Genomic DNA, 144,179 nt, shown 5'->3' with positions numbered 1-144,179 from the left:
ACCATTGTTAGAGACGAAATCAAGCACTTAGTGCTAGAATCAGCGAAACACATTTGGAGAGCCTCAGCTGCCCGAGTGTACGGTTGGGGGGACAAAAATGGGAAGCTTCTACACTGGCTGGCCACCCGCCCACTGGCTAACAGAGTCATACCCGAAATCATGGAGGACTCGGGTTCTCTTTCTAAGACACCCATCGAAATTGCGCAGAGCTTTGCCTCCTATTATGCACGACTATACGCAGAGCACCCCCGGCCCTCTGCTGAAAGGGAATCCCCCTTTCTAAACGATATAACTCTCCCCAGAGTTTCCCAAGCGGCAAGGAATAGCTTGGACGAAGCTATCAGCCTCGCAGAAATCACCAATGCGATTGCCAGCTTGGCATCGGGCATGACCCCAGGACCAGATGGATTCCCGGCAGAGCTAGACAGCAAATGTGGTGACATCTTGGGTCCCCACCTGCTTAGTATGTATGAGGAAGCTGAAAGACAGGGCTGTTTCCCGTCTGGGATCGACCAAGCCACAATTGTAGTGATCCCCAAGACCCAACCCCCGTCGGCACATTGCTCGGCATATCGGCCCATTTCACTTCTAAATACTGAGATTAAAGTGTCGTCCTCAATTCTCGCCTCCAGATTGAGGGAAGTAATGCCCGCATTAATACACCCTGACCAATGCGGCTTCATGGCCTGCCGTAGTACTAGGCACTGCATTAGACGTTTATACCTGGCCATGGCACACCACAGGACCCTGTCTAGTTCCCCTTTGGCTTTACTTCTGCTCGACTTTGAAAAAGACTTTGATACAGTAGATTGGTCCTACCTTGATCGCGTTCTGCAAGGAAATGGACTTGGGCCTAAATTCCGAGGCCTGGTGAAACTACTCTATTCTAACCCGACGGCCCGGGTCCAGGTGAACGGGGTGGTCTCTGACCCGTTCCCCATTGGTCGTGGCACCCGACAGGGATGCGCATTATCCCCCCAACTTTTCGCACTAACAATAGAACCCCTAGCGAAGCTGTTACGACAAGACCCCCTGATCGAAGGTTGGTCTTGGCCTGCTGGCCCAGAGGACCGTGTGGCGCTGTATGCGGACAACGTCCTCCTGTACATTTCTAACCCGGCCAAAAGTGGCCCTCTCATTCTACAGATTCTGCCACTCCAGAGATTGTGTTGACTGGCAACAAAATATCCCAGTGTGGAGAAATAGTTTTAAATACTTGGGAATACATGTTTCATACTCCCTGAACTAACATGGGAACTCAACGTCACACCACTTACTAGAAAAATCAAGAATGACCTCCAGCATTGGAGGACCCCCCCCCTCAACTTGCTCGGAAGAATAGCTCTCTACAAAATGATGATCCTTCCCAGACTCCTCTATTTATTACAAAACTATCCGCACCCTATCCCCATGAGATGGTTCGGGGAGATGGACTCAATAGCACGCCAATTCTTATGGAAGGGCGCCCGTCCCAGACTGGCGCTCAAAACCTGCCAGAGAGACGTTTATGATGGAGGGTTGGGCATGTCCAATGTTCATTATTATCACCTCGCGATGCAATTGCTTGTGATCAATGACTGGGTGGGGGTGGATGGACTGATCCAGCATTCCGATTGGAACTCCTGACGCTGGGCTACCCGCGGATCTTTGACACCCTGTATGGTGGCCCGATCTCCCGGGACGTCCCAGATGTGACCAGGGTGATATTGCTGGGATGGCGGGTGGCCCAGAAGGTGTCGGGATGGTGGGGGCGCCTCACCCAGCAGACCCCGCTATGGCACGGGAATCATTTAACAGAGGTAGCGGGCCTGGAGGGATTTCAGAAGTGGGACAACATAGGTATTTCTACGCTGGGGGACATTTGGGGGGGGGGGTCACACATGCGATCCTTTGAGGAACTCCAGAGACTCTTTTCATTAAACAGGACGCAGTTCCACAAGTATCTCCAGCTTTGCCACGCCCTACTAGTACATGTCCGAGCAGGGGATAATATACCTGAACGTAGCCCTGCGGAGGCAAAGGCACTGATGGGGAGCCTGGGAAAAGGCGGTGTCTCCCAGATTTACAGCACCCTGGTTGCCAGCACTGCCGGTTCTCTGGAGAGTCTTTGGCAGAGATGGGAGGGATGGGTGGGTCCCATGGAGGAGGCAGACTGGGACGAGGCATTGATGGCCCCACGAACTCTAACAATGGCTACTCGATTCCGACTGATAGACCTTCTACCTCCATACAGCATACCTTACACCCACTAAATTATATAAAGCGGGCCTTCGGTCTACAGCCGACTGCCCCCGATGTATGAATCCGGAAACTGATTTCTTCCATATGGTATGGACATGCCCGGTCATAGCGATCTACTGGAGGGCGGTCATGCGGGAAGTTTCTGGGGTCTTGCAGGAAGATATAGAGATGGCACCGCTGCCTCTCCTGCTAGGGGTCATGGGAGACATTGGATTGGGAAGACCAGATCGAACCTTCCTGGGGGTGGCATGCCTAGTGGCTAAGAGAGATTAAATGGCTGACTGGAATGCCGGGGGCACTCCGGCATTGACCAAATGGAGGCGAGGGGTGGACTGGTGTGCACAGCGTGAAAAACTTGTATATGAGGTTAGAGGATGCCCGAATAAATATAACAAGGTATGGGGAAAGTGGGGGGGGGCGCGTCTTGTACCTTTCCTGCATTGTCGAGCGGCACCGCAAAGGGGAGGATCAGTGGGAACCCCCTCTCCCCCCCCTAAACTGGTGTGTGGTCTCCACAAGGTTAATCTAACATGGCTGTGTATTAACATCACCTACAGTGTTTTGTCCAGGACAATGGTATTGACCATCTTTAGGTGCTCATTGGCACCTAGTTGTATGTATGTATCACTGTTTTATTTTTCTGCAAAATCAATAAAATATCTTTATTAAAAAAAAAAGTTTCAGAGGGGACAGTGGAGTGCTTTGCGTAGTGATGAACTTCTTGCTGGGAAATTTTCAGACAGGAGAGATGTCCACATGCTGACAACCATTCATGATGAAAATACTTCACCTGTGACTGTTTGGGGTCAGGTTGCTGAAAAAAAAAAAGGCTACAAAAAGCACCTGGGTGATATAAATAGAGTAAAGCAGAGGTTGGAGCATTACACTGCTGTTCATAAGGCTTACAGTTAGTATAAGAAGTTGGCTATCCATTTGTTTCATTTAGCAACCTTTAATGCTTTTGTTGTATTTAAGAATTGTTGTCCAGATTCAAAGATGACTTTTGTTAAGTTTCAGCAGTCTGTGATAGGCAGCCTTGTTGTAGTGGAGCAGGTGAGTCTTCCTAGAGTTGGAGTGGTGGAGGATGTGGCTAGATCTTCCCAGGCCCCCCAAAATGTTTCCCTGTAGGAGATGTAGAATCTGTGTCCGAAGAGGCGTGCGGAAAGAGAGTTGGATGTACTACCCATCTTGTCCTTCTAATCCTGGGCTGTGTGCCCAAATGTTTTAAATTGTACCACACGCAACAGAATTATTTGGAGCAACGATGAGCGTAAAAGAGAACTGACTGGTCTGTATCATTTTATATTTTTTGTTCAGTTTCACGGTTGGCAGGAGTTTGATGTATTTAGTTAGACCTGTTGTGTTTGTAGTTATAGTCATTTTCTCTTTTTTTTTTGTTGTTAAAAAAAATGTGATGACGGTGTGTGTAGGTTGGCACCTGGATGGCGGTGTTTGTGGACTGGCACTTGACTGCCAGTGTATGTGGACTTGTGCTTGGATGGCCATATGCGTGTACTGGATCTTGGCCGGCAGTGTCGGCTGGTGGTGTGCATGTACTGGTGCTTGGCTGGCTGTGTGCGTGGATGGCGCTTGGCTGGCAGTGTGTGTGTATGGCACTTGGCTGGTGGTGTGCATGGATGGCGCTTGGCTTTGCGTGTACTGGGGCTTGGCTGGCTGTGTGTGCGTAGTGACACTCAGCTGGCAGAGTGCATGGATGTCGCTTGGCTGGCGGTGTGTGTGGATGGTGCTTGACTGATGGTATACATGTACTGGCGACTGACTGGCAGTGTGCGTGGACTGGCGCTTGGCTGACAGTCTGCAAGGACAGGCGCTTGGCTGACGGTCTGCGTGGACTGGCGCTTGGCTGGTGGTGTGTGTGAGCTGGCAGTTGCTGGCTGTGTGTGTAGTGACTTGCTGCTGGTCACTACACACAGGCTGCAAGACAAATGTCAGTCCACACACTACGTCAGCCATCAGGTGGTGTGATTGCTATGTCAGTCATATGGGGGTGTGAAAGTAATGGGCCCTTGAATGGCGCTGTCTGTTGATGTGAGTGTTGCAGTGTGCTAGGCCAGCAGCTGGCAGTGTGGATGGTTTTGCTGGTGTCATGCATGAAAGATGTGTGAATGGCCTGTAAAGCAGTTGGTGCCTTGTTGCCGCTTTACAGCTCACGAGCTGTGAATAAAGTGGCGTCGTTTTTTGAACTTTCAATTATTAATAGTGTATTTTATTTTTGTAAAATCTCTTGTTAATAAAATTTACATTTTGGACCTTTTACTCACCCTCCTGCCAAATCCAAATAGTATGTGTGTGTACTTGAGGAGTAGATGGTTTTGTAGTAATATTCATATTTTCTGTCTTTCTCTGCCAGGGTGTATATTGTCTCTAGGGAAAATATATCAACTCCAGAAATTTTTGTAAACTTGACACCCAGGGGACTTCAAGACAGTGTGCATCTCGTGGACAACGTCAAGTTTATTACCCAAAATGCCCTGCAAACATCAAAATTTGACTAAAGAAACACATTTTCCTTCCATTTCTGTGCTATAATTTTCCAAAATCAGAAGGAAATCATAAAATTCCTACCAACAAGCTCTTCCCCACCTATCCCAATAAAAATGCTGCCCCACATGCCTGGGTAGGCCTAGTGCCCGCGACAGGAACCGATCAAACTAACATCAATGGGAGTCCTCACAAAGGAACCCTCATTGATCTCGCTTTGATTTGTTCTGTCTCGGGCATTAGGCCCAGCCACACAAGTGAGGTAGCACTTTTATCAGATGACCTGGGGGTAATATGCTGCGTGGAAGGAAATTTGTGGAAAATGTGTTTTTTAGTCACATTTTGAGGTTTGCAGAGGATTCTAGGTAACAGCTTATGAGAGCCACACGAGTCATCCCGTCCTGGATTCATCTAGGTGTCTATTTTTCAAAAATGTATAGGTTTGCTAGGTTTCCCTATGTGCCGTCTAAGTTTGGGCCCAAAATCCACAGCTAGACACATTGCAAAAAAAAGGGTCAGTTTTCAGTGGAAAAATGTGATGTGTCCATGTTGCGTTCTGGGCCGTTGCTTGTGGTGGGCACTAAACCTACCCACAAAAGTGAGGTGCCATTTTTATCAGAAGACTTTGGGGAATGAAGTTGCAAATTCCAGAACTTTCCATCACAGAAATGTGAGGAAAATGTGTTTCTTTAGTCAAAGTTTGAGGTTTGCAAATGATTCGAGATAACGTAAAAAGGGTCAGTTTTCAGTTGAAAAATGTGATGTGTCCATGTTGCATTTTGGGTCGTTTCTTGTTGTGGGCATTAGGCCTATGTACACAAGTGGGGTACCATTTTTATCAGAAGACTTTGGGTAAACCTAGAACAGTAGAACAAGTGTTATTATCAATAGTGTTTCTCTGCATTTGCACCTTCCAAATGTAAGACAGTGACTAAGAAAGAAGTCATTTGGAGAAATGCCCTTTAATTCATGATAGTACCCACAAATTCAGAGCTGTGTAAATAACCGCTGCTTCCAAACTCGTATCTTGTGCCTATTTTGGAAATAATAGGTTTTCTTGATACATATTCTTCACAATTTATATTTTACCATATGAATTGCTGTTTACCCGGTACACAATGGAACAATGAAAAACCATTGCAAGGTGCAGCTCAGTTATTGGCTCTGGGTATCTCGAGTTCTTGGAAAAAACATAAACCCTATATATCCCTGCAAGCAGAAGGGTCTAGCAAATGTAATGGTATACTGCTTTTGTAAATCGGCCATAGTGATGAGAAGTTACAAATGAAAATGTCACAAATGCCCTTCTTTTCCTACTAATTGTGATTTTTTTTTTATTTCAACACTTAGGGCCTGATTTATATTTTGATGGATGAGTTACTCTGTCATAACGGTGACAGATATCCCGCCCATTGAAATATAAATCCCCCTGTTTCCTGTGGGATTTATATTTTGGAGGATATCCTTCACTGTTGTGACGGAGTAACCCGTCCACCACAATCTAAATCAGGCCCTTAGTTTCTTTGGGAAAACCTTGAAGGATATACACAAATGACCACTTGCTGAATTCAGAATTTTGTCTAGTTTTCAGAAATGTATAGCTTTCTGGGATCGACCAAGGGTTTCACTCCCGTTTCCACCACAAACTGGAAGGCGGTTGAAAGCAAAAAAAACAGGAACAATGGGCTATCTCCCAGTAAAATACCAAAACTGTGATAAGAAAATTGGTTTTCTGAATCAAGTCTGCCTGTTTCTAATAGCTGGGGAGATGGTGATTTCAGCACCACAAACTTTTTATTGATGCTATGTGGAGGGGAAAAAAGAGTGCAGACACTTTCTTTTACAGCACTTTTTACCTCTTCGCCCCCCCAAAGAAACTAAGGGGGTGATTCTGACCCCGGCGGTCTTAGACCGCCGGGGCCAGGGTCGGCGGGAGCACCGCCGACAGGCCGGCGGTGCCCCGCAGGGCATTCTGACCGCGGCGGTAAAGCCGCGGTCAGACCGGCAACACTGGCGGTCTCCCGCCAGTGTACCGCTGCCCTGTTGAATCCTCCAAGGCGGCGCAGCTAGCTGCGCCGCCGAGGGGACTCCGACCCCCCCTACCGCCATCCAGTTCCCAGCGGTCCGCCCGCCGGGAACCGGATGGCGGTAGGGGGGGTCGCGGGGCCCCTGGGGGCCCCTGCAGTGCCCATGCCACTGGCATGGGCACTGCAGGGGCCCCCGTAAGAGGGCCCCTACAAGTATTTCACTGTCTGCTTGGCAGACAGTGAAATACGCGACGGGTGCAAATGCACCCGTCGCACCTTCCCACTCCGCCGGCTCGATTACGAGCCGGCATCCTCGTGGGAAGGTCGTTTTCCCCTGGGCTGGCGGGCGGCCTTTTGGCGGCCGCCCGCCAGCCCAGGGGAAAACTAGAAATACCCGCCGCGGTCTTTTGACCGCGGCGCGGTATTTTGGAGGGCGGAATTCAGAATCACCACCTAAATGTATCTATATTTTGCCTAATTTCTTGGTCCCCTCCGGAAGCATCCAAAAACCCTGGATGCCATTGGAAGCCCCAGGATGTTGGGGAAAAAGGACAAAAATTTGGTGTGGATAGCTTATGTGGAAAAAAACTTATGGAAGCCTAAACGCAAACTACCCCAAATATCCATAAAGGTTTAGCACTGGAGGTGGAGGGGGGATTGCCTAGCAATGAAAGGGTTACAAAGGTCAGTTCTGTCCTGTTCATTACACAGTATGCTGCCACCACCCGTGCTATTTAACTCCTGGTAAAGGCAGTAGCGTTTGAGCACTATGAGAGTAGCGCCTTGAGTGCCCTTCCCTGTCCGACAAGAGTGTAATCCATTGGACAAGCCCATGTCGTGACATGTACGCATAATCTGTGTTCGCCTGTGACAACAAAAATCAGCATCAGGTATCCAGATATTGTTCTGGGCCTCTGCCTGGCCCCTGATCTTCTGCTTGAACTGTTCCTGCAGCAGTCTTGTCTGAGGGCCAAGTCCTTTGTGTCTATCTTTTGTACCTCCACCTCAGCCATGTGATGTTGCTCTGCAACCTCTCATCTCATTTGTCTCCTGTCTGAGGTTAACAGCCTGGTTCCCTCTGTGGGTCTGGCCTGCTATCCTTGCCGCTGCTCTGAGCATCTGATTGGTGGTGGAATACAGTCACACAGCAGAATAGGCATTTATTTAGATGGAAGTGCACTGAACGTCTCGTTGCCCAGAAACGCAGCTCTCCTACATGTTGTTAGAAAAGTGCTGACAATTAACTCCTCTTTGGCATTGTAAGAAATTGGATTAATATTTGGGATGAATGACCACCCACCTAAAGGAATAACCACCACCCTTGTCAGGGTGAAACCTCAAAGACACTTAATTAACATGAGCTCACCTCCTTGGTAGCTATGACACAGAGCAGACAGGCATAACTTAGGAGAATGTTCAAAGTAATTATGAAGTACCAAAGCAGCAATAAAGTCCAAATGAAAAACAGTAAAATTCCAAAACCAAATTAGAAACATGAAGTAAAATTTTAAGAAACACCAAAATGAGAACAATTCAAAAAGGGGAACCGGAGAAATTAATTTTTAAAGTATTAAGAAGGAATAGTGCCAAAAAGCACAAAGCGCCTGAAGTAGTCAGTGGTCGCAGTAAACCCAAACCTAGGAGAAGTTTGAGTCTGACAGCACTAGATCATGGGTCGGACACCCCAGCCAGATTTCATCCTGGGCAAAGATTTACCTTCTGACTTAGTTCTTTAAGTCTCAATCCACCAGAGAGGTACACTTCTGAAGCTCCCAAGATCTCAGAGTAGGCACCGAGAGACTCGCAGGGCATCAGGTAAAGCTAACAGCAACTTCTAGCTGCCACTGGTGAGCTGGGCACTTCCAGGAAGAGGCCTTGTAGCTTGTTGTATATCTGTAACTTGAACAGGAGGTCATTTTTATGACCCTTGGAGTCCACTTCTTGTCTGAGGTACAAGGGGGAGCAGGTCCAGTGCCCCAGGGCTCCTCTTAGGTCACAGACAGCAGTTTCTGTCCTCTTCTGATCTTCAAATCCAGAAAGTGTTCTGAAGTGGTTACCTGGAGGTGCCACATGTATGCCTGGTACTATCTAGTGGGTGCCCCAACCAATGGATTAAAAGGTTCTACCTACTTTGGGCATTTTCAGGATGGTGAAAATATTTGGCCACACTAAACTTGGGCTCTGAAGGCTGTGTGTGTATGTATGGAAGGTGTACAAATGGTAATCCTGGCATCCTCCCACATCTAACACTAAAATTCAGTTTGAGGCATCCATGGTACATACATAAACCCAGAGGCAGAAGTCTAGTGAGACTAAAGCATAGTCCTTCAGCAACCAGAGGGCAGATACACAAGGATCATCTTTGTATCCCATTCCCTTTAAAGTATGCCCGGTGGGTTATATGTAAACCCTGATACAGAAGGCAGAGTCCTTCAGAAACCAGACAGCAAATCCAGAAGAATTGTCTTGGCATCCTGTTCTCTCCACTTTCAAGAGTTCCCCATGTTTTATATGTGAACTCAGCAGACATGTCAAAGGATGCCACAGACCCCATCCTGCACATTAAGAGTAATAATCTCTGCTCATTCAGGTAAGCCTACTGTTTGCTCTTGGGAGACATTTCACACCTATTCACACATATTCAAGGCTAAAACTGGCTGGGGGAATCTAGAAAGCCAGTGTAAATTAGCCTCCAGGAACATCATGCAAACAAAAGGAAACTTTCTAAACACCACTTTCCCTTTATATTTATTAAAAATCTGACTTCACCAATAAATCAGATTTTTATTACCTATTAAAATAGCAGTTTAATTATGTTTCTAGTTCATCCCATTCCTGAGATACAGTATTAGGATTTTAATTTGTACTCTGGTTTTCTATATAGGACAGCCAGGCCTGCCATAGTAAAACAAATATAGCTTTTGGGTGCTAGTCACTGTAAGGACAAATTAATATTACATTTCCAAATGCCCTACATTCAAATACAATATACACCGCCTCGCACTGCAGACTGAATAACAGTATTTACACTCCTACAGTCAGGCTACAGTGGTAGGCCAGAAGCCATGTTTGCGCTGTCACTGTAGCGGATGACACAATAGGTGCTTCAGTGCACTAATGGCATGTTACTTCCAGGCCCTGAGTACATTTTGTACCACATACAAGGGACTTACAGGCGAGTTGGATATGCCAAATTGACCATGTTTAAAGGGAAGTACATGAACTTTACTACTGAGCAGAGCTAAAATTATAAAGTCAGCAAAAATAGAGTCCAGGAAAATATGAGAAATCCGGGTTGACTAAGCAGAAAAGAGGATTTCCTACAGTGGGGATATAAGAGAGGATGGTGACAGGGTAGAGGATCACAGAGTAGCGTGGGTTTACCACATTATTAATGGTTCTAAGGTCCTGTATGAACATAGTAAAAATCCATATTATTTATCACTACTTAATAGGTGTTCAACCTATTAAGCAGTGACACCAATTACTTTGCCCTGCGATTTTGCAAATGCACACACTATTATGCATGTCCAAAATATGTGTATTGTTCCACAAGGTCTACACCACGATCAGTCACAATGGTTGAGCTCGACTGACTGGCATTCTACTGGTTTTCCACCATCTCTGCTGTGCTGCTAGAAATGAACCAGGAATCTATAAAAACTACAGGTTACCATAGAGGTGGGTGAGCCAACAATTTAACCGGGAGAGTCGAGCAAGGGGTCTGGGTTGGCTATAAGAGCCCATTCATTTGCAGAGAAGGGAAAATATTTGGCATTTAAATCATTCAGCAAACATAATTTAAAACTATACTAATGTGTATTCAAATTTTAAAAAGTGTATTTCTTAAACGTGCAGAAGTATTTCACCTTAGTGCATAAAATTATATCACTGCATTGACAAGCATTCATTAAAAGTGATCGTTTTTAAACATGAACTGAAACACTGCTGCAAGGCCATTAGTGAGCTAAGAAGCAGATCAGTTGTCATGTGTACCCTAGACGAGACCTAGATTCTTGTAATAAATGGATAAACATAGGCTATTATATCAAACACAAAGCAGTACAGTGCACATCCCAAAATCACGTAAGTTCTCTCATATGTGTTAATGAAGAAAAAGGACTTCAGTGAAATAAAGTAGCTGTCTAGAATCACACAATTTGGACAGGCAGGGTAGCCGGGATTGATCACAGGTTTTTGGGTTCAATGCTGTGCAGTTTAGCCACTAGGTGGGTATCTCTTTCTCAAAACAAAAGGATGATGAACGGAGTGCTGAACAATGCAAACACTCACCCCCTGGGGAACAGTCCGGGCATACCCTTCCCACTTAGGGCAACTTTAGCAAAACAAAAGGATGATGGACGGAGTTCTGAACAATGCAAACACTCACCCCCAGTCACAGATCTGGGTTTAATCCATTGTTCTTTTGCTCACCATGCCATCCCAGTTTGGACCCAGCCATATGCAAATCAGTCTTGACCCTGTTCCTCATGGGAACAGTCCAGCCCGAACTGCCAAGCCAGGCCCTCACTGGACCAGAAACAAGCATCCTGAGACCGGTTTCAGGGTTTCACCCTTCATCAGCCAGGCTAGCTTGAATCCAGTGGCACAGTGAGCAAAGGACCCACGTCTGGGCATACCCTTTCCACTTAGGGCAACTTTAGCAAAACAAAAGGATGATGGATGGAGTGCTGAACAATGCAAACACTCACACCCAGTCACAGATCTGGGTTTAATCCATTGTACTTTTGCTCACCAGGCCACCCCAGTTTGGACCCAGCCATATGCAAATCAGTCTTGACCCTGTTCCTCATGGGAAAAGTCTAGCCCGAACCCTCCTGGGACCGGTTTCAGGGTTTCACCCTTCATCAGCCAGGCTAGCTTGAATCCAGTGGCACAGTGAGCAAGGGACCCACGTCTGGGCATACCCTTCGCAAAACAAAAGGATGATGGACGGAGTGCTGAACAATGCTAACACTCACCCCCAGTCACAGATCTGGGTTTAATCCATTGTTCTTTTGCTCACCATGCCACCCCAGTTTGGACCCAGCCATATGCAAATCAGTCTTGACCCTGTTCCTCATGGGAACTATCCAGCCCGAACTGCCAAGCCAGGCCCTCACTGGACCAGAAACAAGCATCCTGGGACCGGTTTCAGGGTTTCACCCTTCATCAGCCAGGCTAGCTTGAATCCAGTGGCACAGTGAGCAAGGGACCCACGTCTGGGCATACCCTTCCCACTTAGGGCAACTTTAGCAAAACAAAAGGATGATGGACGGAGTGCTGAACAATGCAAACACTCACCCCGTCACAGATCTGGGTTTAATCCATTGTTCTTTTGCTCAACATGCCACCCCAGTTTGGACCCAGCCATATGCAAATCAGTCTTGAGCCTGTTCCTCATGGGAATAGTCCAGCCCAAACTGCATCTCTTTCTAACATCAAAGGTTAGTGCTTTGTCTTTAATTCTTGGCATATGAAGTTAGATTTGTTTGCAGTTCTACATAGTCAAACCTGTCCCAAGGACATAAGAGCACTTCACAAAAGACCAAGACTACATTATGCATTTTCAGCAAAGGAAGATTCAGTCATTTTCCTATGATGCACATGATGTCTGTTGAGCAAGGCCAAGTTTGGAACCTGGTTCACAACATGGCTGGGTCAGTACTTCTAACAGCTAAGCCACATCTTCATTGAAAGCTTGGTTCATTTTAGGCTTGAGGTTCCAAAAGGACATTGAACTGAGCTAGAGCTAGGCATCTCGCTTGAGCATTCATTGACCCCACACCAGTAAGATGCTGTGGTTTTTGTTTTGTTATTTTTACCTACTCAACATCCCTCTATGTCATGCTGGAGTAAGCTGTGCAGATAAAACCCCAACGCTGGTTTGGCCTTTTTTAATTAACTCAGCTGCACACCATATTCTGTGGTAGAACTTTGTGTCCATGGGTTTTTGTGTTTTATTTGTGCTGTCACTCTCACCCCCCATCATGAGTCATATATATTTTTTTAATTCCTAGCCTGTGCCTGTTGACTTCAAACTGCATTTTTTTCTAGTTCACAGTGAGGATCTGAACAGTCTCTGAAAGGTGCCTGAGGAAAGTGTTCAGCACAATGTTTGTCAGCAGGGACCTAGCACGAATAGTCTTTAATCCTCTCCTTGGTACCTCATGTTCTTATCCGGGAGGAATGCCCCAGGAGACACCATACCTTTAATAGACAACAACAAATTGCTATGGGATAGCTGTCTTTGTTCTGAAATGACCTCTCAGCCACAAGTATTTGTGTACCGCTCCTACTTTGGCACTTCAAAATGTTTGTTTTGGTAATACCAGTTCTTGCTTCAGCTCACTCTTGGCTTGTTGCTACTGAATGCTTCTGCTGTCTGAACTCTTAGTTCAGGGCATGCAAACTGTAGTAGTGGAGATTAATCAAATCTGCAGGTTAGAGGGTTTGTTATTATTTTACTTCGGGTTTATATAGGGCTACTTTGTAGTGCTACATACTGCATAAAGGTCACCTCCGAGCGGAAGTGAGAAACTGTAAAGCAATATGTATAGCTGATGAGTGGTGAGGGGAATGTTCTTGTGATAGGCATAGAAATGCATCGTCAAAGGACCAGATGAGCATGGGGAGTAACATTTTGTGAAGCCCGTACCATGCAATACCTACGGTCCTTTTCTTCAGGTGTGCACTCACCTCAGCCGTCATTTGACTGTAGACACTGTACAATTTCAACACACAAAGTGCTTTTGACTAAAAAGCCAGCAGTGATTGAAGCTGCCACAAATAACACCTGGCTGGTATTAAGATTGGAGACATTGGTTTAAACCTTAATCGCAACTCATAAGTATAAATAACTCAGATTTGCCCAAAAAATGAAATGTTGCAAAATTGCATCAACAAATTCAATAGTGTGCTGCAAAATTTCAAAATCTATGCCACAGTAGCCGGAGGCCTGCCTATGGAGCAATGCCTTTGTCCTGGGATGAGTTTGATCCATACTGCTGTTGAAAGATCATATTCTGAACTAGGCTTGAAGGTGAACCAGGGCGCAGAAGGAGCTTTTCCAATAAGGGGTATATACTCAAAAAACGATATGAGCAATAGTCTTCTCTACACAGCAAAATTCAGAGAGAAACCGAGCTAGCACCCTGAACATGTCATTTCAATGTCGTTTTTTGCATATGCTATTCTCAAATAATTCGATAATGTGCACTGCTCAATGAGTATCTTCTTTAAATTTGAATTCATATTCTATTCACATTCACTATTACAATATAACTCATTTTTTATCATCATACTCAATATTTAGCCTTGCTACTCTCCGTTCTTTGTGTGTTCTACACATGGACAGCCTGGAAAGTTGGATACGATGTCTCACCCCAAGCTAAGTGCCGGGAGAAAAATGCGTGACTTTGGTGTGCAGGAGAAGAAAAGACTGCAGAGTACGTGACTGCTTAGAGCAGCCATGTGTCGCTGTGGGGGAACTTCAAGGGGGATGAATAAGAGAACAATTTATTTTTGTGATTAGATATTGTGCTGATCTCAATTCGGACAGCTGAGTGTCAGAGACTTTGATGAATTGAAATTGCAGGGTGTGCAGGTGTCCCACGCTAGAAACGTTTGCAAAGGAAGCACTGATACTTGCTATCACCAATGTTAACGGGGTGTTTTAAATTAGGTGTGTGATGGATTGTAGGATATATAGTTTGTCTCAAGATTATTCGAAAGATTGTAAACAAGATAATCGGTAAAAGAGAAGGAAGCATTTGCCGTAGTCGGGCAGTGGGGTAGTCATTCCTATAGGGATGCAGTATTGCTTTCAAGGATAGCTCATAAGCCTCTGTGAGCTATCTTGACTAGTAAGTTGGGTGCTAATTTGCCATGGGCGGCTCCTTCATTGGGGCAGAGGAGTGTCACCCGACTGCCAGCAGCGGCAAAACCTTTACAAGGAAATGATAATAAACTGAGCTTGTTATTGTTTACTTGTAAAGGGGCAGGGCCTCGGGGGTGGTGAGCAGTGAGGGGGAGAGCGCATGTGTGGTTGGCTGGCTGAACACACGTGCAGTAGGCTCTCCAGCCTGGCACTCTGTTTCCGGGCTGGAGAGAGCCTGCACAGGCTCCCAGTCTGCCTGGTAGTGCCCTGGCTGGGTGCTCCCAGCCAATCCTGACGCTGCTCCGAGCCGCAGTCTGGGAGCCTGTGCCTGCACTCGAGGACGGAGGAGCAGATGGAGCGATGTGGTGGTGAGCAAGGTAAGTGTTTTTTTTTTTAATTAAAAATGTATCCCCCCACCTGCTCTGCCCCGCCCACGAGCTATGAGCCGCAACTGTAATCTGCCCATGAGCATTCTAAATGGGTGGCATAGTTGCATGGACACCCAATCGAGGTGAAGTATCGGACAGGTCTGGCGAATACCACAGACAATTACCTTGCATCACTCCCCACAGTTAAGGTGTCAGAGCTGGAAGGCTTAAAGGAAATAAATCTTTACATTTTTAGTTCAAGAATCACTTGCCATAAAATAATTAAATTGGTAAAAATATTTTAAAAATATTAGGTGAATAATCATTATAAATTGAAGGGCTAGCTTGCAAGGAAGACGTTTTAAGCTCTTGGTTGGGTAACAGAGTTCAGGATGGTGTCCAACTACAAAGGATGGGAGTGATGAGACTCCTTTTGATGTACATAAGTTGATAATCAAGTCATATGTGTCTTTGAAATACATATTTCAGGAACCTTTGTCACTGAATGTCTGTAAACTTTTATATACTGGCTGTACTTTAAGTGTGCTTCTGTATCATCTGTTCTCTGATTTTTGGATTGTTAACCTTATGGTTCATGATCGACGTACACCCCAGTGGTAGCAGAGTGTAGATATCAGGGGACATATTTACAAGCGGCTTGCACCGCCGATGGGTCACTTTTCTTTGATGCAACAGCGGCACAGGCTGCAGACCCATATCTACAGGGCCACACAAAACCACTTTGCATCGCTCTACATGGTTTTTAGATATGGGGTAAGGCAATGCATCACAAGTAGCTCATTTGCCTTACTCTGCATCAAAGAGGCATTCCATGGGTGTTCCCATGCAACACCCATGGATTTTGACACATTACAAGATTTTGTAAACCTGGGAATGCGTCAAAAGCCCATGCCTTCCCAGTGGAGGCGCAATACTTTATTTCTCCTCATTTTTCCTTTTTCTATGTGTGCTGCGTTCTGCAGCACACATAGAAAAAGGAAACCCCTCTTGTGATTGATTTTGTGCAGGAAGGTGCCCCTTCCTGCACAAAAACAATCATCCCTGCAATGCAGACACCCTTGCACCATGGCGCAAGAGTGTCTGTGTTGGCGCATGGCAGCCCATTGGGCACCATCAGAAAAGGACAGGAATGCGCTGTATCTTGTAGATATGGCAAATTCCTGCCCTTTTCTTTTGACGCAGGGCAGTGCTGCAAGAAGGCTTGCAGTGCTGCCCTGCAACAAAAAGTAGTAAATATGAGCACCTTCATTCACCACAGGCTATTACGTATCTTTAGCACTAAGAGTGTAGGTTCTGCACGTGCGATCAACTGACCACGACTGTCAAACTGACTGTTGGTACTTGAGAGCATTTTGGAAACAAAGCACATCATTCAAATGGTGCAAGAGATTAGTGGTGGCCAGTAGTTAGAAAGGGTGGTGTACAAAGTTGTGAGGGTCTTTGGAGTGCATCACGAAAAATGTGGTCTTAGAGCAATGATAACTTGTTTATTGTCATACAAAGAGGCTTTCATGCAGTCAGTGGCAATGGCACTTGGTTTGGGCCAAAGACTCAAAAAAGATTTGACGAGACTGTTGGTGGTATGATCATCTATTTCTTGGGTGACCCCATATGTCACTGCAATTCGAAACACCTTTAGAATCGCTGTCAGGAAAGAAGCTCAACTTAATTGTGCATCTACCTGGTTGAATCATGCATGTGTGATAAGTAATAAAGATGAGGAAGTGTACTCCCATAAGCAGGAGACAAGATAAATGAGGAGTGAAGTCTTTTTTGCAAGTGAAGGTCATTTTTAGAAAATTAAAGTGGGTAAGGGATTGTGAAAACAGTACCCATTTTTGTGTAAGCCCATTCCAAGTGACCAAATATCCCAGAAGGGTTGTAAAGCTAAATATTGGCCAGGTTTGGAATCACAGATGACTAGTCTAGTGCCACAGTATGGAGGTAAAGGCTGGAGTAGAAGTTAATGAACACGAGTCTGGAGGTTTAATGAGGAAGTGTGGAGATACCGAAAGATGATCCAGATTGAGAGAGAGGCCTAAACAATTTCAAATCAGTGACTATTCACTCCCTGCCTTTCTAAGCCTTCAGTTGTAGTCTGGGAGAGGGGGAGTGTGTGGGGTCCTGTGAAAGAATATCAGGTGTCCGAGTGTATGCAGTTCTTCAGTTCCATCCTTGTCATTTAAAACCCCTGGAGAAAAAAGTTTTCTGGAGAGTTTTACTGGAGAACATGGAAGCTGTGCCCATTCCTGGAGGGATGTCTACGTATACCAATCAAAGTGCTTGCAGCGATGTTACAAGTTGGGTACTTTGTCCTAAGGAAAGGGGTGAGGGGATGTTTTGACTCCCAATACTGTCCCTGCTTATTTCCTTGTGTGGTGCTTCCGGTAACCCTATCACAGATATCCGGTGAAGTCTTCAACGAACAGACCTCAGCGCCTTCGGCTCTTTCAACCAGTGCTAGACCTGGAATGCCGCAGCAATTATCTTGGCTACAGCTGTTGTTCACAAACATGTACAGCATCCATGAACAACCTGCATGAAGAGCGCCACATTCATACATCCACTGTGACCTGACAATGAGTTGGATTAAACCAACACTGCCTCCTCGAGGCCACATCCATGCAGCTCCTCTGCCTTTCCACCTAATTTCTGTAAAACGGATCTTCATTATAAGTGATATGACGCGGACATTTGCCTACAAGCAGTATCACAGAACACTTTTCCAATTTAGACATAAAAATCTCTCCAGTTAGGACAAAAACCTACTTTGAAGAAAAGGCAACAATTTCTTCCCATTTTTGTGAAACTTTCATCAAAACTGGGTTATAAATATAAAGAACCCTTTAGAGAAAAATGGCTTAAACAAATAGAAAACTTGAGGCACAACTTTTCACTTTCCTCCTTTTAAAAGAGAAAAATAAAAGGTAATTGCGTTCACAGTCATGCAAGCACACGTAGCAGTAAAACTGCACTATCACTTTAGGGCAGGCTAAGGACCTCTACTATCCCACACCATAAGCAACTGACTGCCACTAGTTCTTTTTAGGGTCGAGCCTGAAATTGAGAGCGCTAGTGCATGCGTCTTTTTAGGGTCAAGGCTGTGGTAGCATGCACTATGGCATTTATCTTCTTTGCAAGACACTCTTGTAAATAGGAAAGGGCTCGGAGATCAAGGTTGCTTACCATTTGTTGGCTTGGATGGCACTCTTCTTTACAGCCTCATAAATGGTCCCTGCAGGCATATCATCATTTCCATTCCAGTTTGTGGAGCAGGGACCAAGAACTGACTGATTCAATTTAATCAGTGCCCGTCTGCTGCTCCCGACTTGACTGACATACTATTTTGTTCTTTTTACCTTCTGATGCCTTGCAAACAGAAGCCGTGTGACTGGCAAAAACGTGCCCAGCAAACAACGATTTACGAGGTAGCCCTCAGGAAGCAAAGGTAAGTACTGGGTACTGATCAGAACCACACCAATAGGTCACACCGGGTGGCACTGGGGCAGGCGGGTGCATAGGTGCAGTAAGGCGTTGGGTGCCCAATGTTTTTCCTGGGAGTTGCACCTCATCACATACAGGTTGCAGGCTCTGGCTAATGAGCCAGTCAGGGACAACAAACAGGTAGGTAGTAGACTTGGGTGTTCGAGGACGTAGGTGCACCTTTGGTCCTCTTCTTCTGTGGCCAGGGGGGTGACGGATGCAGGGGTGGCTTTAGAAGTTGGTTTTTCACACCCGGGACCACCCGCAGTCAGGGGGTCCTTGTGTGTTAAGGCTGCAGGCATCGTCTGGGAGTCCGGCAGGGGTGGACTCAAGCTCAGGGGAGCCGTGGGATGTTGTTGGCACCAGTGAACCACCTCAGATGTGGTCAGGGGCGACAGGTGCAGTGGTTGCTGCAGGTGTCTTTTCTCTCACCACCAGGCTGTGGGAGAAGGGGCCTGCGTGCAGAGGCTGCAGGCATCTCAGATGAGTCCAAGATGGGTGAGACCACATTGGACTTGGTCTCTGGGCATCTGGAGAACTGCATTGGCACAGTTAATTGGCTTCACCTCAGGTCGTAGATGTCGGGTGCAGTTGTCACTTGAGGTGTCGGGTTTCTGTGGTTCCAGCATCTGCAGAGCCTTTTCCTTGGAGTTTCTTCTTGCAGGGAAGGTGCGCTGCCCACAGGAGACTTGAGTCTTTATTAAAGGCTGGACGAATTAGCTTATTGTGCATGGTCCTCTGTAGTCAGCAGGCAGTCCAGTGTGGCAAACTGCTTCTTCTTTTCCTCGTCTGAAGATGCAACTCTTCTTTGTCCTGGTATTCTAAGGCTGTCTAAATGTGCCACCTAAATACTCAATTTAGGGGCGTTACAGGGAGTGCCAGGCGGGAGCCCATGGACTGACCACCTTTAGGGTGACTATATCCTCCTTATGACCACTTCCACTGGGAATTGGACTTAACCCTAACCCTAGTGGCCTAATTCCTTCCAAGCAAGATGGAAGAATTTGAAAAGTAATGTCCATTTCAGCTCATCCACCTGAGGGTGGGACTGACATGAAGTGGGCACCCCTCCTAATTTAACTAATTGTCCAAGCTTCCAGCGGGGAATGCTATCCTGCCTGGGAGAGGGGGGTCACACCTCTACCGAGTGCGGACCTTTGTCTCAGGCCCTAGAGAGCGCTGGCTGTCACCTTGGGGGCCCAGAAACGCATCTGTGGTGGCTGAACTGGTCAGGACCAGTCAATCAGCACACTAGTAGCTGGTAGGTTTTCAGGGGGCACCTCTAAGTTGCCCTCTGTGTGCATTTATTAATAAATCCATCACTGGGTCAGTGAAGGTTTATTAGTCTGAGATGTTTGATACCAAACATCCCAGGATTCAGAGAAGCCATCATGTAGCTGGGGAACGCGTAATGACCAGTGTCCAGCACATGCATTTAAAATGGCATCCCTGTGCCCTATGTCTCAGAATCGACAGAGACATAGCAGGGGCATATCTGCTCATGCATATTTGCTCTTGCATGTGCCTGGATGCACCCTCCTTAGGGGTGGCTTACACCTGGCACATGCAGTCATAGGGGACCTGACACACAGGGGTGTGAGGCAGGTCGTGTTTTCAATTTACCCTGCACCAACACACGCAGTCTGCAATGGCAGCACTGTGTGGGTTTGGTGAGGGATCACTGAGGGTGGCACAATTGGTGCTGCAGCCATCAGAGACCCTCCTTAGTGTCCCAGGACGCAAAGTACCAGGTGTACCATTTACCAGGGACTTACAGTGGTAGCTAAAGAGCTTGCCAATTGTGCAAAACAGCTGTGCAGTTTTGGGGAAAGAGATCTGTCACTGGGGACCTGGTTAGCAGGGACCCAGTGCACTAACAGTTAAAGCCACATCAGAAACCACACGTTGCACTCATGTTTTCTTTTGTATTTGCTTGTTGGCACTGTTTCAAAGGGTGAGGGCTATCTTGTTCTAAATATTGCAAAGTGACCTTGTTTGTTTCTTATGTGTAATTTCTAAAATTATGCTTTAAAACATAATCATGCAGTTCACCCCAGTCCACCCCACTCTAATCTGCTATACCCCCAATCCACCCCATCTCACCCCACACCAATCCACCCACTTAACCCAATCAACCCCAGACCAATCCAATGCACCCCATTTAAATCCAAACTATTCCAATCCACTCACACTAATCCAATCCATCACGCTCCAATCCCCCAACCCATGCCACTCCAATATGCCCCAGTCCAACCTAAAATAATCTTCCCCACTCAAATCCAAAACATTTTTCCCCACTCCAATCCAAAACAATCTGCCCCACTCCAATCCAAAACATTCCGCCTCACTCCAATGCAAATCAGTCTGTCCCACTCCAATCCAAAACAATTTGCCCTACCCTCATCCAAATCAGTCTGCCCCATTCTAATGCAAATTAACCTGCCCCACTCCAATTCAGAACAATCTGCCCCACTCCTAGCCAAAACTGTCTGCCCCACTCCAATCAGTCCCAATCCAAAGCAATCTACCCCACTCAATCCAAAGCAATATGCCCCACTACAATCTATCCCACTCCAATTTGCCCAACTCCAGTCTGTCTTACTCAAATGTTCCTCACTTCAATCCAAAACAATCTGCCCACTCCAGTCTGCCCCGCTTCAATCCAAAACAATCTACCCCACTCCAATCTGCCCCTCTGCAATCCAAACTAATCTGCCCACTCCAAACCAAAGCAATCCTCCCACTCCAATCTGCCCCACTTCAATCCAAAACAATCTACCCTACTCACCCACCCCAATCCATTCCATGTCAATCCACCCTGCTCCAGTCCGATCCAGTCCCCCTAATTCCACTCCACACCACCTTAATCCACTTCACACCAATACAATGCACTGCACACCAATCCAATTCCCACTCTCAAATCCACCCCACTTCACTCAAGTCCATTCCACCCCACTCCAATTCAGTCTACCCAACTGCAATCCAATCCACCCAACTCTAACCCTATCCACTCCACACCAATCCAGTTCACCCACTCCAGTCCAATCCACCCCACTCAAATCCAGTCCAGTCCACTCCAATTCCACCCCAATCAAATCATATCACTCCAATCCAATCCACCCCATACCAATGGGCATAGGGTTATATACTCCATTGATCTGCTGTTCTTAAAACATAATAAACTTGCACGTTTTTTAAACTTTTTACTGAAAGTTAGATGTTGAAATTAAATTGTATTTTCCCCTTCCTTTCTCTGTTGCCTCAGACCCTGTTTTTTGGGGAATAATGCTCGCTGAGTGGGACCGAGTGGCAAATTTCAAAGAGATAAACATGGAATGTGGTTGCATGCATACAAAGCAGGACATGACCTTTCACAGGTATGTGTCAATAAGACCCTTGGGAATGGGGTAGATGTAGGCCTTGCATTTTTCATTTCATTTTTCTATCTTCATTTAGCAGTAAAATCCTGGCCAATAATTATATTATTGAGGTCACTTCCATCCACTTACACAATTTCCACGTAGGTAATTTCCTGACAACATGACTTTTCACTGTCATTAAAGCTCTTCAGATGATCCTAACCTTAAACTGTGCTGACCTTGAATGCTTCAAAACAGTTCAAATGGTTAAATAACAAATTGCCTGTTCCAGCAAGTGAGAACCTCTGCCGCAGGACTATTTTGTATGGGGTTCTTCATAGTGTGGTTCATGGTCCCTTGTTCTTGTATATTCAAACTATTCCACTGATAAATTCCTTTGAGTTGCAAACACATGTCTGATGGTACATATTACATTTTCATTTTCTCTCCCCAGTTGATCTTCATATTTGTTTTTGAGATTTTTGAAACCTGTTCAAGCTCATCATCTTTCCATCAGTCTTTCTATAGCCGGATATTATTATTTTCATCCTTCGATTATTCCCGTCACTCCTCCTGCCTATGATCTTTGATTCCAATTTCACCAACTGCTTTCATTTTGTTCATCAGCAAACCCAGCAGCTCTGCTTCGGTCACCAACCTTTTGACTTTGTCAATGTTTGTTTCGTGGTTTTGCAAAACGTTATTGTTGGTGAAACGGGTGGGGACTAATTAATCTGTTTTATTTATAAAAGGGCAGAATGTTGTCATTCACGGTGAACTGAGCCATTGACTGAAGTAGGCTGAGCCACTGTCCTATGCTGTATTCTGTAGTAGGCTGAAGAAAAGTGTGAATGACACAATAACAGGCCAATGGATTAAGAGAGTTGGCTGAGAGCCCCTTTATGTGTATTGTAAATATCATTTTAGTAAAATCCAAAGGTCTTTGGTTTTGCCAAGACTGGGCCACTGTAATAAAATCTACAATGGTGCTCCCAAAACCGAATTCCAAAAGCTGAACAGATTGCAGAATAAAGCAGCAAGTCTATGCTTGAATATGTAGTGCTCAATACACCAACAAAGACATTCTCTTGCTACCAATAACCAACAGTATCATGTTCTAACTGCTCTGCTAGGTATTCTCAACACACGACATCAGCCAAAACTATCCACACTAATTAACACTGAATTACATCCCCAAACGTGACCTCGCCTACAGTAAGGGAAACCTCATTACACAATGTAGGCTGAAGCGAAAGACTCAAGTAGGCAGAACTAAGAGGGGCACTTTGCCCAGATATGAGGAACCAATCAAACCGGGCTACCTTAAAAAAAAAACACAAAAAACAAACACAACAGAAAACAAGCTTCTTCATATAAGCTTTGAAGATGACGACAGATAGGGTAACACTTCCATGGTGCCCTCCTGTAGACAATCATACATTTTTAGCAACCCATTTTCCAGAGTGCTTTTCAAATACCTACTCGCTGAGAAGGGATGTACTAGGGGTCCCCAACCTTTTCTAGAATAAAAGCTACTTATGTTCAGTGAAAATCATCCAGGGCTACCAATTTCATTAGTCTTGTAACAGTGACCACGTCAGACAAGTTTACAGTAGTGGCAACCATATGCAAGTTTACCAGCAGTAAACACATCAGGCAGGGTTGCCAGCAGTAATGTAAAAAAGGCTTTGTCAGTTTGGGATGCCTCTACAAGGGTAATACATAACAGCCATAGCTGCAGTGCCCCGACACCAAGGTAATAATGTTAGTAATACGTCTCCCCAGCCCCACGATTTAACACTCACTATAATATTTATATATGAGTTAGAAATACAATAATTGTTCTCCAAACATCAGCTAGTGAGTTCTGAAAAAATACACATTTTCATCTTGAGTACACACTTTTTAATTTTGGCATACCTATGTTAATTCAGCCAAGAAAAAGCTTCAAATTTATTTGGCCGAGCTGAACACCGCAAAGTTACTTACTGGTAGTTGAAGAGCTACCATTCTATGACAGGACTGGAGGCTTCAGATTATGCTTCTTCTTTGCTGTTTATTACTTTCCAAAGCATAGCAGCCAATGAGATTAAACTTTAGAAAAAACTGCATTTCCCATAACATTGCCTCATTACCTCATAACTATACCACCAAACCACAGCAGATAACCAAGTGAATAAACAATATGGCTCCAAAAAGGTCTCTTTCTTTGCTGCTTCGCGAGAGATAAGTGTTGTGCTACATGTTTTTTCATTTCATTGGTATATTGCTTAATTGTATGGTTTCTTTATATCGCTTGCAATATTGTGTTCGCTAGATAATACACAGTGACCGCGTTGATTTAATTGCTGTTATTGTATCAGCACCCGATGAGGGGTGCCGGGAGACAGCGCACTAGCGCGAGGACCTTTAGTCCTCTTTTTTTTGCTCACCTTCCCGAGTGCACGTCCTCCGTGCAGCAGGCTCATTTTCAAAATGATATCTGATCTGCGAGCCTACACCACGACTCGTAAGGATTCAGTCGGCTCCCACTTGCGTATCAATTTAGCGATAGAGCTAATCATCTCCCCCACACCTGTTTCGCTGGGCCTTAATAACCGGCTATACAAGCTTTGTCCTGAGGGGTTCAGGACCCATTTTTCTAGACAGTCTTCTGCCCTGGTGTTCCCTGTACATTATTAGTGCCTCCCTGAATGGATTTTCTCCTGGGCTGCCACCCCCCCCCCCCCCAACAATTTCAGTGGTACATCTATCTGATTCCTACACTGCCCACTCACAATATGGTAGATAGACAGCACTCTAATGGCTTATCCTATTACCAAGACTAGGAAGACCTACTCCTGGAGGAGGACATGGGTCGCGCCCTAGATGCCTCTGTCACTCAATCTATTAATAGGGCCCTAGCTGTAACATTGCAACCCATTGCCAGACAATTGAAGAGGTACGCTTGACAATCCCATTCTACGGCTTGAACTTCCCCCCACCCCATGCCACTACCCGCTCAAAGAGATTTTGGGCTCTCCCAACCTTCCCACTAGCCCCATTCTGGGACCATGGCTTGCTGGTCCAAGTCATTGTATGCAGAGCAACACTACTCTGCGGCTCAACCTTCAACAAGCACTGAAGCCAATTCCATTCCTTCTCCAGTAGACATCTCTGATGATTCCCAGTCCCTCTCCCCCCCCCCACGTCCAATCCTCAGACTTCACCTCCTCAGGGACATCCCATTAGAAGGCAATTGGATGGTCTGCCTCGACTTGAAGGATGCTTATCTTTTGATCCTGCTATTTCCTCCACATCGGAAATTTCTTCAATTTGTGTGAAACAACCAGTGGTTCCACTTTTGGACTTTCCTCCTCCCCTTTTTTTTTCACCAAGGTCCTGCGCCCGGTTGTGGAAAATCTCCGTTCCAGAGGAGTACGTCTGATCGTCTATCTGGACAATATTCTGCTCATGGCCCAAGATGTACAGAGCCTTCTTCAGCATCTTGATTGGACTATCCAACTCCTACAAGACCCGGGTTTTCTTAAAGCAAAGAAATCTGCACTGCCACCTCACATAATATGGAATAACCTGGGTTCCAGATTGACTCCTCTACTTCTCTTCCGGCCCAGAAGTTACACTCAATCCAGAAGCAGATCTTATCCACTCCACTGAAAGACAGGTTATCTCTCAGAGTCCTAGCCAGGATAGTAGATATACTGGCTTTCTCTATCCAAGCAATCTTTCCAGCTCTCCTACACTACAGGGCTCTTCAGAACCTGAAAATCCATTATCTCCAGAAAGGGGTCACATCCACAGTCTATAGCTCTTACTCCTGAGAACACGAACAAAGTTCAGTGGTGGCTAGATTACATGTCCGCCTGGAACGACAGAGCCGAGTCAGCTCTCGTCCAGACATAGTGCTGGAATCAGACACCAGCAAGTGGGAATGGGGCGCCAGATGCGGAACCGTTGCTACGGGAGACAATGGTCCTGAGAAGTATCCCATCTTCTCATAAACTATTTGGGGCTATTAGCTAGCTCTTTCGCAATCAGAACTCTAGTTCCATTCTCAGTTTGTTGCGTTCTGCTCCGAATGGACAACATTTCAGCAGACCGTTACATAAATAAGTTGAGAGGGACAAAGTCACGTGTCCAGGCAGACATCGCAAAGACCTTCTGGCACTGTTGGCTCCAGAAACGCATATCAGTTACTGCGGAGTATCTGCCAGGTCAATGCAGTGTTGTAGCCGACTGGAACTCAATGCACCTCAGAGATGCCAGTGAGTGGAAACTCCATCAGACAGTGTTCCAAGCTCTTCAGAATTGGTGTTGCCAATGTCACACAGACTTTTTTGCATCCTGTCTGTCTCTACAGCTGACTCGTTTCTTCTCGTGGAGACCGGATCCAATGGCTCTTGCCACGGAAGCCTTTCTCCAACAGTGGAATGGTCCACTGCATTATGCCGTCCTCCTTTTCTGATGATCCTGAGGGTTGCCAATCAAACACTCTGCTAATGGGCAGAGCTGATCCTAATCACTCCCTTGTGGAGACCTCAGCCCTGGATCCCAGTTCTACTGGAAATGTCTCAAGACCTGACAGTCCAAATTCCCCCAGTTCCGAATCTTCTGACAGACCCAGCAAGTCTGATACTTTTCCTTCTTCTTCAAGACAGACTTTATCTCATGGCTTGGCGCATTTCAGGGAATGCTGGTTTGAATCCCTGGGGCCTCCTGTTACTTCTCTCATGAACTTCTTAGCAGAAATGGCATCCAGTAGTCTGGGATATTTTTCTGTCAATAACTATTGATCTGCAATATCTGCAGTCACTCTTTTATTGAAGGAAAGGCGGTGGGTGAACATCCTCTGGTAAGCAGAGTTATGAGAGGCATTAGTCTATCTAATCCTCCACTCATCTCTGGGATGTTAACATCTTTCTAAACTTTCTCCATAGATGGCCCACCAGCTCTGACTTATCTAGGAAACAATTGTCCACTAAAATTACCATCTTATTATGTCTGGTTTCTTGTAGGAGAATGTCAGATGTTAAGCCCTGGATATGTCGGGCAGGGTGTTTTCCCCTGAATGCGTTTCCTTTATGATATTGAGATGGACCAAAACTCTCTCTAGACAGATTTCTTATCCCAGTTTTCCAGATAATCCATCTATTATACATTGTTTGAAAAGAGTATGAAGATCTTACCAGGAAACTCAGTCAGTCTAATGGGAGTCAACTCTTAATTCCTCTCCAGAAACCATTCCACCCTGTGTCTTCAGCCACTTTGGCTGGTTGGGTAAAATTAATTCTATCATAATATCAAAAGCGGGCATTGACATATCCAAGTTTGGAGCCCATTTGGTGTGCGGTGTCATCACATCAAAATCTTTCAACTTGGGGTCTCACCTTCAAGACATAACGAGAGAGGCAGACTGGTCTGCAGATTCTGTATTCAATATTTTTATTTCATACCAATCTTAAATGTGGCTTCTACTGTTCTGCATCAGCTATGAACAAGCATAATCCAAATCCTCTGGTTCTGCCATTGAATAATTATTTTTCTAACTGACGCATCAAGAGTTTTCACTTCTATTAAGGACATGGAGGATAGGATTATCCCACCCTATCATTTTACACCAGATAAAATATATGTGATTATGGGCCAGATGTATCAAAAACTTTTTCCTGTCACAAATGGCCCATCAGGCTGTTTGTGACTGGGAAAAGGCTTTACCCCATGTAACCTGTTATCGACTTGCAAAATAGGTTTGCGAGTCACTATTAGGAAGGTGCGTGCCAAGGGTATCCCTTCCTCATTGCCAGTCGCAAGGGGATATAAGTTTGTTTTGCGATTGTGAATGCGGTCGCAAAACAATCGCAGTTACCACCAACTTCAAGTTGCATCCAATATTTTTTCAGAGCAGGTATTGGTTCCATGGACCACTGTCTTAAAAACAAATGAAAAGAAAACTTTTCAATTTTTTTGTTTGTAATGCATCCCGTTTTTATTTAAGATTCCGATCAGAAGAACAGGTTTTTGAGACATGAGTCGCCTCTCATCTTCCAGTTTCGGGCCCAGTTGGTCCTTGGCTTCCAGTTCAAGATTGCCGGCTAGCCTCATGGTGGTTCTGCGACAAACGATTATTGTTTGCTCAACGTGGATTCCGCTGTTGCTTAGTCATGGGGTAAAGAAAGAGGACTTTTTTTAGCACCATGTTGCTTATATACTTGGTTATGTGCTGTGATTGGTGCTATAGTTATGAGGTCAGAAAGAAAATGTTAAGGTAAATGGCATTTTTTTCATAAAGTTTATTCTCACTGGCTGATGTGGTTTGGAAAGTAACAAACTGCATCATCAGTGTCATTAATAGAACTGAAAAATCTTGCTGCGTTAGCTAGAACATTTCTTAGTAGATCACAAACTACTCTATGGAGAAGCCTGGGATGTACTGTACAGACTGATCTTCAGTTATGTCTAGCACTGTGGAAAGGTGACTGATCAGAAGCTAGGTGTATACATATTAATAAATAAAAAGAGGTGCAGTGTAGATCAAATAAAAAGGGAATAGATACATTTCCACGGGCCTGCAGAAGGAAACCTACATGTGGGTCAGGAGGAAACACAGAAAACTGAAGGACAGGCTGTTGAGGACTCCCAACCCCAGTGTATCCAGCGTAAACTGGATTTACACAGTTGAGCGCTATGCCTTACAAGGGTCTTGCTAACCACATTCCTGCCTGAAAACGAACTTCAGAAAAACAAACTGATTACAGAAATCGAGAAACCTGCATTTTACATTGGAATCTAAAGTGCAGCTAAAGCAGTCACTCATCTATGGATTTAGGGTGTCCCGACCAGTGTCAGGGTAGCACTTTTCCAGAAGCAGAAGAAGCCAAACCACCTCTTATGACTCCACACTCCTTTTCATTTGAAAAGCACTTAAGGTCAGTTTGGGATTATGCTACAGCCTGTAATGACAGGAAACTGATGGCTCTGGAGTTAAGAGATGGTAAAAATGAAATTCTGTAACACCATAGTAAGACTGTATACATTTCGAAACAAAAGCATCAGAGTTTGAACAAAATCCCAAATAAAGTTTCTTACCAGATAAAGTATCTAACAGGCTTTAAAGGTCATAACATTAATTAAGATTTTCAGTAGGTAGATGTTCAAAACAAGAAAATAAACAAAAGGTTACTTACATGTAGTCCAAGTTCTCCTTCAGCGGAATTCTCATCATAGTCAAAAGCATTGAATCGGCCTACCGGTATTTGAGACCTGAAAAACTTTATATCCTTTCTACAATGACTCCACTCAGCGCTCCTTTTGGGGGTGCATGTTACAGCAAGAGAGTATCCCAGCTCACATATCCAACCAGTTTTCCACAAAGGTAAAAATGCACGCACTCACAGGCCTTTTAAAATTGTATTATTTCATAACGAGCGTGACAGAGTGAAACAAAAACTCCTGACGCATTCCGGCCTTCTCGGGCCTTGTTCACTGAACAAACTTGGAGTCCTTTTGCTACGTTTTACAAGTAGTCACACGAACAATGCTCTTTTTTACTGTGAAACTGAGATGTACTCTTTTATGCATTATGCAAAATATACTATAAAGTGCTATGTGCAAATTACTACTTACAAACTAGAAATTAATGATTGAAAACCCCCAGGCACGTTATATTTTTTTCCATTGCATCCTTCCTATTTTATTCACAGCAACATATTTAAATTATATTGTTTCACAGGTCGATATGTTTTCTATTTGCTTCTATATCTACCTACATATGTTTTAAAATTTGACTAGAAACATCAAAGAAAAATAAATGAAGGCCGATGTTAGCAGTAAGGCTGCCGTGAACACGGGGCCATCTCATTACAATCCAGTATGGAAAGGGTGCACTGAAGGAGGGAGATGTTCTTTACTTGTTCTTTTCTGCTGCAGCAGTTAGGTGGTTCTTATTTGGCTATGTTGCTGACTTCCTGTGCACCAATTTGGAGCCTGAGCCTACCTGTTTCTCTATTTCCCTTTGCATGTTGATACCAATGGATCACCTGTGGGTGGTACTTTGCTGTGGATTTCTTTCAACTTTCAATTTTTGTGTGTGTGCTTAGCAAAAAAAATAATAATAATAACCTTGGTGAACTATTGCATTAAGAAAATTATTGCTCTAGCCTCTGGAACGTCTATTATCTGTCCTGTGTGCATTATCCCCAAAGGTAGGGTCTTCCTTTTCCCTTACAGGATTTTGACCTACCATATGTCCTGTGCAAAAAACATTTTACTAGTTTTTGCATGGAAAGTTTCAGGGTGATCTTTCAAGCGCAGGTCGAGAAAAGAAAAGAGAGGGGGTGGGGTGAATCCCAAAACACACTTTACCCGTTTATTTTTCTATATGAACAGTTTGAAAGAGCTACAGCCCAAACCGCTGAACGGATTTACTCTAAATATGACAGAAAGCTAAACCTTGGGTCAGGAAGAGTGATTTTTATGATTTGGTGTAAATTAGTTCAGTAGTTTTTGAGCAATTAATAGTATACTTAACGCCATGGAGGCTCCTGGTAAGATCTTACTGACTGCCACCACTTCAACCGCAATGTGGTGGCAGCCAGCGTGGGACTCGAGTGGGTGGGAGAGACACAAAAAAAAGACATAGGGGGCAGTAAGGATACTATGACCCCCCAAGGCCTGGTGGTGGGGTTACGTGGAGCCAAAAGCACATGTTAAACCTCCTCCCGACCTCTGGGATGGGCCAGGGCTCATGGGGGGTTCACAATTGTTTTTTAAATTAGAGGAGGGGCACGTGGCCCCCATCCCCAAGCCTCTAAAAAGGCCTGGGGACCCCTTCCCTGATGGCCATATTTTAAAGAAGGGGAGGGGGGCTAAAGATCCTCCTTTCCAGAGTATAAAAAGGCCTCGAGGATCCCATCCCCAGGACAGAATACAACAACAAAAGGGGGATGGGCCCATGTGGCCACCCACTCCCTGACCATTAAAAGGCCCCAGGGTCCCCATCCCTGGGGCTGTAACACCACTTAAAGGGAGAGAGGATGCGTGCCTCCCCACGCTTCTGGGGAACATATGCTTGCTCCTGCCTGGCAGGAGCAGTTTTAAATCTCCCTCCAAGCGGGAGCAAACATGCTTTCTCTGCCTGCAGCAGCCCGAGTAGAGAAAGCACATCTGCTCCCTTTTATAGTGGAAGATACCAAGATCTACCTTCCTTCTGAATTTGGTGTTATTTTAATCAGCAGCTTTTACTGAAGCACTGCCTAAAGGAGTCTATAGAAAATACATAAGGATTTTGTGTTTTGGGACACCACTTTTTTCTTAGGACTCACTAGATGGATCACCCCAAGACTTTCCATGCACAATTTAGTCAAAAAGAAGCACCGCTTTGGAAAGTTTTGAGGAGATTCGTTAAAGGTGCCAAAGTTATTACCAACACAAAAATCGCCTTATGTATATATATATACACACACACAAAGCTTTCCAGTAGATACATGAACATAGAGAAAATATGTCTCTGCACCCTATCAGCTGGCTAAATGTCTTTTATTTTTCATTTTAAAGTTAAGCCATATAGTTACCACATTACCACTATGTGGTTAGAACCATCTTAGTCACCACATTAACAAAAATGTGTCCAGAACCATCTTTTACATACCCTTTTCCATAAGGAAAGGGAAGCAAATGAAAGGCAATACTAGCAGGCAGTCAAGGACATGAGATTAAAAAATGGCACTGTGCCTTTAAGCACCCCACCCTTCCTCCTGTGCCCATCCCATCATGCCTAAAAGGTGGCAGGTCAGTTTATTTTTAAGAAACCAGAAGCATCCTGAGTTCAGGAGTTAAAAAATGTCTGCATTTTTGTCCAGGTAGTCAGGAGAGTCGCTTATGATTTTAATGAGGATTTCCCCTGAAGAAGGAAGTTTCTTACCTGCAACTCCAGTACTCTTGTTGGGGAATTTCCATAAGTCATAAGCACTGAATAGTCCCGTTCTCCTGCGGCGACCCCGGAGCACTTCTTAACCTTAAATGGATTTTTTGCCTTTCTTCAGGAAGTCCTGCAAAGTCACTTAAGAAGTAGACAGATAATGCAGCCTATTTACATAGGCTACGCTGGCTGAACTCTCCATCTCAAAACAAAGAAAAAGCCAGTACATTATAATTTGGTAGTAATTTGTCAACAGAATGAATCTCCCTCACAAACCCTTTTTGCATGATGGAGATTAGGAGAGGACAGAGTAGCCCCATAGGCTGCCACTATATGGCTGAAAAAGGAATCTGTCTTTAAAAACCCAGAGAGCTCCAGTATCCCATCATGCACAGCTGGTGGCAGTTGTTTCAGTTCTTTTGAAGGCAACTTTAGACTTGTACAGTGTCAATCTATATCTCTGTCTTTTCTTCCAGGGAGGAGGGAGGGCTGCTTATGACTTATCATGGAAATTCCCCTACAAGAGAACTGGAGTTACTGGTAAGAAACTGTACCTTCCATGTACAGTCATACGGACTGAATAGAATAGGAAGCCCAACCCTACGGAGAGCGGGAGAAGAGACAGAGTGAAATGGAAACATGTCAAGTGATTACATTTATGAGGGAAACCTGCCCTACTTGAGCATCTGCTCTAGCGCCAGAAGGAGGAAGTAATGTTTAGTGAAAGTGTGAATTGACTTGCAGGTTGCAGCTTTGCAAATCTCTGGTATGGGGATACTGTGTAACAAAGCAGCAGTAGCTGCTTTCCCTCTAGTAGTGTGTGCTTTTGGTCTAGTAGGTAGTGTTTTGTTAGCTTTTTAGTGCCATAATAAAATACACGACACGATCCATCGCGAAATGGGCTGCTTGGAGGTAGCTAAGCCTGTGCGAAGAGGACCGTAGTCGATAAACAATTGTTCCGATTTGCGAATCCTTTGTGTTTTGTCTAGGTAGAATTTGAGAACTTATTTTACATCCAGGGAATGGAGAGATCTTTCTGCTGGAGTGGAAGGATTCTGGAAAAAGGTAGGCAAGGAAATAGTTTGGCTGACATGGAAATCCAAAATTACCTTCAAGAGGAACTTCGGATGAGTTTTCATGACTACTTTGTTAGAATGAAACACGTTGTATGGTTTGTGTGAACCGAGTGCCTGGATTTCACCAACTCTACAGGCAGATGCAATGGCTACCAGGAAAACAGATTTCCAAGATAAGTGTTGGAGAGATGCCTTAAGTATGAGTTTGAAGGGATCTTGCATAAAATGTGAGAGGACTACATTTAACTCCCAGGGAGGAGAGGGACACCTAATGGGAGGAAAAACCTTTTTCAGACCCTCTAAGAAATCCCGGATGACTGGGATTTTGAAAAAGGAAGTTTGTGAAGAACATTTTCTGTATGCAGTTAGAGCTGCTAGGAGGACTTTTATAGAAGCGAACAGCAAGCCAGATTGTGCCAAATGGAGCAGATATGTAAGAATGACATCTTCCTGGCAGATGGTAGGTCCTTGTTCTGAGATAAAGACTGTATGCAGAATCTTTTCCATTTGAAAGCATAGGCAGTTCTTGTGGAAGGTCGCTTTGCTTGTTTAAGAATGTCCATGTAGTCTTGTGGAAGATTTAGATGTCCATTCTGCACTAGCTCAGGAGCCATGCTGCCAAACTCAAAGAGGAGAGATTGGGATGCACTATCTGGCCTCCGAATTTTGTCAGTAGATCTGGTCTGCATGGCAGCTTGAGATGTGGATGGATGGATTGGTGAAGGAGGTCCGTGAACCACCACTGACATGGCCACTCTGGAGCTATGAGTATCATCTTGGCTGTTGACTGGGATGGTTTGATGATGACTGCCAGAATTAGGGAAATTGGTGGAAAAGCGTAGAGAAATTTGTCAGACAAATTGATCCATAGGGCATTCCCCATTGTCCCTGGTTGGAAGTACCGAGATGAGAAGCGTTGGCATTTGGTGTTTTCTGAGGTGGCAAACAAATTGATGGACGGAGTTCCCCACCGCTGAAAGATGTCTTGCACGACGTTGTCGTTTAAGACCCAGTTGTGGTTTTTGTGGATAAGTCTGCTGAGAGAATCGGCTTTGGTATTTTGCTGTCCTGGATGGTGAGTTGCAGTTATCGACAAACCCCTGGCCAGAAGCCATTTCCAGATCGTCTGGAATTCATGAGATAATGTCCTGGACCGCATCCCTCCCCGTTTGTTGAGGTAGTACATGGTTGTTGTATTATCCATCTGAACAAGCAGGGAGTTGGAGGTGACCGATGGAAGGAACGCTTTCAGCGCTAGATGAACTGCGCACAGCTCTAAGAGATTGATATGTCGACTCTCTCTGTGACCACTTCCCCTGAATTTTTAGGTGGCCGATGTGGGCTCCCCATTCTAGGAGAGGCGCATCCGGGACTATTGTTTGAAGAGGAATGTCCTGATGGAATGGTGTTTCTCACAGGATATTGGCTGAGAAGTGCCACGATTTTAATGACAGTTTTGCATGATGGGAAAGCTGAATTCTGTCGTCCCAACTGCCTGTCCGCAGATCCCACTGGTCCTCGAGGCATGCCTGTAATGGTCTCATGTGAAGACAGATATTCGGTGTGAGAAATGCAGGATGCCATCGAGCAAAGGAGAGAAGATACTATTCTCACTGTTCAGTGAGAGGTTTTCATGAGAGCTTGAGATTTCCGAAGGGTCTGTCCTCCGAAGGACACAAACTTGCTGTGAGAGTATTCATGGAAGCCCCCAAGTATTGTATCATTTGTACTGGAACAGAGGTTATCTTTGCATGGTTGATCTGAAGGCCCAGTTGTCGAGGGAGATTGGAGGTCCAACTGAAGTGTAGCTGGACCTCCTGAAAAATGGACGCCTTGATTAGCCAACCATCTAAATATGGGTAGACAAATACTTTGTATTTTTGGAGATGGGCAGCATCTACTTCCATACATTAAGAGAAGGTTCTGGGTGCTGACTTTAGGCCAAACGAAAGTACTTGATACTGATAATGGTTGGGTCCCACTACGAACCTCAAGAATTTCCGATGCTTCCTGGCTATTGGTATATGGAAGTATGCGTCTTGAAGGTTGATGGAGCAGAGCCAATCCCCTTGATGTAACTGGGGGAAGATTTGGTGTAACAACAGCATCCGTAATTTTCTTCACTGAATCCATTTGTTGGCCAGTTTTGGGTCGAGAATTGGTCTGAATTTGTTCCCGTCTTTTTTCCTGACGAGAAAGTACCTGGAATATACCCCAGTTCCTCGTTGATGAGGAGGAACATGTTCCACCACCTGTTTCTGTAAAAGGATGTCTACCTCCGCTTGTAATTATGGAATGTTAAATCTTGATGCCTTTGGAGGAATTGAAGGTGGAGGGCTGGTGAATCGGAGACAATATCCATTGCAAACAATATTCAGAACCCAGTCATTTTGCGTGATGTTTTGCCCTCTTCCAAGTAATGTCGGTTGCTTCCCCCTACCGGAGTGGGTAATGAAAGAGGGGAAGAGATAGTTCAAGGTTTTGATCCTGTAGGTTCTTTGCTTCCCTGAGAAGGATGTTGGTTTGTCCTTCCCCTAGGTTGTCTCCGGTTGTAGGGTTGGTAGGATCGTTGGTACTACTGGGATTGTGTACCCGAGTGTTGGCGACCCTGATACCAATGAGGGGCTTGAAACCTCTGTGAAGAGAAACGGCGTTGGAAAGGCCTGAAACATATCCTTGTGTCTTTTGGCTTCTCTAAGCCAACAGCTTTTAATGTCTCCAGCTCGGCTTTCATTCTCGTCATTTCATCATCCGTGTGTAAGCCGAAGAGGAAAATTGCAAATTAAGAATCCGTTGTTGAGGTTCTGGTTGCAGAGAGGTGAGTCTGAGCCAGGAATGTCTTCGGAGGGAGACCCCATGGCTGTATTTGTGTGCCGCCAGGAAAGAAGAGTCTGCAGCTGTGCTAATGATCTGGTTGGATACCATTAGTCCTTCACCTAGGATTTTATTGAAGTCCTCTCTTTTGTCTCTGCTGAGAAAGTCAGCGAACTGTTTGGAGTGATTCCCAGAGGGCTCTGTCATACTTTCCTAGTAAGGAAGTGGCACTTGCCAACTTCATTGTGGTTGCCGCAGTATTGCAGACTTTACGTCCAACAAAGCTAGCTTTCAGCTCTCTTTGTCTGGTGGAACAGTAGATGAGGGTGATTCAGCATGTTGTTTTCTTGCCACCACAACAGAGTCCTGAGAAAAGACAGATCCTGATCTGGAAGACGATATTTTTTCTGGAGCATAATGGTGCAGGCTTTATGATGGAGTCAGGAAGAGGTCCATTGCTGGCTCTAAGAGACCTGGAACCAAGGGTAGCAACGGATGTGAAGCTGTTCTTTGCTGCAAGGTTTTGAAAATGACTGACGTTGTCTGGGAAGGTGAAGACACTGGAATGCTCAACTTATCTGCACCTCATACCAATACATCCTGGAAAGTCGATATGTCATCCACCGGTGAGAGACACTGAGGAGGAGAGTCTGTAAGAGTTGGAGAATATCTTCCCTTATCGGAGGAAAAAGCATCAGTGGAGTGACTGGATCAATATCTTCTCGATGTCAAAGGTGTACGCCTTGAACTCTGGTGCTGATGCCTGGAATGGTGCCGTGAATGGTGTCTAGAATGTGACCTTGACTGGGGAGAGTCACTGGGCCTGCTGGTGGCGGAGGCTGTAAAGGAAAAGGTGTTCTAGGTGTCGTAGGAGGAGGCGGAATCGGTTGAGGAACGTCAGCTGGAGCCTCCCTTGAGGAGAATAGATGCGCGAGTAATCCGAGTCTTGTAAACTGTAGATTCTCCTACACTTTCTGCGTGCTTCCTGTAAGCATTAAATTGTGATACACGACCACCTTCTTCATTCCCTCTACTCTACGGTTATCTACTTGCTGAGGGTGATGGACGTCTCGACTTCGAAGTCTGATCTAGATCAGGTGTGTCTCAACGTTGATCTGGATCTATGGCCATGATGTGTCGATGTCGTCAAGGATCTCGACAGTGAGCAGTGAGGGTGCGTCGCAGAAAGTAAGCGCATCAACGTTGAGGCTCTTCACTGTGACGAGGGTGTCGCCGTTGATCTCACCCTCTCCAATGTCGATATGCGTTGTCTCTTCGATGTCTATCCTTGAAGGGATGAAGAACAGGTTGGCATTGCACCTGTTCTTGATGTCGATGCTCTTGACGTTGACCGGGACCGATTAAATTTTTCAGGCCTTTTTTTTGACTGGAGAGCCCTCCAGAGGCTGATGACAGAGCCCTGTTAGAGGACTGTGACTCTCCTCGCCCCGAGGTCCCACCTGAAGACTTGAACTTCCATACCTTGCAGGTGAATTTTCTCCCTATCACGTAGGGTGCGCCTGGAAAAAGTCTTACCGATCTTGCCGGAATCAGGTATGTTGGTATCAGGAAGACAGAGAGTACATTCTCTGTGAGGATCAGTCTTTGCCTTTTTTATCCCACAGTCTGGGCATTTATCAAAAAGAGATGGCATTTTTTGATGATAAAAAACACAATTTTCTCTCAGAAAATGGCAGAAATGGAGCTGGAAAAAAGAAATGAAACAACTGCCACCAGCTGTGAATGATTGGATACTGGAGGTCTCTGGGCTCTTAAAGGCACAGTCTCCTTTTTCAGCCATATAATGGCAGTCTATTGGTCTACTCTGTCCTCCTCTCCTCATCGCTATCATGCAAAAGGGGTTTGTGAGGGATAATCATTCTGTTGACAAATTACTATCGAATTATAATATTCAGGCTTTTCTTTGTTTTGAGATGGAGAGTTCAGCCAGCGTAGCCTATGTAAATAGGCTGCATAATGTGTCTACTTCTTAAGTGACTTTGCAGGCCTTCCTGAAGAAAGGTGAAAAATCCACTTAAGAAGATATTCTGAAGAAGTGCTCCGGGGTGACAGCAGGTGAGCGGGACTATTCAGTGCTTATGACTATATATAGAAATCCCATACGAGAGAACTAGGATAACAGGTAAGTAACTTTTCCATCTCTTCCAGGGCATTCTCATCAGTAGTCATAAGTAGTACTTCAATTCAAATTCAGTACTAATTCAAGCATATCACACTAGACCAGGCGGACAAGAAAGCTGATCACTAGCCATCACCCAAAGAGATTCCTCAAAGAAGGCTGACCTACTGGGAAATTCATCCCGGAGTCCAAAACAAAGCAACACTGTCTTGTAAATTTATGTACACACCTCCATGGTGTGGCCTTGCATATCTCTGAAATGAGGACATTTCTAACAGAGCCGCAGGGGCAGCTTTTCAGCTGGGTGAATATGTCTTAAGTCTACCAGGGAAAGATGTGCTTGCTAACTAGTAGAAAAATAAAATACAAGATACTATGCATTATGAAGATTGTTTTGTTGTAGGTAGACTAATTCTTATAGGACCACAGTTTATAACAGGCAACCAGGCTGCCTTATATCTTTTGTCCTGTATAAACAGATTTTTAGAGCCTTCTCCACGTTCAATATGTGAGGAGCTCTTTCTGCTGGAGTTGAAGAATTTGGAAATAAAGTTAGTAAATAAATAGTGTGATTGACATGAAAATCTGCAATCACCTTAGGGAAAACTAAGATGAGTTCTCATCACCACTCTGTTAATTTGGAACACACTGTAAGGTTGATGGAAACAGAATGCATGAATCTCACTCACTCTGCAAGCAGAGGAAATAGATACTAAAAAGCTAGCTTTCCAGGTCTAATGCTATGAGATACCGTAAGTGTAGGATCAGACATTGAGCCATTAACTTGGAAAGGATAATTTTAGTTCCTAAAGTAGATGTAAGAATATGGTAGGATACAACAGGCATTCCAAAGAAAGAGGTCTATGAAGGAGATTTTTTGTAGGCAGTGATTGCTGCAAGGTGTACCTTATGTGATGAATATTGCAACTCAGTCCCTACTATATACAGAATATAAGGAATCACCACCTTGTCTTGACATAAGGAGGGATTGTACTTATTTTGGATACACTAGATGCAGAACCTCTTCTACTTGATAGCTTATGATATTGTGGTGGAAGGGCACTGTGCTTCTCATAAAACGCCCATACAGCCCTGTAACATGCTCAGATCTACCTACTGTAAGAATTCAGGAGGCAGGCTGCCAAGTTCAATAATGGAAGGTTGGCATATAGGATCCAGCACTCAAACTTGCACAGGAGAGCCGTTCTGCATAACAGCTTCCTGTGTGGTTGCTTAAATAGGTGTACGAGTAGCATGAACTACCACTGATCAAGCCAAATCTGGCAAATTGATATTGTAGGTGTTTTCCTTACTCAACCATGTTCCTGGAACCTGCATCTAAAAAGGGGTTGTGAAAGAGATTTCTAGACAGATTTGTGTTAATGTAGTGACTATTTGGCTTCATTGGTTTATTTTTTTTAATGAAAAATAAATGAAATATGGACATTTTCTGTCTGCTTACAGGCTGCAAAAGCAGATTTGTTTCTCTATTTACTGGCATTTTTCCACAGAAAAGTGTCCTGGACCCTGCATGCAGAAGGGACAATTCAGGGCTTAGGATTATTGTGAAGATCCCTGGAGGAGAACACGTATGAATAGGAGCAAGTAATGGACAAGAGTAAACAAGGGTGAGACTTTAACAGCATATGACAAACTCATATGCAGAGAAACAAAAGAACAACATCTTGTATGATGGTGCAGATATCTCACTCAGAGTCCTGAGGACAGTGTGACAAACACTAGCTTGCTGCCTTGCAGAATGTCCACACAAGAATGCTTTGTGAATGTGTGTGGAGTGGACCATGTGGCAGCTTTACAAATATCCACTATGGGTATGTTTCCAAGACAAGCCATAGTGGTGATCCAGCTTCCGGGTGGAGTGAGGCCTGGGCTGGGAAGGTAGGGTTTGTTTAGCTTTACTGGACTAGGTTTGGATGCATTTAACAAACAATGTCTAGTAACATTGGCATAAGAGGGTTTATGTGGTTTGGAATATAGTAGTAGACAAAATGTTTTCACTTAGCAGCACAGTAGGTAAGCATATTGGGCCTATGGGCTTCCCCGAGTATGTCTATGTACTCTTGAGGTAGTCCAAGATAACCAGACTTTAGGACTTCATGAGCCAAATCTCCAGGTTGAGCTGCTTGAGGACTGGATGTCTAACTTTGTTGTGGTCTTGTGTAAGAAGGTCCGGCCTACTGGAAGCTTCTCATGAGGAATGATGGACATTTCTTTAATGGTTGAAAACCATGGTTGTCTGGCTCACGTTGGAGCCACCAAGATGAAGGTGAGTGATGTTTGCCTCAGCTTCCTGACAACGTGGGTTATCAGTTGGAGAGAAAAAGCATACATGAAGATACCTGATTAGTTCATCCACAGAGCACTGCCCATGGACTGAGGTTTGGAAACTTGGGGGTGAAGTTCTGTGCATTTTACGTTCTTATATGTAGTGTAAAAGTCTGTTTGGGGAACCCCATCTCTGAAAGTGAGGGAGTAAGACTTTTGGGCGGAGTTTCCATTTATGCACTTGTTACTGCATCCTGCTGAGAAGGTCTGCACAGCCATTGTCCAGTCCTGAAAGATACTCTGTTAGAAGATGTACTTGGTAGTGAAGCGCCCAGCATCGGATTCGCTAGGGTCGACAGCTGAGGGGAGTGTGTGGCTCCCTGCTTTTGTAGGTACAACATGATAGTCATGTTGTTTGTGGGCACCAGAACTAACTTGCCTTGGGCATGCTGAAGAAAGGCTTTGAGGGCTAGATGAATGGCTAACAGCTCCAAGTGCTTGATGTGGATTCCTTGTTGATGGGGCGACCACAAACCCTGAACTGTCACGTTGTTGAGATGTGCTGGCTGGAGATGCATCCATGATGATGGTGAACTGCAGAACTAGGTCAGCGAAGGGCCTGTCCTATTACAGATTGTTGCTGTTCCACTACTGCAGAGAGCAACTGGGGGGCGCTGGCCCCTATCCACGTTAGATCTTCCAAATGACCCTTCGCTTGTGAAAATTTATCTGGCAGGCACTCTTGAAATGGGGGTATATGATGCAGTGCGTGGGGAACTATGGAAATGCCCAAAACCATAATTCCCAGGAGGCGCATTACTGGGCAAATTAGAAGTGGAAATTGTGGCTGAAAGAGAGGCAAAAGCTGTAGGAATGCCTGTACTTTGGGGCACTGGAGTAGGCTTTGCCCCGACTGTGTTTAGGAAAGGTTGGACTTGGTGAAGACCATTGAATTAGTAGTGTTGACCACTTACCATGAAGCGCAGGTATGCAGATGAGGGGGATGAATTGGGATGTGAAAGTAGGCATCCTTCAGATCTAGTGAGGACATGAAGTCACCTTGTTGCAGTAGGGGGATGACATCGTAGAGTGACCAAGTGAAAATGTTCACACAGGATGTATCTGTTGACAGGCCAGAGGTCGAGGATTGGTCTGAGGAAGCCACACTTTTTATGAATGAAGAAGTATTAGGAGTAGACGCCTTTGCCATGGTGTGGAAGGGCACTTGCTGTATGGCTTTCTTGAGTAAGAGTCCATGGATTTCTTCTTGTAGTAAAGTGAGATGTTCTGGGCTGAGGGTGTGGGTAAGATGTTGCTTGATGATGACTAGAATACACTGATTTGTGATAATCTCCTAGCGAGGCAGAAACCCATCAGTTCATGCCCGACTGGTGTAGTGTGATCGGGGTGTGCGAGGCAAATAAGACAAGTCAGTTTGTGGAGGGTAGAAGCTCACTTAGTGGGACTTCCTCTATCCCGGCCCTTGGAACTGTTTCCTCTGAAGGAGCTCCATATGTAACCACAGCCACCCTGTTGGTGATAGCCCTGTTACTGCTGCTGGGAGGAATGGGATGCCTCTAGAGAAGTGGCTCTGGACCCACTTCTTGCCTATGGCTTCTGAAAGAAGCCCCTGCCAAAAGGAACTTTAAGGGCACCCATCGCCGTGGTGGTTTCAGTGTTTTTTGTTGTTTTTATTTTGTCTAGCATATTGTCAACCTTCGGTCCAAAAAGGTCGTCCCTATCGAATGAGAGTTGGACAAGATGCTGCTGCAACTCCAGCTTGAAACCAGACACATGGAGGCAGGAGTGACGGCGAAGGATGACCGAGGTGTTCACCCCTCTGGCTGCCATGTACACCTAATCCAAGGTGCACCTGATGGTAGTGTTAGAGATAGCTTTCCGCTCCTCAACTATTTCTTCCCCTTTCTTACAATATTGGTCAAGGACCTCAATCTCCTCCCAGTGAGCTCCATCATAGTGGGTGAAGAGGCCTACTGAATCGGCAATGCACCAGTCTGTGGCTCCACCCACTGCTACTCATTTACCTACAGCATCGATCGGCCTGCTCTCCTTGTCAGGAGGCAGAATGCTGTCCACAACCTGGGCTGCTGCCCTCGCCTTGATGGTGGTGACAGCCAGCGAGTGCGAAGGGACGTGAGCCCTCATTTAAAGTGGTTTGAGGGTTCTGGTTTGTATTTTGTTTTCAATTCACAGTGTTATCAACCAGGATTTGATTGGGTCTTTGAAGATCTAAGGGGCAGATTTTATCATCCACTTGAGCATACGGAGGTACTGGAGAGACGGCTCTATTTTGGAAAGCGTCTTGACAAAAAATCATTGGGAGCGACATACATTTCCACCTTAAGATAGGAAGCCGTGCTGAATAACGCTGTGGTACAGGTGGTGTCGTCTGGCAAGGAAGCCTTTACAAGAATATGGTCAAGATGTGGGCCCCCGCCCCCACTGAGGATCCACATTGTAATACTCCCGAGGATCTTCAGTTGGGTGTGGGTAAACTGGGAAAGCTCCTCAGCAGGAAACTAGTGACTAGCGGTGACTGTATCAGAGTAGGACTCTGGTAACCCAGAGGGGGAAGTCATAGGACATGAGGAAGGAGGTGGTGGTGGTAGGGGTTGGAGAAGGTGGAAGTGGTGGTGGGAAAGGGGCAGGAGGAGGAGTAGGAGGGATAGTGGCAACAGCCATGCCCCTAGGACTTTTTGGAGGCACAGAAGTTTCTGCAGGTCGAACATCTGCAAAGGCAAGCCTGCATTTTTTTAAGGCATTCTTTTCTGAAGCTGAGATCTTGCCTGTGCACCGATAGATTGTTGTTGAGGACAGCTTCAACTGTGGTTTAGGCCTCAACAGGGGAGTTGGCCTGGAGGGTTCAGCATCCACACCCGAGGGCTGTCGGCTCCAAAGCCTTGCTTCAGTGTTGACCACAGCCTGAGAGCAGTGGTGCACCTAACAGCTGTTGCTTAGGCACAGAGCTTGACACCCATCCCCCAGTGAAGCAGTGCTTGGCTCTGGGGTGTGGCCATTTTTGGGGTTTGGGAGAGGCTTGGGTATTGACTGTACTCAAGTGTGGCGTGCTTTTCAGGCGTGGTCTGGGGTAAACAAATGTGGATGGAATGTCCTCAGGCGCCTCTACATCCTCTAGAATTCTTCTTATTTGGGGTACGAGAGGCTGGAGTCCATGACCTTGGGAATGGACTGGTGGGCAGGACAGTCCGGTGACTCACCTGATTCTTCTTCTTTGGCACTAATGGGTTCTTCCTTGTTGAAGATGCCAACTTTTCTGAAGAGGACCTGTACATTCTGCTGTGGGCTCATAATCTATCTAGTCACTGATGCAAGGTTTTCATGCACCTGAACATTTATCAAGAATTATATTGGCTCTTGTTGTGCTCTGGTAAGAGGCACAAGTTACAGATGACATGGAGATTGACCCAAGGGTATTTGGAATGGCACTGTGTGCATCTTCTGAAGGGCATCTGTTCCATTACAGCATGCGTGTTGTCATTCTCCGAAGTTGGTCAGGCAGATGCTCTGTTCCCAAAGGGGCATCTCCCAGTTGCTCAATGATGATGAACTCAAGGAGTAGAGCAGATGTTGTATGAAGAGCAAAGGCATTAAACATTTTCTTAGCAAAGGGAAGGAACACAACTAACTCCAGGGCCACAACAGGAAATGTTGAACTCGTCGGGTCGTGGATACACATCCAAACCCAATGGCGAAGGAAAACAATCTAACAATGGGGTCAGTGCCCATGCGCACTCACAACCAGAGGAGGAGTCCCAGAGGCCTTGTAATTCTAAATACTTCTTTGAAGAAAAATAAGTTGCAAATGTCCGAGCCCAACAGACGATGGCAAGAGTATTCAGAGCATGTGTATGTACACCCAAACATGCTATGAACTAAAGGTTCCAGAGAAAGGAGCAACAGTTGTCTCTTCTAATGAGCCAGCAAGATTATATTTTTGTAATGCACATACACTGTAATAGCAAGCTGAAAGGAATACAAAATAAAGGTGTAACCTCAGGTGATCTAGTGGTATCAAATAGCAAAGGGAAGTCTAGGAAACAAGTAGGCACAGGTCCCAAATCAGTAAACTTGAAGTCGACCACTTAGATAAGAACGTTTAAAGTTCTTCAAGAAACTAGAGCAAGTGAGACACCTTTCTTCTTCAGTTTTCCCCCTTCATACTGGATTCAAGATGCCCCTATGCATGTCAGGAAGCACCAACGGTTTCCTAATTCAAAACGTCCAATTTCTTATAGGTCTGTCACATTGTTCAGAGGTCGGACAGCAACATCCAAGATAGCTGCCTCTGGGGGTGTGTCTGTATTAGTGCATGTTGAGCATCTGCAATGGACTCGCCACAGGCCTGACAAGTGGCACAACAACCCACAATAAACACTGACATCTTAAGTTAACTTCTAGTCCTCTGCATGTGGTGATACAGTCTCGGTTGGCACTTGTGTAGGTGCAGCAATTCGTGGCATATGTAGGATTACTGGGATTAGTCCCCTTAAAGATGGTGCTAGGTGAATAGGTCACCAATAAAGACCACGTAGTAGATAACGTATCGCAGAAGCATGTGCAGGCAGACTGGTGTACAAGTTGCAATACATACTGCTGGAAAATGCAGATACCATTTCTTTAGCATTGTGGTCACCAGTGAAAACAAAATGCTGAGAACTGTGAAATCTGATAAAGTTTGGTTTTGAAGGTAATTTCGTTTTTACTATTATTGTGCTCGATTTACTTTTTAGGTCGACCTACTGCATTGAACTGTGATTCTTTCCAGTTTGTTTTCTGTATGAGAATGTGATTTATAAAGTACTCACATTCTGAGATGTCCACCTTGTGTCAGTGTCTCAACCTACTACTCTCCATGGAAATAATATAACTAACTTACCTAAAGCATTCCACTCTGGTTAGGACAGCTTGCAAAATCGAATCATAGAAAATGTCGGCTTTTAGGATGAAACTCCTCTTCGTGGCTTTGTGAAGCTGTATCCTCCCACCATGGTACGTCCTAGACAGCAATGTATGTTTTTCCCTAGTAAGCTTGCCAATCCTGCCACTTTCACTGGTGGTTCACCCTTTAACGTTGTTTTTAAGACATCAAAGCTGGGCTCTGATATCAGTAGTTGCCAAAAATGAACCCTCTCACTCCTGTAACCGTTGTCCCTTGCCAACAACATGTACTAAGACGTCTTTCCTAAATGGTGAGTGTGTGCATGCAAGTTTACTGTGTTATGACTGATCTGGTGAGCCCTGGAGACAATTCAACACCAAATATGCGTGCCACAAAAATGGTGGTCTCCACTGTACAGAGCTGGCATTGTCTGCACACGCACATCTAAGCTGGGTGTGCTGGGGAAGAGACAGTCAGCCAGTTATACTATGAAGTGGTGTGTGCCCTCTGCCACAGTAGCATTCACACCTTCCACTTTTTTTTCCTGGCCAACAACCCCCTTGAAACAGCTGCCCTGGTGAGGCCATTTCACACCCTCCTCAGGAAGCCTAAGAAAATCTGAGAGGAGCTGCAGGGCAGGTAACTGGCGCAGTCCGACATTTAAAAGGTGCTGCCTCCCTGACTAGCCAAACTCATACACCAGAGAAAGAGTGCTGGTCTCCTCAGCCAGTAATTTGTTCAATGTTTGACTGAACATCAAAGAGGTCCAGCACACCAGGATGAGGAGAGCGCAATTCCTAAAAGCCAAGAGTGAATCATTTACTGTGGTTGTACCTTTGCCATCCAACAGCCTGCATGATCGCCTTGCTCTTGGACTTGTGGAAAGAGGGGAGACCTATTTGCCAGCTTCAGAAGCAGGACTGCACCAGCTAGGAAAGTGTCCTGATCCACAAGGAGAAAATGAAGGACCTCAGTGGTGCAGTTTTTCACTGCCCTTGATAAATTATGTTGTTCCAGCCCAGTCCAATCCAGCTGCATGGGAACAAGATGATGACGTGGAATGAGGAGAGGCTTCTTCACCCTCAGTCATCGAGAGGCTGTTCCTTCGCTGTTCTTCTAGCTCCCCTTACCCAATGGCTGCCTGTAGCTACCTCGTCTCCAACCTCTAAGGTCTAAGAAAAGCTGAACTCTGACCCCTGGTCAGGGGTGTCACCCCATCCGCCTTTACGAGTAGAGAATCTTCAATCCTAAAACAAGATATCTTTAATTTCCACCTCTGACTCACGGTGCCAGACATATCAGTGACAAATACAGCAACACAGTATATTTCTTTCGGGCACCTTACCGCCACTGAGTAACACTACAATCAACTCAAATGCTTCTGATTACCAGGTGACTGATGTTTTCCCCCAATGGTTAACGTGGGGTAATGAGTTTAATGTTTACCAGATTTCTAGTACCCAGCAAAAAGGAATTAAAAACAAGTGAGGTGTTTTTGAGCTCAGGTACAAGAGACTTATGGTTTTTCTTGTATGCTACGTATTCTATTTACTTACCGTTTATTAAAGTCCTTTACAGACAATCGATTTGCGAACTGATATCTGTTGTGTTACACTACATATTGAGTTTCTAAGTCACTCTACCCTAGCTGGTAAATCTTGACAGCTCGACCCCGACACCCAGAGTGAGCAAAGTATTAGATGACAGTACTTGGACAGTTCAATTGGACAGCAACAGCATTTTTACCTTTGGGCAACAGTGTTAAATGACCTGAATCCAGAAAATGGGTGTCCACAACCTCTAACTGCCCCAGAACCCTAAGAAAAGGGCTTGCATCGTCACAAGAGGTTGTATAATTAAAATGTCACATATTGCATGGCAAATCAGGCAGTTCAGAGGCTCCTCAAAAAGGCAGACACTTCAGTACCAGAAACATATGTGCCAGCATTGCCGGAAGGTGCATGTGATAGCACATGCAGCATATTACTCTGTAACAACACAAACAACATGTTACCCCAAAAGAGACAAGGCACCATAACCCCTAACAAAGCAACGTCAAAAACCTAATGGCCACTAACAGCCCAGTCTGTGACCCTTACTCTGGTAAGAGGCACAAGTTACAGACGACATGGAGACTGACCCAGGGGTATTTGGAATGGCACTGTGGGCATCTTCTGAAGGGCGTCTGTTCCACTACGGCATGTGTGTTGACATTCTCAGAAGTTGGTCAGGCAGATGCTCTGTCCCAAAGGGGCATCTCCCAGTTGCTCGATGATGATGATGAACTCAAGGAGTAGAGCAGTCTGTGACCCTTGACTCTATACTCGTGGACTGTGAAGTGATTCCACGACTAAATCTACCAATCCCAACAGGAAGGAAACCCTTAGTCCATTACAATGAGGGGACCCTCTGGACTGTCAAACAGCAAATACATCAGTATCTTTGATACTGCAGAGGTCCTTGACAGTATATCACATATGCAAAAACTCCACAACGTCCAAAAGCGTAGAAAAATCCTGAACTCAGATGACCCAGGAACCCCTTAACAAAGCAACGGCCACTAAAGCCACAAGCGTGCATCACCCATGACAGTGCAGAACCCTTTGAATCTTTATACAGCAGAGCATTGAGAGAGGTGAAACAATTTGATCTACAACACTGAGGTGACCCTGCAATCTTGAGACAGCCAAGACCCTAACCGTGTATGGCAACTCATAGAACAATGCACAGTGCAGAGACCTGATGGACAACTATAAAGAATCGACTCCACAAGACATACAGTGCAGAAACACCATCATAACACTTGGCACAGCAGAGACCTCAATGAGCAGAGATACTAAGACTTACAGAAGAGCAGACATGCCCGGACCCACACAGTGCACACAAATGAACATCCAGAGAACAAACCACACCGACAGCGCAGAAACCCAGAACCCTTTAAAGAACACAGACAGCATGATTCTTTGTAATTTAGAGAGACATCAATTGTTGACTGTACAAATGATATCACATGGATAAAGCGCGTTCAGTACCAGAAAGGATGTCCTGGAGCTAGCTGCTAGATAAGAGATAACTACTGCGCATCTTAGAGAGGACAGGAGAACAACTGGTACAGAGACCCGACAACAATGACACTGTAAATACCAAGATGAGTGGGGATAGCAAATGGCAGCACGCGCAGATGCTACGATCTTTGAAGGAGATGCGGTCCTAGAAACCTCAACAAAGCAGAAACACCATAGTGATAAGGGCAGAGACCCATTACCTCCTAGTGAAGAAGCCCCAACAGCGCACAGCTCACAGTCATCACAGTGCAGCCCTCGCAGCCTTAGCTCAAGATCTTCCAACTCCTGACAGGTCAAAAAACCTCATGACCCCTGACACAGTCGAGATCACTGCCAGTAAGACGTCAGATGTTAGACTGGCCCAATTCCCAACCCACAACAAGCAAAGGACACATAAATCCATCCATCAGGGTAGTACACCCTGCTACAGACAAGAGGCAATATGACCCCTCTGCCTCGCCAAATCTTGAGTGCAGAAATTCCAAGACAACCAAGAATACACAGCACACGACGCCTGACAGCAAAAACTCTGAAAAAGAGCTGAGGGGGCACACTGACAGTGCTGAGACCACCAACAATATAGATAGTTCACCATCCCCAATAAGCCAGCCCCTCCATGACACCCAAAGAAGTGGACACCGCTGAATATGCAGAAAGTCAGTACAGATAGTTACCAGCCAGCCCTGACACTACAGAGATACCACGTCCTGCTCCCCCCAGAACCTCAACACAGCTATGATCCCTGAAAGCAAGAGACCTTGAAAATGCAGAAAACACAGACACTGCAACTATACCATCTCTTCTGGAACACAATCCTCCAAACCACGGCTATAAACCAAAGCCAGATTTACTTGCAATAAAATAACATATATATATATAGATTATGCATATTTAAAATATACTAGAAAGACAGTCTTTTTCCAGGATAGATTTCACACCTTTCCCTGACAGTGTCCTCCTCAGATAGAACAGTCAGGATGGGAATGTGGGAAGCTTAATCTACCCCCACAGTGACTCAAAGTTCAGCGTGTGCCATCCCAAGAATGACCCTTGTGTGTGTGGAGTCTTGCACTGTGGCATCAGACACCCGGCAGTGTGGCCTCAGATGGTCCTCCTGTGTGTGTTCTGGCAGCACAACATTGACCCTCGCACCCCACCATGGGGTTTTTCTTAGTGTGGCATCAGATGTTCTCTTCTCTCAGTATCCTGGCACTGTGGTATGAGAAGGTTCAATATGTTTGTGTCCTGGCAGCAAAACATCAGATGCCCTTTCCACCTTTCGTGTCCAGACGGCATGGCCGTGGATTGTCTCTTCTGTTTGAAACCTGGCATTGTGGTACAAAAAGGCTCCCTCTGTGCGTGCCCCTCCAGCGTGGCATAAAAGAGACCCTCATTGGTCTGTCTTGCTGCCCAGCATTAGCTTGTTCCACCTGTGTTACCCTTCTGGCAATGTAGCATGTAGATCCTGGAAGAGGCTGACATTTCTCTGTGTCTTACCAGTATGGCATCAGATGATCCATTTGTGTGGTCGTCCTGACTGGGCGGCAACGGAGCCCTCACTGTATTTGAGTGTCTTGGCAGCTCAGAATCAGAAGGCATTCCCCAGATGTGCAGCCTGGCAGCACTGCATTAGAGAGTGTGTATCCTGGCAGTGCAATATTAGAAGGTTCGTTGTGTGAGTTCTGGCAATGTGGCACCATCAGAAGGCCCCGCATGTGATTGTCTATCTTACAGCAAAGCATCAGATGACCCTCATTAGCTGCCATCATGTCTGAATATAACATGAGGGGGTCACTGGTCTCCTTGGTGGGAATTTGGCAGGCAGAAGCCTCTGGTAGGTGAAGAAGGTAGGAAGACAGTGCCCTTGCCAGGTGAGCCTGGGGCAGGAGAGAAATCAGCTGGGCTGCTTCGGTCGACCAACATTCGGACACTGAGGGAGCAAAGGGAAGAGATAGGTGAGATATTGAACCAAACCACAGGTACTCAAATATTGCAAGAAGCACAGGTGCTGTTGAAGCTAGCGCAAAAATCTCAGGTCATTGATGATGCATAAATCATAGTCAAAACAAGTGTCAAACAGTATGCAAACTCAAGAGCCCAGAAATTTAAGAGGCGCATGCTTCACATATAACCAAAAATGTATGAAGCGCTGAAAAGAAAGGTACAAGAAGCACAGACAACTCAGGTGCTCCGCTATGTCAGGAGTCGAGACACCGCAGGTGCACAGCAATAGTGAAGGCACAGCCATCACTGGTTGCCTATAATGGAGAAAGCAGGAACCCCAAGGGACCAACAAAATAAGAACCACAGGGGCCTGATAGTGAAAGAAGAGCAGTATGGACAATAAAGCTACAAGCACAGATACCCCAGGTGCTGGAAATCAAATAGGCACAGACATCATAGGTGCACGACACACTATAGGTTCCTTCTTATTAATTTAAAATCAATAGACAACTTAAGTGTGAAACAACCAAATCAGTGCAGCCATCAAAGGTCGTCAGCAGTGAAAGAAGTGCAGTTGTTCAATGGCCCCAACAAGATAAGTGCAAAAACCACAGAACGTCAAGTACAGGCACAACTGGTGTCCAACAATGAAAAAACGCATAGACACCACAGTTACCGAAAGGTGCAAACAGTGTAACTACACAACAATGCAATGAGCACTGTTCAATAACGTTGTAAGAATGGGAGTTACTGGAGGAATCGAAAAGTTCAAAAACTGAGACAGCCAAGGTATTGTAAGATCAGCGGCACCACCTCAAAACAACAACCACAATCACAATCACCACAGCCACACAACAAAAGAAGCAGGTCAAACTCCACACATACCCAACTATATAATGAGTACAGAAATGGCAGGAGCACTAGAGTGGAAGGTGGCACAGGCACTGCTGATGTCCAACAATGCACCAAGTGCAAATGTAGACGTTTGAGACCGGTTTATGCCTTGCGTTTATCATGTGAGGTAGTCACTTTTCTCCTTCTGCTGGCTCCTAAATGGGATTGAATAAGTGAAGATTCAGTGGGATTATATGTTTTAGTCTCTAACAGTGCTCTCAGAGCTGTGAAAGGTTTCTATGAGAGACTGTGTCAAAGAAAAAGGGAATGAGAAATTGTATAATGGTACAAAGTGTCCCTGGTATATTCTTCCACATACCAGACCTCTCAGGGAAATATTTCATGAGTCCTCTACTTTGGGAGAAGAGTGAACCTAGCATCATAGAGATGTCTGATGGTTAAGAGACTTCATTGATGGGATCTCCTAAAAAGTATAGGTAAATGTCACCTCCCCCCTACTAGCGGCATGCCTTATTATCGATTTCCTTTTCACCATTACCATTCAGTTGGGATTTGGTGATCTCCCATGGATGGTTTTTGTAAGGTAAGGCGTCTGTGTTCTGTTTGAGTTACATAAGGACAGTGTTAGTTGTCAACTCCGTGGATGTATGCTATAATTTTCTAACGCTCCTCCTAAAGCTTGGTAAATGGACAAATGTATGTAGTGAAGTGTGAATTTTTAATAGCTGGGGCACTTTCTGTTCCAGCTGTGTCAACATTCTTAGTGTTAAATTTCAAGCAGGCCTTACTAGGACCTCAGTGCTATGGTCAGTTCATACTTTAACATTTCTCAATTTTGAAAAACTTTACATACACATACATATTTATTTTTTTACACACAATCACAAGATCACTATCCTGAATGCTTACATCTCTTCACTAGTGGACCTTTGTACTGCTATCTGTCTTGGACTGCCCAACAAATCTGTGTAGAAATTGCAGTTTCTACAGATTGCAGATGCCAGGATAGACATACAACTAAATTGCCTGAATCATATTTCTGTTGCCCTGGCTTCAATACACTGGCGCCCTGTCTCGGAGCACATTAAGCTCAAAGCGATTTACCCTCCAACCCCAACTCTTGCTTGGTGCAACCCATTGCATTATATCTACGGAACACCACACCCGTTTTTACACAGTGGAAACAAATCTATATAAATAAGGCCTCAAATCCTAGCGTTTTCCTTACAATGTGGCCTGTCTATCTGGCAGTAATGTTTGCCTCAAGGAGTGTTCACGTCGCTCCATTTGGCCCTAATGCCTTTGGGTGATTTGTAGGCGCGTTATACGTCCCCAAAATGCAAATACAATAAATGCTGGTGTAACAGACACTGGACAGCCCATATCGGCAATTTCCAAAAACGAGTGTGAAAATGCACACCTCCTGACACCCATACATGAGGCAGTTGGGTGCAGGGAGGCAAATGCGGTTAGAGTACACTTGGAAACTCTACCAGGTCTTATAGGGCTCTATCTGGTCTACTGTGACTGATTAAAAATCAGCATCCAAACACCGCTTTGTTAAAAACAAAACAAAAAAAAACAACAAAACAAAACAGACAGACAGCCCGCTACTGTTATATCTGCTAAAAACCCTTAGATTTCCGGTTATAAACTTACTGCACTGCGTGCACTTTTATGAAAATGTGGTTTAATAGTTAGTTACACCTTTAAAACCACTTTTTGTCAGTTTTTTTTAAACTAATGGGCTACCTGCTTCATTAAGTCCAACGTATCTGAAGGCAGGATGGTGGCCAGTGAAAATTAAATAAAGTCCATCCGTGAAATTCGGCCCAGCAGATTCCCAGGTGAATCTGTAACACTGACTTGCACAGTGACTCTCTACAGTTTTAATTTGCTGCACTTACTCTCTAATTCTGTCTTAACTCACTTATGCTGCCTTTACTTGCACGTGTCTGGCTCACTGTCCCATTTGATACTCATCTACAGTTCATTATTTTTCTAAGGTTTCTCTGTACTTTTACTTCACTGCATCTACTATATAAGAACATCTTCTATTGCTGTAAGATGATTTTTACTCTTGCAAGGGTCTGGTTTTCCTGATGTGTTCCATAACATCCTGTGGTTTGTTTTCCATGAGCTGCTAACCCTCTTTTCCTCCTAAAGACTATCTTAAGCTCCAGTGGTTTCTTCCCATCTCAGGTTTTCCCATTTTCTTAGGTTTAACAACTCCACAATGGGGCCTCTTTCTTTCCAATACATCTCACTCTAATAAGGTGTATTTCTTACCAGAGGTGCCTACCCCTGGTCCAGGAGATTTCCTGCAACAGGGTTGGGTGGCCCGTTCTCTACGAGGAGTCACTTTTACGTCGAGTGCAGTCAGTTTGCAGCTGCGTATCCCTGGGTTACTAATAAACTGCTTTGCTTTTTTGAACAGCCTTTCCTTTCTCGGATATAACCAGGAATTTTACCCACAAAACTTGTCTGCCATTCTGGGAATGCGAAGGTAGTGTTCAAGAATGTACAGTTATCTTCTTTAGCGATATTCCTGGCGGATAATCTGGCCCACATTGCAAGTTAATGGCTAAATTACGATCCCTTCCAAACTCTTTTTTTGCACAGGTACCAGAATTATGAGTTGTGTGATAACTATTGAAAGCTCATAGTTTTCCTCTGATAGTCTCTCTCAGGTCAAATCTGCTGAAATGAATCATGAGGAAAGGCATAGATAAAAACATACAAGTTGCTGTGTTAAAATTGTATTTTGCATGCTATGCCTCGATTTCCGGCTTAAAACCCAGAACAGGAGGTTAATGCCTTACAAAGGCTTAATGGTATACACCACATGTGCTAAATACCTCACTTTATTTCACCAACTTATAATGAGGGTCATATCTTCCTGCAATTTCCCTGTGAATATCAACAGGCAGGCACCAGACTGGACCCAGAAACAGTGTCCATAGCAATAGCTCTCCACTGTCACCAGTTACCACTAAGTGGCTCCAGCCCTGGCCACGTCCACTTAGCTGTGTCAACATAAATACAACTGAGGCGTCAACTTGTGTGCTGCCATCAGTTCCTGGTAATTTTTCTGTGCCCCAACAAGGTGTATGGGTGAGAAGCAGATTGAACTTTTATTTGACAGCGATAAAAACTATACAATATAATTGCATACTTTCATATCCTATTTGTCACATTACTAACACACCAGAAGAGTATGCAGGCCAGGTAGGAATCTGCAGGAAGAAGCAGTACACCTCAGAAAAACTGTTACAGAAGGTAAGCACACTTTCTTTTGGTGGAAAGGTTAGGTCCCAGATTACTCACCTTATGTACAAGTCCCAAAGCATTAACTCCCTTAGTAGTGATGCTGAGTAGATCTAATTAACCAAAGAAGTCATGCTACACAATCTCAGCAAATAATCCGTCATTACGTGCTTGGGATGATAGACAGTAACGTTTTGCAAATGTATGCAAGGAAGACCAAGTGGTCGTCCGGCAAATGTAAGTTACTGGGAGGCCACGGTGAAAACTGTGGAAGCCGCCATGGCCCTCGTGGGTGGAAATGTGGAAAGTCTCTCTCAGCCAAGGCAGGGTAGATCTGTGTACCAAGTGTAACCCAAAACACAATCACGTGCTTGGGTACCTCTGTGCCTTTCTTGGCTCCGGAAACCCCACAAAAAAGTGGTCACTCTCTCTTTCCTGACATGTACAGTTCATGTAAAAAAACAACGCATGTCTAGGATCAAATCTATGTACATTTTCCTCCTCCCTGGCTGGATGGACAGAACGAAAAATGGATGGAAGAGGGATAGATTGCCCTATGTGAAAGTCCTACACCACTTTCAGAGGGAATGAAAGCAGGCGAGCATGGGTTGAGGTTACAGGCAAAAGGAAGCCTGTTTTTAGTGGCTGAAGTCAAACTGGGCATTTCAGCTCAAAGGAGGATGCCTTGAGAAACGGAAACAGAAAATTAAAATAAGAAAAAATAAATGGAGTGGGAGGAAAGAGGTCGGACAAATCCTTTGGAAAACGCATTGCTAGAGGTGACTTAAAAAGGACGGCTGGTCAGGGAGACAGATAAAAGTGGACAGGGCAGCCAAGTAACCCTAGACAGCAGCCATACTCAGGTCATATTGGGCAAGAAACCGTGCACATCATAGAACGCTGGGACTGCAGGACTAAACGGGAGTCCGACCTGCAGACGTGCACCGCTTGACAAACTCAGTCCAGTGGCCCATATAGAGGGATTTCTAGCAGGTTTCTTGGTGGCTAGGATAACGTCCCTAAACTCTGGGAGCTGGAAGGAGGACTGTGACTGACAAAGCTCTTGTGCTGTGTGTGCTGCGGCAGGCATCGGGGAACCGGGGTGAAAGGCGTGACCATCCTGCCGTGAAAGCTGAAGAGGAGCTGAAAGTGAACAGTGTTCCAAATCCTCCGTCTGCAGTCTGGTGCAATCAGATGAGCTGGACCTCTTGCACCATCTGTAGGACTCTTGACATAAGGGGGAATCAAATAAAATATGTAAAACAGTTCTCATGGTCACTTATGTCTGAAGGCACCGCCTAAGGGAACCAATCGGAGAGAAGCATATAGCACAAAACGAAGGGCACTTCCTGATCTCGGTCATGGAAAATGTATCCATGCATGGACACCCCAAGATGCAATAATTTCTGTCACTTCAAGATGAATTTCACTCTCATGCTCCTTTAGGGACAGACGGCTGACAGCATCCGCCTACACACTGAGGCCTTGCGTCAGAGAGATGGGGCGCTACTGTGGAGATGCCCTTTCCTTGAACTCACTTCTATTACTATATCACCTCCCGACACAGGGTCCACAACAACAATTCAGGATCACAAAGTACAGACCTATTTGTTGCAAGATTCGTCTGTGGGCTACCAGGCATGAGACCTTCTTTTAGCCTGTCAAAAAGGGTTCAGTAGTGCCTCAGTGAAAGGTAGGACATACTCTGAAAATGCAGAAGCGGTTGCAGGATGTTAGTTAAAATATTAGATTTGGCCTCAGTAGTGGACAGATTTAAGTTATGCACTTCAGCTGATTTCCATAACACTGTAGTGAACACAGGGACTTCTAGTGAAGGGTGTCCAGAGGGGAAAGGGAAGCCCCCTTCTAGAGATGAATTTAGACCAGTGGTTCTTAACCTTTTCACTTCTGTTGATCCCCACTTAATCATTACTGGAATCAAGGGACGCCCTCTGAATCATTGTTGAAAGTAAGGGAACCCCACTAAGTCATTACTTGAAGCTGGGGTCTCCGATTGAACCAATTGTGATGATTTGAACTGCAAAACAAAACACAAAAATACAGGCAAAACATTAATCAAACAAAATAAAAAAATCCGAATTATTTTATTTAGTTTGCAAAGAAATATGCAGAAAAAACTATATTTTACTTAATTTTAATGGGAACGATGGGGTTTTTCTAATTTCAACTGATGCCAGCCATCATCCATATTATATTCTACTTGATGCACCTCGCTGCTCTCAAAAATCAAGCTAAGGATACCAACTATTTTTTAGTCTCCAATCTCAAATAACTTCCCATTTACAGAATGCTTTAAATTTTTCAGTTTTATATTTTGCTCCTTAATGTACACTTCATTAATCTATTAATGTTATTTAATTTTCCAAGCCCCGTGAGTAGGCTTTGCTGACCCCTAGGAGTTCTCGGCCCACTGGTTAAGAGCCACTGATCTAGACCACAGACACTTTTTTTTTAAGTCAATTTAAAAAGCAGCAACCAATTTGTAAGAGGAGGAGAGATTGTTAGGCTTTGCGTGATCATCCTCTGAACAGCTGTAATCTTTGTAGGGCATGGTCTGGACATCAGAATCAGATCCGAAAAAGAACTTCCATCCAGTAACTCTCTGGGCCCTTGAGAGGTTCTCAGCAAAGGGTTTACTGTCGAAAAATATGCAGCCATTTTCCTTGCCCACTCACAATAGTCTCGACAGAGGGCACAAGGAGCAGTGAAACAGACTCTGTGAGCAGTGTTGGCAATAGTATTCAGGAGCGCATCAAATACGCATAGATTGGTCCCTTGGCCTCCCTATTTCTGATTTCTTTCAGGTACATCTAAAAACATATGTTGCAGGCCAAGGAGTAATGTTTAGATCTGAGACACCACGTGGAAAGGCCATGCTGGTCCAATAGAGATATTTGCTTTTGGCATTTGTAAGCGTTTTTATTTTTTAAGGAGACATTAACCTAGTTACTGTCAAAGTAGAGGAATTTTGTTAGTGATACAGTGAGAAGAGCTAAGCACCTGTGTAGGAAAGTACCATCTTTCTTGGCATGTTACCCCCAATTTTACATGTATGTCAGTATGTTTTCGCCTGTCTCACTGGGATCCTGCTAGCCAGGACCCCAGCGCTCATAGTTTGTGGCCTAAATGTGTATGCCTGTGTAGTGCCTAACGGTGTCACGGAGGCTCTTCTAATCAGAACCTCAGTGCTCATTGTAAGGAAATGGCTCCCTGTTGCAGTTACCCCCCACTTTTTGCCTGATACTGATGCTGACTTGACTGAGAAGAGTGCTGGGACCCTGCTAACCAGGCCCCAGCACCAGTGTTCCTTCACCTAAAATGTACCATTGTATCCACAATTGGCACACCCTGGCATTCAGATAAGTCCCTTGTAACTGGTACTTCTAGTACCAAGGGCCCTGATGCCAAGGAAGGTCTCTAAGGGCTGCAGCATGTCTTATGCCACCCTAGAGACCCCTCACTCAGCACAGACACACTGCTTACAAGCCTGGGGGTGCTAGTGAGAACAAAATGAGTAAGTCGACATGGCACTCCCCTCAGGGTGCCATGCCAGCCTCTCACTGCCTATGCAGTATAGGTAAGACACCCCTCTAGCAGGCCTTACAGCCCTAAGGCAGGGTGCACTATACCATAGGTGAGGGTACCAGTGCATGAGCATGGTACCCCTACAGTGTCTAAACAAAACCTTAGACATTGTAAGTGCAGGGTAGCCATAAGAGTATATGGTCTGGGAGTCTGTCAAACACGAACTCCACAGCACCATAATGGCTACACTGAAAACAGGGAAGTTTGGTATCAAACTTCTCAGCACAATAAATGCACACTGATGCCAGTGTACATTTTATTGTAAAATACACCCCAGAGGGCACCTTAGAGGTGCCCCCTGAAACTTAACCGACTACCTGTGTAGGCTGACTAGTTTTAGCAGCCTGCCACAAACCGAGACATGTTGCTGGCCCCATGGGGAGAGTGCCTTTGTCACTCTGAGGCCAGTAACAAAGCCTGCACTGGGTGGAGATGCTAACACCTCCCCCAGGCAGGAATTGTCACACCTGGCGGTGAGCCTCAAAGGCTCACCTCCTTTGTGCCAACCCAGCAGGACACTCCAGCTAGTGGAGTTGCCCGCCCCCTCCGGCCAGGCCCCACTTTTGGCGGCAAGGCCGGAGAAAATAATGAGAAAAACAAGGAGGAGTCACTGGCCAGTCAGGACAGCCCCTAAGGTGTCCTGAGCTGAGGTGACTCTGACTTTTAGAAATCCTCCATCTTGCAGATGGAGGATTCCCCCAATAGGGTTAGGATTGTGACCCCCTCCCCTTGGGAGGAGGCACAAAGAGGGTGTACCCACCCTCAGGGCTAGTAGCCATTGGCTACTAACCCCCCAGACCTAAACACGCCCTTAAATTTAGTATTTAAGGGCTACCCTGAACCCTAGAAAGTTAGATTCCTGCAACAAGAAGAAGGACTGCCCAGCTGAAAACCCCTGCAGCGGAAGACCAGAAGACGACAACTGCCTTGGCTCCAGAAACTCACCGGCCTGTCTCCTGCCTTCCAAAGATCCTGCTCCAGCGACGCCTTCCGAAGGGACCAGCGACCTCGACATCCTCTGAGGACTGCCCCTGCTTCGAAAAGACAAGAAACTCCCGAGGACAGCGGACCTGCTCCAAGAAAAGCTGCAACTTTGTTTCCAGCAGCTTTAAAGAACCCTGCAAGCTCCCCGCAAGAAGCGTGAGACTTGCAACACTGCACCCGGCGACCCCGACTCGGCTGGTGGCGATCCAACACCTCAGGAGGGACCCCAGGACTACTCTGATACTGTGAGTACCAAAACCTGTCCCCCCTGAGCCCCCACAGCGCCGCCTGCAGAGGGAATCCCGAGGCTTCCCCTGACCGCGACTCTTTGAACCTAAAGTCCCGACGCCTGGGAGAGACCCTGCACCCGCAGCCCCCAGGACCTGAAGGACCGGACTTTCACTGGAGAAGTGACCCCCAGGAGTCCCTCTCCCTTGCCCAAGTGGAGGTTTCCCCGAGGAATCCCCCCCTTGCCTGCCTGCAGCGCTGAAGAGATCCCGAGATCTCTCATAGACTAACATTACAAACCCGACGCTTGTTTCTACACTGCACCCGGCCGCCCCCGCGCTGCTGAGGGTGAAATTTCTGTGTGGACTTGTGTCCCCCCCGGTGCCCTACAAAACCCCACTGGTCTGCCCTCCGAAGACGCGGGTACTTACCTGCAAGCAGACCGGAACCGGGGCACCCCCTTCTCTCCATTCTAGCCTATGCGTTTTGGGCACCACTTTGAACTCTGCACCTGACCGGCCCTGCGCTGCTGGTGTGGTGACTTTGGGGTTGCTCTGAACCCCCAACGGTGGGCTACCTTGGACCAAGAACTAAGCCCTGTAAGTGTCTTACTTACCTGGTTAACCTAACCAATACTTACCTCCCCTAGGAACTGTGAAAATTGCACTAAGTGTCCACTTTTAAAACAGCTATTTGTCAATAACTTGAAAAGTATACATGCAATTTTGATGATTTGAAGTTCCTAAAGTACTTACCTGCAATACCTTTCGAATGAGATATTACATGTAGAATTTGAACCTGTGGTTCTTAAAATAAACTAAGAAAAGATATTTTTCTATACAAAAACCTATTGGCTGGATTTGTCTCTGAGTGTGTGTACCTCATTTATTGTCTATGTGTATGTACAACAAATGCTTAACACTACTCCTTGGATAAGCCTACTGCTCGACCACACTACCACAAAATAGAGCATTAGTATTATCTATTTTTACCACTATTTTACCTCTAAGGGGAACCCTTGGACTCTGTGCATGCTATTCCTTACTTTGAAATAGCACATACAGAGCCAACTTCCTACATTGGTGGATCAGCGGTGGGGTACAAGACTTTGCATTTGCTGGACTACTCAGCCAATACCTGATCACACGACAAATTCCAAAATTGTCATTAGAAATTCATTTTTGCAATTTGAAATTTTTCTAAATTCTTAAAAGTCCTGCTAGGGCCTTGTGTGTTAAGTCCCTGTTTAGCATTTCTTTTAGAGTTTAAAAGTTGGTAAAAGTTTGAATTAGATTCTAGAACCAGTTGTAGATTCTTAAAAAGTATTCCAACTTTTAGAAGCAAAATGTCTAGCACAGATGTGACTGTGGTGGAACTCGACACCACACCTTACCTCCATCTTAAGATGAGGGAGCTAAGGTCACTCTGTAAAATAAAGAAAATAACAATGGGCCCCAAACCTACCAAAATACAGCTCCAGGAGCTTTTGGCAGAGTTTGAAAAGGCCAACCCCTCTGAGGGTGGCAACTCAGAGGAAGAGGATAGTGACTTGGAGGACAATTCCCCCCTACCAGTCCTATCTAGGGAGAACAGGGTCTCTCAAACCCTGACTCCAAAAATAATAGTCAGAGATGCTGGTTCCCTCACAGGAGAGACCAACACCTCTGAAATCACTGAGGATAACTCCAGTGAAGAGGACATCCAGTTAGCCAGGATGGCCAAAAGATTGGCTTTGGAAAGACAGATCCTAGCCATAGAGAGGGAAAGACAAGAGATGGGCCTAGGACCCATCAATGGTGGCAGCAACTTAAATAGGGTCAGAGATTCTCCTGACATCCTAAAAATCCCCAAAGGGATTGTAACAAAATATGAAGATGGTGATGACATCACCAAATGGTTCACAGCTTTTGAGAGGGCTTGTGTAACCAGAAAAGTGAACAGATCTCACTGGGGTGCTCTCCTTTGGGAAATGTTCACTGGAAAGTGTAGGGATAGACTCCTCACACTCTCTGGAAAAGATGCAGAATCCTATGACCTCATGAAGGGTACCCTGATTGAGGGCTTTGGATTATCGACTGAGGAGTATAGAATTAGATTCAGGGGGGCTCAAAAATCCTCGAGCCAGACCTGGGTTGATTTTGTAGACTACTCAGTAAAAACACTAGATGGTTGGTTAACTGGAAATGAAGTGTGTGACTATGTTGGGCTTTATAATTTGTTTATGAAAGAACACATTTTAAGTAACTGCTTCAATGAAAAGTTGCATCAGTATCTGGTAGACCTAGGTCCAATTTCTCCCCAAGAATTGGGAAAGAAGGCAGACCACTGGGTCAAGACTAGGGTAACCAAAACTTCCACTGGGGGTGACCAAAAGAAAGGGGTTACAAAGCCTCCCCAGGAGAAAGTGGGTGACACTAGAAACAAAGAAAAAGAGTCCTCTGTAGGCCCCCAAAAACCAGAACAGGTGGGTGGGCCCCAAGACACAACCCAAAACAAAGGTGGGTACCAGGGTAAGAACTGGGATGCCACTAAGGCATGGTGCCACAACTGTAAACAGTCTGGGCACCACACCAAGGACACTTCTTGTCCCAAAAACAAACCCCAGAACAAAATTCCAGGGGTAACCAGTGTAGCCATGGGAGATGACTCCTCAGATGAGGAGGTCTTCATAGCCTTCAACTGGAAACAGGGCCCAACAGGTGAGTTGGAGATTCCAGAGGGAAGTAGACACTTCCACCACCTACTGGTGAATGGAATCCCAACCACTGCCCTGAGAGACACTTGTGCCAGTCACACTATTGTGCATGACAGGCTGGTGCTCTCAAACCAGTACATCCCAGGTGAGACTGCCAGGGTAAGAGTTAGCCTAGACAGGGTCACTAAGAGGCCTGTGGCTTTAGTGCCCATAGAAGTGGGTGGCACTCTTAGCTGGAGAAGGGTAGTAGTCAGTACAGACCTTCCCCTTGATTGTCTCCTTGGAAATGACTACCCAGAGGTTAGTCAGAGCCCAAGAGGGGAACTGGTCCAGTGCCAGTCCTCTCCCAAGGATTCTGGAAGTCCTGCCTCTGCAGTAAATGCAAGCAGGCCCCAGAAGAAGAAGAAAAGAAAACAGAGTAGGAAGGGTGGACAACCTTTAGCCAAGGTTACAGCAAGCCAAGGAGATTCTGCTCCAGTAGGGGAGAACTCCAAAAATGGCCCTGATAAAGTCCAACCTGACCCACAAGAAGTCCTGGCTAGTCAGGCAACTGTTAAACCTGAGTGGGTGGCTCCTCAGCTAACAGAAGAAAGAGTGGAAGAAGGGTGTTTACTACAAGATGTGGTAACCCCCCACTCCAATACAGCAGACAGGCAACCTGAACCCAAAGAAGCCTGTAACTTAGCCCCTTCCCTTTTAGGTGAAGAGCTAAAGGTGTGGTTCTGGGCACTGACAGCTGTCAGTGGCCTCTGCTGGGTGTTAGCCTTTATGGCTGCACTATCCTTAGCATGGTGGTCTGACCCCATGCCAAATAGCAAGTTAGGCCCCCTGACCCTATTGGTCATGGTGGGGTTACTCCAGCTCTGGGTAACCTCTCTGGGTAAGCTAGGGGTGACCCTGGCCAAGATAAGGTTAGCAGAGGTGGACACCTCTAAGACCAAAATAGAAAGAATGGGTGGAGACATTGAAGAGGCAGACAAGAGGCAATTCAGACTAGGTCCTATCACTGTGGAAGTAGGTCAGTTCCCCAAAGGGAATGACCTGAACAGAAGGATGTAAGGCAGAGTAGGCCCTGCAACTAACCAGCCTATTTCTCCTACTCTTCCTCGCCTGACAGACTAGGAAGACTCTCCCAGCTTGGGCTGAGTCTCCTGGCCTGTGGGCTGGGGGGGGCTTGTGTAAGGAAATGGCTCCCTGTTGCAGTTACCCCCCACTTTTTGCCTGATACTGATGCTGACTTGACTGAGAAGAGTGCTGGGACCCTGCTAACCAGGCCCCAGCACCAGTGTTCCTTCACCTAAAATGTACCATTGTATCCACAATTGGCACACCCTGGCATTCAGATAAGTCCCTTGTAACTGGTACTTCTAGTACCAAGGGCCCTGATGCCAAGGAAGGTCTCTAAGGGCTGCAGCATGTCTTATGCCACCCTAGAGACCCCTCACTCAGCACAGACACACTGCTTACAAGCCTGGGGGTGCTAGTGAGAACAAAATGAGTAAGTCGACATGGCACTCCCCTCAGGGTGCCATGCCAGCCTCTCACTGCCTATGCAGTATAGGTAAGACACCCCTCTAGCAGGCCTTACAGCCCTAAGGCAGGGTGCACTATACCATAGGTGAGGGTACCAGTGCATGAGCATGGTACCCCTACAGTGTCTAAACAAAACCTTAGACATTGTAAGTGCAGGGTAGCCATAAGAGTATATGGTCTGGGAGTCTGTCAAACACGAACTCCACAGCACCATAATGGCTACACTGAAAACTGGGAAGTTTGGTATCAAACTTCTCAGCACAATAAATGCACACTGATGCCAGTGTACATTTTATTGTAAAATACACCCCAGAGGGCACCTTAGAGGTGCCCCCTGAAACTTAACCGACTACCTGTGTAGGCTGACTAGTTTTAGCAGCCTGCCACAAACCGAGACATGTTGCTGGCCCCATGGGGAGAGTGCCTTTGTCACTCTGAGGCCAGTAACAAAGCCTGCACTGGGTGGAGATGCTAACACCTCCCCCAGGCAGGAATTGTCACACCTGGCGGTGAGCCTCAAAGGCTCACCTCCTTTGTGCCAACCCAGCAGGACACTCCAGCTAGTGGAGTTGCCCGCCCCCTCCGGCCAGGCCCCACTTTTGGCGGCAAGGCCGGAGAAAATAATGAGAAAAACAAGGAGGAGTCACTGGCCAGTCAGGACAGCCCCTAAGGTGTCCTGAGCTGAGGTGACTCTGACTTTTAGAAATCCTCCATCTTGCAGATGGAGGATTCCCCCAATAGGGTTAGGATTGTGACCCCCTCCCCTTGGGAGGAGGCACAAAGAGGGTGTACCCACCCTCAGGGCTAGTAGCCATTGGCTACTAACCCCCCAGACCTAAACACGCCCTTAAATTTAGTATTTAAGGGCTACCCTGAACCCTAGAAAGTTAGATTCCTGCAACAAGAAGAAGGACTGCCCAGCTGAAAACCCCTGCAGCGGAAGACCAGAAGACGACAACTGCCTTGGCTCCAGAAACTCACCGGCCTGTCTCCTGCCTTCCAAAGATCCTGCTCCAGCGACGCCTTCCGAAGGGACCAGCGACCTCGACATCCTCTGAGGACTGCCCCTGCTTCGAAAAGACAAGAAACTCCCGAGGACAGCGGACCTGCTCCAAGAAAAGCTGCAACTTTGTTTCCAGCAGCTTTAAAGAACCCTGCAAGCTCCCCGCAAGAAGCGTGAGACTTGCAACACTGCACCCGGCGACCCCGACTCGGCTGGTGGCGATCCAACACCTCAGGAGGGACCCCAGGACTACTCTGATACTGTGAGTACCAAAACCTGTCCCCCCTGAGCCCCCACAGCGCCGCCTGCAGAGGGAATCCCGAGGCTTCCCCTGACCGCGACTCTTTGAACCTAAAGTCCCGACGCCTGGGAGAGACCCTGCACCCGCAGCCCCCAGGACCTGAAGGACCGGACTTTCACTGGAGAAGTGACCCCCAGGAGTCCCTCTCCCTTGCCCAAGTGGAGGTTTCCCCGAGGAATCCCCCCCTTGCCTGCCTGCAGCGCTGAAGAGATCCCGAGATCTCTCATAGACTAACATTACAAACCCGACGCTTGTTTCTACACTGCACCCGGCCGCCCCCGCGCTGCTGAGGGTGAAATTTCTGTGTGGACTTGTGTCCCCCCCGGTGCCCTACAAAACCCCCCTGGTCTGCCCTCCGAAGACGCGGGTACTTACCTGCAAGCAGACCGGAACCGGGGCACCCCCTTCTCTCCATTCTAGCCTATGCGTTTTGGGCACCACTTTGAACTCTGCACCTGACCGGCCCTGCGCTGCTGGTGTGGTGACTTTGGGGTTGCTCTGAACCCCCAACGGTGGGCTACCTTGGACCAAGAACTAAGCCCTGTAAGTGTCTTACTTACCTGGTTAACCTAACCAATACTTACCTCCCCTAGGAACTGTGAAAATTGCACTAAGTGTCCACTTTTAAAACAGCTATTTGTCAATAACTTGAAAAGTATACATGCAATTTTGATGATTTGAAGTTCCTAAAGTACTTACCTGCAATACCTTTCGAATGAGATATTACATGTAGAATTTGAACCTGTGGTTCTTAAAATAAACTAAGAAAAGATATTTTTCTATACAAAAACCTATTGGCTGGATTTGTCTCTGAGTGTGTGTACCTCATTTATTGTCTATGTGTATGTACAACAAATGCTTAACACTACTCCTTGGATAAGCCTACTGCTCGACCACACTACCACAAAATAGAGCATTAGTATTATCTATTTTTACCACTATTTTACCTCTAAGGGGAACCCTTGGACTCTGTGCATGCTATTCCTTACTTTGAAATAGCACATACAGAGCCAACTTCCTACACTCATGCTCTCTCTGCCTTTAAATTTGTCACTATAGGCTAGTGACTACAACAACCAATTCTAATTGGCACATTGGGACCCCCTTATAAGTCCCTAGTATATGGTACCTAGGTACCCAGTGCACTGGGGTTCCAAGAGATCCTTATGGGCTGCAGCATTACTTTTGCCAAACTATTTTACAGACATTTTACACCTCACTAAAGTTACTTATAAGTCACCTATATGTCCAACTCTGGATAGGTACAAAGTTACTAAGTGTGAGGGCACACTTGCACTAGCAGGTGTGCCCCCACATTGTTCAGGGCCATTTCCCTGAACTTTGTGAGTGTGGGGACACCATTTTACACGTGCACGACATATAGGTTGCCACCTATATGTAGCTGCACAATGGTAACTCTGAATATGGCCAAGTGAGGTGTCTAAGATCATGGAATTGTCCCCCCATTCCGGATCTGGTATGGGGGGCAATCCCATGCACCCTGGGGGCTCCACTATGGACCCCCAGTACTGCCAAACCAGCTCTCTGGGGTTTTCTCTGCAGCTACAGTTGCTGTCACCCCACAGACAGGGTTCTGCTCTCCTGGGGTCTGAGCAGCTCAGTCCCAGGAAGGCAGAACAATGTATTTCCTTTGGGAGGAGGGTGTTATACCCTCTCCCTTTGGAAAAAAGGTGTTACAGGCCTGGGAGGGGTAGCCTCCTAGAGCCTCTGGAAATATGTTGAAGGGCACAGATGGTCCCTCCTTGCATAAGCCAGTCTACACCAGTTTAGGGAACCCCAGTCCCTGCTCTGGTGCGAAAGGGGAGTGCCCACTCCCCCGTCCATCACCAACCCAGGGGTGGTGTCCAGAGCTCCTCCCGTGTGTCTCAGACCTCTGCCATCTTGCTTTCAGAGGTGTGGGGACACTCGGGAAGCCTCTGACTGGCCAATGCAAGCAGGTGACGTCAGAGACTCCTCCTGATAGGTGCATACCTGGGTAGGTAGCCAATCCTCGTCTCAGGGCTATATAGGGCTCTCTCCTGTGGGCTTCTCTTCAGATTTTGACTTGCAAGAATCCACCAGGACTCCTCTGCACTTCTCTCTTCGACTTCTGCCAAGGATCGACCGCTGACTGCTCCAGGACGCCTGCAACAAAGTCACCAGAAGACTACCGCGACATTGTAGTGCCTAATCCTGCCGGCTTTCTCGACTGTTTCCTGGTGGTGCATGCTCTGAGGGCTGTCTGCCTTCACCCTGCAGTGGAAGCCACAAAGAAATCTCCTGTGGGTTGCCGGAGTCTTCCCCCTGCTCCAGCAGGCACCAAACTACAGCCTCACCGGTACTCTGGATCCCCTCTCATCCTGACAAGCGTGGTCCCTGGAACACAGGTGGTGGACCCAAGTGACCTCGACTGTCCAGAGGTCCAACTGTCTGAATTTGGAGTAGGTAAGTCCTTGCCTCCCCTCCCTTCCCCTCTCCAGACAGTACCACTGTGCACCGTGTGATCTGCAACTATAAGGGCTTCTGTGCACATTTCCAAGGAATCCTGCATGCACAGCCGAGCCTAGGTCCCCAGCACTCCGTCCTGCGATGCTCAGCTCCCTGAGTTGACCTCTGGCGTCGTGGGACCTCTTTGTGCAGTGTTGGGACGACCGCTGTGTTCAGTCTTCTTGAACCCGTGTTCAAGGACTCCTGCAGGTGCTTCCATTTTTCCAGTGGGCTCTCTACGATGCTGAGGGTCCCCTCTGTCTCCCCATCCTGAGTGGCGACATCCTGGTCCTTCCTAGGCCTGGGTAGCACCCTTTTTCTTCAACCGCGACTCTTGCGTGTAGCAAGGCTTGTGAGCGGTACTTTGCAAAGGAAACCACCCTGCATCTGCCAGCACGTCTTGGGATATCTTCTGCACAAAGCAGAACCTCCTACCTCACTCCGTTGGTGCAGAACCAGCATCTTCTTCCAACCGGAGGCATCTATCTTGCACCTTCATCCGGGGTTTAGTGGGCTCCTGCTCTCCCTGGACACTTTAGCGACTCTTAGACGTGGTCCTCTTCCTTTAAAGGTCTTCAGGTCCAGGAATCCATCTTCAGTGCTTTGCAATCTTGTGTGGTCCTTGCAAAATCCTTTGTCACAACTTTAGTGTGTTTTGGGGGAAATAGTAGCACTTTACTCCTGCTTTCCTGGGTCCTGGGGTGGGGTTTCCTCTATACCCTTGGTTTTTCTGACACTCCCAGCGACCCTCTACACACTACACTTGCTTAGGGGTTAATTCGTGGTTCGTATTCCACTTACTTAGTATTTAGTTTGTGTTGTCCCTAGGCCTATTGCATTCTATTGTGTTCTACAGTGTCTGCACTATTTTCTGACAGTTTTACTTACCTAATTTGGTTATTTGTGTATATTTTGTGTATGTTACTTACCTCCCAAGGAGTATATCCACTGAGATATTTTTGGCACATTGTCACTAAAATAAAGTACCTTTATTTTTAGTAACTCTGAGTATTGTCTTTCTTATGGTATTGTGCCTATATAGTGGTATTGCAGGAGCTTTGCATGTCTCCTAGTTCAGCCTTGGATGCTCTGCTATAGCTACACCTATAAGCCTAAGCTTCTAGAACACTTCTACACTTACTAATAAGGGATAACTGGACCTGGTATAAGGTGTAAGTACCCAAGGTACCCACTACAAACCAGGCCAGCCTCCTACAACCCGTGTCCATGAGGTGCAGGAAAAAGGAACTGACATCAATCTGCACCTTACCTGTACTGCATGCTAACCGGGCAAGGGCGGATCCAGTCTGATGCCAGATATTATTTGTAAGGTGAGGAATCTTTGGGAAGAAAACATTTACCATCACTTCTTATTTCAGTCCCCTATCTGCATACCTCTCTGGAGAATTTGGGCCAGGCAGATGGACTCCTGCAACAAACAACTTGTTAGGAGGGGAATCCATTTCAACACCCCCTGAAAGGAAGAAAGAGAGACTGAATTAAGTAGAGAATGTATTCAAGGTGAAGGAAAGAGAGTTGATAGAGCCAAGGAGAATGAGGGTGACTTGAGCTTAAAGAGAGGAAGATAAATTATAAAGAGAAGGAAGAGCACTGCAAGGAAAGAAAGTATAACAAGCTATTGTGGAGAAAGGGAGAATAAGATAAAGAATGTAGGAAAATGAGCAAAATAATTGATCAGAGATGGAAATCAGGGCAGAAGAAGAAAAGAAAGGAAAAAGTGGGGTGATATATTAGAACAAAAGAAAGCTAAATGAAGCACAAGGGAGCAAGATAGAATCTGAACAGGAGAACTGGAAGTAACAAGGGAGATGATCAGAACTGAGGTAGTGTATGAGTGTGAAAGGAAGAGGAGAAAGGGGTCCATCTACACTCACCTTTCCTCTTCAGTGGGGTCTGAGCAAACTGCTGTAGTCCGAGCCTGGTAACTGTCCTATGAAAAACAACAAATACCACAGACCTTGAGCAATTTACAGCTAGCAAAGCAGGGGCAGTGCACTACTCCCCAACTGATCATCGCACATGGAATACACAGGTTGACCATTTCAAATTGATGCACTGTCTAGCTCTTATTGCAGTGCATGGAGGAAAAGTCACAGTCCCAGGAGAGAGATAGTGAGTGAGAATGCAATACAATTTGGCAGGGGCTGACAGATAAGTGAGCTGTAATATCACCTTCAGATTTAAAACTGTAACCAGAATAGAGTGACACACCAGCTAAGGACTTAGAAGTTAGTGGTAATTTGGTACAAAAACGAACATAACTTCAGTTGAGATGTTGCTCATCAGGTCAGAAGACTTGATTTCACACAGCCCAAGTGATGCTGATGCTTAGGAAGCTCCGGTGACAGGGTACAGCAGGAGTCTCCAGCTTTTTCTGTAATGACAGCTACTTCTGATCAGTGTAAATCAGTGTGAGCTACTGAGGGCCAAGCAACTCGCGCAGTATTACCAAACACCCTCACGCCCAGCTTCAATGACCTTAAAGCTAATGTCCATAGAGGCAGATTATGTGGTTTGAACAAAATACTCTGACTAGGGACACTATGACAGGGCTACCATGTGTCTCAGTGAGAGCGTTGTCTTTGAAGATGTATGAACATGCTTGTGTATAATTGGGATATGTGTGTATGGGCGACTGAGAGCCTGTGTCGTAAGTACTTGTGGCACAGGCCATAACTCATCACATGTGACACCGTTACACATGAAATTAACCATTTTTTAAATGGAAGAAATTTAAAGTGCAGACAATGTTCAGCAAAAATGGAGCAATTTTCTGCACTTTAATTATTGCCCACTTAAAGTAATGACTGTATTTTCAGTTATGGCGCAGTGCCTACTAGCCACTGGAAACAAGATACCTACTGTGTCTAAAGGTGACACACTGAAATGGGAGAAAATTAAATTAAAGAGTGAAGTTTATGCTTTTATGGATTTCACGACACTCATCGTTTATATTTTCTCTCATTCCAAAGTGTCACATTTGCAAGCAGCAGGCATCTTGCTACCAATGACCTGTAGACACCGTGCTATATATATAGATATATAACAGAAAAATAAAAACATTTATTTAAATGGGAAGATTTTAAAGCAAAGAATCATGCTTTATAAAACCTTTAGATGTACCTGGTTTAACTGAAAGGGCAGAAAAACAAAGACTAGAGGTTTCCTAGAAATATTTTTCTTTGCTTTAAATTTCTCCATTGATTGTAATTTCCAGTTATAAATATGGCACAGTGTCTACTGGGCACTGGGATCTAGAGGTTTGCCGTTTGTAAAAGCGACACCTTGAAATAGTAGAAAACGAAATCATTAAGTTACATCTCCATTTTATTTCCTCACACATAAAAGTTTTCAGAAACCTCACTTGTTCTCATGCTCCAAAATTGAGCTGACAAGGAGTCTATTTAAGAGTTAAAAAAACTCAGTTCTTCACCCCTGTGCCACAGCCTGGGTCATAAATCTGACTGAACGCTGCTCATTACCATGCCCTGCTATCTGCGAACTGATGATAATAACGTAAAATAAACACAGCATTCCTATAACTTTAAAAGGAAAATGAGACCCAACGCTTGCTTAAAAGTTAATTCATGAATGCAGGCTACCGTGAAGGTGTCTCAATTCAGTCAATATAAATAAAACCTGAACAGAAATACTTCACGGGAATCCCTGCTAACCCACAGGACTGGCAAGCAGTCTAATGATAGGTGCATGACTCTAATTACTAGATACAATGCACAGAATTCTGCTATATATTGTACTTTGAAACGCCATTGGCACTTGCTCCTATTAGACAAGACCCTGCATAAACTTGCCAGCAGACCTCAAATCACTCATAGCCGTGGGATGACCTTAAGAAATAGGCTCTGTCCCAGCTTCATTGGTTCGATCACACTTGATCAAACCAACAATTGGTTACCCTCCCAACCCGCAGATTTTTATAAATGTACATGTTGCAACGTTTGTCAATTTGCTATGGAGAAGCTGGTAGGGTTTTCATACAACTCTGTACATGTGTTACATTTACAGCAGTTCATCGCCTGTAACATAAAATTGACAGTATACTGTATTGTTTGTAAGTGTGATTTAATCTATGTGGGAAGAACCATCTTTCCCTTGAAAGAACGCATACAGAAATGTATCAGAGCTATCAGAATCAATAATCCCAACTACCCCCTGGCAACTCACTACAACTCTGCACATGCAAGATCAGAGGTGACAGGTATCAGATTCCAAGGGATTACACGAGTCACCAATGACATGAGTTGGGGTGATATGGTTTCTAAACTCAGAAAACGTGAAGCGAAATGGATTATCAAATTATGTGCGGTGAACAGAGGTCTCAACACGGACAGGGAATTGCTTGTGTTTCTGTGAAGACCTCATACATGACTTGTTTTTATGCATCTAATAGTATGCAAGATGACTCAGACGTTAAGCTGCCATACCAGTGGAATGCACATGTAAATTTGTCCCGTATTGGTACCTAGCTGTCTTAAACCATTGATCACGACCAAGAACGCTTGTGTTTCCATGCATTCATCCCGATTCACTAGTACCTTTAATGTTATCAGCTTTTACTGGTGTTGTTCCCTAGATCTCTATGCAATTACTATGTGTGCAGCTTAACTATCCCCGTTTTTTTGTTTGTATGTATGTATCATGATTCATTAGTACCTTTCATGTTATCAGATTTTTACTGATGTTGTTCCTTGCATCTCTATGCATTTACAATGTTTGCGTTTCAACAATCCCTTGGACTCTCCTACTATTTATGCCTTGTTTGAATTACCATACACCATTCTCGTTAGTATCTCCACTACATAGACTTATCTTTTATGTTTTCAATCACTAAGCAGTTTTAAATGTTTTTTTTTTTTTTTAAACACGCAGACATGCATTGTCTGCTGATAGTGGTTCTTCTATACTCTTATGACCGCTCTTTGTAGTACTAAAATAATTTTGTTCTGTAATCTAATTGGGTTGCTGTTTACTTATGGGACAACATACATCATTGTACATTTCATTTTTCTGGTTATATAAACCAATCTTTTGCCTCGTATGTTTTAGCCGCTCTTTAACTTTTTAATCGACCAACATTGTCTCAAGATGGCAGCCGCAATAACCTACGATTTTGGACCACTCTATGGTTTCCCTTCTTGCCAAGCATACTCAATCACTACTTTGGGCTCCGAAGGCCGCAAATTCATATGGATTCACTTGTGGAGGATTTAGTTGTTGTGACATCAATACGGGATGTACGTTGGTTCGTATTGTGAGGGGGCTCTTCTTTATAAATGTTCTTTAGGACAAGTGTTGGTGTATTTATAATACTTTGTTATGTAGTTCTAAATGGCCACCAGCTTTACATTGGTTTACATCTCTTAGACAGCCCTGTCATTTTTTATCTTTATGACTTGATTTAAACGATAGTACTATTCGCATCGTCTACACATTCTCAGGACGCTACTATGTTTTCTGCACACATTGGGTAAGTTTGTTTGGAGCACTTTGCTCTTCCATACATGTAACATGTTAGATTTGTCATCCCGACGTTTTGCAGACTAAAGACGTTTTCTGCAATTTGCTGGGAGTTTTACTTTGGCTGAGTTTACCGTATTATCGGTGTGCACATTTACGCTGGTGTTGATTCACTCCTTGAGCGTATTAGGCTTTTTCACTCATTTTGGCTATATATTCGTTTTTTGTTTTTTTTGTTTTTTTATCTATGGGCTTCGACTTCACTGTGGGCACATATTACCGTTTTGAATTTGGTGACGGGAACTCCATGTCAGTGGTTTGCATTATATTTGTCCTCTTTCCATATATATTCGATTAGTTTGATTTCTCATAACGAATTGGATATCACCTGGTTCCGCTAGTTCTTCCACATCTTAGTATAGTCTCTTTTCTTCAGGAATGGACTTATCACGGTCCTTTGGTTGACATAGACTTCATTTGCTATCGCTACAGGAGCACTAACTGGTTTCCTAATAACCGTGTAGTTGTACTTATCTATAGCAAGGTGGGTAGCTTGTTGCTCATTCGCATATCCCTCCTACCGGGGAGCTCTCTTGCAGTATTTGACCGTGCTGTTTTATGTTTGTTTAGACACCGGACTGTTCTCACCTACAGGCATGATGCTGTTTTCAATATATTAGCATGTTCTGCCATAGTAAAATAGTGGAATATTTTTACACATACCTGTACACTTTCGGTTGGTTTCCAAGAACATTGTGATATATTTTGACAGCCATTCACATCGCTCATGGATTATTACATTCAATCAATCAATCAGAAATTTATAAAGCATGCTACTCACCCGTGAGACGGGCAAGTTAGTAGGTTAACTAGCCCTGGAACTACTGCTTACTGCTTCCTCCAGCCACAGTATGTAGATATGGGGAAAGGTGGCAAAATATGGAAATTCTACAGTAGGGCTTGAAATTGCCAGTATTCAAGCACTGCTATAGTATTAGCCATGGCATAATAACAGAGGGTCTTACATAATGAGATTGGTGCCATAATTTGTCACCACGATACATGTAACCAAAGGGACAAGTAGATTTTGTTACAGAACAAGTAGATTTAAGAATCAACCTGTCTTGTGGACAAGTAGACATTTGACTAAACTCCACACTCCTGCCAGCAGCAATCAGAAAACACAAACCCTTTGTGAGGATAAGTCAGCAAGAGGAACCTCACCAACAAATAAGCAAACAAGCCCAATAGAGTGCATGCCCTCCTATAACTTACTGCCAACTGAGGCACTACTCTTCCGGCAACCTGCAAAGTGGACCTATCTCTCTCCAAGCACACAAAAACTAAGATTGCATCCCACATGTTGGAGCCACCACTATCCACACAGATCAGCAACCAGTAAATCACACATGTAAGCACACAGAATACAAAACAAGAATTGTCCCACAGATTACAATAAGCATTACCAGAACCACTTACATCAATATTGCACACCTCCTCCAAGAGTTAATAAAACACATGGGACTTGCAGTGACATGAGAAATAACACATTTTCCAAGGCTGACCACATGAAGATGAACTGCTAAACAATATGTAAAAATGCAGCATAACAAAGTCATCCCGTTGAAGTAAACAGCGTAACATTCCCGCAAAGACAGAACGTTACGGAACACAAATAAAGTTAAGACCAGGAAAAGTTGATGGCAAAACATAGCACCTGCAGCAACCCATGGGTAAACCTGAAAACAAGCCACAGACAGCACCTACTGTACAATACAATGATGGTTCTGCTCACAAGGACTGAGTGTATGTTATCCAAGAGTGGCCGATTGAATAGTAAAGGAGGGAGAACAGCACACCCCGAATACAGAAGTTCTCTGTAGATGTACATTAAGGTCAGATTTTGGGTTCCTTGCTGAATGTGTATGCACTGAAGCTTGGTAAAAGCCATCTCATTACATAAGCCAGAATGATGGTTATTGTCAGTTGTTTTATCCATGATGCAAATAAAAGAGTGCACTCCACAAAATAAGTAAACAATGATTCATAGCTTAGTTGCCAAGTGGCTCAATGCCATGGGTGATAGTTTCAGTCAGCTACATAATAGCAAAACAACACGCATGCTGGGATTTTTAAGCACATATTTATTAAAGTCCCTGCATGCGAAATGTAGTTAGCAGAACAAGTTGACTTGAAGGTGTTACACATGAGATGGGCTCACTTAGTAGCAGTGGGTTTACATTTGATTTTGGACTCAGAACATGCAGTCTTAGTTTTTGAATGTGACTATACCCCAATTTGTATAATTCAAAATGCAGTGGAGGTTCCAGTTTGTGATGTTTTCCCATTTGTCCTGGAAGCTATTAAAGGTTAATCAGACAATTTGGGAGAAAGCAGTGGTTGCTCTTCAAGTGCAGATGCTTGGTAGCACCTCAGTGCCAATGGGCAACCAGTAGCAAACAACTGTGGTCATTTAAACTCAAGAATCTAATGGGTTGTTGACTGGAAACTTTTTTAATCATGTCATAGCACAGCCCCAGCCCCAGCCCAGTGCAGTTTTCATTCCATTTACAGAAGAAGCAGATTGTGGCGGTGTATAGGTGGTGCGCACTTCCGAAATATACGCTAAAGGTTGGATCCAAAGTATTCGGTCATCAAGTCCCAGTTAGTTGTTGAGGAGAGTGCACAGGCGGTTCTACACCCAGCCACAGGGTGTGGTAACTGTGAGCCCAGAGCAGTCCACAGTTGGTTAAATAATAGAAGAAAAACCATGGCACATCGCAGGTTCAAAATGATATCTATTTAATCCTCCGTGATAAGTCTGATGGACGTTCAACCAAATATGTCCTCAGCAAGTAGAAGGCTGAGAGAGATGTCGTCAAACCAAAGACAGTTCATGTGTTCCCATACATCAACAGCCGACAAGTGTTTTGTCAATAATGACTTTCTCAAGGCTCTAGCATGTAGAATGAATTAACTTGTGGATTGAGGTTATGCGGATTGAACGTTGGTCGCTATCCTTATTTATTATGCACTGACGGAGCTCCAACTGGCTCTAAAAATACCATCTAAAGTTGGTCGAAAAAAATTACAAGGAACCATGACACGTCCCCGGGTTATGTGATACACTAATCCTACCGATGCAGCGTCAGGAATAACGTCATTCCACACCTAATGCAAATGGCTGTGTGTGATTTTTTGCTTCTTTTTGAGTGCTTGCAATGAACCCAGTAAGTTAGTACTTTACAGATGTTTTAGTACAATAAATCCAGACCTATTGGGTTTTGCTAATGCTTGTTATTAAATATGTAACTATATTTTACTTTGCTAAAGGACTTTGTTTGATGCAGAAGCATAATAATTTTTCTGTGCAATCCAACAACTGCTAGCGCCAACAACAAACCGGAGGAGCTAGATGTGACCAGGGAGCTGTCCATAACCCATTAGACCCTTGTTTAAAAGAGCATACAGGTCACCACATTATAGACATTACAGAAGTCAGGCATTATCCAGAGCATTCCTGTGGAGACCTAGAGATTATGCCAATAAATTCAGATGTCGGAGAACGTTCAAGGCCTATACCAAGCCTTGGGTCTTCTACTGGCTTACAAAGGAACTACGTGCCAAGACACACAATTATTACTTTATAGAGTCATAGAGTAAGACTTCTACAAAAACAAGCAAAACCCCAGGAGAACTTTGCAAAGGCTTTCAGAAGCTACACAGCCTTAAGCCCTTCTACCCTATTTGCCTCAAGATGCTAAACCCCAAACAGCAAGTTTTGACAATATTAAACCTTACACACCTGTGCATTCCTGTTATAGTTCAAGACAATGAATTAGGACGACAGAGTAGCATCTACAGGAATGCTTATTAGAAACTATTTGTGATGCAACTTTCAAACCTGAAGGTGAACCTGTCACAATATTGCTTTTTGACAGGAAAGAACCTTATTTTTAAATATAAAAGTAAGTCATCCCAAAGTAGGCCACATAACTAAAAAGGTAGGGCGCCTAGAATTTGAAAGTAGCACTTGTAAGAATTCAATGTTGGCATGTTCCTTCAGTAACTAGCCCTTAGAAGCTATTTTCACTGTGAAGGGCTGTAGCGGTTCTTATGATAAAAAGTAAGGTGCAATTAAAATAATATGTTTATCAACGTTAGTTTGGGACAACTTACAAATTCATTCAACCACTGCTACTGATATTTAGTAAAAGTCCAATTCAACTGTGAAGTTGGATTTTTGATTACTATGCAGTGAAAGTAACTTTTAAAAATTTAAGTTGCCTGCCTGAAGTACCAATAGGCTAATAAGCATTAGTCTGCCAGAAGCTGCCCCTGTCAGTTACCCTTCATGAAGTGTGAAAACTGCTCCCAGATCAGAAATAAAGGCTTGGAACTTTTGACAGGAAGACCTCAGTGTGAGGGATGCGACTCGCGTACCTTCAAGATAGGCAGCTGGACAGGGCTCAGAAACTTTACTAACCTTTAATAACCTGAAAGGGACCAGGGTGAAGCCTGCCTAGTCATAGTTGAGTGTAATGTGAGACTTGGGGCAGATGAATCAGGGCCTGGCTACATTCTAGTGTGGGAGGTAGCAGGTCCCATAAGCAGCTTGGTGGGTTGAAGAAAAGAGAGCTGCTCATTTCCACAGACACACCCCTGGCTGGGCCAACAGCCTCCACCAGGGACAGACAAATTCTGCCATGTTGGATTTCACGGAGAATAGGGCACTGTGGAATACTTTGTAAGGCAAACAGGGTGTGCTGAAAAGGTGGAAAATTTACCCTTGGGAACTTTTTACCCATTGGTACACACCCAGTGGCTACTGATTTCTACAAACATGTCACCTCACCATGCGCTCATCAGAAAAACTCCAGACCTTTGGAAGAACAGACGAGGACTGAAGGGCTGTATCTGCTCACACTTGTATACCCCAGACTAAGAAGTGTACTCCAAGGATTTGTTGGTTGACCTCCTATGTGACAAGAGGCTTTTTCCTGGAGTGACCATCTGATTGCAACTGGAACCTGCTGATCGCCTTTGCTGAAGTGAGTTCACGCTCCTATGTACTTGTGGACAACTGGGAATGACCACCCAACGCTATCTGCCCAAGGCACAACTCCAGGAGGTAAGAAAATCAGGTTGGTCCTGCTCACAGATTTTTGCAGTCCAAAAGAAGACTTCAGCACACTTTTGTGACTAAAACATCTGGTGAGATATGCCTGGCTACAGCTTTCAGGTTTGCATTGCTGGAAGTTTTTGAGCTCCAAAAAGAGAAAACTAGACCCCAAGATAGAAATTCTGACCGAGAGAAGGCATGGAAGCAAGGAGACGTCTTCAGCAGCCATGAAATTTGAAGTTTCCCGCTCAATGCTTTTCCTGAAAAAAAAAAAAAGCTGCAGTAGGAGTTCGGTCAATGGGGTTCCAACATCAAGTAGCTCTCCAAAGACAGCCTTCACTTTAATCTTGTCCTGCTGGAGGATTTGAACTACCATAAAAAAGACTGAGTCAGAGGTTTGAAACCTCTGGTTCCCCCAACTTAATTTTAATCTTTTTTTGTCAGTGTAATGGATCTTTAGAAACTGTGATATGTTATTGTGTTGCGTTTTGACTCTGTTGGTTTTGATAACTTCTAAATACTTTACAAGTTCAGCCTGCCTGCTCTGTGCTATAGCTACCAAGTGTTAAGCACAGGTTATTTTATTGAACTCGTGTGTTAGACATGAAAAGATGTTGGTCTTATTACTTGGGAAGGACTATCATCCTCACCATTAATAACCCATTTTCTTACAATTTAAAAACATCTTTACAAAAAAAAAAAGAGATATCAATTGACGAAAATTCTTCTTTCAAGCTCAAATATGTCGCGGCCAGGAAATTTCACAAAGTTTCAACATTAAAGCTTGATCTGCTTTATATCTAAAATATATTTCCACAACACTTCAACTATGGAAACCTTTAACTTAGTTTCAGACCTCACCAACCTAGACTCTTTAAAATTCTAGATTCCTGCCTCTCACATTCTTTGTGAGGAACATATGTTCCCCCCCCCCCCATAAAATTAGCCTATTCGTTTTTCCTTTACTACCCAGATTTGAGGCCCCTTATCTATTGTCCTGTTACCATTTAACTATCCTACTACTAGATCTGAGCTAATATTTGTTTCATTTTATTACTAGCATTATTTCTGACATACATTCCTATCTTGCTAAGTTTTTCAAACTTGACAAGGACGCAAAACAAGTCAAGTGTCGCAGTCATTAGGAATATAAACAATTTTTGCTGATCAATTGGACTATTCTCAGTTTTCCAGATAATGGCCAAAGAAAGCTACTACTAATCCCAAAATGTGTTCCAACTATCAGCATATGTTCTATCTATCCTATGATCTACCATTGTTTACGCTGCTGATTATGGCCAGCTATCAGCACTTCTGGAAGACAACATGAGCCACTCAAGAGCGTGTCAGACCGAATCATAGCACAGAACATGTGCTAGTAAAAGTTCCAGATAATCCATGCTGCATCTTAAGACTCAGAAAATTAGTACCCCCAACTTCTTGATTTACTCATTGCTTATGACACAGTCTCCCAGTTACCATTGCCATCTGTTATACGGAGTGCAGGAAAAGTGGGGTGAGGCCCTTAAACTGTGATCATATATATTTTTTAAAGACAGTGTACAAGCTGTCACCTTGTCACTATACCAATCATCATGTCACCCAGAAGAGAAATTCTTAGGGCTCTGCCTTAACTTACACTATTTCCAAAATGCCCAATGCTGCTTGCTTGCCTCATCAGAAGTCATGGATCTGGCTTCTACTGTTATGTTGATACTCGTGGTTCTTCATCTTTAACAGTCAAATACAGGTCCACCCCCACAAACTTGTTTTCAGCACTGTCTGACCTTTCCACCTGGATGGTGCAAACCCAGCAGAAGTTTAACTTTCAGAAAAGTGAGTTAATAGTTTTTGCATGCTTGATGTCTTTCTGTCAAACCTCTGGTGGTCAACCTGACTGCACGTTTGAGTTAGTGGTATTGGAGCAGAACTCGCATTTAAAATTACTTTTTCTTACCAAATTACATTCTGTGCTCAGTTCTTCAAACTTAATGCAATATGCTTTATCCTTATCCTGAAGACATATTCCTCTTTGACTTCCCTCCTGCATGCTGGAAGCCAAATGTACTGGCTTTGATTTAGTCAAGATTAGCCTATGGCAATGCCGCCTGCACAGGAAATCCACAATATGTTATTTACCAGCTCCAAGGCTTGCAAAACACAGCTATCAGTTTCATTCACTTAATGGATTTGTATACAGCAGGGCATCTCCCACCACCTGGACAGGCTAAATTGGTGTCCTGTTTAGAAGTATATAACCTTTAAGATACTTCAAAATTGCCATTGCTGCTGAAATTTCTTAAGATTTTGTGTATAATTGTTTGAAACATCATATTCCATCATGTCAGTTATAGTCTTTGGCCCACCTGTTGATTTTTATTTCCCTTATTTTACTTTCCATATATCGCGCCAAAGCGCTCAGTCAAACACTGTAATACTTTGCTGAACTCACGGTTACGCCTCAGCAAGTTAAATTTTAGTCACTCATTCATTCATAATCAGGACTGCATATTGGCAGGCAGAGTGAGAGAAAAAGTAAGTTCTGCAGCCACATTGTGAGCTCAGTAGTGAAGATCACATGCTGTGAGTGTCATGAACAGCACTGACAATAAAAAGGGCCTTGGAGAATGGGGTAAAGAGCTACAGAAATACAGCGAGGACAACACATTGTCCTAAACCACAGCCACAAATGCTCGATACCAGTTAGGGCTCCTGTATGTGAATGAATATTATATATATATATATATATATATATATATATATATATATATACACACACACACACACACACACACACACACACACACATAAATAAATATATATATATATCCTTCTTTCAACTAAACACACACATCTCCATATGTATAGCCACATTCTCAGGCCATATGTGGTCCTATCACTTTTCCACTGTCTGCCTCTGCATCTCTCCTCTAATACCCACCACTTAATGTAACCATAAATTACTACTTTTCGGGTATCCTGTTGTTGTCTTTGTGGTGCATTACAAATACAAAATAATAAAAAAAAAAAAAAAAAAAAAAAACATTAAAAGCACAATGGAGCTTACTTTGAAAAGTAGAGTGATGGTGGACTTCTGGGTAAGACTGAGTTTGAGTCAGTGGAACTGTGCTGAGCTCCTCACTGACCCTATCGCCCCAGGGCTACAAGCGCCTCTGATGTAAGCCTCGGGGACCACTGGGTACACTAGACCCCTGGACCACATGAAAATGGAAAGAACCACCTGGATGCCAGCTGGTGATGCCAGATGCGAGAGGCCTGCTCGCTGTCCAGACGAACACTGGGCATCCTGGTGGAAGGAGACGGGCCCTTTCCTGAGCAAGGTTCCACTTGACTGGGCCTGTTGCAGCAGGGCCGAACCGCAGGCAGGCAGTGCACCTGTACACTTCCACGACCAGGCCCTGCACTACAGCTAGAAGGGGGGTTGGGGTTCCACCTGCTGGCTCAAGCCCACTCGCCGGTTCAGCATGTGGGAAGAAGGCGCCACTTTGATACAGCACAGACTAGCGACCCAACGACCATGATAGCATTGACAAACAAGCATTGGCAAATCCAATAGGTCTTGCCTATGTGGAAGGGAGCAGTGGGAAGGTAGACGGTTGCTAAGGAGTGGGGAGATATCAGCCATAGCTGATTTTGTGATTCGGACAGTAGTAAAATGTAGCAATAATCAGTGTTCTGTGGATTTCCTAGAGCTTTTGCCCCTGTGCCAGTGTACCTGCTACACCATTCAAATCATGGCCCTAGTACCTGTGAGGTAACTGCACTTGTGACTGTTTGTTTAGTAGTAAAATATGGGAATAATTGGTGTTCAGTAAATTTCCTTGAGCTTTTGGCCCCTGTGCCAATTCACCTGCTGCACCATGCAAATCATGGCCCTATTGCCTGCGAGCTAACTGCATTTGTGACTGCTTCTTTAGTATTAAAATATAGCAATAATCAGTGTTCAATGGGTTTCCTATAGCTCTTGGCCCCTGTACCACTGCACCTGCTGCACCATTCAAAACCTGGCCATCATGCCTGCAAGGTAACTGCACTTGGGACTGCATGTTTAGTAGTAACATAAGCAATAATCAGTATTCAGTGGGTTTCAAGCGGGTTTCCTTCTGGCCCTGTGCCACTGCATCTACTGCACCATTCAATTTACGGTCCTAGTGCCTGCAAGGTAACATGAGGAAATCGTTTATATTGAGTAATATATGTGTTCCGAAAAATGTACAGACAGAATACATCATTATTGGTGGTTTGGCCACGGATGAGAATGGCCGCCTGAGGACGAAGCTCCGCGCGCCTAGTTGGATATCAGCCTCGGCGGGAGCATTATATGCCTCAGACAGCCTTGCAACAGCACCGGAACCGCAGGACGCGCAGTCCGGAGGGGCAACGGATTTTCTCAGTGGGATTCGGCGGCCGCGGCAATATTGAGCGCAGCGCCATTTAAGGCCTGCGCCTGAACGCTCTGCCGCGGCCCACAGTGAGAGGCCCGTCCGTCTGGTGACGCGGCCTCAGAGGAACCTACGCAGCGGCCGCATTACAGCACAACGCTGCCAGAGATACCAGTTTGAGTCCGGGCGCCGGGGGAGGTGCGGGGGTAAGAATCAACAAAGATTGGAGCCCCTCTCCCCCCCCCCCCACGCTCACACCCATGACCCACGAGCAGCTTTACAATTCAGGATTTACTCTCCTCACAGTCTAGCATGAAAGTAATGGTCCAGCAGTGCTCAAAATGGGACACGTGGCTCCAGATGATTCCTTATGTGTGGAACAATTAATGCAGGACATTCTTCAATAACAGTTATTGATCCCTAACTGCAACATGCATGCTTTAAAAGGAGAAATCATCTCCATGCAACTCTATGATAGCAACCTGGGAGGCCCTTATCAAGAGGATTGCTATATCCCCCCCGCCCACCGCAATCTGCTGTTCTGCCCAGAGGCCCACAGAGTGAGAAGGCGAACATGGTAAAGAGGTGCGATACCACCAGAGAGAAAGAGCGACAAGACGAAGGTGGTGAAGAAGGGGAATGCCACCAGAGGCACAGACTGAACAGAGGAGAGTGGTGGAGAGGTAAAATAACAGCAGAAGGACAGAGTGAGAAGACGAAAGGGGTGAAGAGGTGGAATACCACTGGAAGGACGGGGTGAGCAGGCGAGGTCAGTGAAGAGGTGAAATATCACCAGAGGGACGGAATGCAACGAAAAAGGTGGTGAAGAGGTGAAACACCAGCAGAAGGATATAGTGAAAAAAAAAACGGAGGGTGGTGTAGAAGTGAAATAACAGCAGAAGAACAGAACGAAAAGACAAAAGCGAGACAGGTCCCCATACCAGTGTACCACAGAGAAAGAGGGACAGGCTCCGATACCCATTGACAATTTCACCCTTCTCAACTCAGTAGGTACTCTGGTTCAATTTAGAGGCTACCCCCTCGCTGTAGACTCCGTCTCCTTGTTAATAACCCCATTGCCTGAAGACGGTCTGAAGGCAGACTCCTCATACCACCTCCACCACTCACCCTCCCAACCATTGTCTACGAGGACCAACCTCCTGCAACAGACACGGCCTCAATGCCTAAACTAATAGGGCATAAGGATAACAGTCGGCACAACTCACCCTCACCACGTGCCCACACAACAAATTCTGCCCTCCAGAGACCCTCACATCCTGAAGGACATGCCCAACGGGAAGCCCTCAGGCAAACACTCCAGACAACTCCTGTTCTCAGAGGCTATCACTCAATCAAAAACCATGGCGGCACAAACGCCAACACCTGGCACAACGCCCTTGCTAATGGACCCTCCTGCCCTAGAATCCACAGAGCATATACTGCAGGAGATTGCCTCGGTGGGACGTCATCTCGAGGCAATGGACCTGAAGATAACAGACTTAACCATAACCTCCTCCTCCATCCAAGCGGATATAGCCGGCTTCAAAGAAACAATAGATGCACTAGACGAACGACTCACTGCTGTAGAGGATCAGGTGGCGGCATTACCAGATCAGGAAGCAGAACTACGATCCCTCTGAGCAAAGGTTACTGATCTGGAAGACCAGAGTCGTCGAGACAACATATGCCTTTTCGGTATCCCAGAACGCAAAGAGGGATCCGATATCAAGTCCTTCCTCCATTCACTCCTGCCTGACCTCTTTGGTATTGATTTCTCACCATCACCAGAATTTCAGAGAGAACACAGAATCGGTCCGCCCCATAAAGCTACCTCAGACAAGCCACGACCTATCATAGCATGCTTTTTACGACATGAACAGGCTCATCAAGTTCTCTCTGCAGCTAAAATGCAAGGGCCGGTCTCACTAGACGGTCACGAGATTAGAGTGGCTGCCGATTTCTCTAGACTGACAAATGAAAAACGAAAGGCGTTCCTAGCCCTTAGACCACAACTCAGGAACCTAAACACTAAATATGGCCTTTTCGAACCTGCAAGGATGTGGATCACTCACCTTGGTAAATCCAAAGACTTGACCGAACCAGATGACCTCAGCTCATTTCTCAACGATCTTGCCTCATATCCAATGGACATCTCATCAGGACGTCAAGACCCTGACCCCTCTTAAACCGAGACCAACCCCTCTGCTGCACTATTACGAGCCCAATCACAATGCTCTACCTCACACAAGAGAGGCAGAATGTATGACCGCCTTCCCAAGCCACAAGACAGCCGTGAGCAAGTACTACAGGCAGTAATGGACCACACCCAAGACACAGGCAGGGACAAATATTGCTCCCCCTTGAAACCGTCACTGGACAATCACTCAGGTCACTGACCACCATGAATACCCGGCACCCTGAAGGAATGTCGGATCTGCATTCAACAACAGACCTATCTATCGTTGGACAGATAAGTGGCATGCCCAACTGTTCTAAACTAAGACTGCATCTTTGATGGGGAGGGACCCGGGCGGTTTGGGATTCTACTGACACCCTCCAACCATGGGACGCAGTTTCTTAATAGGTGTTGTCTGTTGGTTGGGACATTATTAAACCAACTCAGGGCCATAATTGACCTCCCTACACGGATATATAGTAATAATTCTAAAGAGTATAAAAATTGTTTAGAATATGTCATTTCCGAATGTATACTCTTCCCCTTTTTAATAGTGTATGACCGAATCCTCCTAATACCTGTACTAGGAGGTTGAATACACCTTCCCCCCGGAGGTATCTTTAGCACACCTACCTTTACAACATGCTATGCCACTTAGGTATGGGAAAGGCTGCCCCCATGCTATCATATTGCTTCCCTCACATGCGACAAATAGGGAAAATAGGCAGGGCACCAGTCTAACAACACCACATAGTTCCATAATATCATTAGTAAACCCATAGATCCCTTATACACACAGTCCTTAGACTCCAGGCCCGGGAACAATTCTCGACAACCAGATTGCCACTAACGGAGACATGGTGAATAACACACGCTTAATCGGACTCTTGTGGTAAGACCTATCTCAGACAAACGCAATAACAACACTGTGCAAACCCAATGCCCCCCAACATAAAGCCCCTGCTCTCTCTGAGTCTCCACGTGACCCCCCACAACCTGCATTATTATACACTTTACCTTACGATGCTAGATGCACTACTACCACATACATATTAAGAATCCCACATACATACCCCTAACGCCCCGTTATTTACATACGTGATACATAACACGTAACACAAGGAGGCTGCCTGATAGCCCCTCACAACTATTTAAGAAATACCAAAACGCCCCTCATTACACTTATACCCCATAGCAATATCCTTCCGGCGTGCGGACCCTACAGGTTCAAACCCGCAGATTAATAGTTTATATGTAGCGAGTTTTTTCTCGCTACAGGTTTCCTCCCCATCCCTTCACCCACTAGCGCCCGAATCAATTCTTCTCCATTTTCAGAGCTTACTAACCCTTCCTCTAATCGTATTGACTTTCTTTATCCCCCTGGTGACCGAGGGACCTAGATAGACCACACCCTCACTCCCTACACTACTATCCCCGCTACACATCCCGGAGAGTTTACTACATATACGACACCCCTCCTCCCCTATTTTTTCCCTCCACCCTCGCCCCTTTCCAATCACAAAATACAGATACATCCTACAGAGTACACCTCACACATAAAGCACCCATCGGAACGACAACCCCGCTCACAATCCTTTCCTGGAACGTACATGGTATGACCCACTATGTCAAACGGCAGAAGGTACTATCCTATTTACGTTCTAAACATGCTGATATTACTCTATTACAGGAAACGCATCTCACCTCAGCAGAATCTGAAAAACTCTGCAGAGACTGGGTGGGCAAAGTGCTCTATAGTGGAAGGCCACCCATGCCCGACGAAATACAGGGTACTGGAAGGAAATGCAGGGTGACAATCCTCATACGTCGTTCGCTACAGTTCTGTTTGCTTAAAAAATGGCATGACCCAAAAGGACGCTACGTCCTCGCCAAAATAAGGGTAGGCCTCTCCACGATTTGCATAGGCTCAGTATACGCCCTGATAGGCTCTAAGTGTACTTTCTTCCTCTCTCTCAACTGACTACTCACGCAGATTGGCACCTCACAATACATAGTGGGAGGAGACTGGAACATTGTACAAGATGCCATTCTTGACTGTACAAGTGGTCTCGATATAGGCAACAACGCAGACCGGGCCCTACTACGTGACGTCCTCTCTGACCATGGCCTATTGGACTGTTGGCATCTACTACACCCCTCTGACCGCCAATACACCTTTCTCTCCTCGGTCCATGGGACCCAATCGCAACTAGATTACTTCATGAGCGACCAGAGACTGATGCAATCGATTAGAGTATCGTACATCCTTACAGCTGCATTATCTGATCACTCCCCGGTCCTAATAACATTGGAACTAGGGATGATCAGACCCGGCCGTAAACCTTGGCGTCTCCCCAACTCCAGATATAAAACCCCAAAGGGAAAGGAACAACTTAAAGCTCATTTAACCACATACCTGAAAGATAATAAAGGCTTGGTATCCTCACCCCTACTTCTATGGGCAGCGGCAAAGGCAACTATCAGATGCCAGCTAATGAGGGACGCTGCCATTGCCAACGCTCAAAAAAGAGATCAACAGGCCAAACTGGAAGATAGGATAGGATAGCTCACGCGACTAGAGAATATACGCGAACCCCTACTTCACTTAACCGCTGCTATCTAGAACAAGCTAAAATGGAACTCAACTCCCTCTACACTTTGCGGGCAGAATATGCATTACAAAAGCTAAAGGGCCGTCACTATGCGCACAGCGAGAAAGAGAGCCGTCTATTAGCCGCCCAACTACGTCAAAGAGAAATTACTCTAGCCATACCAGCGATTAATAACCGTAATAACGAGCTCCTTACACACCCGTAGGCCATTGCGAACAAATTTGGCAGCTATTACCAAGCCCTCTATACCCCAGAAACAGTAGAAGCTACTGACCGCTTAGATGCTTTCTTGCAAAACGCAAATATACCCTGTCTTACGGCCGAAGGTAGGGCGCTCTTACAGGGCGACATTAGTAAGGTAGAGATCCAACAGGCGATAGCCAACTTATCATACCACAAAGCTCCAGGGAAAGATGGGTTCACGTCCGAATTTTATAAATGGAGTGAAACGGTAGAAACCGTATACGATGCTTTCCAGGGTGCCGATCACACGGGATCCTTACACCCTATCTCCAACAAAGCCACAACCACAGTTCTCCCTAAACCAGGGAGAGATGCCCTTCTTTGCAGACGCTACCGCCCTATTTCACTACTTAATCGAGACACAAAAATACTAGCAACAATATTAGCAACGCAACTCAAAAAAGTCATCCCCTCCCTAATCCATCACACCCAGGTAGGCTTTGTACCAGGCCGCTCATCGAGGAACCATCTTTGTACATTATTTCATACCATCTGGACAGCACGAGACTCACAGAAAGAGGCTCTTTCCCTCTCATTGGATGCCGAGAAGGCATTTGACCGAAAAGAATGGTGGTATCTCTTCGAAACCCTGAAACGCTTTGGATTGGGGACTAACTTCATCGATAGAGTACGATTACTCTACGACTCACCGACAGCACAGGTAAACTGTGGAGGGTTTCTGTCTGACACCTTTCCGATATATAGAAGAACCCGGCAGTCTCCCTTGTCACCCTTGCTATTCTTATTAGCTGTGGAACCCCTAGCGGTGGTAATTCGGAGCTCTAACCTAATATCAGGAATTCCAATCCCAGGCGGATGTTCCACCATCTACCTTTATGCAGACGATATTCTGCTCACCCTTACTGACCTACCCAACTCTCTACCAGCCCTTAAGCAGACATTAACGGAATTTGAATATCTCTCGGGCTACCGGATTAACTGGGATAAAAGTGAGGCTCTACCCCTATCCCCCATAACAGTCAGTTCCTCACTACAAGGCATACCGGTTAAATGGAGACACTCACGCCTTCGTTACCTGGGCATAGATATAGAGGCTTAGAAAAAATAGTGACAGATAATCTAGATCCCTTAATTAATAATATGAAACGAGATTTCGAGAAATGGAAACAACTAGGATTTTCTATGTGGGGCAGGGTACAAGCAGTACGAATGGTAACCCTTCCAAGGTTCCTTTATGTACTAGGTATGCTCCCCCTACATATACCATTAGCCCTCCTCCGAAAGATCGACTGCAACATCCGTGCCTTTGTCTGGGGATCCATCGCCCACGACTGCCTAGAGCCACATTATTAGCCCGGCGTGAATTTGGAGGTTTAAATCTCCCTTCTGTAGAACACTATTCTTCTGCGTTACACCTATCGCAGCTGACCCTCTTACTTCCGAATGTACGACACCCACCACTCTGGATGATAGTGGAACGAACACTCACAAAGGGTCCTCACGACCTCCAGATAATATATAACACAGGCCTGATGGGCCAACGAACCATCAACCCCATAATTGGAGCCATGAGGAAAGCCTGGCAACAGGCGCACCGCTCTCTGAAAATAGACCCGTATCTACATGACAGAGCCCCCCTATGGGGCAATAGAGGGTTTCAGATAGGGGGTAAGACTATTCATTGGAGAGACTGGTATCTAAAAGGCATCATGAGGACAGACCAACTCATCTCTGGAGACAGTTGGAAGACGTTCAATGGCGCTACCTACAACTACGACACTGTCTAGTACAACGGCTGGGACGGTCCCCCGGACAACTCGCACACTCCCCAATACTTCAATACCTGGAAACATGGGGCCAATTAAAAGGGGCCGTATCGGGACTACAGGCGGTGCTGAACCGGCACTTTTTCTCACTGCCACTACTCAACTCCCTTAAGGCTAAATGGCAAACCTGCCTACAGAAAGATTACGACCTAGAGGATTGGGCTGGCCTTATCGAGGCTAGAGATCAAGGAGCCGGGGAGGCACGCCTCAAATTCTGTCTTTTCAAGACTTTACACGACTGGTACTGGACCCCCCAGAAGCTATGTGCGGCACGACTGCTACCCCACGCGTCCTGCTGGAGATGCCCTCCTATTCATTGTGACCTCACACACATCCTGCATGATTGCACCACCATACAACCCTTCTGGCGGGCGATAGGACGATCTCTTAGGGAGGTCTTAGCCCTACCACCAACACTTACACCATCCCTCATGCTCTTACACGATACAGAGGAGATGCATCATCTCTCCCGACCCCAAAGCCGATTATTGCACACCGCACTAGCTACGGCTAAATTATGTATCCTCAGACACTGGCGGGCAACAGCTCCTCCATCCCTAGAAGAGTGGATTGGCGCAGTGTATCAGGCGGCCTCCCATGAGCGCCTCATATACGATTTTACAGGACAAAACTGACATATTTTTACAAACATGGTCACCCTTCCTACCCAACCTAACAAACTAAATTTATCCTACGAAGATCTACAGCCATCTAATCTACACAAACAAAAAGATCACCACTTCCCCATTAATTCACATAATATTGCCCTCCGCTATATCATATCCCCCTTTTATATTCCCTTGAAAGAGCTGCTGCAACAATGACGTCTCAGCAATGACGCTCTCTTTGATTATTCCCCTGTAACCCAACTCTGTATAGTTGATTCATGGTTTCAATTCCAACGCCCCCCCACTCCTCCACTTTTACATCAACATTTCCAGTAACCTATTATTGCTATCACCATTCCTTTCTTCTCAGGATTATTGCCATTCTCATTCTCCCCAACACTATTCTATCAAACTGAATTCCCCCTACTCGCAGGAATACCACACATCCTTAGTACTAGATTATCTTATCGTCAAACCAGCTCATACCGCGAAATATTCTCCCACATATTAGGATAGAACAACCCATCTGTTTTCGATTAACACCCCTTTCATGGAGACCGCCCGAATCTATTCCTCCCACATCATTACCCCTCGAATCTTGACAATCCCCTCCGTGCAGCTACCCTTCTTTCGGTCCCCTGAAATCAATAGAATAGAGAAGGGCTATTACTGGGATAGACACAAATAACCATACAGCGACCCAATCCAGTGAGAGACACAAATTATACTAATGAGACGTTATTAAACAATTGCCGAATACTATCACTAACATACAGGTACCGTTCTATAACAGTACCACGGTATGGATGACAACTATAGTTATATTGCATGCTGACGAGACTCGAACACCCTCCCGATCTCTACATCTTATCTGTTTGTTGACACAAGACCATTATGCTAGCAATACTGGCTCTCAAATGTAAATATTAACACTGGTTTCAATTACTTTTTCATTTGGCATGTCTGTAAACAGTGATTATAAACTGTAAAGATTGTATACCCCTTAAAAGGTGGGATTCATCAAAGTGAAAACCAAACATTGTTAAATTCAATTACAATGTGGCTGGCTCTTTCCTGTGAAAAGATCTTATCCTGTGCTTGACAGTGAATGGGCCATATACAGTGTAAACTGCCCAGGATCACCATTTGTTAGGCTGAAGCTGACTGAAGTGTGGTTTTGTAATTTATTTATAAAAAAAGTAGTATAAAAAATTAAATGGTCTCACAAAAGAAGAGGAATTTTGCAAAAAGAAGTGTTAAATATTTAAAAGTCTCTGCAAAAATTCCAAAAATGTATTTCATTTACATGCAGAACTGTTTCATCTTAGTAGTACTAGTACATCATACTAAATCAGTGCAAGTTTTTTTGTAATAGTTTTCAAACATGATTTTAGAAAAGTTTATGCTTCCACCCACCCTGACAATGCCAATAGTGAACTCCATGCCTCACAAATCTAAGGCAAGTGTTTTGTGCAGCTGAAGAACGAGATAACTTCTGAGATGGCTATATCTAAAATAAAATTCAAAAAAGGGTACATGCAGGCTCCATGGAGAAAGTACGCTACATTCCTCTTTCCTGTAAGTGCTCTCAGTCTGAAGTCAGCCAAAAGCAAAACAAACACCAGGCTCCCTCGAAGACACAGCTTGACATCTGACCTCAGTCTTTGAAAGCGCAGCAAATGTGACAAGATACTGTGACACCACTGCGTCCCCTTTGCGGACTGCGGTCGGATTGGCAGTCCGCATTTTGGGACGCCTGACCTGCTGTGGCCCATTTTTTGGGCCTTGCGTAGCATTTTTTGCTGCGGTGCGGCCCGGAAGTCCCATCTCGGCTCCGGGTCGCGCTGCGGCCCCTGGAAGCCTTCATGAATTCCCTTCCCCCTTACCTTCACTTGGGTCCTTTTCTTTTTCTTCTTTTTTCGTATCCTATTTCTTCTTGGGTGGTCATGTTGTCTTCTTCGGTCTATAGTTGTCTTTCCCAGTATGCAGTGCTCCTTTCCTTTTCTACTATGTCTTTTTTCCCTATTAATTTCTATATGGCTTTTCCCAATCCAAGATGGCGTTGTGCGTTCATCCTGTTTGTCACTTCCTGTCTGATGGTATATAAGCACTGCAGTTCCTACTTTCCTTGCGTGGCAAACACTTCCGCCTTGGTGGTGATCCTCGCTCATGTCACCAGTTTTCTATGCTTGCTTCTTCCTATTTTTTCCTGCGGAATTATATTCTATTTTGCGTTCTCCATTGTTTTTCCCCTTTTTCAGGAGTTTCTGTGGTAGAGTTTTTTTCCCATGTTTTTGAGTTTTTCATCTGGGACTCCTTCTGAAGGGTACTGGCGTTTTCTAGTCAGCAGCACTGTGGTTACAGGAAGGAGTCGCCCTTATCTTGGCCAATCCAGAACCAGTAAGAAACCAGGAATCCTTCTGAGTACTGAAGCCTACAGGGGTAAGAGATGTGCAGACCTTGACAGATACAGGCCTGTGCATTACAGAAAAAAAGTTTGTGGAAGAATACTGTAAACTAGGCTTTGCCATGGGGAGCTACTAACTCGAGCTGGGGAGACTAAAGCAAACAAATCCAGCAAATGGAAACCCAGAAGACATGAGTTACAAATCACAAAGCCAATGGCATTCCCAGGTCAATTTTCAGAAACTCCCCAAGATGTTTTTCGCATACCACACAGCTGTTCTCTCTGGTAGACTGCGACCTAAAAAGACCACACAGAAAGCACCTCAGTAAACATGGAGAAAAAGAGCTCCTCTCTAACAAAAGAAGATCTCAAAACCTCCCTAATGAAAAGGAAAATTTAATTACAGAAAAACTTTTAGGAGGGCCTTTAAGACATGTGATCCGACATTGGGAAAAGATGTTGCTGACATAAAAGATGACCTGCATCTCATTGGACAATGCATGACCAAGCTGAGGAATTCAAGAACACTGCAGCTGAAACGGATCTGGTAGTCACAACAACAATTTGCCATTTGGAAGCGCAAACAAATTGGCTGATGGCCAAATGCGAAGACTTGAAAACAGATCTAGGCAGGAAAACTTAAGGATATGTAACTTGAAATAAGGAATGGGGGGGTAACAATATTACTAAATATGTGAACTGTTAAAGCGGTCCTCCAGGATGACTCAGAGTGGGCACACAGAGAATGCACAGAGAAGGATGTAAAACAGCACAGGCTAAGGATAAACAGAAATATTGTTGTCAAACTGTCCAGCTTCCCCCAGAAAGAACGATAATGTTGATGGCGAGCAAGTCAAGAAAACTGGTTACTGTGACAGCAAGGTTTCTCTGTTCTAAGGCCTTTCTAAAGCGATGCTTCAGAAACAAAGAATTTAGAGACATTACGCTGGAACTTAATAAAAGGCAATATGCTAAGACAATGTGCAGGGAGTCCCATAGGTCCCCAAATATGTGCAGAGGCAGAAATAGATAGGTCTAGAGCTTTATTTGTGGTAGTGCGTTCGAGCAGCTAGGCTTATCAGGGAGTAGTGTTAAGCATTGGTTGTACTCACAGAGGCAATAAATGACACGCACAAAGAATACATCTGAGACCAATTTAGAAAAATAACAGCTGCTTTTATATGTGCTTTGAACTATTTAACCTCGTTAAAAGGTAAGCTGTTTTCAGATTTAAAAAAACTTTACTGTTTCAAAAACTGACATTGTAATTTTTAGAGTCTTCAATGTTAGCCTGTGGAGAAAACCAAAGATACTGTTTTGCAGGTAAGTACATGACTTACATTCACAGTCTTTAGGGGTTTAGTCTAGGACTGGGAAAGGCTCAGGTTGGGATCCAAGGTGCACCCACAGCGGCATGGGGCAGCTGGATGCAGAGGTAAGAGTTGTGTTTGGTGCCCAATGTTAGTCAATGGAGGTTGGGGGGGAAGTTGACGTGCTGCTTACAGGTTTAGTACAAGCAGGGGCTGAGGTCAGTCTCCGGTGGGTAAGGCGGGCACCAGTGAGCCCACAAGTCAGCACCAAACTTGCACTCTCATCGGCACAGGGGCAGACAGGTGCAGACTGCCAACACATTGTCGGGGGCCAATGCTTTCCAATAGAGACAGGGGGGTCTCTGCTACAACACTGCTCACAGGTGAGTACAGCAACGTCAGAAGTTGATCTCCTGGTGTTGAGGTTCCAGAAACGGGTTGTGGCTTTGGCCAGGAGGGGCCAACCAACAGCTGCCCATGTAAGTTGAGATGCCCTGGGTCATGGGGACACCATCGGTGCAGGGATGCCTTTAGACATCGGAATCAGCTCACCAAGCCAGTAGGGGGGGATCCCTCACATTCAGGCTGCAAGTGTGGCTGGGGAGTCCGGCAAGGGTCAACCCATTGTGGACTCTTGGTTGGAAGCGCCGGGGGACCTTCACAGGATAGGTGGGCCACTTGGACTCAGGCCAGGAGCGTTGGGTGCAGTGGTCACTTCTGGCGTTTGGTTTCGCAGTTCCACATGCAGACTTCTTTTTCTTTAAAGATGGTTTCTTCTGGACAGGTCCATTGTCCACTGGAGTTCATAGTCTTTCTTGAAGGCAGGCAGACTTCCCACGGCTTTGGAGATCACTGGGCTGCAGGATGGTCGTCTTCTGGGTGAAGTTTTTCTTGAAGGCTTCAGAGAGGCCAGCAGAGCTGGGACCAAGTCAGTTGGTATCTCCAGTCTTCTCTGCTGGTGACGGGCCCGGTTCTTCTTAGGTTACAGGAATCTGATTCTAGGGTTCAGGGGTGCTGCCTAACTAGTTAATTTAGGGGAGTTACAGGGAGTGCCCAGTGGTAGCCAATGTGCTACTCACTTTTAGGGTGGCTACACCCTTCCTATGACTACTTCCTTTGGGAAGTGGCACAGCCCAAACCCTATTGGCCTAATTCTTTCCACACAAGGCGGATACATTTCAAAAGTAGTGTCCACTTCAGCTCGTCTACCCCAGGGGCACTCCTCCTAATTTACCTACTTTTCCTGCCAGACCTTCCACCAAGAAGCTCAAGAACTGGAGGTCGGCCACCTCCACCATCTGGAGAGACCTGGGTCGCATTTCAAAGGCAGAAAGACCTTTGATGGTCCCCGCCCAGGAATGTCAATCCTGCCTGGGACAGCAGGGCACACCTCTGCCCAGAGCAGGCTTTTGTTCTGAGCCCTCGCTCTCACCTCAGGGGGCCAGAACTTTGTTTAAGGTGGCTGTACTGGCTCTGACCAGTCAGTGCCCACATTAAGAGTTGGTAGGTTTTGCAGGGGGCACCTCTAAGGCACTCTCTGAGTGCATGTATTAATAAATACATCACTGGATTCAGTGAGGGTTATTAATACAAGATGTTTAATACCAAACATCCCTATAATCAGTGAGGCCATCATGTAGCTGGGGAACTGGTAATGACCAGTGCCCAGCACATGCATTTAAAATGGCGTCACTGATCACTGGCTATTCCTGAGAATCGACAAAGACATAGCAGGGGCATATCTGTTCATGCAGATATGGCCTCACATGAAATGTAATGCACCCTGCTTTCTGGGCTGGAAGGTCTGCCAGAGGGGTGACTTACATATAGTACATGCAGTGTAGCTGGACAGGGCACACAGGCTGTGTGCCATGTTGTGTTTTCATTTTGGGTCTGCACCAAGACAGGCAGTCTGCAAAGGCAGCAATAGGTGCACTTAGTTGAGAGGGTCCCTGGGGCATGATCTGTGTTGCAGCACCCAGGGGCCTTCCTTTAGTACCACATGCCCTAAGTGCAAGGGGTACAATTTACTAGGGACTCACAGTGGTAGCAGAGGTGCTCTCAGCTATAAGAACACTAGCACTGGGGACCTGGTTAGCAGGAACCCAGTGCACTCCAGTCAAAGCTGCATCCAAAAACCAGGCATAAAGTGAGGGGGTACTGTAACCAGAAACCAGCTCCCCACAATGGTCATTACTAGAGAGCCTGCAATTCAATTGGAAGGGTCTTGAAAAAACTGTTAAAACACCGGCAGATGGCTGAAAGATACTGGGCCTCGGGGAAGAGGACAGAGACAGCTATTAGGATGGTGTTCAAGGCTGAATCTGTCTGTGGTTCTCTGATAAAACAGGGTTACAGGAGACGTGGAACAAACCTAGCACCACAAAGCTACATGGCAGACATTAATGTGGTCCACATGTGACTGACATATGACAGGCGAGGGGATGCAGATAGAAGCCCATCCCACTTGATAAGACCCCACAAAGTTTTGAGTCACCCCACTGATGAATAGTACGTAAACAGGATCCCGGCTGAAATTGAGAGGGGGAGGGACTTTTGAGGGGACAATGGCCCTTGACCACTATGGTGTACACTGCCACCACGGGCGCTAGAATGTCACATGCCTTGAACAGGGGAGTGGCACCTATTCTCATATTCTCTTGTACTTTAGACTTGAAGGGGGAGGGGATTGTTGATACTTCACTGACTTTCTACGTTCTTTATACATACATGATGCTAGCTGACCTTAATTGGTACAAAAGAGGTAAAGAAAAATAGGTTTCTGATCTCTGTTTCATGAGAGCCTGGATGACCCCTACCCTGTAAGTTGAAATTGTTGGAGGAAAATGCTTTTTTAACGTTTTTGGGACTACAATTCATCACACAACACTCACCAGGGTAGCTGCACTGGACCCTGATTTCAAGTGGTTGTATACCTCATACAGCATCATTATACTTCTTACGATGAACATGAGGAGCCTTAACTCGTCTAAGAAGTGATGCATGGTTTGACAATATTTACATCAACAGCAAAGAGACAATATTTTTACAGGAGACAAATTTCCTAAAACAGGACAAATTCAGACTGAAACGCAAGTGCTATCTCACTCAGTATTGGGACTTAGATGAAAGTAAGATAGCAGGTGTAACTATTCTAGCTAGAAAAGACTTCCCGCTAGATGTTCAGCATGTTAAGAGAAACAAGGAGGGTAGAAGCCTGAGACTGCGGGGTTGATATCTGTCTCTCCTGTCACATTTATCAACATTTATGCCCCAATGCCCAAAAAGAGAAATTTCTCTCTCATATCCTTACTACCTTAGTAAGCCCCGCAGGTGGTGAATTAATTCTGGGAGAGGACTTCAATATGATTTGGGAGGCTGAACTAAAGAGCACCACGTACTATATATGCAAAGAGAGGGGCCTCGAAAAAGCTGAGGGCATACTTTGCTGAGACAGGCACGGTGCACAGTTGGAGGCACTTAGACCCAGAAAGCACAGATTACTCATTCTAATTGCAGGTATATAAATCATGTACACCCATCAATATATTTTTCTTATCCAGAGACTTGGTGGGGAGGATAGTTGATACAAAGATCCAAGGAGGTACCTTCTCTGAACATTGCCAGAACACAACTATGAACAAGCATTGGCAAAGCCAATAGGTATCGCCTATGCAAGAGCTCTTGGCTTTGCCAATGTGTCTTATCCATGTTGCACACCAGCGTGGTTGCTGCTCAGCATGGCTAAACGTTCATGGCATGAGGCTGAGTGGCATGGCATAGAATGTTGTAGAGTGGTGTGGCATGTCATGGAGAGAGCAGGGTATCAAAATGGAAGAATGGAGAGTGAAGCAGTGGTTCGCAACCTGTGGTCCGGGGACCCCTGGGGATCCGTGAAGCCTCCTCAGGGGGTCCGTGACTGCTAAGAAAAAATGTAATAATATTAACAGATTAGGTCCTCAGCTTTCAGTAATGCCTCATTGGATGGATCCCCGGAATCCAAAATGAATCTGTGGGGGTCCCTGGGTTCCAGTACTGATAAAGTGGGCATCCACAGAAGTCAAAAGGTTGGGAACCACTGGAGTAGAGTGCTGTGGAGTAGTATAGTGTCAGAGTGGAGTGAGGTAGAGGGGAATAAAGTAACATGGAGTGACGTAGAGGCAGCTGCGTAGAGTGGAGTAGAGTGGAGAAGACTTGTAGACTGGAATGGCAGAGTAGAGTGGAGTGGCATAAAGTAGAGTGGCGTAGTGTGTAGAGTGGATTGGAGTAGAGTAGACTAACCTAGAGTGCAGTGGTGCAGAGTGGAGTGGCATATAGTGGTATAAAGTGCAGTAGCATAGGGAAGATTGTTTCAGAGTAGAGTGAAGTGGCAGAGTGGAGTGGTGCAGGGTAGAGTGCAGTGGCCATAGAGTGCAATGGTGCAGAGTGCAGTGATGCAGAGAAGAGTGGCATAGAGTTGAGTGGCAGAGAGTGCAGTGTTGCAGAGTAGAGTGTCACAGAGCGCAGTGGTGTATAGTAGAGTGGCGTAGAGTGCATAGTGCAGAGCAGATTGGCATAGAGTGCAGTGGTGCAGAATAGATGGGAGCGGGGCACAATGGAGTGGTGTGGCGTAAAGTGCAGTAGCATAGGGTAGACTCTTTCAGACTACAGTGAAGTGGCGTAGAGTACAGTGGCGTAGAGTACAGTGGTGCAGGGTAGAGTGGCACAGAGAATAGTGTGTAGACTGCAGTGGTGCAGAGTGCAGTGGTGCAGAGTAGATTAAGGTGCTGTAAGTGTGCAGTGGCATGGAGTGGCATAGAGTGCATTAGCTTAAAGTGGCACAGAATAGAGTGCAGTGATGCAGAGTAGAGTGGTGTACAATAGCACAGAGAGGAGTGGAGTGCAGTGGTGCAAAGTAGATTAGGGTAAAGTGCAGTGGTGCAGAGTAGACTTTAGTGTCATTTGTTTTGAGTAAAGAGGTGCATTGGCATGGAGTGTAGTTGTGAAGTGGTTAGAGAAGAGTAGCACAGAGTTCAGTGGCATGGGGTAGAATAGAGTGGCCTGGAATGGAGCAGAGCAGCATAGTAGTGGCATAGAGTGGAGTATAGTGGCAGTGTGCAGTGGCGTAGACTACGTCGTTTCACACTAGAGTGAAGTGGCATTAAGTGGAGTAGGATAGAGTGCAGTGGCTTTGGTGTAGAGTGCAACGCAGATTAGAGTAGCGTAGAGTGCACTGGTGTAGAGAGGAGTGGTACAGAGCAGGGTGCATTGGCACAGAGTGTAGTGGCATGAAGCACAGTGTTGCAGAGTGGAGTGGCAAAGAGTGGAGTGGTGCACAGAGAAGTGCAGTGGCCTAGACTGGAGTAGTGTAGAGTGGAGTGGTTTACAGTAGAGTGGCATGGTGTGCATTGGCATTACAGATGTGCTGGGTGAAGTGGCATAGCATGGAGTGGTGCAGATTACAGTGCAGTGCTGTGAAGTGGTGCAAAATGCAGTGGGCAGGGTAAAAAAAATCTACTCGACCACTCGCTACGGCAAGCCATATTTCCTGAGGTCGAGCTATTTTTTAGAACCTACTCGACCCTTCTGGCGAGTGGACAAAGATCAGGTGTTCTGTTCAGTCAGAAACTGAACTAGCAATTAAGATGCCTTTAAAGCTTATTCTTGCCACATTTCCTCTGTGATCAGAGACAGAGGTCAAAAGCCAGTTTGTCTTCCTGCAATGCAAATACTTTTCCTTGTGACTGTAGAGTTCCAGGTTTTTGTAAGGTGAACTGTCTGACCTGTGTGAAATTAAAGGCCGTTAGTATCAGGTTTTTCCTAACACACAAAATTTACATAACTAAGTCAACTTTACAAACATTTCAAAATATATTTCAGTAGCTGTGAAAGAACACTTTTGTACTTGTGTGCTGAAAAAAATATGTTAATACAATGAAAAAAAAAGTCAGAACACTTTACTTGGTGATGTGCAAATGATAAATATGGTTTCTGAAACACAATTTTCACAGATTATTGTTAATACACTATATAGTTTCATCACTAAAGCTGCAAGTTAGTGGGAAAGCTTTTGGACATTTCTTGAAAACTTACTGTCTGTAAATGACAGTGCTCATCATGATTTAGTGATATACTTATTAAAAGTGAACTGAACTGAGTGTTTAAACAAACTGAGAAACACTCCTGTCCTGATGCGAAAACTATTAGTAAACTAAGAGGCAGGTCCTGCATGGATCATGTGTACCCTATATGTGGGCTAGATTTGTTATACATGGAGCAAACGTATAATGTATTTAATCAAACAAAAGAGGGTTTATTTTGTTTTTTTTTACAGCAGAAATGTGAACTCACATATTTGAAGGTGTACTCATATGTGAGAATGAAGAAAAAGGCAACTGTAAAATACAATAGTTATCCCTAGATAACTTGAGACCCATTTCTGGATCAAGTACATTACAGTTAGGTCGAGTAGGTTATTCAAGCTACTCGACCTACTGGTCTAGTAACATTTTTATGATTTTTAGAGGTCTGGTGGGGTATGGCGGAGTATGTACGGGGTGGTAGCGCAGTGCCATTTCAGACAACATATCTTCAATTGAAATGACCATTACATTTGCAAAGACATACAGTTTTATAGATAAAAAAATACAGTGCATAAAGGATAATGTGTGGAAATGTCATCACCTAGTGTACTGATTTGTTTTAATCGTTTTAAAATATTTGTTTCCACCACACGTCTGAATTACCAAAATGTGCTTCATTTGTGCTTTCCTAATTCTGACATATTCTTAAATATCTGCAAGTTAATTTACAGACATAGAAAAAAGTACCTTCCTACAGCCTTCCTCCAGCACATTCCCAGCAGCAAGTATGACTGTCACTTAAATTCTCTCATCCTGAAGTCTGAGAAAGAAATGCACTGGAAGACGTAACCTGACATTTGACCTCTGTCTTTGAATGCACAGCAAATGTGACACGATAAGAAAATATTTAGAATCCTGCGTACAGAAATCAAACACTTGTGAATATAGTAAACAGGGTATGGTCTACAGCGGGACAAACCCAGGCTGGGCAACCTACAACACAAAGCTAGCAAATAGAAACCAACCAAATGTGTGTTACAAACCCAATGGTAAGTAATGGGTGGAATGCATTCCCAAAGAAGCTTTACGAACGTCCCCAAGATGTCTTTAACAAACCAGACAGCTGCACTGTCTGGTAGACTTTGACCTAAAAAGGGTGCTATGACATAACCAGCGCTGACCAAGTCACAGTGCTTTTTTTTTTATTGTTGGCGAGATGGGAAGCAAGGTTTAGGTCTCTGTTTGCCGTGTTTAAGTTTGTTTTTTGGGAGTTTATCTCTGGCTACGTGGTATTTATATGTATAGTGGTTCTTATTCAGCAAGCATTCCCAAGTTTCCCTTTTCCTTGTAGCTTTTTTCATTGTCCAGCTGAGCATCTCCTAATGCATTAAGTAGGCCTGCAGGCTAGTTAGGTTAGTCACAGGTTTTGTTCCAAAAATTATGGAAAATAGAGCGTGTGATTTTGCAAAGATGATTATTTTCTTTAGCCTAGCACATATTTGGGTGCTAACCTAGTCTTGAACAAGCATTGACTAAAAAATGATAGGAAAGATATTAGCTTACAAAAATGTTTGGTATTTAAGAACATTATAGTTTTCGTCTGGCACATAGGTTATATACCAATGTTGGTTTGGAAAGATAGCTCTCTGTGAATCCTTTCCTGCAGTGCCACCTTAAGGGTGTGTATATTATGAGTCGAACTGGGAATATTTCTCCGGCTTTTGTCCTCTCACAAGGAAACAGATCTCCAAATTATTTTAAATATTTTAAAAGTAGTAGCAACTTGAAAGCAAGTGTTGTTAAAATAACAACACTGGCACTACTGTGGGCTGGGCATACTGCTACTGGTGGTTATGGGAAACTATCACTGATGGTGATTGTGATGGGCCTGGGTCCTTGGGGGGAGGGCTCTGGTACTAATGGTGACTCGAAGTAGGGCTTCAAATGGTGACTCTGGGGCACAGGCACTGATGGTGACTGAAAGCACTAGAACTGATGGTGAATGAGAGGCAGAGAGCGATGGTGACTGGGGGCACCGGATCTGATGGTGAATGGAGGCAGCACATCTGATGGTGACTGGAAGGCACAGAGTGATGGTGACTACGGCACCGGATCTGATGGTGACTGGGATGCAAGAGAGTGATGTGAATGGGCCACTGGATCTGATGGTGACTGGAGGCAGTGCAGCTGGTGGTGACTGGGAGGCACACAGAGTGGTGGTGACTGGGGCATCGGATCTGATGGTGACTGGAGGCAGAGCAGCTGCTGGTGACTTGGGCACCGGATCTGATGGTGACTAGAGGCAGATCAGCTGATGCTCACTGGGAGACACAGAGAGTGATGTGACTGGGGGAACCCGATTTGATTATGACTGGAGGCAGTGCAGCTGATGGTTTCTTGGAGGCACAGAGAGTGATGGAGACTGGGGCACCAGATCTGATGGTGACTGGAGGCAGTGTAGTTGATGGCACCTGGGAGGCACAGAGAGTGATGTGAGTGGGGCACCAGATCTGATGCTATTCTATTCTTGAGGTCTTATATAGCGCATGGCTTTTAAAAGGCCTCCCAGCACTGTCATAGGCACTGTACGCGGTCAGAAAAAGAACTGACAGGGAGAGTCAAATGCCAAAAAGCCAAGTCTTTAAAGCCTTGCGGAAAGGAAGCTCAAGTTCCAGAAGGCGCAGTTCCAGAGGTGGAGTGTTCCAAAGTCTGGGGGCCAAAAAGGAAGTGGATTGGACAACTCAGCGGGATCTACAAATCCTAGCAACCTTCAGTAGGCGGGGTGATGAAGATAGGAGGTCTCTCCCAGGGAGATATGGGGAGGCTAAAGATCTTAACAAGAGGGGACCTTATTGTTGATTGTATTGTGCATGATGCAGAGGGACTGAATCTGCACTTGGAATTCCACAGGAAGCCAGTTTAGGTCTCTCAGAGCCTTGGTAGCCAAATGAAGCTTAGGGATGTTCATCAGGAGATGTGAGGCAGCATTCTGCACAGTCTGCGGCCACCTGACAACATAACAGGGTGAGCCTAAAACACAGGGTATTCCCACAGTCAAGACGGGAAAACACAAGGACCTGAACTCCTGTGGTGGTAACAGGAAGGTTAAAAACCTTCCACAGCAATCTCAGAATACTGTAGCAGCTGGTGGAGAGTTTTTTGGCGTGATAGTCCATAACAAGGTCAGAATCGAGCCAAATCCTGAGACTCTTTATTGAATTTTTGGGAGTGGGCAGTTTACTCAGCAAATCTGGGAGAGGACTCAGAACAGAACTGCTGAGTTTGCTGCTCAACAACATAATTTCTGTTTTGACTGCATTGAGTTTTAATTTGCAACCAGCCATCCAGCTGGCTACTTCCTGGAGACAAGGAGTGAGAGATAGATGCCAGAACTTGAGTCAGGGGAGAATTACATGAACCAGCTGGGTGTTGTCAGCATAGGAAAGCAACAATAGCCTGTGCGATTGAACAATATCAGCAAGGGGACGAAAATAAAGATTAAACAAAGTGGGGCTCAGGGAGGAGCCCTGGGCCACTCCACAACAAGATGGATTGCTGTCTGGGAGACAAGACCGATCCTGGACCTGGAAGGAGCGATTCTCCAGGAAGGAGGAGAGCCAATCCAGTGCTCTGTCCATGATTCCAACTTCAGAGATTCTCTACAAGAGAGTAAGATGGTCCACGGTATTGAATGATGCACTGAGATCTGACAGAATGATGGCTACAGATCCTCCCTGATCCAAGAAACGCCTGAGTTACTCAACCACTGCCAACAGCTCTTTTTCAGTGCTACCTAGCGGACGGAAGCCCATCTGTGTGGGTTGAAGAAGTTCCTTTGATTCGAGGAAGGAGGAGAGATTTCTGTTGACATGTTTTTCTAGCAATTTAGAAAATCCAGGTAACAGGGATATTAGCCTGTAATTCCTCAGATTAGAAGGGTCTAAATTGGGTTCTTCAAAAGTGTCTTGACAATTGCATGTTTCCACTGGTGACGGACCAGCCCGCGAGACAGGGCGAGATTTATAGGGCTGTCAGTAGCAGAGCAATGCTGTAAGACCATGGATGAATGATGTGGAGAGGAGCAGTATCCAGGGGCGAGCCTGATTTTACAGTATTTAAGAGATCCTTGACCATGCACTCAGCGAGTTTCAGAAAAACTGAAAGAGAACACTCTTGTGGGTCTCGAAGAATCTGACGCAGGAATCCGCCAGCTACTTATTAGACTGGTGAACGGCTAGATCAATGTTATCCAATGGTGTTTGGAGGTTTCCAAGGCCATTGACCAATTTTCCAGGTTCGGCATGGACCAGGGTCGGTCCAATCATTTAGCCGAGGGAGAGGGGACAGGGGAGGAAGACATGGGGAGAGTGAAAGGAATGAGGAAATGATCTGACCAAGTCAAGAGAAAAGTGGTTTGCACCCTTAGGTTCTGGATATTACTAAAGACAAAGTCAATAGTATGGCCCTTATCATGAGTCAGGCCTCTACTAGCTGAAGCAGCTGCAGAGAGGCCATATTGTTGAGCAACATTTTGGAGGCATTATCATTCGAGTCGTACATATGGAGATTAACATCACCGAGTAGAGTGATATTGGGTCTATTGACAGCTAGCCCTGCAACTGCCTCCAGGAGCACTTGAAGGAATTGAATATAGGTGCCTGAGGGTCCATACAGGAGAATTCCGGCAAAGGAAATTGTAAGACACAGAATTAAAGAGAGCGCCAAGCTCTCACAGTTTGGAATAATGGACGGCGATGATGTGCATTTAAATGATTCCCTGTAGACAATCTCGATCCCCTAGCTTTACCCTGCCTGTCGAGTCTTAAGATGCATTAGCTAGGAGGAAGTGCTTGAACAACATCGGGCCCAGATTCCTCTAAAAGCCACGTCTCAGTTAGAAACAGTGCGTTAGGACTAGAATAGAGTAAAAGGTCAAATAAATCAAGCTTCTAAGTAGCCAGGGAGCGACGCTTGGCTAGATAGAAGTGCCAGTCTAGGGATGTAAGGGAGAGGGTGCAGAACATGAGGGAGCACATCTCTGCCCTGCGTGCATCAGAGGGTAAAGGGTAAGGATGAAAGGAGAATTAGTATAACCGCTGTAAGAACTTAAAAAGCCTTCGACATAAGGAGGCATAATACAGACTACTTGTGAGGTGGTATCAGACACCCAGTATATTTAAAGTCATATATGAAGCCAGCTCGGACAGCTGCTTTCCCCAACCTGTAGTGGGAATGCTCAAAACTTTGCTGTGCTGGCAGGAAATACTGAGTAATTCAAACTAACTTAGGTGATCATATACCAAGAGACCCATGGGTGGTACAGCGGAATATGAAAAGTGGTTGTGTGTGTGGTGTGTGTCGTGGGCGGTGCAGAGGAGGAAAGGTCGGTTGGTGAGGACGCAGGTGTAGAATACTGGAAGGCCATCTACTTGATATGGCAAAGAGACTGATGACATTAACTTGGGAAAACAGTGACTGCCAATAAAACTATGGATTTGTGGCCTGTGGCAAGTGATGGCTCCGGAAAGGCTGACATATAACCTACAGATGTTTGACAAAATTCCCTCCCGCCGTTGGCCTATTTTATTACTCTACCAATAAGGCAATATATCCCATGCTATGCTCAACCAATGGGACTGGGGCCAACCACAAACCCGATTGATCTGGATGGGGGAGGAATTCCTTGAATGTTGTATTGCTCAAAGGCAAAATTCCTGAGTGTTCTGTGAGGGCGGGAGGGTCTAGGATGGGAAGGGTCTTTGAGTTATGTTATTTTGCTGTTCTTTCTTTCAACATTTACCAACAGAGGGGAATAGATATGTGGCCTTACATGGCCTTAAGGTTGATGCATGATGGACAATGGGATGTATTTCTATGATTATGAAAATGTCAATAACATCTGTTTCACAAAAAGAAGGTGGTGGCTTTTAATTTTGTTCTCTTCCCTGGGTAACCAAAAAGAACATTTCTGTAATTCTGTTCATAGGGATAATTTTACTTTGCTACGTACGGGATAAACTCACTTCTTCAGAATAATGTATTGGTTTACATGAGTACGAACAAGAGGGGGAAGGGAAGAGCCAATGTCTTGTAAGCTGCCTGGTTTCTTACATTTCACTTGTGCGCCCACAATCAATAACAATATCAAGATGTGGGAGGTCACTGCACCTTCCAAGGAAGGAATCATGACTGGGGTGGTAAAGTTGGAGTGAAATTTAGACTTTAGCATCTCACCATTCTAGATACGGAAAAGCACCACATGCAGAAAATTATGTGCTCAATAACTTTGACATTGCATTCTTAAGGAATATCAGGATTCTTTCCTATATCGCCTAAGAACTAAACCTGCCTGAAAAGGCAGCCATAAAGAAGTTCTACAAGTTTAGGGGCTTTTAGCCAGCCCTCATTGTCAATTGGTCTGCTGTGTCATTCACTACCCTCCGCTTCCCCCGCGGTATATAGCATTGTGAAAATGGTCACCTCATTTCAATATTTTGATAACTCCACTGTGAATGACAAATTCTGCTCTTTCACAAGGAGCACGTTTGCACCCAACATAGTTCTTTTCAGTGCTGGGGCAATGTATGCTTTTTGAGACCAAAATATATTTTCGCTTTTAGCATTATTTTTTGTTTATATTAGTTGTGAGGGCCAAGCAATCCCCCCCCCCACCCCCAACCCCTGCCACCCCCAACACCAACACCAACAAAGCTTGCAAACAACATGTCAAAACAATCACTGGAAGAGGACAACATGATAGCAGCAAACAACAGACCTTTTGGCTTTGCCAATGAATGCTTATCATCCAAACCCCTATTTCAAAGCACATTGATGGAAGGCGAAACTGTGTAGCTACCTACTGGTCCACCAGTAAAGTGTGCAAAATCAACACTAAAAGTTCTAAAGTTCATAATCTGTCATTTTACTAGACCAGATATAATGACTGCACTAGCCTTACCTGCACCAGAACTACACTTACACATCTAACAAGCAGGCCAACACAGAGAGGATATTGTGGCACCCAACTACACTCTGGTTTCAGTTAGTCATGAACAACAGTGTGCAGATCCCTGACAGGAAAGCGGAGTCTGATGGGGAGTTCTAGCATTATGGTAGGATAGGTGCAGAAGCTGGCTATGGGTATTACTTTGAAGAGGGCAAGTATGCCACGTATGCTGTTCCCCAGAGAGAGGGAATTGAAAACAATCATAACACAGAGATAGATCTCTTTAATTTATTTTTGGGTGGAACCAAGTTAAAATATTACTGGCATCAACAGAGATTCCACTGATCGCATTCTAACGATCAGATTTTCAAGGACAAGCCCAAAGGAACCTTTTGAATGTGCTTTACATGACTCTTGTTGCAAGTCCAGGAATCCTTGAATTTGCCAACTGTTAGGATACATGATATGTCTCAATTGTCTCCATTCTGTACCAATTTCAGATCCCAGCATTAAAGGGCCATGATGTCTTGTGACTGAGGATGCACTTGGTTTTGCTACTTAGATTAATAAAGTGGGAGTCCCTGGGGTCCAGTGTGCTGCATCGTGTTAACCTGGTGGTCTTTAGGGGTGTAGGGGGTCGTGGATACATCCTAAATATTCTGCTTTATGAGGAGTGTGCCTTGCAGAAACAGTAGAAGAAAATCTGGGGTTTTAGGTTCACAGATGGAATGCCATTGTGCAAGAGTGGTTCAATTCAGAAACCAGAAGTGTTGTCAGGTGTGGTAGAAAGCAGGTAAATAACTGAACATCTATTTAATCTCACCTGTCAAAGTTGGTAGCACAAAGTGATGAGGAACTGGGATTCTCTCCACTTGAATGAGGACCCCGAAGCTCCTAGGAGAAAAACATAGCTAAGTAAGGAAAGACACACAAAAGTAGGAGAGAGATGGTAAGACAAGGTATTTGTATTCACTGAAGAAAATCGTAGCCCCTTCTCACAATTATTTTTACTCAGCAATAAAAACTTAAGACCTAAGAACATTCTTCAGAAGAGATGGTTAAGTAAAGGTGATCAATGGAGATATCAGTAGTGGGACATGGACCTCATGAGTAGACAACATTTCAAATCAAACAGGGTGATACATACAGGCACACATGCACATATTCAGGGGCGTATCCTCAGAAGTGGGTTGAGAACAGGGCCGGCTTTAGAGTTGGCGGCGTCCTGTGCAACAGTCTTTTTTGGTGCCTCTCCACCCCATGACCACCTCCTCAGATTCACTCGCTACCACCCTGCAAATGTGCCCCTCATCTCTCAATAGCCCCCCTTTAACATGCATTTATTTGTTTTAAAGCACTTGTAAAGGCTGGCTTTACTAATCCACTCAGCTATCTACATAAAATACAGATCTGTTCTTTGTAGCAGGCATATTAACCCCCTGTGCTACTTTATGGCGATTTTAAGCAGCTGCTAGACACAACTCAATCTCTCTACCCAGCAGGAACATTAATCACAAGAGATATCTTGACATTTTAAATGTTTCCTAAAGGCCGGACACACAAGGGACTTTTCAGCAGATGCTTTTAAATCGCACATTTCGTAAGTCATTGCTAAACACAGCGCCCCCCTGAGGTCAGCACCCCCCAATGCAGGACAGCACCCAGTGCTGCCGCACTGCTGGCACCGCTCTAAAGCCGGCGCTGGCTGAGGCTATTAGCAGGTTCTTTTAAGGCCCAGAAAGCTTGATTTGAGAAAGTGTCTGAAGTCCTGGGCTTGGTTTGTTCTGTGTATGTACAAAGCCACCATGATAGCTGTTGGTGTCAAGAGGTGAGCCCTGTGGTGCAGCAATTGGAAAGGTATTAGATATCAAGTGAGGATTGCCAGAAGACAGAGGAGTTGGGGAGGTAAAGGGAGACTAAATCCAGTGCCTTTGCTGAGGATAGTTTAAAGTGAATGATTAGCTGTGCTGAACTCAGCAGGAGTGATGAGTTTCACCAGAGTGGAATTAATGAACCCCAGATTAGAGGGATTTAAGAGTGAGTTGTCATTAACTATAGGATGCAATGCCCTATCGGCACAGCCTCAATGCATTTAGCGCGTCATGACTGCATCAGATTATGAAAAAGGCAAATTTGCCTGCACAGGGAACATCCCTGAAAAGACAGACAAGAAAAAGTAATTGAACTTCGGTAACAATCTTCCTAGTGATTATTCTACCTACCTGCAGATTCTTCAGCTTTTGAATATCCCCATGCACCATACTGGATCTGGAAATTTCTCATAGTTCTCCTTCACCAATAGGGAGTGTTGGCTGCAATGATGGAGTGAAATCACAGAAGCCATAAGATCCCACCCCGAAGTACTGACATTAGTTCTTTGTATAAATCTGTCCATGCCCTTAGAGGCAAAGATGAAAAAGCAACAGATCAATTATGAAGCAGTACAGTGCAACAACTACATCGGAACCTTTTTAATACCAGTGGTTTAAGGCCATTTTTCAGAATCGTAAGTGGGTAGGACTGATGAGGAATCAAAGTAAACAGAGTAACCACCAGAAAGATTGCTACCAAACGTAAGTAACTTTTTCTTCTGATGGTTACTTCTACCCGCAGATTCCTCACCTGTTGAATAGATTCCAAAGCAGTACCTCCTCCCAGGGGGTGCACTAAAGGAGTGGAAAGATGAGGAAATCATGGAGCATTAAGAGTGCAAAATGGCCACCCTTTCTAATCACTGAATCCAAGCAATAATGCATAGCGAAGGTGTGAAGGGAAGCCCATGTCGCCCCACGACAAATTCTAGCCATGGGGACAGTGTTGGAAAGTGCTGAGGTAGAAGACTTTGCTCTGGTGTAGTGTGTGTAGATTCCATCAGGTGGTTCTTTTTAGGCAAGGGCACAGCAAACTTTTATCAGGCCTGAGAAATGTAATTACAGCAACATATTTGGTGTAATTTTGGTAAATCTGAATAATGATATCTAAGGAAATCACAAAGATTATGCCAATATGCCACATGTAATATTTGAACCTGAGCAACATTTCAGGTAGGTTTTTTAACCGAGCAGCCTGTACGTGTAATTTTTTAGCACTAAACCGAACGCGAGCTGCAGTTCATGTAATGTGGGCAGTCAAGAAACATTTCAGGTAGACTCTTTACCCAAGGAGCCATTTGGATGCTTCCTAAATGGAAAACTACAAATCTGAATGCAAGCAACAGAATTTTGAATGCAAGAGACCAGAAGTCAACTCAAAATCACATTTTCGAGTTGAATTTTTATCAGAACAGACCATTAGGGCAATTTCTTTAGTAGAGATATATTTTGCATAATTACGTGTAATTCTGTGGAAATTTCACGCAATTACGCTAGATCAAACTAGAGCAAATTAAGGAAGTTTCGCAACCCCTAACCTTTATATGCAGTATGATGCAGCAAGACAACATCCTGTTTTGGACTTCTTTGACATTTTTACTGCCTGCTTACCCCACAAAGTGCTGGTTGTCGGGCCCGATCTCTCTTATGCAGTCAATAGAACAAATGACCCCTTTAGGGGTTCCAGCTCCTCCTCCTTAGTGGGGTGAGGAGCAGGGTAAAGGTTAGAGGGGTAATGGATTGCCCTAGAGGGAACTTTGTCACTTTTTTTGAAGAAAACATTTTGAATTTGGAATTTTTCACCTTTTGGATGAAAAAAGTTGAAATTGTTTCTAAGTCCTAACTCAGAATGGGACTTTGTCACTTTAAGAAAACAACGAATTTGCACTTTTTGGATAAAAAAAAAGTTGTTTTTTTCATCCAAAAAATCAAAATGTCCCATTCTGACATGGGAGCCGACAGGACAGCTGCCTTAGACATAAGTAACAAAATATGCAAGCATGTGAAGGACAGGTGAACACTTAATGCCTACAACTCACTGATGCACCTCGCTGTTTTAATGGACACATGAAAAACTGTCTTGAAAGTTAGTGAACGTAACTTGCCAGCACGAAGGGGCTCCTCGGAAATACCAATCAAAAAGAACATACAGTTTCAAATCTCACTGGCGCATTACAAAGGGTGTCAGAGGAAGGATATGTAATTTCCATCGATAAGCTGTTCACGATTGGGGATCTGAAAATGGTTGGTTGATCTCCAAGGCAGGAAAATGCCAACAGGACAGCAATATATGTTTTGACATTGTCCACTGCATAACCCAGCTGGGCTTGCGAAACAGCAAAACAAAGGACTTCTGAAAGGCATGCTTTCAAAGGGTCTACTTTCAGCTCCATACACCATGCGACAAATCGTCCCACCTTCCAGTGCAGACTGTTTTTTTTTTTTGGGGGGTGTGTGGATAAGCAAGACGATAATGCTACGTCAATCACCTCTGGTGGCAGTTGAAAGGAAGTGAAACGTCCCCGCTCAATGTACAGGCATGAAGGTGGAGACTCTGGCAACTGGATTACAGTACCTGCCTTTGGGACTGGGAGCGGCGGTCCCCCTTGAGAAAAAGACAGAGCAGGTTACACAGCTTGAGTCGCGGGAAATCTGCGCATAACTCTCTTCTCAGGCAGTCCAAGGCAAAGATAATGGCTTGGGCCCAGTCCTGAGGAGTCTTCCTCAACATTCAAGGAAGCAAAGTTATGGGAGGAAATGTGTAATCAAGTGAAAAACTCCACTTTAACAGAAAAGTGACCCCCAAGGCTGTACTGGAAGACATAGACCTGGATTGAAACACAACTCATGTTCAGCAAAATGACGCCCACTAAGACGGTCAGCTCTGGTGTTCAGTGAGCTAGCCAGATGGTTGGGTACTAGACAGACTCCATTCTGGTGCGGTAAAGCCCGGAGCCTGAACACTACTCAAGAGTGAAGGTGAGATCCCACTCCTCCATGTTTGTTGACATACAATATCGCAGTTGTATTGACTGCAAAGATATGGACAGCCTTGAGAGCTAGCCAATATGTCTGCCGTTTGGCCAGGATGGTGTGAAACTCCTGCTCTTCTGTAGACAACATCCCCTCTGATCTTCAATTCTTCCAGATGAACACCTCACTTAAGGGGGGATGCATCTGTTACCTCTGTAGTCACCATTCCATATCCACCACGGTGTGCAGGGTGACTAGCCAACAGGTGTAATCTGGGCTAGAAACACTGTCAACTAAGGCATCACTGGAGCACCCTTTTGTGCCAGCTGGCATGCATGACCAGGAGGATACAGGAAGCCAGCTGAGAGGGCTCTAGGTGAAACTTTGACACATGGAATGAAAAGCCAATGTCGAAAAGAAGTTATGCTGCTGCTTGTAGGTAATCCAACACCATCACAGGTAAACGGACCTTGTGCAGTCAGTTGACTAGGTAAGGGAACACTGAGATACCTAACCTTCTCAGATGCGCCACAATCAAATTGATCACCTTGGTGAAAACTCAAAGTGCTAACTTTGTCCGAATGGTAAGACTGAGAATTGATAGTGAGTGGAGCCTACCACCAAAGGTACCTATTATGTAACAGAGGATCAGTATGTGGAAATACATGTCCTGCTAGTCAAGGGACACCATCTAAACTTATACTTTGAACACCGGATGAACCTGAGCCAAGGATAGCATCTTGAAATTTTTCTTGCAAAGGAACAAGAGCAGGATCCTGAGGTTTAGGATCTGTCCTTCTTGGGGACCGGGAAGCTCCAGAATTAGCACCACTGCCCAATTTACTGCTGTGGGACCAAGCCCACCACTCCATTCTGCAACAGGGCTGCCACCTCCTGCTACAGGATCCAAAGATGATACTCTGATTAAAGGGACTGAGAGCCAGGCATCTGTGGAGGAGCCTGTTGGAAGCTTAGGGTATACCCCCTTTCCAATATCTGTGAGACCCACTGGTTATGGCCTCCCCATCCTCCAACCAGCTGCACACGCTCTTTCACAGATGAAGAAAATTAGTTACTTACCTGTAACTACAGTTGTCCAGTATTCCCAGTCGTCAAAGTGTGGTTCCACGTTACCCTAAAATAGCAGTATACAGAAACTTTCCATAGAAAACAATATTAAAGTGCATTCACTTTCATAGCTTATTTGCATCATTAGAAGACCCGAAGTCCAGCCTATCAGGTGACAGCACCCTCTAGAACCCTCAGCACAGAAGCTCTAGTCTCTCAGATTTTCTAGCACAAGTGAAATAAATATTAAGGAGACATAAGGGGAGCCTCTATGGGGAGGAGGGTGGGTCACATGTGAATCTATGAAAGATAGCAATACGGGAGAACTGTAGTTACAAGTAAGTAACTCATTTTCTTTTCCAGTATTGGGTCTTTCATAGATTCACATGCTTGAATCAGAATAGCAAGAACTTGCAAAATATTACACTTTTATGCTCATCATACATTATGGATGGTGGGTAATAAAATGACAGCACAATGAATACTACTACTACTACTAATAATAATAATAATAATCATCTTAATAACAATAAGTCATAATAAGCAGAACATACAAATGGCATGTATAATATCACCGTATTGGAACAGATGCCGTAACACATCCTGCCCGACTGCTGTGTCGCTGCCGTGCGATGACTCTAAACAATAATGCTAAGTGAACGTTTATACACTCTGCCACGTTGCAGAACGACAAATCTTCTCCACTGGAATTCCTGCAAACAATGCAGCTGAAGTGGGAACAGCTCTTCTTGAGTATGCTTTTGCTCTGGAGAAAAGAGGCTTGCCTGCTGTAGAATGCCAAAATTGCACTGTTGCTGAAATCCATCTTGCAGTGGTAGCTTTTGTAACAGAAGCACTTTGTCGTGACTGTGCATATGCTACAAATAGTTGCAATGATCTTTGAAAGGGTTTGGTATGATGTAAGTGAAACTTGAGATAACTTTTTATGTGTAAATGTGTGCAGAGATTGCTCTGCTGGGGTGGTTGGATTTGGAAAGAATGTGCATGAAACAACTGGTTTGTTAGGGTGAAATTGTGAAGGTATCTTTGGAATAAACTTTGGGTTAGGTCTTAGTATTACTCCTTCATCTGTGAATTTGAGAAAAGGCTCTTGAGTTGTGAACGCCTGAATCTCACTCACCCTTCTAGTGGACGTTAACACCAACAGTGTGGCCACTTTCCAGATAAGGAATTTGAAATCTACCTTGTGAATTGGCTCAAATGGTAGTTTAATCATTGGAGCAAAGACTGCGTTTAGATGCCATTCCGGAGGTGGTGGACGTCTTGAGGGAAGACACGGAATAAGCCTTTCAGAAATTGTTTGATTATCCTTGTTGAGCAGAGCAAGATGTGCCTGGGTATAGCTGCAAGATGTACTTTCACAGACGCCTGCATCAAACCCAAGCGAGTCAAGGAGAGAAGAGAAGGTAATATTTGCTCCGGTGATGCCTTCAGCGGGTGCAAATGTTGTTTCTGACACCATAAGCAAAACCTCTTCCATTTTAGTACGTAAGATTTGTTATTTGAATCTGCTCTTGCAAGGATCTATTTGCATTCTTTAGGAGTGTCTATATTCTCAAATTCACTGCATTAACAACCCATGCATATAATCGCATAGAGCCTCGATCCGGGTGAAGAACTTGGCCTTGGTTCCCCATTAGCAGAGTTTGGTAAGAAGACGACTTGGCTTAGTCTCGGACAGGAGAAGAAGCTCTGTGAACCAGTGTTGTTTGGGCCACTTGGGAGCTATCAGAATTAAACGCCACTTCTCCACTTTCATCTTTCTGAGCACTCTGTATCATGGGGATGGGGGGAAAAGCGTATGAAATATCCCAGACCATCTCATTGAAAGGGCAATTCCCCATGATCCCAGGAGTGGGTGTCGACTGGCGTAGGATCAGCATTTGTTGTTCCTGTTCGTAGCAAAGAGATTTAATTCTGGTTTGCCCCAAAGGTGAAAATAGTGTTGAGTTCTTCTTGATCCAGCTCCCATTCGTGGCAACTCTTCATGGATCTGCTCAGTGTGTCCGCCAAGGTGTTGCTTTCCCCAACACATGTTCGGCCCTCAGAGTGATATTGTGCGCGGTCAGCCAGTACCATAGGTGCTGCGCTTCTTTGGAGAGTGCTTGCAACTTTGTACCTCCCTGTTTATTTATATGATGGATGCTGGTCATGTTGTCCATGCGTACCAGCACTGCAGACCCTTCTATGCGAGGTAAAAAGGCCTGGAGAATGAGAAAGATGGCTTTCAGCTCCAAACGTTTTATATGCATGGATCTTTATGAGATGAACCATTTGCCCTGGATTTGTATGTTTTGAAGATAAGCACCCCACCCTTTCAGAGAGGCATCTGTGGTGATGGTAAAGTCTGGTATCAATGGTAGGAATGTGAGGCCCATGGAGACGTGATGGATGCGAGTCCACCATTCCAAGGACTGGATTATTCTTGGAGTTATCGTTATAAGCTCCATGAAAGAGCCTTCTGTCTGAATCCACTGTTTCTGAAGTCCCTCCTGTAAAGGTCGCATTTTCAGGCGTACTAAGGGAACAATGTTTTATGCAGAAGACATTATTCCCAGGAAAGACTTGAAGTGACGCACTGAAACTGACCTTCTTTTGGATATTGTCACAGCCAGCTGAGTTAACTTCTGCTGTCTTTCTGTAGTGAGAAAAGCTTTGTCTTGTTTGGTATTTAGGATTATTGTCTTGCTTGGTATTTAGGGTGGATCCTAGAAAGGTAATCTCCTGTAAAAGGATAGTAATTGATTTTTTGAGGTTCAAAGTGAATCCCACGCTGTGGAACAAAGTCATACAATCTCTTGTGGCTTTGGCTGCTTGAACAGGTGTTTGTGCCTTTAGCAACCATTTGTCTAGGTATGGAAATATTTTGTGACCGCGTGTTCTGAGGGCTTCTGCTACTGGGGCTAGGCATTTTGTAAAAATGTGAGGCGCTGATTTGAGGCCAATGGGGAGGACTTTGAATTGGTAATGGGTGCCAGCTACAGTGAAACTGAGAAATTTGTGATATTTTGGGTGTATGGGAATGTGGAAACATGCATCCTGTAGGTCGAGAGTGGTCATATAACCCCCCTTGGTTTAGAAGACGCAGGATGTCTATTAGAGTGACCATGCAGAATGATTGCTTCCTGAGGAATTTGTTGAGTTTTCTGAGGTCCAAAATGGGTCTCCATTTTCCGGATTTCTTTCCTACCAGGAAAAAACTAGAATAGAAACCTGTGCCTCTGGTTGGGTGGTACTTCCTCAATCGCTCACTTGTTGAGCATAATGCAAGCTTTTTTTTGTACTAAGTGAAGATGGGGTGGGGAGCATCCCTTTTGGTGGCATGTTTGGCAGTTTGTGAATGAATTCCTGTGTGTGACCATGGTTTATCAGATCTAGTGCCATCGTTATTTCCTGCCGTTGTGAGAGATGTTTGGAAATCTTTCTGCCCATTATTTGCGAGTTGGTAGCAGCTAGCAACCGATTTAAATCATTGTTTGCGAATGGTGTCCCTGGATTGAGTGGGTGTTCTTCTTCTTCCAGGCTGTTTGTTGTAGGTTGCTGATGGTGGTGGGCGGTTTGGTTGCTGCTGGTATGGAGGTCTAAAGTGCAAGTGAAAGGGTTGATAATAGCACTGACAGCCTTCTCTGTAGGTGGAAAGTCTTCTACCTCATGCTCCGCGAAAGGGGAACCTGTGAAACTGAAGTGTGCCCAAAGACTTGACATTGTCTGTGTTTGTCTTGATGGCGAGTAGGGCATCTCAATGTGCTTCCCAAAAAGTGTCTCACCATTGTATGCCCATGTCCAGTATTTTAGATTGCACCTCTGGCCTAAATGAAGTTGCTTTGAGCCATCCTTGTCCCTGCAAGACAGCTGCCCCTGCCAGCTGCCGGAATCCAGAAAAGGCGATATCCATCGCAGTGTCTATTATTTCAGAGGATTTGCACTCCCCTTCCTGTAATATTCTGCGCACTTCCGATTTTCTGTTCTCAGGTATGAAGTCTAAAAGGGCACCTATGTCCGACCACATTTATGTGTTGTAGCGACCCAAGATGGCTAGAGAATTTGCCACATGAACTGTGATGGCAGACGTACTGGAGAAATGCTTACTGATGTTATCTAAACGTCTTCCTTCCTTGTCAGGTGGAGTGGTGATTGGGGTAGAAGGGCTCTTGGAATGCTTTCGCGCTGCTTGAGAAACAACTGAGTCAGCCCTGTGGTGCCCTGTAAGGCAGGTATGGGAATCGCCAGGGGCCTTATATTTCTTATCTATGCATGGTACCACTGCTGCCACGGTTGCTGGAGTTTCGCATACGTTTCAGGCCCTCTTCCCAGATGTGGTCTATTATAGGAATGGCCCGAATAGACTTCCTCACTTGCTCCTTGAAGTCATACAGAGAGCATTTGGATTGCTTTACTGTAATAGGTAAGTCAAACCGTGCTGCTGCCCTTTCCATCAAACTGTGGAAACCTCCGATGTCTTCAGGAGGGGAGTCCGAAGAATGCAGCAGTGGAGGGGAGGGTGTGGGAAGAAGATAATCACCCCAGTCATATTGAGGCGGGAGGGTGTTCTGTAGTTCGTATTCTTCCCTGTCATCGTTAGATGATGAAGGGTCGTCTTTTGGTAGTGCTGATATTGACAATGATGGAGTCATACGTGGTGTCACTGGTGGTGGAATAGACCTTGGTGTTTCTGGAACTGGTGGTGGTGCATTGTCCGTTGGTTCAGGAAAGTGTCTATGATAATCTTGAAACACATCCTGTAAGTCTTGAACTAATTAAAATGGCATTTGCACTGCGTCCCTTGGATGTTCATCATAGATGTGGTAAGGTAGAAACCTATGAGTAGGTTGGAGCGTATACTATTGCCCGTAATAGGAGTCATCTCCTTCCTCATCTTCTTGATATTTTACTTGCAGCTCAGAAGGGCTGTGAGCTAGGCTAAATGGACCTTTGTCGTCAGAGTCCAGATCTAGCAGAGTACTTGGGGGATATGGAAACACCTTATTGGGAAAAGTGTCCTGTGACTTAAGGAAGGGTTTGCTGACCTTAATATAGGTTAACGGTGTCGCCGATGAGGGAACTGAAGTTGTCGTTGACGGAGGTGGTATTAACAATGATGTTCCTGCAATTAACGACGGGGCCATCAATGGTGGTGAAGACGACGACGATCTTGTCAACAACGGTCCTGTTGACAGTGGTCTCATCCACAATGGTTTCATGGACATGAAGTCTTTGTTGATGAAGATATCCTCATCAGAGGTATAGGTGTGTCGACGGTGGTTGTTGTCGTACTCATTGTTGCAGGCCTCGTCGATGACGCAGTAGTTACCATCGTCATTATTGTCATCGACGACAGCATCGCCGAAGGGAACGTTCTTGTTGACGGTGTGGAAATATGATTTGCGGGCCTCACAGATGGAGTTGGAGGGTCAGAAAAAGACACTTTTGTGGAGACTTCAATAGATTTCTCCTTTTTGCCACGGTCTGTTGACCCATGGTGGAAAGACTTTAGGGCCTTTCTAGGTACATCAGAGTTCCCTTTGTCATCGGACCCTGCCCTCTTGTGAAAATGAGGTGAATGTCTTTGTGGCCTGGTCTTCTGTAACCACAAAAGAAGCCTTGCTTCTCTGTATACCTTGCAGTCCTTAAGCTTGTGGTGAGGATGGAGCAAGTACAGGCAGCTTTTATGTGGATCATCCACATGTAATCTCTTCTTCCCACAAGTTTTGCAGGATCTGAAGAGCCCTTCATTATAAACATCCGACATCTTAATGCTTTCAGAAGATGAACTAAAGGAAAAAAAACAGAGCAGAGCTCAGAGAGACTCCCTTCACACGAAGTGCAGTAGAGGACCTACCTCTCGACTTTGAGTCATCAAGAGGGGAACTGTAAAGGTACTTACTCGTTTTCTCTCTCTGTGATTTTGATGGAGAGGAATGCAACTTTGAGGGAGACCTCAACTTAGAACGCGACTGGCATCAAGCATGACATTTGTTGCGGGTCAAAACAGTTTGGCCTTGTACTCTTTGAATGCTTTAGGGTACATGAGAATGCACTGAAGAACGTGTGAAAACCATCAAACATTTAAAAAAAGGGCAGCGCTTTAGACACTTTGAAAGCCACAGTAAAAAAAGGGAACTCTTGCCAGTGCACCGGTGTGGGCGCTATATGGTGCTGGTGAAATCACTCCAGAGTCACTTATGGCACAGAAATGGAGCCTGCACCCCTACAGGTTTTAAAAGCTATGAAATAATTCCAGGCCCAGTTCGGTGTCTTGGGATGTTCAACATGTGGGAAGTCTGCAAGTAGACGTAGCCCTCAAAAACTGGTGATATCAAACTAGTTCTCGACCTGTCACTGAAGAGAGCAGACTAGCTCATTTTCAAGAGGGGGCAGGGATGTGCCCCTCACAGAAAATCACTGATTGTGCGCCACTTTCTATGTGAAAACGTAGGGCCTGATTACGAATTTGGCAGACGGAATACAGATGTTCCATCAGCAATCTCCATAGGATCTAATGGAACAGTAATACGGCGGACGCGAAATCCATCACGTTTGTGATGGAGTAACCCCATCCGCCAAGATTGTAATCAGGCCCTTGACCTCCCTCCTGACTGACACTGAGTCTATCTTAGGGCCCATGTCAGTAATACAGAACAGGCTGAGGCGCAGAGCCATTCCTAGATCACAGAAAGAGTAGCACAGGTGGTTAAAAAAGGAGATAAGTCAAAGAAAACCGTTAGAAGGTAAGCAAACTTTGTTTAAGGGGGATTATAGGTGAAGAGGGTAGACAAGGAGGTTGCAGTGTGGTAGATAGTGGAAGTTGCTGAGAAAAGACTCAATATATATATATATATATATATATATATATATAGTCTGGGAAGTAGATGGGGGCTGTTAATACGAGCAAAAATGAAGTGCTTGCCTCGTATCTTTGTTAAAAGTATTAGTGAGAAACAAATCTGCTAATGCACTGGCTTTAAGGTTGACCTGCACAGTAGTAGTAGAAGGGGTAAAGGAGTGAGTTAGCAGCAGGAGATAGCCTCTAAGGGAGAGGTCTGAGCAAGGAGATATGGTTTAGACAGCTTGCCGATTTAGCAAAATGGAGGCTTGAGAATAGTGCACTGAAGGCGTTTTCAAGTGAAAATATTCTGCTGTGTGTGGAATTTGCATCACTGGCTGAGATGCTTATGCAGAAGGGATTTTTGAGAATCAATGGTTGATGTGATAAAGAGTTCCTAAGGAAAAGAACAAGGGGTGAAGGTGGAAGTGGAATAATGAGCTTAAAGTTGAAATCAGCTAGTTTGGTTCAAACAATTATGGCCTGAGCCAGGGATTTTATTTTTGGAGAGAGTGTTTGCAGATAATGGAATGAAGGGTGGGTGTGTACAATGACGTTTTGGCAATGGAATAGTCAGCATGGGAGTCGGCAGGAAAGTGACTTATGGACTAGAATAAAATCAAGCGGATTGCCATGGGAGTGGGTGGTGCGAGACTGTGTAATAGGCAGCGAGTCGTCAATCTGAAGTCAACAAGGACCATAGAAGAGGCACAAGGCAGAATTGCTTTGAGAATGGAATTGAGGTCCTCTAAGAAGGTACCCATGAAACCATAAGACCAGTATAATGTGCAGCTGAAAATGGCCACTGACAGCTGTGACAATGTATTCAAAGGAGATTGGGAACATTTTGGGTGCAAAGGAAGACATGACAGCAACATATGTAAGAGGATTCCAACTCTGCTGTCTTTGTGGAAGGGCAGCAAGGCCAGTGTGGAGGGAAGCAATGTCCCAATGTCCTTTTGGGTAATTCTTGTTTCAAATATTGTGATAGGGAGAGAAGACTCTCTGTAAACAGTAATTAGTGCTATGTGCAGTTTTGTTGCATATAAAGGATTGTTCCACAGTCAGTATAAGAGGGAGTTTATGGAGGTGTTGGACTTTGAAAGAGAAATGGACAGAACGAGGGAGAGAAAGATGGAGAAAGGATGGGAAATCGAGAGAAGGCATTAAGAAAAGTTATCTCTCCTCTGCATGCAGTGTCAACCGTCTGTTCATGCTTTCCTTCCTAAATTCAATTGTTAACTGAATTCCCTTTATGCACTGATTACTCACCAAATTGTAGGGGCTTGCCCAGCTAGTGCTCGGCTGCAATGTTGGTGGGGTCTCTCTGTGGAAAGAGATAAGCCAGTAAGACCCAGGATGTTACTTATTGACCACAATGGAGGTGATGAAGAAAAAGGGTTGGTGCATGACACCCAATGGAGTGGCAAGGACTGTATACTTGACTCAGATTAATTGATAGTGTCTCTTCCTTTCTCCATTTTTCAACTCTCTCATTGTGCAGAATGGTTGGATTGTAAGCATCATGGGATTGCTTAGGTGCCTCTGGTCTGTGCCTTCATACCTGCTGAGAGGGTGGGCATCTGTATGCGTGTGCCTGACATGGAAGGGTAAAGGTGTAGGTGCTCATTATCCAAAGCTGCCTGCATACTGCTGAGAAACGGGTGTACTCTGCCACTGAATGCAGAGCACTGCTGCACAGATGCACTAGGATTCTCCCTTTAAATTAACGGAGGTGAAGCCACTTTTAGCATGACAGTACCTGCCCAGTTAATACACTGGTGGGCGGGAAGAAGACTAATTCACACTGGATTGGATACAGCACCTACTCTGACTGAAACGCCCTCTTTGCACGATTAGTCAGTATGCCTAAAGCCAAAGTGCCTGGCAGAGTAACAGCGACCTCTGAGCCTGTACATTAAACATGCTGCAGCTCAGTCTAAGCTTGTTGGTAGCACTGAGGGCTGGTATCTATTTCTACTGTTTGCCCTGTTTCCGGCAAAACACTTTTTTCAGTGGTGTGGGTACCAGACATGTTAACACAGTGTTTATGTGTGACGCACATGAAGCTAGGGGCAGCAGGTAGAGACATGTATGTTGCTTTAGGGACTGTGTGTGGAGGTTCCAGAGATGTGTTTTACCACACAAAGCCAGGGGTTTGTGTAATGTGCGTAAACTGCTGCATTACTACAGTGTTCAGGAGCTGCGTGCAGAGGTGTGTGTATCATTTGTTGGTGTGCAGTGGCTAGGTGCAGACAGCACAGAGACATATGTTTCACTATAATGGGCAGGAGCTATACGTAGATTGCACAGCTTTGTGTGTCACTTGGGTGGGCATAGGCTGGGCATTGGGTGCACTACAGTGTGCAGGAGGTGTAAGCAGAGGGCCTAATGAAGAGGCTACATGCACAGTGTTTAGAGATGTGTGTGCATTATCTTAGACCGCAACCTCAAGTTCAGAATCATACTGAATGCTTTTAGGAGCCACTCTAGTATGCAGGGCCTCTGTGTAGAATTCACAGAGACATATGTGTCAGTACACTGGCCGCAGGCTGGGATCGGAAGCCATACCTTTATGAGGCATTCTGGCAAGCAGACGCTTTATGGAAAACGCATACACACTATATCAATAAAGCGCAGAGGCTATGTGCAAAGTGCATATCACTGTCAGCCAATCTAATATCTGGAAATATATGAAGAGTGCAGAGTGATGTGTTTTTGACTCTAACCTGAGGAGAGGCTGTGTGCAGAGAATGGAACTTAGAAACCACAGTATCCAGCAGAGGCTTTGTGAAAAATGCATAGAGACTTGTATTACCATTAGTTGAAAACGTGTTTTTCTTCCTATTTCCATCACTGACTTTGTTAGCAAGCTTAAAAGATTCCATCTTGAGAACCCTGAACAGGACTCTTCATTGCATTGTTAATAACATAATGCACTATTCTGAAATCTCCCCAAGTATCTTGTGAGCCATATGCTCCCTGAAGGCAAAAAAGTGGGTTCTAGCAGTGAACTTCTGATATGCAGATGCTTGTCGTGATGATTCTCTGTTCTCAGTATATTCTTCGCTTTAGGCTTTGGGCTTCTTTAATTACTTTAACCAGCTTCAATTAAGAGTCTCGTAAAACACCAAAAGACACTGTGACTTGGGATAGTACAGTGACAAAATTCAACCAGGTAGAGCTTTTGTGCTTTCTTTTTGTGGTTGTGGACATCTACTAACAGGCTGTCTCGGGAACACAAACATTCAAACAGCATCCAGATGCAACACTGCTGTTTCCGCCTTGGCAGTGGAATGAATGTTTCGGATGTAAAGTCTCAACTGCTAATGCCCAAACCCACACATATTAATGGGGATTCTGGAGAGGTGGCTATGTTTACCTTTGGCAATGTTTCCGAGGACCAATAACAGCTTTGGTGGTTCTCCTAGTGCTGACTAGTCAGTTCTCTACTATATTTCTTAGATCTCGTTCGCTAATCTTACTTAGTGAAAATGAGAAATGAGGGAGCAGGGTTAGTTTTACCTTCAGTTTCTTCCCCATTCTGAGACTCAGGACCATTGTAAAGTACAGTTCATGACAAAGGAAATTCCAATAGCAGCATACATGCTTTGGGAGCCTTGAGAGGAAACATCACTTGATCACATGCCTGTGAAGCGATCAAGTCTTGAAAGAACAAGGCCTGCATACCATTCGCCTCAGAGGTTCCCTTACTCAGACCCATGTAGAAGCATGGACATTTTTTTATTGGGGTTTTCCCTCTGCAAACTCCTTGCCCCATTATTCCCTTTCTAAATGCTTTTTTCCCTTCCTGGCTCATCCCTAACATTGTAATTTTGCCTATTTATTTATGTCCTCTTTCTATGCAGTTTTAGCATTAAAAACAAAGAGCTTTAAAATACAATTCAATTCACCCACCCACTGTTTTCAACTTACACTACGAGCAGAGCTTTTAACAGAAAAAAGATGAATACCAGAAATCTGAAAACTAAACATTTGACTGAATATTTGGTATCACAGTGTTTGCAGGAGTCTTCCTAGATATCATGCTGAACGTGACTGGCTCTCTTAGACAGAGGGTTTTTGGAAAAAATCCATAACTGATTTTGTCGGTTATTAATGTCAGAGGGATATGGAATTGTTTTTATTTTTCCCTAGTGCCAAGCCTTCTTCACTCCGACCCAGTCCCCGAAAGGTCGCTAAGGACTGATACAAAAGTAAATAGGCCACTTTTCCCTTTTCATTCACCCTGCCCTATTTGTCACTGCCTGTAAATACTTGTGATTCCCTTCCATTCTCTTTATCACCTTCAAAGAGCTTTGATCGCTCAAGGGAGGCCAAATCATGCCAGGTTAGATCAAATTTGACTTACTATAATATACATAGCTAAAGAAAACTGGACTTTCAGGCTGAAATTGGCATGTGACAAGAAGAAATATGGAGTTTGATCCTAAAATCTTATATATGGATTGGACATCTTTAGAAAACCATTACACTAGCCCCACGTCTTTTTACTCCCTAATGACATGAATAAAGGGGTCCAGATCCTAGACCAGATCAGCTACATTGGCCTATATAAGGAGCTAATTCAGAAAAAGATGTTAACCTTCACTAACAAGCCCTGTAATACACTTCTGCAACTGCAGCTGAATACAAGTAGTGCTGACTCCCATGAATACTTTTAAGAACCCAACGGATATACCTCAACCAGGCTTCAAAGAGGCGTCCAACTCCTTTTCAAAAGAGCCTCTGCTGTACTATTCTTCACAATTGTAGGCCTAGATTGTATTTACTGTGATTTTTCAGTTTAAAATAAAAAGGGTACATTTATTTAGTTGCTGCAATGTGGGGAAGCGGTCCTAGAACCCTCAGGGCTAATGTCTTACAGTGGCATCTCTCTGATGGCGTGGTTAATAGGTTTCAATTACTGTGCTGTCTGTGGCTGCCGCTAGCTAGTCTGTGGTACGAGTGTCTGTGGCTCAGTGTTTTCATATATTCAGTGTGGATATCAACACTTAAGTTCGGAGCAGTTTCTGATGTGGAGCAGAAGCTTTTCCAATGTGATCTGAATTGACCATGCCCTCACCTGCTTTGGCTTACACCTCTGGGATACGGTCCTGCGAGGCCTGCCTGTAGATACAAAGATAGAAGAACAGTCAGGGGCAGCTGAGACATGCATAAGTGAGGCATATCACCAACATGAGGGACAATTCTGACCTACTGCCTGATACCCACCTGGTTGTGTTGACAAGGTGTCCGTAGTGGAGAGATTGTGAACGGCTAGAACAGAAAGGAAATACCAAATCAGGATTCACACTGAAAAAGGTTGCCAGCTTTCTCAAGTGTTCTTGAGATGGCTCTTGTCGTTTCTGGGTATCTGGAGAGAGCAGGAACCCATTACTATGCCTAGTAGTTGTCTGGCACCTGACCATATGGGGGTTATTTTCTCTTGGATCTGGAAATGTCAAGCATCTGCCTCTATACTTGTGCCTGGGGATCTGGAAATGGTAGGTACATTTCAATGCAGATCTGTATACCAAAGACACCTATCCCTGTGCGTCTGGAGACAGCAGGCACATTTCCCTAAAGATGTGCGTTTGGCAGACACCTTGTTAATGAGATCATGGGGTTTGGCCACCTTTCTCCAGGCGACCTATTACACGTGATAAAGTATTATGAATTATCAAGTCATCTTCTCTCTCATGGCTAAAAGCTCTGCTATCAGCTACTGATCTTAAAAGGTTCAGGAAAAATGATAAATACAAACTGCTTGCTAAAGATAAAATATAGACATTGGCATTTGACTGTACAAGATGCCCTATGAAACGTCAGAACGAAAACCACAAGTTGGAACTATGCGAATCCTGAAAATGTACCACACAGAGAACTGTACTTTGGTCACGAGGAAGCATTAAGAAATACTGAGAAGGAAACCTTCCCCTAGCCGTATCATATAATTAGCCATGTCTTCAACAACACAGATGATAGCTGTTGACATTGTGTATCTGAGAAATACAGTATTACTCTTTATTTTTTTGTTTTACTGCAATCAGGTCGAAAAACTGCTAAATCACCAGCTGAACCCCATTTCAATTTGCAATATCAAACACAACTCAACATGTGCCAGTTATTAAACGCTTTGACAATATTTCGCTATCACATACTAACAGACCTTTCAAAGACAGGCCTGAGCAGGTCTTGGGCAAACGTGCTCAAGCTAAGCAGGTAGGCTTGCACAGGCATGGGGCAAGCAGGCTCAGGCAAAGCAGGCAATGGTAGGCAGCCTCGAGCAGGCTCTAGTCAAACCAGACCTATCAGCTTTTGGAAGAGGCTCTGACCAGACTGTCTGAAAGAGGGACTGGCTGGGCCAGCTTGAAGAGGGTCTTGTCAGATCAGCTAGGAGAGGCCCTAGGCAGCCCGGCTGGTAGAGCCTCGGGCCAGCAAGTTGGAACAGAACATCAGACCTTTCTGAGGTGGGCTGGAGTAGGCTCTGAGCAGATCGGCTCGGGCATGCATGTGGAATTGGACATTGGGCAGATATGTCAAAATAAACATTTGGTTGGAAGAGGATTGTTGAGAAAAGCTTTGGTTAACGCAAACAAGGGTTACAGTTCCGTGAGGGCAATGTTTCAGGTCCTCTACGAGACTGAGACTAACTTTAACGATCATTTTAGTGGCACTCAGTAATGGGGAGCAATTCCATCTGCTGCTTCCTCCCACTTGATGTTACATGTGCACCACAAGGGCTGCATAATTCTAAACACTACCAATGTACTTCAGAACCAGTGGTGCAAATGGAGAATTTTAGAGGACACCAAACAAAACAGAATGGACCATAATAGAACCAAAGGAAACACAAGAGGAATCTTAAATGCTTACCAGTCCGGGGCAGCCCAGATTTATAGATGCACTGCTACGGCGACACCGACTTCCAAATGGCTGGAATAACACTGATGAGTCACTAGGGAGACAGGAGCAAAATATTTCGAAGCCATCAGTCCTCTGACACACAACACCAGGTGAAATAACACTGAAGGTCAAACATGTGCAGGAAGACCAGTAAATAATGAGTAGCAACCTAAGATCCCCAAAAATACTATTATGTTGGTTGATGAGAGTTGCACAGTACCTCCGCGCTTGGTTTAATTCCAAAGAAGTAATGGTCTGCTGAGCGCACTGCATTTCCACTTTAATAAACCTATTTACAGCTGCCACTACATAACAAACTCCCAAACGGACGAAGTGTGATGGTTCTAAACCTTATACCATATGCCTCTAGCTTAAAGCTAGACAATGAAAGACACTGTGCTGTGCACTTCTACCTTAATGGAGATGGATATCCCCAACTACTATACAGTGAGCTTCTGCAGGATGCTAGACACTTGTCATTATATTTTCACTGGCCTGCTTGCAAAGAAGAAAAAAAGGAAACCACATCTCCTCCTATGTAGCTTCATTTCCCCTTTCAAACCCCCGCCGAATCCGGCATACTTTTTCATTGTGGTAGCAGAGGTGTGGAATTTAATAAAGTATCTACTTGCCCATGGGACAGGTTACTTCTTAAATCTACTTGTCCGGTAAAAAAATCTTCTTGTCCCTTTGATGCTATGTAGTGTGGCGACAAATTATAGCAGCCATCTCATTATGTAAGAGCTTTGATAATAGCCTCATTATGTCAGGCTACTACTATAGTAGGGCTTGAATACTTGCAATTTCAATCCCTACTATAGCAATTTCCTTATTTTGCCTCCTTTCAGCAGATCTACATACTGGGGCTGGAGGATTTAGTAAGTAATAGTTCCAGGGCTGGAATGCCTTTGAGTCTGCAAACCTTCTAACCTGCATGTTTTAAGGATTTTCACCAGCTCTTCTCTAATCTTTTCCCATAATGAGAAAGATTGGAAATTTACTCCTGCCAAGGGCAGAAGTAGAAGTTCTTCCAGGGATGGGGAAAAAAGAGGTTGGAGGGAAAGTGAACTTGTAAACGCTCAATAGATTTTCACATAAGCAAATCTATACATGCATATTTGCTCTTGCTAAAAAACAGTTCACAACTATTTTCTAGGAGTACGATTTCCTGGTCTACTTCTGTAAGTTCTTGTGAATTCATGAAAGCCACTAATTCAAAGACATGTACCATGGGTGCACTTTAGTGACTTTCTGTAATGAAGAATTGGGTTCCTAATTAGGTCTGGCGTTAACAAAGACATTTTGGCCCAGTTTCAAGAAAAGTGGTGTTTCACATCATGAAGCGCCACTTTTCTTGCGCCCCTCTGATGCCTCCATGTGTGCACAGAATTTTAGATACGGCGCATCATGGCGGTATTAGGTACAATAGCGTCAAAAAATGTTACGCTATTGTGGCGCTTTGCAAAGTGCAAGGAGGTCCTTGATTCCAATGTGTGCGTCTTGTAGATTTCATTGCGCCATTTTTGCAGGCCTCATTGTGCCGGAATGCCCCTTTGCATACATTATGCATGGCGCATCCATAATGTGGTACAAAGTGGCGCAATGCATGCATTGCACCAATTTGTGGATATGGTGTGGCGGTTTGGCAATCTAATGCCACATTAGCATCAGAAAAATTATGCTAATGTGGCGTTAGATGGCGCAAACTTGGGCCTTTGTTTTGTTTTCTCTATCTTTTCTCTATCTTTGGCTGGCTTTACTGAGAGTGATTGCATTCTGCTCTTCCACAAGAAGCATATTGGCACACAAAGTAGTTTTGTTCAGTGCCAGGAACCACTGTGGCAAGCAGTGGCATAACAAAACTGGAGGGGACCCCCCTGCAAAGAACATGGAAGGCCCCTCCCTCCAGAATCACACATATTACCTCAGCTGCAGACAATTCCCTTCTCTGTAAACTGGCAGCCAACGGGTTTGTGCTGCAGGGGGTTGTCCCAAGGACAAAATAAACATGAAAACTTGTTGCCCTTGACCCCAAACAATATGTCCCGGGCGTCGGGCAATAGGAATTCCACATCCCTGTGGTAGTCTCCAATTTAACACTTTCTAGCAGCCTCAATCTTAGGAGGAGGTAGGTTTTGGGAATTGTGTGGCTGCTGTTAGATTTAGAGCAAGGCAGAATGTATGACAAGCTACAATGTTTTCCAGCTCCAGCAGCTGCCATGAGATCAATCCAAGAAACAGATTCCTTGTCAGTACTCTAAATAAGAAGCCTCATAATTAAACAAAAAATCCCTCCTAGACCACCCACATGAACGTAACACTCTTGCATGAAATCAATAATTCTGGACTCCTTTTGTCACAATTTGCTTAATTTAACAGGGTGTATCCATTTTCTTCTGTCAACTGGCTCTTCCTAATTATCAATGACAGCTTACAAATCGGAAGGATTGCCTACCTAAAGAAACCCCTTGACTTTCCTTACCAGCAGAATCATCCAAATGACCAGTAGCAGCCCGTGGATGTATAATGTTTATCTCAAAGAGAATGTCTTGTGTCACACCTCGAGGAATAAACGTGGATGTTTATGTCAACGGGGGTATCCATTTACAATGTTGTGATGATGTAATTTGCCCTTCATCTCCCTGCCAAGCTGACCAACTGAATTTTGCCTCAGGACAGGTACTAGTTTGCTAAGCAATCACAATCAATTCAATAAACAGCCTTTCCTTCAAATCAATGGACAACTTTAGATAATCACGCGTCCCCTTTCCATTCCCATAGGGCATTTAACCTGGCTTCATCCTATAAAGAAAATAATGATGACGACCAGCACATAAAGTAGGCAAACCGATTTAGTATTTAGAACATCTGTACACCCGTACCTGGATTCAAGTTAAACTGGTTGATGGTACAAGGCTATCAAGGAGAATTCCCACAGAAATTGGCCTTAAACAAAGGTGTGTCTTAGTCCCACACTTGTTCAATTTGTTCATGGCTGACTTGTCCCCAAGGCTTTGTCAGATAAACTCCCACCCGCTGCGACTGGGATACTTAATCCTGACTCACCTTTCTTATGTGGATGATATAATCTTACTTAGCCAAACAAGAGTGGGTCTGCAGAAATTACTCACTGAACTAGCAGAATACACCAAGGTCAATAATTTTGAAATTAATACGATAAATGTATGAGCTGGAATTGACCAGGCCCTCCACTCAAGATCAGGCTTGGAGATGAGATCCTACAGGAAGTTAGAAGCTACAAATATTTGGGACTGCATATAAACAAAAAAATTAAACTTCCAAGTGCATAAACAGTACGTGGTGAAGAAAGGAAAAGCACGGACCAATGCTGTTTATGCTTTTGCCAAGAAGCTGGATGGTTCCTCTTCCAAGCCACTAATGGCAGGTATAGCAACTAAACTACTCCCAATGGTGGCATATGCAAGTACTGTTATGCAAGGTAAAGATTACACGGTTCTGGATGAACTGCAAACAAACATGTATAAGCGAGTTTGCTTGGAATTTGGACTCATGCAACAAACCATAAGGAGAAGATATTCCACCATCAAAACATGGTACACAATACAGGAAAACCAAAAAGTCCACTAATCAATGCCCTATGGCAGTGATTGGAAAAGGACCCTCACTCCATCTATAGTGAATATTTGTGGTCACAGTGGAAGAAATAAACACAATTGACCTATGGAACTTGAACCTACCTTACCTTGCCTTTTGCCAGGCAATAGATAAAGCTGCAAAAATGCATTCACCCATAAATGACAAACACACACTAACCAGATGCACTCAAACTTAGATGGTATTACAACCTTATAACAACCCAAAGCCGGCAGCATATCTAAGCATGACATACTCGGTATACCCAAAGAGAAAATGTATGACTATCCGATTTGGTGCCTTGCCATCCTTGGGCGACCAACCATCATGGAAATACAATGGCCCAAAGTCATGAAGATTATATGGTGCCGTGAAGGAAGACATCATCCATCTGGTTTGCATATATACACTGGTAAAGAATGCTCATATTTTATTACTGAAAAACATTTTTAATGACAGAGGCATCAGAACCTGCAGGGTGGCCATAATAAAAGGCCTTAATCCATCCGACCCTCAGATGAACTACAAACTGATGAAATTCCTGGTTTTATAAGAACAATTATTTAAATTAAGTAGTTAGACTTTTGGAAACAAATATTAATACCTGGGACACTTCAATTCAATCCGCTAATAAGCTTGGATAGTTTTACAGGGTACCAGCAACGTGGCACTTACAGACAATTATACCTATCAGTGGTTTAGATGTTATTAATTCTACGTCCCTTTACAAATAGAAAGCTCAATGGTCCAATTATACATTAAAAACGTCCAGGTCCGGACCTCGATGCAACCACAATTTCAAGAAGTAACCTTATACTCAATATGATTGTTGTTGATTCCTGGTTTTATATGACTTTTTTTAAATGAAGTATTTTATTTCTGGAAATATATTTTAATATCAGGAGCACTTGAATTTAATCTGTTAACAAGCTTAGATGATTTATAGGTTTACCAGCACCGTGGCACTTTACAGATGATCCTCCCTATCAGTGGTTTATATATTATTAATTTTATGGCACTGAATAAATAGGAAGCTCAATGGTCCAAATTTACATTAAAGATAAGCAGGGACGAACCTCAACGCTACCACTATTTCACGAATTAACCTTACACTCAATATGATTGTTGTTGATTTTATTCTAGTAACCTTAAGCACAATGTGGCCGTCTGATGATTTATTTATTTACCATCAGCGATGTCTCAATAACACTGAGGCATTCTACCATTGTGTAATAATTAATGTGAAGCCTGATAGTTCAAGTTTCAGAAATCCTTCTAGGATGTGTCAGACAATGTTGTGAACACAATCTTAAGAAAGCATTAGTATTAGTAATTGCATTACACTAAGATTTTAAGTGCTATTTATGTAGTTTTGTGTATATGGCAATATTGTGATGGTTTTCATTAACTTAAAACAATAAAGGTTGATTGATTGCTTTAGTATATGAAGGGAGACTGAAATAGAACTGTTCCTCTGTAATTACACAGCCATGAAACCTTACCTTCAATCTCTTTCTACAGTTCCACCTTCATAATCAAAAAGATATCAAACAGATGTCTCAGTTTGAGAAGTGACACATTAAGGCATATATGTGGCAGAAAACAGGGTTTCGATGCAGGGTGTTGACTTAAAGCCATGATAAGCCCCTATGTCTCCGTGTACGATAAACTAATGCGAGGACTACGACAGAGATTATCTCAGAATTGCTGATCTGGGTAAAAAATATGAAAGATCCAAAGCACTACAGGGGCTAGAAGCTGATATGTGCAAAACTGACAAATCCCTTAGGTGTACGACTTCTGAGAAGCTTGCCACACAGCTGGCTTTCTGAAAATATCCAAATCCAGTTATTAATGCTACCTGCAGTTTACAAATAGACGAGGAATCAAGCTTTCGGGAATTGTAGGTGGAAAACACACCACACCACTTCAGTTCGTACCAAGCATCAAGGGTAAAAATGTCAGCCTGATAGAAGATTTGGTCTACACAATTATAACCCATCATTCTACAATTTAAAGACCATCACAGGCTTTCAGTTTTCAATGTATTGTACTTCACATCAACTTTCATAGATTTTCGGCTTTTTTGAAAGACATTATATTTTTTTTCAGTTGGGAAAAGACCTGGCTGTTATGTGCTTTATGATAAGCGAGGCGGATCTCTAACTCCTCATCCATTAAAAAGGCTGGCTGGCTGCCAATACTGCCCAACTGCTTACTCTCAGAAGTGGCACCAACAGAGGAGTTTTGAGAGCAAACTGACCACACACTTCCTGGAAGTCTGGAATGGCCATCTGGTCTTGTTAATCAGCTTTCTGCTATTCACGCTTAAAGCTGAGAAGGAAAAAACTCGAACAGTGACCTCATTTATCTCACAAACAACAGCTGGAAGAACAAAGAAAATCAAGATTTAATGGACTGTACCTGCATACGACAGTTCTGCATTGTTGGCTCCATTGCAGTAACCTGCCGTAGCTCATACTCTCTGTACAGAGCAGTGGTGGCTCTTCCACAAAGCCGTGGACCTAGGACATATTGAAGCATGTGCAAGGACTGAAGGGCTGTCATTCTGGATGAATACGATCATTGCTCATCCACACATGTTAAGCAGAGGAATCTCTTTAGAACTTCAGTAAAAATAAGCACTGCAGGAACGTGTTGGAAAGTCTGCGATTACCTATGCAGCTATTTAATCAGATTTGGGCGTTGGTCAGTAGATCCTATCTCCAGGCTGTCATATTTGCTTAGTGTTTTATTTCTTCAGCAGTCTCTCAAGCATTGTGCCTAACAAAAACTCACCACTAACCTATGACAACCCGAATCACCATGATTGTTTGCTAGTCAGTAACAACTTTACTAACTCATAGGAATGGAAAAGCTAAAGGTTTCAGTTTACCTAATTCACACCTTCTAACTCGTAACTTGCACTTCACATGATTCTTCTAAGACCACAGTTTCCGAACGTCAATATTGTCTGAGCCCAAATGTTGACTGATTCCCACTATTCCTGACAATGGTTGATTAGCGAAGGTGTGACTATGACCTAAGTCCTAAGACAGAACTGGTTACTGCTTGTCTAACCGATGAACCTATGTCATTTTTAACTTGTGACCGGAGTATGGCCAGCAGGCAGAATCACCATAGGTACCTGATCTATTGCGTGTTGCAGGGATCTTTGACCACACCAGCAGCACCCACGAGGACTCCTCATTTTGCTCAGTAATCAGAACTCTAAAACAACATGATTTGCAGGAAATTTCAGAATATTACCAAATTCACTTACACCTGTTATTCCAAACCCAGACACGTTTTTAAGGGAGAAGAGTGCTTTTTGGTTCAAACTCCTCATTCCACCTAGAAGCCACTATTTTATTACACAAAGTCTAGCTAAGAAAATCTAAATTCAGGGACTGGCACGACCAAGTTTCAGCAGGAAGAGAGTTACAAAGAGTGTTCAAATCATATATAGGAGAACAATGTCATCTACAAACTCCAAAGTACAGGATAACGGTGAAATGATCATTCGAGGAGGGACACGAGGGGGCACAGCAAAACATCTCGCACCAAGTCTGGATCAGTGTTAGAACGAAAGCTCATCTGGAAAATAAAGACATTAGAAATTCCCAGCAGGAAACGCTCCATCCTGTCACAACCTGCCACTGAATCTATGGTAGTTGAAAAAACATTTTAAAGAATACTTACAGCCACAACATCCAAACTGTACTGGTATTACCACACCGTGATAACACTTACTACACAGGTCTCACCCTGACCCATATGGAAAGTGGATGACAGCGAGATAGGATGAATTCCAATAATTTGAAAATCGTAAAATGGACAGGGGGCTCTAAAATATATATCCATAAGATTGCATCACCAGAACTGGCATAGAACCGTCTATAAGAGATATACTTCCAGGTTGCGGCTGCAGAGTTCCAAACCAGCCTCATCTATCCCAACCCCCTCTACAATCCTTAATTCAGGATTTTGGCCCGCAAAATCCAGGGGCACAGGCCATTTTTGTGTGCAGAAACCCCAGCACGTCCTCAGTTTTAATTAATATGGGTGTGTTTTCAGAGTTTTACAATTTTCATCAACTATAAGTACTACTTCAAGGAGCACAGGTGTCGTGACCCAGCACTCACCATTCTACAAAATCCTAAAATCTCTAGAACACCAATTACACCTCCCTACAGGATGGCTCAAAGTTTTTTCCGAGTCTCCATCAGACTTATGAACAATTCTCCTGTTGTTACTTTGGATGGTGATTTTATTCGATATAAACTCTAATTAATTCTTCAACAAGGTTTTCAAAGTTCCCTATTATTTGTCATTTCTTATTCGCAGTTTGTTTTCCATCAGCATTGCAAAGTGTTCTTCAACTCCGCCACCGATGGTCCTATTCATCGAGGAAGTGTCATGCTGAGGCATTGCTGCGCAGCTCGTTTATGATCTCAGTGAGGTGAATGTATAAATAGCCCTCGGTCTTGAGCCGAGACCTCCCCCCACCCTTCCAATATACCGTTTAAAGGGTATGGCTACAACGGGGGTCCCTTTAACAGCCTGGCACCCAGGTCCACTAATTGGTAATCATCTACCAGATCTGACCCTTGTGTATTTAGCGCTCCTGTACCACGTGTTATCAGTGTTTTTCACATAAAAGTGATGATTGGAGCACGAATATTCTTGGTTACCGTGTGAGAAAATCAGGGTTGAGTTTCTCCAGGGGCACCCATGTGTTGACCAAACAGTGCCCACAGCAGGCAGTGACAGGCGAAATAATTTTTTTATTGTGGTAAACAGTTTCGGAAATATAGCCATCTGACGATTTCTCTGTATCCTTGATTATGAGGCTTCCGGGATTCAAAGACCACTATGGCACTGAAGAACATGTTACTTGCTACTTATGAAATACTGATCTGGTAAGACTATCTGATATCCCCATATCTGACTGCGAGGTTACGATGGGCTCCACAGAAACTGCAGATAGAAGACAGTTTTTATATATCGGCCACTTTCCTTATCGAAGAAGCCCCTCCTATCAGAAACCCAGATCAAAGTGAAGCTCCGGGGTACCTGTGACATTGAAAAAGTCCTGGAGAAATAGTCGAAAAATTCCCAATAATATATTTTAAAAAAGCTTTGTAAATCATAGGTAATTGGGCTCTACAAGACATTTCACCCAAACACCATCACCAACCAGGAAAATAACTGAAATGCTTTGGAGTCCGTACGAGAAATTCAAAGGCTGCTGTACTGCACCTTTCTGGTGCTCACAGACTTAGTGCATACTGCTTCGACCATATGATGTTTGTAACAGGAATATCGACACCCCAACAATACCAGAGTGTTTTTGAGTAATGCTAGCATGTACTACAAAATACAGGCAGTAGCTGTTATTCTGTTTCTGTTATACTGTGTAAACCTATTTGGGAATTGTATTTCATAAGCTGTTCCGTAATAGGCACTTTTACTTGTCACTGTTGCAATTTATCTTAACATGGCGATTTTTTGAACCAATTATTAAAAATACTTCTGGCTGGACACTAACCTTTATTAAGTGTCATTAGCTTGTATTAGGTTGCCTCAGAACCCAACCTTCTCATCAATTTCTTCCAGTAGGATTTGACTGCTTAACCAGAGCTACCACTCAAGAGTCATGGAAACCCAGAGAGTAGTGACTAACCTTGACAAGCAATTCAGTACCTGGTGAGAAGCAGTGTCACATCTCTGAGTCTATCCAGTGTTTCATATAAACTCCAGGGCCCGGAGAAAAAGCTGACACCGAAACCACGGCCCTTCCTTGGCTCGTGATAATGCTTTGTAGTTCAGACTTGCCACTCCACGTTTCCTCAGTATGTATTACTGCTGGGAGAGCATCACGCAGGTTGGTAGTCATGGACGTCCTCAACCTCTCTAAGGGCCTTACCTCAAACTTCTTGTAAAAGTGATTGTAAAAGTGGTGTGTCCCATTTCTCTCTGTTGCCTTTCATTATCCTGGGTTATGGGCAGAGTGTTGGGTCACATAATTCTACAGTAAAGCTGTGCATCTCTCTCCTTTCCAGTCCTTATTTCAAACTGGTGACTACAGAGTTCGGTAGTTCAGTCTGATCTACGTGGTATACCTTAGGTAGAATAGTGGAATTCTTCAGTTTAGTCTTCCCCTTTTCTTTGTGAACATTATCTTTTCTAACTCTCCCTACAGGTTTGTTGCCCAGGCTGTCAACGCTGCTGTGGTTCTTCCCTGTTGGTAGTTACCATCCTTCTGTAGCTCTGGCTGGCACAAGTTCTTCTTTATGAAGATTGCCTCCAACTGGGGACTATATAGTTCTATACTTACATGTGTATCGTTTGTTCCTTGATTCATACCTCCAACTGGTTACCATAAAATGTTGTAATCCAGTCCCGGCAACCCTTCTATGATCCTACCATCAACTATGAATCAGAGTTCAATAGTTGGGGAGAGCCCATCACTTCTCTCTAGGCCACACTCGGATGCACATCAAACAGCCTTGCAGTCAAGGTGTCTATCTTTCTCGCTATCGTTCTTGTCTCTGAATAGCAAGCATACCAGGGTTGCTATATCACTCCATGTCACAAGGACACCATCTATACAGTTCTAGGCTTTCCTTCAACAAACAGTTGAATCCTGCACAGTGGAGTTTTTGCTTACTACAACTAAACTAACATCTGATGTTTTGTAAAAATGAATGTCAGAAATGGATACATGGTGCCATACTGACATGCAGCATGGACATGAAGTGGGTGTTTGGTTCAGGTGGGTTTGTCCTCCCATTCTATGGTCCTTACCTGAGGGCAGTAACTATGGGCCTGATTTAGATTTTGGCTGACAGGGATAGTCTGTCACAAACGTGATGGATATCATATCCTCTGTATTATGATTCCCTTATATCCTATGGAAATTGTAATACAGTAGGTGGAATAACCATCATGTTTGTGACATAGTAACCCGTCAACCAAGATCTAAATTAGGCCCTATGTGTAATCCAAGCCTCTTTCCACAACAAAGGCTGGTTATATGTAGGAAAGTGCCACTGTTGCCATGGTTACCCCCCCCACACTTTTTGCCTAGTGTTGATGCCAACTTTGATTGAAAGTGTGCTGGGAACCTGCAAACCAGGCCCCAGCACCAGTTTTCCTTCCCTAAAACTGTACCTTTGTTTCCACAATTGGAACTGCCCTGGCACACAGTTAAGCCCCTTGTAAAATGTACCCATGGTACCAAGGGCCCTGTGGCCAGGGAGGTTCTCTAAGGGCTGCAGCATGTATTATGCCACTCTAGGGGACGCCTCACTCAGAAAATGCACACTGCATTGCAGCTTGTGTGTGCTGGGGAGGAGAAAAAGACTAAGTCGAAATGGCATCCTTCCCAGGGTGCCATGCCCACAAACCACTGCCTGTGGCATAGGTAAGTCACCCCTCTAGCAGGCCTTACAGCCCTAGGGCAGGGTGCACTATACCACAGGTGAGGGCATAGCTGCATGAGCAATAAGCCCCTACAGTGTCTAAGGCAGAGGTCTCCAAACCTTTTAATGCCACGCCCCCCCCCAGTTGAAAAATAAAAATCACTGGGCCCCCCTTCAGAATGTTTCACAAATATTTTATAAAGATGGCAATGTTTAAATATGTCTAGATATATTTAAACATTGCAGGTAAGTACTGTTGCCATTTTAAAAATGCAATAACATGTTTCTGCTTAGAACAAAACACTTATCTGTGAAATACTTCTTTTGGCCAGAGCCTGGCGCCTCCCCTGGGATCAATTGAGGCCCCCCAGTTTGAAGACCCCTGTTCTAAGGCCATTCTTAGACATTGTAAGTGCAGTGTAGTCATATTGAGTAGATGGTCTGGGAGTTTGTCATTACGAACTCCACAGCACCATAATGGCTTCACCAAATACTGCGATGTTTGGTATCAAACTTCTCAGCACAATAAACCCACACTGATGCCAGTGTGGGATTTATTGAAAAATGCACACAGAGGGAATCTTAGAGATGCCCCCTATATGTTAGCCAAATTGCTAGTGTAAGAATGACCAGTCTGTGCCAGCCTGTCACTTTCAGACAAGTTTCTGACAACATGGGATGAGTGCCTTTGTGCACTCTGTGGTCAGAAACAAAGCCTGTCCTGGATGGAGGTGCTTCACACCTCCCCCCCAGCAGGAATTGTAACACCTGGTGGTGAGCCTCAAAGGCTCAAGCCTCAGATTACAGTGCCCCAGGGCACTCCAGATAGCGGAGATGCCCGCCCCCGGACAAAGCCCCACTTTTGGCGACAAGTCCAGCAGGAAAATTAGGGAAAACAGGGAGGAGTGACCACTCCAGCCAGGTCCACCCCTAAGGTGTCCAGAGCTGAGGTGACCCCCTCCCTGCAGAGTCCTCCATCTTGGTTTAGAGGACAGGGACCAATAGGGATAGAAATGTGCCCCACTCCCCAATAGGAGTGGGCACAAGGAGGGTGTAGCCACCCTCAGGGACAGTAGCCATTGGCTACTGCCCTCTGGCCCCTAAAATGCTCCTAAATCTAGGATTTAATGGCCTCCCTGAACCCGGCTCAACAGATTCCTGGTGACCTGCAAGAAGAAGAAGGACTGCTAAGCTGAAACCCCCAGCAGAGAAGAAGGAAGACGACAACTGCTTTGGCCCCAGCCCTATCGGCCTGTCTCCTGCTTCAAAAAACCTGCAAAAGAGACCAGCGACGCGTCCAGCAGGCCCAGCGACCTCTGCCAACTCCAGAGGACTGCCCTGCACCCAAAAGGACCAAGAACTCCCGAGGACAGTTGCTCTGTCTGAAGAAACCTACAACTAAGGACTCTCACCTCACTCCGGATGCGGGAGTCTTGCCCCCAGTGCACCCGATGCCCACAGCCCGTGTCCAGGTGGTCCACCTAGTAAGAGAGCGTCCCCAGGCAATTGCGAGCAAGCATCTACCCCGGGTTGACCTCTCCACTCCTCCACGACGACGCCTGCAGAGGGAATCCTGAGGACCCCCCTGACTGCGAAGCTCCGGACGAAGATATCCGACGCCTAAGAACACACTGCACCCGCAGCCCCCAGGCCTTGGAGAAACCGACCCCCTGTGTCTCAACGTTCAGCAGGCGGCACTCCTCTCTGTCCGACCAGTGGTGTGCTCAAGACACCACCCCCTGGACCTCGCCTGCAGCCTCTGAGTGACCCCCATGGTCTCCTCATGGACCAGCATTGGAAACCCGACATCCTGTTTGCACCCTGCACCCGGCCGCTCCTGTGCCACTGAGGGTGTGTGTCTGGTGCCTACTTGTGGCCCCTCCAGTGCTCTTCTAATCCCCGCTGGTCTGCCATCCGAGTTGCGGGTACTTACCTGCTGGCTGACCGAATTCCAAGTATCCCCCATCTCTATAGAAGCCTAAGTTAATTTTGCTCAACTTTGACCTCTGCGCCCGGTCAGCCCCGTGTTGCTGGTGGTGGGTGTTTGGGGTTAACTTGAACCCCAACCGATGGACTTCCTAAACCCTGGAGACTAAAACTGTAAGTGTTGTACTTACCTGTAAACAGACATAACATTTCATCCAGCCTCCCCCCCAGAACTGTTTGAAAATTGCAGTGTGTCCATTTTTAAAATAGCTTATTGCCAATAATTTAAAAACTGTATTACTTACCTATTTGAAACCAAGTACTGTTGATATCTGTGTGAAATACAAAACTTTTAAGGTACTTACATGCAACTTGAATATTGTGGTTCTAAAAATAAAGAAAATATATTTTTGCAATATAAAAATCATTGGTCTGGAGTTAAGTCATTCATTGAGTGTGTGCTTCTTCCATTTTCTGTGTGTGTACAACAAATGCTTTGCACTACCCTCTGATAAGCCTAACTGCTCCACCACACTACCACAAAAGAAAGCATTAGTATTAGCTAATTTATCCTCTGGGGAATCCCTGGACTCTGTGCACACTATATCTCATTTTGATATAGTATATACAGAGCCAGCTTCCTACATAATATAATTCAGTAACCAAGACTTATCTAGCCCACCACTCAATTGCCCTCTGGTTCAGGCTGGGGCTAGAAGCTGAAATCCATGTCATCCTGTTGCTCTTTCTATGCTCTTACCACAGCCTGCTGCCCATTCTAGTCTATGTCTCCTTTCTCTATGCCCCTAATTCATGTCAGGGGTGTAGAATGCCTATAGCCTGACTCCTAGGACATATTGTTTGGGGTCAAGGACAACGGTTCTTCTTGGTTATTTTGTCCTTGGGACAAGTAGGCCCAACTCCCTGCAGCACAAACCCTTTGGCTGCCAGTTTACAGTACCATATTATGGATCAGGGAAGGGCACTATCTGCAGTTAAGGTGATATTTGTGTCCATATGTTAAAGCTTTTCAAACTTGTATTTGTAGTTTTGGTAATGTATAGCCTTTATTATTAGGGAGAGCGCTCTAAGGAAATGTTGTAAGCTGCTGACAGTGGTCCCCGTATAGAAATGTGTACACGTTTGAAAAGTTTAACAATATGAGGCTACATAGGTTTTTCCCAAAATGCTCTCTAATTAGAAGCAAATATCTGCAGAAACTTGAAAGCAAGATTGATGAGTCTTTGCTTTCAAATTAAATTGTCACAAAAAATGCAACTCGGAAAAAATGTTTTGCTAAAATACAGTGAAATTTTAGGTACCATGTCTTTAAGCATTTTCTACTAAAATATGTTGCTGCATGCTAGTATTCCCCAAAAATATTCATAATGGAAAATCAGTGTAAAAAGGTTCAACAAGATTTTCGGAAACATGAAAATAAACAATCAATAGCAAAGCCAATAGGTCAGACATTGGAAGTCAGCCTTTTGGTTTTGTCATTGCGTGTCTTGTTTTGACATGGTTTTTGTAAAACTTTATTGCTGTGCTAGCTGCCAGGTCCTCACCATTATAACAAACCTTGGAAGAAAGCAACAATATGTTTTGGTCTCAAAAAGCATACATTGCCACATTAGTCGCTGACACTGAACAAAACTACTTTGTGTGCCTATATGCGTCTTGTGAAATAGCAGACTGCTGTCACTTGTAGTGAAGCCAGTGTACAGATGAATAGGAAAAGACAGAGAGAGAGAAAGAATTGAAATAATGAAAAAAAAAAAAGTCATGGTTAATTCAAGACCTAATTAAGGGCCCAATTCTTAAATAAAGAACCAACGTGTACCCGTGTTATACGACCTTGCATTAGTGCAGATTAACAGCTTTCATGAATTCACAATAATTTACAGTTACAAGTAGGTAAGGAAATCAAAGTCCTAAAAAGTATTTGTGAATGGCATTTTAGCACGAGCAAGTATGCATGTGTAGATTTCACTCACGAGAAAATCTGTTGAGCATTTATAAGTTCACTTTACTTCCAACCCCTTTTTTACCCAAACGTGGAAGAAGATTTATTTCTGCCCTTGTTAAGACTAAATTTCCAACCTTTCTCAGCAGGGCTCGAAAAATCATGAAAATTTTACTAGACCTGCAGGTCGAGTAATTTAAATAATCTACTCGACCTAGCTGTAATGTACTTTATCTGTAAACAGGTATCAAATTGTGTGGTCATAGGCAAATAGTTTACAGTAGCCTTTTTCTTAATTCTCACATACGATTGCACCTTCAAATATGCAAGCTCAACATTTCTGCAGTACAAAAATACCTCTTTTGTTTGATTAAGAAGACTAAAGTTTGCTGTATGCATCACAAGAATCTAACCCACATACCCATGAGATCTAGCCCACATAACCTAGGACTTCTTTTAGTTTACTAACAACATTGCCATCAGGGCAGGAGTGTTTCTCAGTTTGTTTAAACACTCAATTTTAATAAATATATTACTAAACCATGATGTGTTAACATATTGTCATCTACACACAGTAACCTTCCAAGAAATGTGCAAAAACCTCTCCACTAACTTACAGCTTTACTGAGAAAACTATATAGTGTATTATCTGTGAAAATTGGGTTCCAGAAAACATATCCTTTGCACATCAACATGTAAAGTATTCTGATTTGTTTTCATCCTATTAAAATATTTTTTCATCCCACAGAAATATAAAAAAAAGTACTTTCACAACTACTGAAATATATTTTGAAATGTTTGCACAGTTGACTTAGTCATTTAAATATTCTGTGTTTGGAAACACCTTACACCCTATTTCCTTTTATTTTACATTCTAAGCAGCAGGTCATACAGTTCACCTTACAAAGTCCTGGAACTCTGCAGTAAGAAGGAAAATGAATTGTAACAAAAATTGACTTTTGACCTCTGTCTGTGAACACAGAGAAAATGTGACATAAGAACAAGATTTAAAGGCATCTTTTATTGCCCATCCACTTTTCAACTGAAAAGAACACCTGTTCAGTGTCAACTCGCCAGAAGGGATGAGTAAGTATTACAAACAGTTCGACCTCATCAAATAAGACTCGCCAATGCGAGTCGATTTTTCGAGCGCTGATCAGTATAGGAAAAGTTGGTTGAACCCCTAAAACATGCACATTAGTAGGTTTGCACAGACTCCAAAGCGCATTCCAGCCCTGGAACTATTGCTTAATGCGATCTCTGGTCCCAGTATGTAGATCTGTGGAAAGGTGGCACAATGTAGTCTTTGCTAGAGTTAACACCCTACTATAGTATGAGCCCTGGCTTAATCACAGAGGCTATTATCAGAGCTGTTACAAAATGAGATTGCTGCCATAATTTATTGCAGCACTATGTGGCACCAAAGAGACAACTGGACGTTCTTTACAAGACAAGCAGATTTATGAAGCAGCCTGTTCCAAGGACAACTAGATGTTCAATTAAATTCCACATCCCTGTCATGTTGGTTATTGTTGCATTCCATATCTCGGGCATATCTATGATGTGCAGGAAAGGAAAATGAGCTCTCTACAGGTCCACATGAGAAAGCGGAATTTGCAGCTGCTGCAGGCAGGATGCACTGAAACACAGGTGGCCCAATTCATTAAGGCTAGTTTGGATACGGATTGCCTCTCAAAACTACAGGTCACAGCATAGCTCCCCATTGGTCCCTTTCATAAACGGCACCTTTATGCACTTTACATTCTGAAGTTTGCGTTTTTTTCCCCCAGACATTGAAGGCTGTCCCTCCATCCTTCAGAAAGCCAAATCTCTTGGTTTCACCCTCCAGAGATTTAACATCCAAAGCCATATTTCCTCCATGTCTAAGAGTGCCCTGTTCCTGCTAAGGCTGTTTTGGTGAATCAGGAATCTTATCCAAGCACAAGACCTTAAATCTGTTGTCCAGGCACTTGTGCTCTGCAGACTCGAGTATGGAATTGCAGTCCTTTCTGGTGTTCCTAAATTCCACCTAAGCCAACGAAGTGAAGTCCAATATGCGGCAGCCCACTTTGTGACAGGTTACATGAAATTCCATTACCTCTACCCCATTTCTACGCTCCCTTCAGTGGCTTCCCATAGAAGCGAGAGCTCAATTTAAAACTGTCTGCACCACTCATAAAGCTTTTTACTCCTCTTTACCCGCATACCTCTACCAGAAACTGAAAATCTCAGGCACCGACCGACATTCAAGAAACGCTCAAGCAATATATGAAGCAAACCTTCTCCTGAAGTGCCAAAAGAATCATTGCTATGGCCTACTATATGAATATGGGTGAAGCACTCTACCTCCTGTAAAAGGCTTAACTGGCAATCACTCCACCTTTAATGTACATGTATACTTTTGTTATTGATATGTTCTAACTTTATTGTGAAGCGCTCTGGTGCCTCCCGGCCATGTCCATGCTATACAAAACCACAAAAATAAATTAAATAAAAAGGCGTCACATATGGCCACATTGTTCTTTAGCTCAGATCTGTCTCTATCACTTGCTCTCTTTGAGCCTCACCTTGGGATGCAGAATACAGAGTTCTGCAATCCACACTTGCCTACTGTTACTGTGAAGGTTCTTTGGGAGATTCTGCATAAAATTAGGACCCTGTGGCTGGTATGTTAACCAATGGTTCTAACTGCAAGCTGGTAGACAGAGGGCCCTGTAGCTTAAGCTACGGGTCTTTCTCCTATCAACTTGGGGCCCATGACTCTGTGTTCCAAACTTGTCTCCCCTCCTCTCTATGGTCGCCACATCATTCAGATTAGGGATTCTTAACTGCAGTTTATGATTGTAGTCACGTCCTCTCTATGGTCCTTTTCTCAGAGTAGGCATCCTGAGTTAGGAAGTCCAGACTTCTATCGCCCAACTCACCCCTCATTACTCTATAGTCCTCACCTTAGGCTGGTAATCATGGGGGCGCTGTTGGACCTGCGCAGAGGCACCCCGCCCCCCGCGCCTGCGCACTGCTCCACCTCCATGCGCTCCATGGCGCGGCCCGGGAGGGGGTCAGTGCGGGCCACGCGGGGGCTTCTCCGAAGCCTGTGGAGAGAGGCTGTGAGGGCTCAAACATCTCATGGAGAGCTGAATACAGCGCCACCTACCAGCTAGTACAATAACACTGCGCATGCGCCAATATTCTTAGTTTCAGTAAGAAACTGCGCAGGTGTTGTTACAAAAAGCTGGAGGTGCACATGCGCAGATGAAAGGTAGTGTAGCAGGGCCGCGTCTGCGCAGTAACACCAGTTTGAAATAAAAGTCCGTCGTTTGTATCGCTTTTGAGATTTAGCGGCTTGCTAAACGTACGAACAGTGGCAAAGGCTATAGGTGTGGTGATGGCCATAGCTTTTTCGCTTC

At 44.7% G+C, this 144,179-nt stretch overlaps 1 protein-coding gene across 3 annotated transcripts; it reads right to left on the bottom strand.

Moving 5' to 3' along the window:
* Window positions 1–46,430: 46,430 nt before the first annotated feature.
* LOC138267785 (PABIR family member 2-like) lies at window positions 46,431–143,953 on the bottom strand. Of its 3 annotated transcripts, none has more exons than XM_069216986.1 (9): window positions 143,721–143,953; window positions 125,812–125,893; window positions 124,168–124,212; window positions 124,019–124,062; window positions 120,205–120,259; window positions 107,000–107,070; window positions 68,897–68,952; window positions 68,397–68,475; window positions 46,431–50,028 (listed from the first exon to the last, which is right to left on the bottom strand). In XM_069216986.1, exons 1-9 carry the CDS (start codon window positions 143,810–143,812, stop codon window positions 49,890–49,892), a joined length of 663 nt encoding a protein of 220 aa, XP_069073087.1. In that variant the 5' UTR covers window positions 143,813–143,953; the 3' UTR covers window positions 46,431–49,889. The 3 variants fall into 3 exon arrangements, with proteins under 3 accessions (XP_069073087.1, XP_069073088.1, XP_069073089.1); XM_069216987.1 differs by lacking the exon at window positions 143,721–143,953 and adding an exon at window positions 131,881–131,961; XM_069216988.1 differs by lacking the exon at window positions 124,168–124,212 and having other exon boundaries at window positions 143,721–143,937.
* Window positions 143,954–144,179: the final 226 nt, after the last annotated feature.

The sequence above is a fragment of the Pleurodeles waltl genome, chromosome 12, assembly GCF_031143425.1.
Source record: "Pleurodeles waltl isolate 20211129_DDA chromosome 12, aPleWal1.hap1.20221129, whole genome shotgun sequence".
Lineage (NCBI taxonomy): Eukaryota > Metazoa > Chordata > Amphibia > Caudata > Salamandridae > Pleurodeles > Pleurodeles waltl.
Note: the sequence above shows the minus strand (reverse complement) of the source record. Positions and strands in the feature narration are given on the sequence as shown.

Excerpts from the sequence above, each read along its gene's own strand:
- LOC138267785 (XM_069216986.1), bottom strand. The coding sequence starts at position 143,812 with ATGGAGCGCATGGAGGTGGAGCAGTGCGCAGGCGCGGGGGGCGGGGTG. Across the intron at positions 125,894-143,720 it reads CCCATGATTACCAGCCTAAG|TGACTCATCAGTGTTATTCC; the intron begins GTGAGGACTATA and ends CTGTCTCCCTAG. Across the intron at positions 107,071-120,204 it reads GGGCAAGCCCCTACAATTTG|GAGCTTCGGGGTCCTCATTC; the intron begins GTGAGTAATCAG and ends TTTTTCTCCTAG.